Consider the following 142769-nt stretch of genomic DNA (forward strand, 5'->3'; position numbering starts at 1 on the left):
CTCTCTGGGCCCTTTCACCCAGCCAGTGCTTTGTCCAGCAGAGTGTGAGCTCATCCAAGCCACCAGCAGACAGTTTGTCCAAGAGAATTCTGTGGGCAACAGTGTCAAAGGCTTTCTGAAAGGCTAGGCAGACAATATCCACAGCCTTTCCCTCACCCAACAGTCACTCATCCTGCCATAGAAGGAGATCAGGTTGGTCAGGCAGGACCTGCCCTTCCTAAACCCATGCTGACTGGGCCTCAGCCCCTGCTTGTCCTCTGTATGTTGTGAAATGGTGCTTGAGATGAGCTGCTCCATGACCTTCCCTGGCACCAAGCTCAGACTGACAGCTCTGTAGTCTGCTGGATCCTCCTTTCTTGCAGATGGGAGTTACATTTGCTGCCCCCCAGTCCATTGGGAGCTCCCCAGCTAGCCAGGACCTCAGGTCAAGAGGGGAAAGTGCCTTGGAGAGCACCTCTGCCAACTCCCTCAGCACCCTTGGGTGTAGCCCATCCGGCCCCACAGACCTGTGTGTGTCTAAGTGGTGTAGCAGTCACTGCCCACTGCCTCATTTATTGTGATGGCCTCATTCTGATTCCCCTCCCTGACTCCTGCTTCATGAGGCTGGGTGTCCAAGGAACTGCTGGATCCACTGCTAAAGACAGAGGCAAAGTGGGCACTGAGCATCTCAGCCTTCTCCTCACCCTCAGTCACTATGTTTCCCTCTGCATCCAATAGAGGATGGAGATTTTTCCCCCAGTCCTCCTTCTGTTGTTAATGAATTTATAGAAACATTTTTAATTATCCTTAATAGCTGTAGCTAGGTTGAGCTCTAGAGAGCTTTGGCTCTCCTCATTTTCTCCCTGCATAGCTTCACTACATCTTTATAGTCCTGATGAGAGACCTCTCCCCTCTTCCAGAGGCCACAGACTGTGTTCTTCAGGTCCAGCCAAAGGTTCAGCCAGGCTAGAAGCCTCCCCCAGTGACCCAGCACACAGGGACAGCTTCTCCTGTGCCTTTAACACCTCCCTCTTGAAGTATGTCCACCCCTCCTGCACTCCTAGATCCTTCAGGGTGGCCTCCCAAGGGACTCTGTCAATCAGTCTCCTGAACAGGCCACAGTTTGCCCTCTGGAAGCCCAAGGTGTCAGTTTTACTAACCCCCCTCTGTCTTTCCCCAAGGACAGAGAACTCAATCATCTCATGAGTGCTGAGCCCTGGATGGTCTCCAACCCTTACTTCCCCTACAAGTTCTTCTCTGTTCACAAGAAGCAGGTCCAGGAGGGCACTTCCCTGGTTGGCTTCCTCACCAGCTGTGCCAGGAAGTTATCTTCCACCCACTCCAGGAACCTCCAGAACTGTTCTCTCCCTGCTGCATTGTATCTCCAGCAGACATCAGGAAGTTGAAGTCTCCCACAAGAGCAAGGGGCAGCACTTGTGAAACCTCTCTCAACAGCTTATAAAAGAGTTCATCTACCTCTTCATCCTGGTTGGGTGGCCTGGAACAGATTCCCACCACAGCATCACTCCTGCTGGCCTTGCTTTTGATTCTTACCCACAGGGACTCAACCCTGTCATCACCATGTCAGTCATTTGCAGGATTTCTTCTGTGCCCCAAACATACTTGGATTATTGCAGCTCTTTAAAATAAAAATACATAGAATACCACTCAGGAAGCAACACCTCAGAGCAGCTCTTCCTCTTACTTACATTTCTAGAAGCTTTATGTCCTTTACTCAATAACTGAACTCTGGTCCTGTGGTTTGACAGAAGCCGGGTTCTGCACATTGGCCACAGCAACCCCATGCAGTGCTACAGGCTGGGGTCAGAGTGGCTGGAGAGCAGCCAGGCAGAGAGGGACCTGGGGGTGCTGGTCGACGGTAGACTGAACATGAGCCTGCAGTGTGCCCAGGCAGCTAAGAGGGCCAATGGCATCCTGGCCTGCATCAGGAACAGTGTGGCCAGCAGGAGCAGGGAGGTCATTCTGCCCCTGTACACTGCACTGGTTAGGCCACACCTTGAGTCCTGTGTCCAGTTCTGGGCCCCTCAGTTTAGGAAGGAGGTTGACTTGCTGGAACGAGTCCAGAGAAGAGCAACAAAGCTGGGGAGGGGTTTGGAACATAAGCCCTACAAGGAGAGGCTGAGGGAGCTGGGGTTGCTTAGCCTGGAGAAGAGGAGACTCAGGGGTGACCTTATTGCTCTCTACAACTACCTGAAGGGAGGTTGTAGACAGACGGATGTTGGTCTCTTCTCCCAGGCAAGCAGCACCAGAACAAGAGGACACAGTCTCAGGCTGTGCCAGGGGAGGTTCAGGCTGGATGTTAGGAAAAAGTTCTATACAGAAAGAGTGATTGCCCATTGGAATGGGCTGCCTGGGGAGGTGGTGGAGTCGCCATCACTGGAGGTGTTCAGGAGCAGACTTGATGGGGTGCTTGGTGCCGTGGGTTAGTTGCTTGGGTGGTGTTGGATTGGTTGATGGGTTGGACGCGATGATCTTGAAGGTCTCTTCCAACCTGGTTTATTCTATGTATTCTATGTATTCTCTGTGGAGCAGTCGCATATCCTTTCCTTCTGCCACTTTGGTACCTCCATGTCAGCATCTACCATCAACACTGTGCATCACTACACACTTCTGTGTTTTCCTTCAGCTACCATGTAGGATCCAGGGTCACCAATAAAAGCCTGAGCTTTGTGCTGTCTCCAGCTTGCTCCCAGCCACTGCCCTCTTTTCTTTGTGTTGTAGTTTGAGCTGGGTGCCAAGCAGCTGGTACTAGAGAAATGACACAGATCTTTGTCGAGAGAAGCCACGAAAGGAACCACCCCACTGCTGCTGTGATGGCTGCTGAAAAAGCACTTTTAAACACAGGCAGGGGTTAAATAAGACCAGCACATGCTCCTGGCCTAAGCAGCCAGTTGAGCTGACTGGAAAACTTCATACATGAGGGATCACCTGAGCTGTTTATAGCTTCAGCCTGCACCTGCAGCCTTTTATTAGTGCCTGAAGGAGAGAAACACCGAATCACAGAATCATTTTGGTTGAAAAAGACCTTCAAAAATCATTGAGTCAAGCCATTATTTAACTCTACCAAGCCCAATGCCAAACCATGTCCCACAGGCACCACATCTCTGCCTCTTCAAAATACTTCCAGGGGTCTGGCTTCAATCACCTCCCTGGGGAGCCTGTTGCTGTGTTCAAGAACCCTTTCAGTGAAGAAGTTTCTTATAATACCCAACCTAAACCTTCCCCTGGAGCAACTTGAGGCCATTTCCTCTTGTCCTTTCACTTGTTTTTAGGGTGAAGAGACTGGCCCCATGGTGCTCCCACCTCCTTTCATTCAGGTGGCTGTAGAGAGTGTGGCAGTTTCAGGCTATGCCTTTAAAACTCAGCTGCAGATTTCAAGCAGAAAAGCTGGAAAGTATAAATAAATCACTATTGGGTGTGAAGAGGAAAACAGAAGGTTATTCTAAACAAATTCATTGGATGAAAGTCTGGGATAAGAGAAGCTGTACCATAACAATTCTTCACGTTTCACTTCCATTCCCATTCCTTTTCTCTTCTCCTCTGATCTTGGCTGTTTTGCTTTGCCCAGGAGATAATGGTGCTTCTGGCCGGCCCTGAGATAAGACTAACACTGCTTTCTCTCAGCTTCTCTCTCTCTCTTGGTTACAGGGGGGTTTGTGGGGGCAGTGGAGCAGCTTCCTTGGTCTTTTTGACCAGGGGAGTTTCTGTGTTGTTTGCCAATTGTAAATACCTGTATACTGTTGTAACTCCTATATATTTTGTACCTATTCGTTGCATTCCATTGCAGAGTGTAGTTTGTGCTTGTAAATGCAGCTTCATTTGCTTCCAACTGAGCAGGTCTGGCTGAAAGCTAACGCTGGGGGAAACTTCAACCCACCACAAGAGAGCAGGAAGGTCTCCCCATGTAATGATCCTCACAGTCCTCCAGCAGCACAAAACAGAGTCCTTCACCCGTGGCCTGAACGTTATTTATTAGATGGGCAACGCTACACCACACGTTTGGCCGTCAGAATGCCAACAGTTCCCTCGCCCTTGTCTTACCAGGCTCCCTCTGACCAGCCTGTGTCTGAGCAGCGAGCTCTTCCTCCCGCCAGTCACGAGGCTCCCTCCCACGCTTGCACATCCAACACGCAGCCATGGTTAGATCGAGCTTCTTTTCAACCTGTTAGTAAGGCTTAAAGGAAAGAGCAAGGCCAAGAACTGGTGGTTGGAAGATGCTGATGGAAATAACACTTCAACTAAGCACCATTTAAAATTAAACTGAGACCTACGAGTTAGCCACGATTCCATCCATTTAATGTGTGCCATGGTGAGTTCTCTTTTTTTTTTTCTTTTTTCTTTTTTGTATTGTTTTAGTTTTCAGTCAAAGTATTATGCAGTATCAGTCAAATGCTTTACACAGCCTAAGGATATACGACAACAAGACCACCCTGTGCCAACCTGCCACTTCAAACAAAGATACCGAGTGTAAAGACCTACGCTTATCTGCTCTGAATTCACATTTCCACAGCAAAAGTAACAAACACTGGCCAGGCTCCTCACACAGGAAGGCACACCAGTCAGCTGAAATGGACTTGGGTTTTAATTCACTCATTTTGAGGCAATTGTCATTGTTTTTTTCTTAAGGGGTGGGGTGGAGGTTGGGGTCAGGGGAAGGAAACGCCAATGCACCACATTGTTTTCACTAGCCTGGAAGAGAAAACACTTATATATATAGAGAGAGAGAGAGATATAGCTATATTGATATGTATATACATACACACACATGTACTTATGTGTGTGTATATATAGGGGTGTGTGTGTGTATATATATGTATACATACACCCTGCTGTGTATATATACACAGAATATACATATATGAATATACAGAATATCTGCACACACACACACACACACACACACTCTCTTGCCCAGATTTGTTTACAAAACAGGTTGGGTTGTCTGTGTTTGTTTGCTTGCTTGTTTGTTCTTTTTATACCACCCAATAAGAGGTCAGTGATTTTTCAAACAGATCTCCTAGAAATGCCATGGTGTTGCAAATTTACACATTTTAAAAACAAACAAAAAAAACCCAACAAACCCCCCAAAACCAACCCCAATCCCCCCTCCCCCCCCAAAAAAACAACCCCCAAACAAAAAGCACACACACACAAAAAAAAAACCACCCCAAAACCCCAAGGAGAAAAAAAAACCCACCCAAATATTCCAAAGGCTAAACTAAGGGTTTTGCTACTCGTCAGTGCTTCTACCACCCTTCAAGAAAAAGAGAAACACAGTTATTTCTATGTGATGTAAAGGCAACATTGAGGGGTGGGGGTGGTTTGTGGTTTTGTTTTTTTTAGGCTTTTTTTTTTTCTTTCTTCTTCTTTTTTATTAGTTTTTTTTCTTTTTTTTTCTGTTTTTTTTTTTTTTTTTTTAAATTAACCATCAAATTTTTTAACCCCCTAAAATTACAAAGAATCAAAGTCCATTTACAGATCAAGTGCAGTAAACTAAATGTTCCTTCAGCACAAAGCAGCACTAGAGAAAAGAAAATAACTGGGAGAGGGCAGGTGGAGGCCAGTTGGCTTAGCTAGGGAAGCAGCAGGTGGCTTTCGCAGTGGCCACGCAGGTCAGAGTCTCCATCCTGAAGCAGGGACAGCACTGAAGACTGTTTCAGTAGCGGTCGCACAGAGCTGATGGTCAGGCCTTTGCCTAGCTTCTTCCAGCGGTCTGACAAGTGATTCCTGTATTTGTATGATTTGTTTTGGTAGCCCAAGGGCCGGTTTTGCTTTTGCAGTGGCTTGTCTCTGAGAGGAGCTGCAAGGAGGATCCCAAGCGCCGCTAACGCTTTGCCCAGGTGCGCGACGCCGCAGCCGGCGGTTCTGAAATGCTGGCAGGGGACAAAGGTGTGTTCTGAACTTCCAAAGCGGCTGGAAAGAAAGCAGCCCGGTGTGGGGGGAGTGGGCAGCCTGGAGAACCCCACGTGTTCACAGGAACGGAACCGCCACGTCCCACCACCTGGCTTCTCCAGGCCTGTGGGAAGCGTTCGGTGTCGATCCCAGCGGAACCCGTCGAGGAGCGGCTGGCCTCTGCATCGGACACCCGGGACCCAAGCAGGCTGCGGAGCCAAGAACATGCTGCTAGCAGAAGAGCAGTCTACAGCTGCGGCTGACAGCTGCCATGCAGTCAGCAAGGCCTTACAGATGTCACCTGTAGGAACCACGCTTTCCATGCTAATTCACCTGAAGTCCCAATAACAGCAAAGAGGGAAGAATGAAATGGAAGGGCCGGGTGTGAAGATTCCTATCCTTTGAGCGTAGTGTCACTGTAGCTGTTAAATAAGGAGCTTGACCAGCTTGACCATTTGATCAGGTGAGCTGGAGTGGAAGCTTTTGTCTTGTGAAAACAAAAAAGGAGCCCTAACGCTCCTTGTGCTAACTTTTACAAATCATGGTTTGTGTACTCAGAAGGGAAGTTTTCCAGAAGACAAATCCGTTCAAGTCACACGGCGTAAAAATGTAAGGAGGCAGAGAGGAAGTTTTCAGCCATAATACCAAGGGACCAGACTTTGGAGAATGAAGCCAGAAAGGCCTTGATTTTCAAGGAAGGTCCAGCTGGATCATACTCTGCTGGCAAGCAGAAGCAGGGATAGTTTCTCCATTCTAGAAGCTGGTTTGGAAAGTCCTTTCTGGGGATGCAGGAAGAGCAACCGATTCCCAGGGCTTTTTGCGTGTACTGATGGGTGGCCAGGAAAGCCTGGGAAGGTTATACAAATCTCCACAGTGGTCTGCAGTCCCGCTTGGGAGCTTGGTGTTGAGGAGGGATGGGGCCAGATGTGTTCAGTATTCTTAAGAACCGGAAAATATGTCCTTTGCAGCTTGTTGTTGCAGGGGACAGAGAACTTACTCCATTATTTGTAACATGTCCTGTATGCCAATAACTCCAGCTGGCACATACAGCAAAGTGGATATGTTGCATGTGAAGATTCAACTCATCTCTCACAGCCATCTGAAGAGGCGTCCAGGGAAGAAAATGGGGACTGAATTCAGCTACGTTCTCGCAAAGTCTGAATGTCTCCCTGGACCGCAGGTACACCCTGCAGCCAAGACAAGAGAAAGGCAGCCTCATCTTGGATGCCTGGAGTGTGGGGGAGAGTGGAGGAGGGATCATTTTCCTCTAATAGGAGCAGGGAATATCTCAAAGTATAGAAAGGTGTCTCAACTCCACAAAGGTATCAGTGGAGAGGCTGAGAAGCTAGAGGAGAAGGGTGATTCTGGTGACCCTTTTGCCAAGGAGGGGCATCCTGCCACGGAGAGCCAAAAGTTTTCCAGACGTATGTAAGAGCATGTGCACAAGGCAAGCAAATGAGCGCAAACAGGGTTATGGAAAACATTGAGAATCACTCCACAGGTGGCTTGTGGCTCGACAACAGGATTGGCTAGGTAGAGGAGCACACAGCAAAGGGGCACTTCAGAGCTGGAAGCCTTCCATGGGAGCCTCGCACTGCTGGAAGATGTACTGTTGCTGGCTGAGATCCACCTGTGGGGCAATGCTGCTGTCTTCATCTTCTGTCCCAAAGTAGTGCTCAATCAGATCAAAGGCCTTCTGATAAATCTCTTGATTTTCGTGGCTCTGCAGGAATTCAATCTTGTCCAGGCCTGCAGAGAAAAGAAATACACAGACATGACGATTTGCTGCAAGCACACGGTCAGTCAGGCTGTTCTATCTCCCACCTTCCAAAAGGAGACCTCTCCCTCACGGAGATCCTTACCCAACACATGCTCTCCACAGCCAACAAAAATCAGGCTGAACTACAGACCTCCCTGCAACTGTGAGATGTGTTCCAATACTTTGTTTGCCTCAACCACTTCACTCAAAGCAACAAGCTCAAATGTACAAAGAATGTGCCCTCAAAGACTTTTTCCAAAGAGACTTTTAGGACTTCTCTTTAAACTGCCCTCACAGTGCTTCATTTACAAGGACCATGACTACAAAAGCATGTAATTGCAAGCTGGAGGAGACCTTTGGTAGTGAATAGAATAGAACAGAACAGGAATAGAATTAACCAGGTTGGAAAAACCCTCAGAGATCATCAAGTCCAATTTGTCACCCAACACCATCTAATCAACTCAACCATGGCACCAAGTGCCTCAGCCAGTCTCTTCCTAAACACCTCCAGTGATGGTGACTCCACCACCTCCCTGGGCAGCACATTCCAATGGCCAATCTCTCATTCTATGAAGAACTTCTTCCTAACATCCAGCCTGAACCTCCCCTGGCACAGCTTGAGACTGTGTCCTCTTGTTCTGGTGCTGCTTGCCTGGGAGGAGAGACCAACCCCACCTGGCTACAACCTCCCTTCAGGGAGTTGTGGACAGCAAGAAGGTCTCCCCTGAGCCTCCTCTTCTCCAGGCTAAGCAACCCCAGCTCCCTCAGCCTCTCCTCACAGGGCTGTGCTCCAGACCCCTCCCCAGCTTTGTTGCCCTTCTCTGGACACCTTCCAGCAACTCAACATCTTTCCTAAACTGAGGGGCCCAGAACTGGACACAGGACTCAAGGTGTGGCCTAACCAGTGCTGAGTACAGGGCACAATGACTTCCCTGCTCCTGCTGGCCACACTGTTCCTGATGCAGGCCAGGATGCCATTGGCCTTCTTGGCCACCTGGGCACACTGCTGGCTCATGTTCCACCTACTGTCAACCACTACCCCCAGGTCCCTCTCTGCCTGGCTGCTCTCAGCCACTCTGACCCCGGCCTGTAGCACTGCATGGGGTTGCTGTGGCCAATGTGCAGAACCTGGCACTTGGATGTGTTCAATCTCATGCCCTTGGACTCTGCCCATCTGTCCAGCCTGTCGAGGTCCCTCTGCAGAGCCTCTCTACCCTCCAGCAGATCAACTCCAGCCCCCAGCTTGGTGTCGTCAGCAAATTTACTGCTGATGGACTCAATGCCCTCATCCAGATCATCAATAAAGATATTGAACAGGATGGGGCCCAGCACTAGTGCCTGGCTGCCAGCTGGCTGTGTCACCATTCACCACCACTCTCTGGGCTCAGCCTCCAGCCAGTTCCTAACCCAGCTCAGAGCTGCTGTCCAAGCCAGGGGCTGACAGCTTGGCCAGGAGTTTGCTGTGGGGGACGGTGTCAAAGGCCTTGCTGAGGTGCAGGTAGACTACATCCACAGCCTGCCCCACATCCACCAGGTGGGTCACTTGATCATAGAAGATCAGGTTGGTCAGGCAGGACCTGCCCTTCCTAAATCCATGCTGGCTGGGCCTGATCCCTTGGCCATCCTCTAAGTGCTGTGTGATTGCACTCAGGATGACCTGTTCCATAACCTTGCCTGGCACTGAGGTCAGGCTGACTGGCCTGGAATTCCCTGGCTCGTCCAACCTGCCCTGCTTGTGGATGGGTACCACGTTGGCCAGCTTCCAGTCCTCTGGGATGTCTCCAGTGAGCCAGGAGTGTTGAAAAAAGATGGAGAGTGGCTTGCACTTGCAGGGATCCAGGTGGCTGAGCAGGTCTCTAACTACTTTCTCCTGGCTCACAGGGGAACTATACTGCTCCCTGATTCCATCTGCCAGCTCTGCAGGCCAGCTGTCTGGAAGACATTCTGTCCTGCTATTAAAATTTGAGGCAAAGAAGGTGTTAAGTACCTCTGCCTTTTCCTTACCTTTAGTTACAATATTCCCCTCCATGTCCACCAAGGAGTGGAGGTTGTCCCTGCCCTTCCTCTTGCTATTAATGTATTTATAGAAGGACTTTTTGTTGTCCTTCACAGCAGAGGCCAGGCTAAGCTCCAAATGTGCTTTTGCCTCCCTAATTTTTTTCCTGCATGACCTAGCAACATCCTTAAACATTCCATGGGTCACCTCTCCTTCCTTCCAGAGATGATACCTCCTCTTTTTTCCCCTCAATTCACTCAGAAGCTCATTGCCCATCCAGGCTGTCTGCCCCAGGGCTCATCTCTGGCACATTGGCACAGCCTGGTCTGAGCTTTCAAGAGTTCTTTCTGGAAGCAGCTGCAGCCCTCCTGGACCCCTTTGTTTTTAAGGGCTGTTTCCCAAGGTACCTTCTGAGTTAGTTTCTTGAGTAACCTGAAGCCTGCCCTCTGGAAGTCGAGAGTGGAGGTTTTGTTGCTGCCCCTCTTAGCTTGCCTGCATATTGAACACTCAATTATCTCATGGTCACTGCACCCCAGACAGCCTCCAACCACCACATCCCCGCCAGCCCTTCTCTGCTTGTAAAAAGAAAGTCAAGCAGAGCCTTACCCCTGGTAGGCTCACGCAGCACCTGGGATAAGAAGCTGTCCCCCATGCACTCTAAGAACCTCCTGGACTGTCTCCTCTCTGCTGTGTTGAGTTCCCAGCAGGTATCAGGCAGGTTGAAGTTGCCCATAAGAACAAGGCCTGGTGATCTTAAGACAGCTTCTAGCTGCCTATAGAATAATTCATCAACCTCTTCCTCCTGGTTGGGTGGTCTATAACAGACTCCAGCCAGGATGTCAGCCCTGTTAGCCTTCCCTCTAATTCTCACCCACAGGCACTCAACCTGATCATCCTTGATCTCCAGTTCCATGGTGTCTAGAGCCTCCCTGATGCACAGGGCCACTCCTCCACCCCTTCTCCCTCACCTGTCTCTCCTGTAGCCATCAATTGCAGCGCTCCAGTCATGTGAGTCATCCCACCAAGTTTCTGTGATGGCAACTACATCATAACTCTCCTCCTGTAACTAGGCTTCCAGCTCCTCTTGTTTGTTACCCATGCTGCATTCCCATACCCAACCAGCATACCCATGCTGGTTTCACCCCTGACTCCAGCTTACCACCCCCAGACTCCTGTCTGGGGGGGTAGGAAGGTTCTACAGAGGGAGCTGGACAAGCTGGATCAATGGCCTGAGGTCAGCTGTATAAGATTGAAAAATGCTAAGTTCTAAGTCCTGCACATGGGTCACAACAACCCCATGAAGGCTTCAGGCTTGGGGAGGAGTGCCTGGAGACTGCCCAGCAAAAAAAGCCCAAAGGTGTTGATCAACAGATGGCTGAAGATGAGCCAGCATGTGCCCAGGTAGCCAAGAAAGCAAACAGCATCCTGTCCTCCTGGGCTGAGCACTGGTGAGGCCATCTTGAGTAGTGGTTCAGTTTTGGGGCCCTCACTACAAGAAAAACATTGAGGTGCTGGAACATGTCCAGAGAAAGGCAATGAAACTGGTAAAGGGTCTGGAGAACAGGTCTAATAAAGAGTGGCTGAGCAAACTTGGGTTGTTTAATCTGGAGAAAAGAAGGCTGGTGGGAGACCTTTTGGCTCTCTCTAACTCCCTGGAAGGAGGTTGGAGCAAGGTGGGTGCTAGTCTCATCTGTGCAGTAACAGGGCAGAGGATGAGAGGAAATGGCCTAAAGTTATGCCAGGGGAGGTTTAGGTTGGTTACTAGAAGAAACTTCTTGACTGAAAGGCTCTCAAAGACTGGAATAGGCTCCCCAGAGAGGTAGCTGAATTCCCATCCCTGTAGATGTTGATGTGTGCCAGTACATGCAAGAACCTCAGCACAGCAAATGCAAACAAGATTGCTTGTACTGCCATAATTCTACAAGGCAGCAGAGAGGGAAAGGTTTGAAATCTGAGTGAGACAGCAGCACACCTGAACTTTCATCTGCTGTGGAGGGAAGAGACTAAGTCTTCATGACACCCAGAAGGATCAATCAGTGTCAAAGGAAATTAAGAGTATCTCCAAACACTGTGTCAAATCTACATGCAGATGGTGTACAAAACGGGAGCACACTGGGAAATGGAGACTTGTCAAAGAACAGCTGCTTTTCAGGTAATAGTGATGAATAAGTTAGTAACATTGGGTCTACTGAAACTCTAAAGGGTTTGCAATCACTGCTGTAACTCCTGACTACCACAGGTGCTCTGCTCATACCGTAGGCCTCTTCAATAAGGGCGCAGTAAGGATTGATGCCGGAGCCGCTGCGTTTGGACTCCTGCTCGCCAAGCCTCAGGATGTTCTCCAGCCCATTCAGTGCTACTTGCACAATCTTTGAGTCCATTACCGTAAGGAGGTCGCAGAGTGGTTTGATGCATCCCAGTTCTACTAAATACCTGAAAAACACCACAGGGAACCCAGTGAATTGCCCTGCAAAAATCATAATGGGAGTAGACGCTTAAGCACCTGGCACGAGCGGCTAAGAACAAAACCCATCACAGAAGATACCAACTTGACTGCAGAAACTGAAGGAATTGTACACTTCTATTATAATTCAGACACTTATAATACTAATTACTATATGTAAATAATAGTAACAATACACTAATAATATATACACTCATAATTTACACAAAGTCTACATTTGTATCCAGTAATTCCTGCTGAAGCAAAGCAAACAGTGCTAAAATACTTCCTCTGCTTCTCTTGAGACAACAGCATAACTTTGTGTCGTAGTTTGGGCTGGGTGCCCTCTGCTGCAGGGGTGTTTCCTGTGTCCAGAAGTCCATCCCAGTGGGTGGACTCAGGAAATTAGGTATTTCTACCATAATCCCTTGCACCACTATAAATTTTGCGGTGGGGTCTGGCACTTCCTCTTTCCTTCCCTCTCCGAGACTTGGTAACTGGGGGAGAGATCTCCCGGCCATGGGCCTGATTGGGCCCAAGGCCACAGGGGGATGGGCAGTCTCAGGCCTGGCCAGCTGAGACTAGCCCAGCAGAGGGAGGGGGAAGAAGGAGCCCTGGGGGTTTTGGATGCACCCTCAGGTGGGGTTTGGGGTCTTTCTGGGTTTACTTTGGTTTCTTTCTTGTCACCATGTTTCCTTTTGTGCACACTCACTGTTCTCTATTTAAACTCTCCACTAGTTTTGCAATCAGTTTGTCTGCGTCGTTATTCCTGCCTGTGGTGGGGAGGGGGTTTGCCCCAACCCATTACATTTTGCAACACACATTTTTATTGCATAAAGCCCTATTAGTAAAAGCCTGTATTAATTTAACAATCTGACAATCTCATTATGTTACACAGAATTGGTTATTAAGCAGCACAACGTGTGGAAGTTAAACAGGAAAAACAATGCACACACACGCCCTTGTCTGAGGGGCTGAGCTGTAACCCTCCAAACTGCGACGTGCTTTGTGACACTGTGCAGCAGCCACTGAGGAATTGGTTGAAAAGCTGCATTTAGGTTTTTTTCCAGAGGAGAGAAACAGTTCAATTAAGTAAGTATTGCAGTTGCAATATTTCTGTGGTTTCTCCCTAGAGGAAAGAATGGTTCGTTCACAACTCTACACAAAGACAGGGTCTCGCTGGATACAAGGCTGGAAGCACAGAGAAATGCTCTCCAGTTCCTAGGCTGTCTGCTTGGTGTTGCAGTCCAGATGTTTTATAGAGGTTGGATTTGCCTTGTGCAATGCTTTCAGGACCAGATGTAAGCAGGTGAAGACCTTTATTACGTTACACAGCCAAGTCACGCAGTCTGTTAGAAGGCACATGTGTCACATCTCAGTTGGTCATTTTCTACTGGCATGTGTGTAATTAAGGCATACAATAGGTCAAAATAACAAAACAATATTTTAACACATCCAACCACATTCTGCCCAGCTTCTCTCCTTCAGTTCCAAGGTGTTTATATTGCTCTCAGAGTCAAAGACAAAACATAGCCCTCTCTAATTTAAGCAAAGGCAAATCTTCCCTATAGCCTTCTAAAGCTATCTGAAAACAACCTCTTCCCACATCTCCCCCTTTCTGTCTATTAATAGAGCAACACTTCTGATTGACCTTTCTAAAATTCTTTGCATACATAGAGGCAAGCAAGTTAAAACTCACTATACAGCAAAAGCACTTCTGCCACACAGCGTGTCTAACAGACCGATGTAACCCATACAAGACACAGTGCTTAGGTTGAGCCAATTACAACATTCTAACAGAACTGGCATAACATATGGTTCAAGATAACAAACCTTCTAGTGACAAGCATACATTCCTTTCCACTTATCTTACAAGGTCAGAACACAAACAGAACAGTTACTTCTTTCAGACAGAAAGCCCCATCCTACAGCTTTGAGCTTACTCGTTTGCCACTGTGACAGCTTTAGGCTGTGCCTTTAAGAAAAGACAGCTACAGAATAATCTAGCTGAATGTTTTGGTGTGGAAAGGAAAACAAAGACAATTCTAAACGAATTTCATTGGGAGATCAGTAGAAATCTAGCTTTAAGAACTTAGTTGGAGTTCAGTCTGTTCAGTCAGTCTGCGCAGCTGCTTTCTGTCTGTTCTGTTCTTGACCTTGGGCTAATGAGATAAGACACTAACTTTTTCTTTCCTCCCTTAACAACTGCTCTGAGCTAACAAAATTTCCCTTAATATCCATTTTCTCTCTTTAATCCTTTCTGGGAAAAGGGGAGGAAGGGGGAAAGGGGTTTTGGGGGGAGCCCTCCTCCATCAGGAGGGAGTGTGTGTGTCATGTGCTTTCCTGTCTATTTTTGCATATACTGCAGATACTGAATATTTTGTATATATTCACTGCATTTCATTCTGCTTGTACAAATACAGCCCTTTCCATTTGCTTCTCTGACTGAGTTAGCTGTGGTTTGTGTGGGGGGGGAGAACGGAACTTTCTCACCACCACAGCCACCTGCCTGATCTCTCAAAGAAGAGCTTAGATCTTACCAGTTCCAATCTTCACATTTCACTCTTCTTATCAACAAAGAAGACTTGATTAGGCCTGAACACATTGTACACAGGGATTAAGACACAAAGATCCACAAACACAAGCAGTAATTCACCACTCAGTTGCATGGAAAGGATTTAAGCTGTTTCGTACTTGATCTGCTCAGCAGAGCCTCCAGACGTCGCGTTTGTGATTGCCCAAGCGGCCTCCTTCCTTGTTCGAAACTCAGCTGTTTGCAAAATATTGATGAGAGCAGGGAAGATGTGGGCATCTATGACTGTCTGCAACAACAAATCACACATCAGCTTAGGAGAGATGCTAACAATCAGCTCATTGTCCCGAGCTACGCAGTGCCTAAAGCTCAGCACAACACATTAAACGGTGAAATGTCATTATCACAGAATCACACAGAACGGTAGGAGTTGGAAGGGACCCCTGAAGATCATCCAGGCCAACCCCCCCTGCTAGGGCATCTTCATCTATAGTAAATAACACAGGAAAATGCCCAGGGTTTGGAATATCATAGTATCATATCATATCATAGTACCAGTCAGGGTTGGAAGGGACCACAAGGATCATCTAGTTCCAACCCCCCTGCCGTGGGCAGGGACACCCCACACTAGGTCAGGCTGGCCAGAGCCTCATCCAGCCTGGGCTTAAACACCTCCAGGGACAGGGCCTCAACCACCTCCCTGGACAACCCATTCCAGGGCTTCACCACTCTCATGGGGAAGAACTTCCTCCTCCCCTCCAGCCTGAATCTCCCCACTTCCAGCTTCATTCCATTCCCCCTAGTCCTATCACTGCCTGAGATCCTGAGAAGTCCCTCCCCAGCCTTCTTGTAGCCCCCTTCAGATACTGGAAGGCCACAATTAGGAATGCCTCCAGAGATGGAGATTAAGGGGCTAGAAATCACTTTGCAGTTTTACATTCAAAACTATTTATCACCAGGGTCTGTGCTTGCCCAGGTGGCCAAGAAGGCCAATGGCATCCTGGCCTGCATCAGAAATAGTGTGGCCAGCAGGAGCAGGGAAGTCATTGTGCCCTGGACTCAGCACTGGTTAGGCCACACCTTGAGTCCTGGGTCCAGTTCTGGGACCCTCAATTTAAGAAGGACATTGAGACACTTGAATGTGTCCAGAGAAGGGCAACAAAGCTGGGGAGGGGTCTGGAGCACAGCCCTGTGAGGAGAGGCTGAGGGAGCTGGGGTTGCTTAGCCTGGAGAAGAGGAGGCTCAGGGCAGACCTTATTGCTGTCTCCAACTCCTTGAAGGGAGGTTGTAGCCAGGTGGGGGTTGGTCTCTTCTCCCAGGCAACCACCACCAGAACAAGAAAACACAGTCTCAAGTTGTGCCAGGGGAGGTTTAGGCTGGAGGTGAGGAGAAAGTTCTCCCCAGAAAAGAGTAATTGGCCATTGGAATGTGCTGCCCAGGGAGGTGGTGGAGTCAATGTCCCTGAAGGTGTTAAAAAAGGGATTGGTTGTGGCACTTGGAGCCATGGTTTAGTTAGTCATGAGGTCTGGGGTGCTAGGTTGGACTTGATGATCTCTGAGGTCTTTTCCCACCTTGTTGATTCTATGATTATCTGTTGACCCAACATCACCATGCCCAGTGCCCTTAATTGACTTAAGAGTATTCACTTGACAAAAAACTTGCACCCCCACGGAGGGCAGTGAGCCACTTGTCACCACAGCGGGTACTGGCAATACAGTGGCTCTCCAGGAACTGTCCTGAGCCCAAAATTCCAGCAGGGCCTTGGAGAGCTTGCTTAAGTTTTAGAACAGACAGGAGAGCAGAAATGTCTGCAATCAGTAGTAAAATCACTGAGAGACCTGGATGCAAAACCCCACGACCCCAAAGTGCAATAAAAGGGAACTGGTGGAATCACAAATGAGTGCCCCACTGCAGGAATCACTTTTTGTCTTGTGGGGGAAGAAGGTTAACCTATGCCCAGGTAAGAGCTGGTGCCACTGATGTTAACATCTTCGAATGTGATTTACTGTTGTAAAGCATGGAAACTTGGCATTGTGCAAAACAGCAGTAAATCAGAGAGACTCTGAAGCAACATGGGCTGACAGTGACACAGTTACATCTAGACACTTGTTGGAGACCTCAGCACCCCTGATCTCATCACAAATGTAAGCCAGGACTCTCTCTCTCTGCCGTTGCACGCCTGGGCACGGACATGGTGGGAGCTGATCTAGAGGAGAGGTGCCTTCACTCAGGTATGTGCTCCATACAATTCAGCAAGTTGGCCAGTGACAAAACCCAAGGAACAGTGGCAGCTTACTGCCAGTCACGGATGATTACTGGAGTGGGTCCAGGGAAGGGCAATGAAGCTGGTGAAGGCACTGGGGAACAAATCTTATGTGGAGCATCTGGGGAAACTAGGGTTGTTTAGCTTGGAGAAAAGGAGGCTGAGGGGAGACCTTCTTCCACACTACAACTCCTTGAAAGGAGATTTGAGACAGGTTTGGGTCAGTCTCTAACAAGTGACAGGACAAGAGAAAATAGCCTCAAGTTGCACCAGAGAAGGTTCAGGTTGGGTATCAGAAGAAACTCCTTGACTTGAAGGGTTCTCAAAGCCTGGAATATGCTACCCAGGGAGGTGGTTGAATCCCCAAGGAGGTGTTTCAAAGACACAGAGTTGTGGTGCTGAGGGACATGGTTTAGCAGCAGACTTGGTAGAGTTGGAGAATGGTTGGCCTGGGTGATCTTAAAGGTCTTTCCAAGCAAAATGATCCTATGTTGGAACAACACACACTAACACTCTGCTTCCAAAGGCAATCACCAGCAGAGGCACAGCAAAACTCTAGTCACATTAGTTTTTTTTCTTCTTTTTAAACAGCTACAGTTGCAGCAAAAAGTTCCAGTCAGACTACAGCTGTATGAGAAGATCTGTGCTCAGCTGCCCTAACTGCAGCACCCAGTAATTCCTCTGTCTCCTCCATCAAGAACCTTGCTCAAAACCCAAAGAACAAATCTTTCCCCGTTCACCTTCTAGGATGCCACTTGTCTCACAGCCTATGGAGGTGCTCTTCCATGGAATCCATCTGACATTTTAGGGTCCCTCCTTACCACCTAAGTCCCAGCACATCCTCTGAAGATGGATCTACATATGGGGCAACGTTAAAGACATTAGAACAAGAGTAAGGATTCCCATTTCGGCCTTTTTAGCCTTTCCCTCATGACTCTGAACGATAGAATTGTTTCAGTTGGAAAGCAACTCTAAGAGAGGCCAACCATCAACCCAACACCACCAAGCCCACGAAACCATGTCCTGAGGCATTCCTAATTGTGGCCTTCCAGTATCTGAAGGGGGCTACAATTAGGCTGGGGAGGGACTTCTCAGGATATCAGGCAGTGATAGGACTAGGGGGAATGGAATGAAGCTGGAAGTGGGGAGATTCAGGCTGGAGGTGAGGAGGAAGTTCTTCCCCATGAGAGTGGTGAAGCCCTGGAATGGGTTGTCCAGGGAGGTGCTTGAGGCCCCATCCCTGGAAGTGTTTAAGCCCAGGCTGGCTGAGGCTCTGGCCAGCCTGACCTAGTGTGGGGTGTCCCTGCCCATGGCAGGGGGGTTGGAACTAGATGATCTTTGTGGTCCCTTCCAACCCTGACTGATGCTATGATATGATGAAGTGCCATGTCTGCAAGTTGTTTGAATACCTCCAGGGCTGGTGATTCAACCACCTGCCTGAACTTGCAATATTCATGTTGGCTTTAGCCTACTACCACTAGGCACTGAGGTGCTTTCTTCAGAATATATTAGTAATCTAATTTCTGCATAACAGGGAATCCAGAACCCATCCTTCAATACACTGAAGCAACACTGCCCAACAGCACCCATTTGTGTTTGTCAGAACTGAGTTCACACCTTGACTTGGAACTAAGAGTCTTTCAGAAAACAGAAACTGAGCTTCAATTGAAATCTTCCAGTTTAATTGGAAACTGAACTGAATTGTAATCCTTAGTCCTTCAGTCCCTCCCCTCAGTCCTGAAGTGACAACTTCTTTCTGTGTTTTGTTTAAACAGGTGGCATCCCTGTACTGTGGCTATCCATGGGGGTCCCCTCTCTCTGGGAAACATTTATCCTTCTTATTTATTCTAATCAATCTCCACTATATAGTATTTGATTTTTGAAGAGTGAATTTTCCATGTTGCATTACATCTGCCCTGATGTTCAAGATACAATAGAATAGAAGTAACCAGGTTGGAAAAGACCTCAAAGATTGCCAAGTCCAACCTATCACCCAACACCACCTAATCAACTAAACCATGGCACCAAGTGCCTCATCCAGGCTCTTCTTAAACATCTCCAGTGATGGTGACTCCACCACCTCCCTGGGCAGCACATCCCAATGGCCAATCTCTCTTGCTGGGAAGAACTTCTTCCTAACATCCAGCCTGAACCTCCCCTGGCACAGCTTGAGACTGTGTCCTCTTGTTCTGGTGCTGGTTGCCTGGGAGAAGAGACCAACCCCCACCTGGCTACAACCTCCCTTCAGGGAGTTGCAGACAGCAATGAGGTCTCCCCTGAGCCTCCTCTTCTGCAGGCTAAGCAACCCCAGCTCCCTCAGCCTCTCCTCACAGGGCTGTGCTCCAGACCCCTCCCCAGCTTTGTTGCCCTTCTCTGGACACCTTCCAGCAACTCAACATCTTTCCTAAACCGAGGGGCCCAGAACTGGATACAATCTGTACCACATCTCTGCATCTTTTAAGCATCTCCAGAGATTATTCAACCACCTCCCTGGGGAAGTTGTTCCAGTGTTTTGATAACCCTTTCAGTAAAAGTTTCTTCTAACAGCCAACCTAAACTTCCAGCAGTGCAACTTGAAGCCACTTCCCCTTGTCCTATCATTTGCTACTAAAGAGAAGAGACTGACTCTCACCTCACAGAATGGTAGGGGTTAGAAGAGATCTCTGGAGATCATCTAGTCCAACTGCCCTGCTAGAGCAGGATCACCTAGAGGCAGGGGAGGAGGTGCTGCTCTCTGTATCAGGTACCAGCTGGAATCAGTGGAGCTCCACCTGGGCAAGGCTGATGAGCTGGTTGAGAGCATATGGGTGAAGATTAAGGGTAAGACAGGGGAAGGTGATGCCACCATAGGGTCTCCTACAGGCCACCTGAGCAGCAGAACCAAGCAGATGAGGCCCTCCACAGGCAAATAGAAGCAGCTTCCAGGTCACAAGTCCTGCTTTTCATGAGTGATTTCAACCACCCTGACATCTGCTGGAGGGACAACACAGCTGGGTACAGCATTCCAGGATGTTCCTGGAATGCACAGATGACAGCTTCCTCCTCCAAATGGTAGAGGAAGCAACGAGAAAAGGCTGTGCTGGAGCTTGTTCTCACCAGTAGGGAAGGGCTGGTGACCAATGTGAGGCTCAGGGAGAACCTTGGCTGCAGTGACCACGAAGCAGAAGAATTTAAGATCCTCAGAGCAACTAGGAGGTTGTGTCCCAAGCTTACAATCTTGGATTTTAGGCATGCAGATTTTGATCATTTCAGGGATCTGCTGGTCAAAGTATCATGGGACAAAGGCCTAGAGGGAAGAGGGGCCCAGGACAGCTGGGCAGTGTTCAAGGATCACCTTCTCCGTCCCCAGGAGCAAAGTATAGCCACAAGGAGGAAAGCAGGAGAGAGGGCTAGGAGACCTGCCTGGATGAGCAAGGAGCTCCTGGACGTGCTGTCACACAAAAAGAAACTCTACAAGGAGTGGAAGAAAGGACAGCTGGAATGGGGGCATGTAAGGAAGCTGCCTGAGCAGCAAGAGACCTGCTTAGAAAAGCTAAAGCTCAGTTAGAATTCAAACTAGCCAGGGAGAGCCAGGGGAACAGCAAACATTTCTATAGGTATAGTAATGGTAAAAAGAAGCCTGGGGAAGGTGTGGGCCCCAGGGGAGCTGGTGATGAGTGACATGGAGAAGGATGAGGTTCTCAAGGACCTCTTTGCCTCGGTCCTCACTGGCAAGGGCTCCAGCTGCACTCCCAGAATAATGGAAGATAATGGCAGGGACTGGAAGAAGGAACTGCCCATGGTGAGTGAAGGTCAGGTTGTGACCATCTGAAGAACCTGGAAGTGTTCAAGTCCATGGGACCTGATGGGATACACCCAGGGGTGCTGAGGGAGCTGGGGAGGAGGCTGCTAAACTGCTCTCCATCATATTCCAAAAGTCCTGGCAGTCTGGGGAGGTCCTCACTGACTGGAGAAGGGGAAACATAACTCCCATTGCCAAAAAGGGAAAGAGGGATGACCCAGGGAACTATAGACCACTGGTAACATCATGGAGCAGATCCTCCTGGAGGCACTGCTGAGGCAAAAGAATGTCAAAGAGGTGATTAGGCACAATCAGCACAGCTTCACCAAGGGCAAATCCTGCCTGACAAACCTGGTGGCCTTCTGTGACAAGGTCACAACATCAATAGATGAAGGCAGAGCAACTGAGGTCATTGACCTGGACCTGAGCAAAGCCTTCAACACTGTGCCACACCACATCCTGGTCCCCAGCCTGGTGCAGGATGGGTTCCATGGATGGACAATTCAGTAGGTACAGAGCTGGCTTGAGTGCCACAGCGAAAGGGCGGCTGTCAATGGGCCATGGCCAAGTGGAGTCCAGGTACAAGTGGAGTCCCTCAGGGATCAGCACTGGGACCAGGATTGTTTAACATCTTTGTTGGTGCCATGGACAGTGGCACTGAGTGCACCCTCAGCAGGTTTGCTGATGACACCAAGCTGTGTGGTGCAGCTGACAGCTGGAGGGAAGGGATCCATCCAGAGGGACTTGGACAGGCTGGAGAGGTGGGCCCATGGCAAACTCATGAGGTTCAACAAGACCAAGTGCAAGGTCCTGCAGCTGGGTCGGGGCAATCCCAAGCACCAATATAGGCTGGGCAGGGCCTGGGGGTGCTGGTGGAGGAGAAGCTCAACAGGAGCCAGCAGTGAGCACTTGCAGCCCAGAGAGCAAATCAGATCCTGGGCTGCATCAAGAGAAGTACAGCCAGCAGGGCAAGGGAGGGGATTCTCCCTCCCTACTCCATTCTGGTGAGACCCCACCTGGAGTACTGTGTCCAGTTCTGGGGCCTCTATTACAGGAAGGATCTGGAGCATGCTGGAGCATGTGCAGAGGATGAGCAGAGGGCTGGAGCACCTCTCCTATGAGGGCAGGCTGAGGAAGATGGGACTATTCAGTCTACAGAAGAGAAGGCTCAGAGACCTTATTGTGGCCTTCCCGTATCTGAAGCGGGCTACAAGAAAGCTGGGGAGGGACTTTTTAGGGTGTGAGGGAGTGACAGGACTGGGGGGAATGGATAAAAACTAGAAATGGGTAGATTGAGATTGGATGTTAGGAAGAAGTTCTTCCCCATGAGGGTGGTGAGAGACTGGCACAAATTGCCCAGGGAGGTGGTAGAAGCCTCAGCCCTGGAGGTTTTGGAGGCCAGGCTGGATGTGGCTGTGAGCAACCTGCTGTAGTGTGAGGTGTCCCTGCCCATGGCAGGGGGGTTGGAACTGGCTGATCCTTGAGGCCTCTTCCAGCCCTAACAACTCTATGATTCCATGATACTTGACTGCCACTGGTCCTCACCCAAACATGACCTTGCCAGCAATGCCATACTTTGCTCCTAACTCAGACTCTTTTGAAGTCTTGCCACCATAAACACCATGGAAAGATTTTAGACCACTCAAGAAAATTATGGCATAAAGCAAACTCACTTTCCATTTAAGTTATCTTAGAGACAGTTGGCCTGTGTAAACCATAACAGTGTGAATCATGGCATTCCTTTTCCACATTCCCAGCGCTCCTGGGGCTTCTTTGGAGACAAGCCTCTGACAACTGTCAGCTTATATCCTTCCCACACTTCATAAGAGTGTATTTCAATCCAGGGTTTTTGCAACTGAACAGGCAACGTTCCATTTGCTGCACTTGCCCACATTACATTTCAGCAAGGATAGGAAACCCTAAAGGAGGAAAACCACGACACGGATCCTTCTGCTCCCGTGCCTAGCCATACTCAGGCTTCCAGGTGTTCTTGTGAGAGCTTAAGGTATATTACAAAAGAAGTGATAAGTTTCTTAACCTGTCAAGAGGAGAGAACTCCTATGGTGTCTTCACTGTCAGAAATGGAAGAGTGTGTCTGGAGCACTCACTGCCTTTCATAGACTTTCAACGGCTTGCGATGCGAAGTTAGACACAGAACATGTCCTGAGGTATGTGATAGCCTTTCATACCCTTCAGAAGGGTCGACAGTCAGGATTTAGCTCCAGTTGTGCAGTTCTCCTTCTGACTCCCAGGAAGATGTAGTTCCCCTTCTCCCTGACTGGGGAAGCTATCCACTGAAGTACAGCAAAGCTGTATACAAACTAGGAAATTAACAAACAGAAACTATACTTAGTGACAATCACGACTGCATCAGGATATACACATCCAACCCACATCTTAAAAGCACAGAAATCAAGAGGGGAAAGACCACTGGTTTGCTGCTGCCTAGGCACTGCCGAGAACACACTCTGAAAGGCTTTCACTTCCACCTTGGGTAGGGGGAAAGAAAAATCCCCAAACCTGCTGTGCTTTAATAGGAGCTACACAAGACAGTTCAGCTCTGACTTCCACACGTTCTGCGTGTTGAAACAGTGCCTTAACGCTGCAGTTGACTCGGTTGTGTTGGAGTGCAAATCTAATGGTGATAGACAGGCTGCTGCCTTACACTGTAGGAAGGGCAGAGAAAGCCTTTGGAGTGTGCTACCAAACAGCATTGCAGGCAGTATGAAAGTGGAAATGAACAGAGAAATCCTTCCCGCTAACTTTACGTTTCAATACTTCAGAGTGGGTGGATGGAGGGAGTGTAACCCAATGCAATCTTTGACAACACTAAATATAGCTCTGTCTGTTAATATTGGCTGGGCAATTTACCAAAACACTTCATTTTCTTCTTGGGGTGCAGAAGGAATTGCTAGATTATGGTTTGAACATCACCCAAGCCCTTGAGTACTGTGTTCAATTTTTGGGCCCTTGCTACAAGGAAGATTTTGAGGTGCTGGAGCATGTCCAGAGAAGAGCAATGAAGCTGGGGAAGTGTCTGAAGAACAGCTCTTGTGAGGAGTGTCTGAGGGAAGTGGGGTTGTTTATTCTGGAGAAGAGGAGGCTGAGGGGAGACCTTCTTGCTCTCCACAGCTCCCTGAAAGGAGGCTGGAGCTAGGTGGGAGCGCTCTCTTCTCCCTAGTAGCAAGTGATAGGATGAGAGGGAATGGCCTCAAGTTGCACCAGGGGAGTTTAGGTTGTATATTAGAAGAAAGGTCTTGACTGAAAGGTCCTCAAACACTGGAACAAGCTCTCCCCAGGGAGATGGCTGAATCCCCATCCCTGGAGGTGTATCAGAGATGCAGAGATGTGGTGCTGAGGGACACAGTTTAACACCAGACTTGGTGGAGTTAGGTAACAGTTGGACTCAATGACCTTAAAGGTCTTTTCCAACCAAAACAATTTGATGATTCTACAGTATTGTAGCATCCCTGCTGCACAGGAGCAACAACTCACTAGTTAGACCAGCAATAATGCTGCTTTTACTATGCCAGGCAGACATCTGCTTTCCAGCTAACGACTGTGCATGCTGAAAATCCAGTTAATATCACAGAGACTAGAATAGATTTTGCCTCTAGAAGGAACTACTGTGCAGTTTGGAGGGACTGGGGAGAAAGGAAAAACAATTTACTTTGGACCTGCAGCTAGTACTTTAGAGAAACAAAAACAATAAACCCCCTCAATTCATGGATGAATTAAGCTCCTCCATGAACTAAGTTAAAAGAGCTATTTCTCCCAGATGGGAGTTATCCTTGGTCCTCACAGAGGGTTTTTCCCCTCAATTTCAGCAGATGACCCTCTTCACGAAACACTTCACCAAACAGCATTTGCTGACTTCAAGCACTGTTTCAAGATGTTTTCCAGCTCAAACATTTACAATGATTTCTGACACTGAGTAGGAGTCAACAGAAGTAATGCCTCAGAGAAGGCAGTTTGTGAGAATGAAGACCTAGCAGCTCTGGAGCTGGGAGTGGGTTTCATTGCACCTTGTAGCTCACGTGACATTCTCTAGCTTGAGACTAGAAACTACAGAATTAGAGCCTTCCTGAAATTTGTTCAATGTGTAAGGAGCCTTCCCTTTCAATGTGAGATCATCACTGCAATTACACCTGCAGTAGTCTGTTTTATGTCCAAGAAATTACCACTTTGAGATCTCTCATCAAGCAGGTAGGAAACATTCCCCAATGCACCTCACGTCACAACGTTCCTGTGAAGAGTCTCCTTCTGCGGTTCTAAGCCTCAGGACAGACACAACCTGCACAATGTCCTGACTAGCTGGATAGTTAGCTTCTGCTCACAATCACAAACATTTTTGTAACTCTCAGTGCACATTAAATAGAATAGAATAGAATCAACCAGGTGGGAGAAGACCTTTGAGATCATCCAGTCCAACCTATCACCCAACACCATCTAATCAACTAAACCATGGCACCAAGTGCCTCATCCAGGCTCTTCCTAACCACCTCCAGTGGTGGTGACTCCACCACCTCCCTGGGCAGCACATTCCAATGGCCAATCTCTCTTTCTATGAAGAAACTCTTCCTAACATTCAGCCTGAACCTCCCCTGGCACAGCTTGAGACTGTGTCCTCTTGTTCTGGTGCTGCTTGCCTGGGAGGAGAGACCAACCCCCACCTGGCTACAACCTCCCTTCAGGGAGTTGGAGACAGCAAGAAGGTCACCACTGAGCCTCCTCTTCTCCAGGCTGAGCAACCCCAGCTCCCTCAGCCTCTCCTCACAGGGCTGTGCTCCAGACCCCTCCCCAGCTTTGCTGCCCTTCTCTGGACACCTTCCAGCAACTCAAGCTCCTTCCTAACCTGAGGAGCCCAGAACTGGACACAGGACTCAAGCTGTGGCCTAACCAGTGCTGAGTACAGGGCACAATGACTTCCTTGCTTCTGCTGGCCACACTATTCCTGATGCAGGCCAGGATGCCATTTGCCCTCTTGGCCACCTGGGCACACTGCTGGCTCATGTTCAGCCTACTATCAACCACTACTGCCAGCTCCCTCTCTGCCTGGCTGCTCTCAGCCACTCTGACCCCAGCCTGTAGCTCTGCATGGGGTTGTTGTGGCCAATGTGTAGAACCTGGCACTTGGATGTGTTCAATCTCCTGCCCTTGGACTCTGCCCATCTGTCCAGCCTGTCCAGGTCCCTCTGCAGAGCTCTCCTACCCTCTAACAGATCAACTCCTGCCCCCAGCTTGGTGTCATCTGCAAATTTACTGATGATGGACTCAATCCCTTCATCCAGATCATCAATAAAGGTATTGAACAGGATGGGGCCCAGCACTGATCCTTGGGGCACACCACTGGTGCCTGGCTACCAGCTGGATGTGGCACCATTCACCACCACTCTCTGGGCTCAGCCCTCCAGCCAGTTCCTGCCAGACAACGCACTTAGGGCAGTGTGTGCTTCACCATGCAGCATGTGTGTGCTCTGTGTTTGAAGGCAGCTCACTCACTATGAATAGGGCCTGATTCTTAAAAGAGCTAGAGCTTTCACTTGGGAGAAGCTACTTCTCCCATTTTTTCCACTTGATTTGAGTAATGCATCGACACGCTCCCAGCCTTGCCTGTGACACAGCGTAAGGCAGCTGCCTGAAGCTGGATTCTGTTACTACTGCAAATGTTTGGGTGATTTGGTTGACTCTGTTTACTTCTTGGAGCAGGAATCCTGAGGAAGCAAGCTTCTACCCACACAAATGTAAGTATTTTTCCATGCTGTTTTTGCACTTCTAAAGAACCACCTGCTAGAAACCAAGATGCAATATTAACGGATCATAGCATTCATTTCCCTCTCCCTGCCTTCCCACCTCACTGCTCCTTATCACACAGCAAATCTAAGCTGTTCTCAGCAGAATGGTAGCTGACCTGAACTGGTGATAAGACACTCCTAAATCTGTTAAAACTCTTACACACACACAAGTTTGTGTACCTAATGACTTTGTTTAGCTACAGCAGGCCCATTCTGCTTTTACAAAGGAGAGATTATTTCATCCTTGTTTTCAAATGAATCTGTGACAATGATTTAGAGGACAGATGAATAGCAAGGTTATGACTCTGCACCTAAAGCCTTTTCCATCTCTGGGCAGTGGCTTATCAGGTGTAAGAGCACTCTGCAGACAAGGGTAGACACTTACTCCGTCACTTGAACAGCACAACATGGCACAGTGAAGCAAACACCTCTGCAGAAGTCAGAGAATTGAATACACTATTGAAATAGCTTTAGGTGCACTACAGTTTAAGTCACCTCTAGGACTTTTGACAATAGCATCTTCAGTAAGTCAAGATAAGAAAATAGTGAGCCTGGAGTTCTGAAAAAGTGATCTAATAAATTTTACTTTATACTCTCAGTTCTGATAATTATTTCACAACAACCCTATGCAGTGCTACAGGCTGGGGTCAGAGTGGCTGGAGAGCAGCCAGGCAGAAGGGGACCTGGGGGTACTGGTTGACAGTAAGCTGAAAATGAGCCAGCAGTGTGCCCAGGCAGCCAAGAAAGCCAATGGCATCCTGGCCTGCATCAGGAACAGTGTGGCCAGCAGGAGCAGGGAAGTCATTCTGCCCTGTACTCAGCACTGGTTAGGCCACACCTTGAGTCCTGGGTCCAGTTCTGAGCTCCTCAGTTTAAGAAGGACATTGAGACTCTTGAATGTGTCCAGAGAAGGGCAACAAAGCTGGGGAGGGGTCTGGAGCACAGCCCTGTGAGGAGAGGCTGAGGGAGCTGGGGTTGCTTAGCCTGGAGAAGAGGAGGCTCAGGGGAGACCTTCTTGCTGTCTCCAACTCCCTGAAGGGAGGTTGTAGCCAGGTTGGGATTGGTCTCTTCTCCCAGGCAACCAGCACCAGAACAAGAGGACACAGTCTCAAGCTGTGACAGGGGAGGTTTAGGCTGGAGGTGAGGAGAAAGTTCTTCCCAGCAAGAGACATTGGCCATTGGAATGTGCTGCCCAGGGAGGTGGTGGAGTCACCATCACTGGAGGTGTTCAAGAGAGGATTGGACATGGCACTTGGAGCCATGGTTTAGTTAGTCCTGAGGTGTTGGTAACAGGTTGGACTTGATGATCTCTGAGGTCTTGGCCAACCTTGTTTATTCTATGATTCTTTACAGAATGACTTGTAGGGATATCTGATTTTCTCAAGCTCTCATCTTTCCTAAGTCTGCCACACCCCTGTGCAACCTGAAGCACCTCTGTGACAGGCATGGTAAAAGCTAACAAAGTTAAGAAAATGTGTTGGGCTGAATTTTCCCCAGAAAGTAAGTTGAAGACTTCCCATGAAATGCAGCAATGGCTTTCTGGAGAGAAAACACTGCTCACCCCTATAGTAGCAGCATGGATAAAGCAGCCAAAAGATTCCTCAAGGCAAGAGAACCAAAGGCAAACCCATTTTTACCTTAGTTCAAGCAGTACTATCTCTGCTGCACTGCTAACTGGAGGGCAATTACTCCTGCTGATGCAGGAGACACAGTGGTACAGTTGATGGCTTTACACACCACTTGGTTAGAAATTCACATAATCCACAGGTTGAACACACAAGCCACAACACAAAGGTGGAATCAAAATTCTCAAAGCTCTACCAAGGTTAGATGCAGTAACTGTACCTTTCACTGCATCAGACAAACCCCACAACCCTCAGTGATAACACACAGATGGAGAAAGCCAGAGCAAATACAACTGCAGGAAGTCTTTTTGCTAGCAGCTACACTTCTAACTTAGTTGCATCCTTACACCAGACAAGAAGGACATACACAGCTTTTTACAAGCTCCTGCAAGTTTTCTGCTGAAAGAAAAGTTAGAATTTAATAGAAATAGAATAGAATAGAAAAGGAATAGAAATAGAATAGAAAAGAATAGAAAAGAAAAGAATAGAAATAGAATAGAAAAGAATAGAAATAGAATAGAAAAGAATAGAAATAGAATAGAAAAGAATAGAAATAGAAAAAGAAATAGGAATTAACCAGGTTGGATGAGAGCTTTAAGCTCATTGAGTCCAACCTATCACCCAACACTATCTATAGCCCTTGGGGCAAGAGTGTTGACCACTTCAGGGTAGTTCTGATCATACAGAAAGAATAATCCAGAGGCATAAGATTTAAGACTAGCAAGCACCAGGCTGCTCTCCAAGAAGGTAGGTATGGAGGACTCCTTGGCCACTTTCAGTGATGCACTGCAGCATTTGGTTTACTTTCTGAGAGGCACTGTTCCTGCCTCATTACTAGCAGCAAGTATTTCTGCTGTTTATAGACAGATCCTTTTGCTATTGCTCAAAGAACACATATCTACAACTGGGCTTCCAGGAATCCTTTGCCATCTCACAACATTCTGCATCCAGTGAGGGAGAAATACAACTTCAGAAGAACAACATTCTCCTCTTAGTGACTATCAAAGGCATGAAGCAAATTACTAAAGACAGCTTTTCTTGAGCTTGGGCTCATTTTGTCCTTCTCTAGCATGACCATCTCCCTCCCCTTACAATCTACTGATGATTATAAAATCAAAGAGTTAGAATATGAGACTGGGCCACTGGAACATTCTAATTACACAAAGAATCTATGACAAACTTCTGCTGATATGTAATTATGGGTAATTATGTGTATGCATACAAGTATGTCCTTTATCCACAAAACCCTCTGCACTGCTGATGTGTATGTCTTCTAGTTTGCAAGACACAGATTTCTATCACAGTTGAAAAGGTTACCTGGATCTGGGCTCTGTTTCCAGCTGTTATGTTTGATATTGTCCAGCATGCTTCCTTTTTGATGGATTCTTTTGGGCTGCTTAGCAAGTGCAGCAAACTCTGCAGGGCTGAACAGTTCAGAATTACCTGAACACAACAGAAAAAAAACAGTAATGAAAATGATATACAACCAACCCACAAAACCAACCAACCAACTGAAAACCCAAAGAAACCACATCTTAGAGGAAATTTAGAATAGAATAGAATTAACCAGGTTGGAAAAGACTTCAGAGATCATCAAGTGCAACCTATCACCCAACACCATCTAATCAACTAAACCATGGCATCAAGTGCCTCATCCAGGCTCCTCCTAAACACCTCCAGGGATGGTGACTCCACCACCTCCCTGGGCAGCACATTCCAATGGCCAATCTCTCTTGCCGGGAACAACTTCCTCCTCATCTGCAGCCTAAACCTCCCCTGGCACAGCTTGAGACTGTGTCCTCTTGTTCTGGTGCTGCTTGCCTGGGAGAAGAGACCAACCCCCACCTGGCTACAACCTCCCTTCAGGGAGTTGGAGACAGCAAGAAGGTCTCCCCTGAGCCTCCTCTTCTCCAGGCTAAGCAACACCAGCTCCCTCAGTCTCTCCTCACAGGGCTGTGCTCCAGATCCCTCCCCAGCTTTGCTGCCCTTCTCTGAACACATTCAAGTGTCTCAATGACCTTCTTAAACTGAGGGGCCCAGAACTGGACACAGGACTCAAGGTGTGGCCTAACCAATGCTGGGTACAGGGCACAATGACTTCCCTGCTCCTGCTGGCCACACTGTTCCTGATGCAGGCCAGGATGCCATTGGCCTTCTTGGCTGCCTGGGCACACTGCTGGCTCATGTTCAGCCTACTATCAACCACTACCCCCAGGTCCCTCTCTGCCTGGCTGCTCTCCAGCCACTCTGACCCCAGCCTGTAGCACTGCCTAGGGTTGTTGTGGCCAAAGTGTAGAACCTGGCACTTGGATGTGTTCAATCTCCTGCCCTTGGACTCTGCCCATCTGTCCAGCCTGTCCAGGTCCCTCTGCAGAGCTCTCCTACCCTCTAACAGATCAACTCCTGTCCCCAGCTTGGTGCCATCTGCAAATTTACTGCTGATGGACTCAATCCCCTCCTCCAGATCATCAATAAAGATATTGAACAGGATGGGGGACTATAATGTCTTCACAAGCTAAAAAGCATAGAACAGAATCACAGTGGTTGGCATAGACCTTTAAGAGCATCAAGTCTCACCATTACCTGCCTCTACCATGGCCATGGCTACACCACATCCTTGAGCACCATATCTAGATGGACTTTACATACACCCAGGAAAGAGGATTCAACCACTTCCCTGGGCATCTTGTGCCAGTCTTGGATATCCCTTTTGATACAGAAGTTTTTCCTAATGTCTAACCTCTGCTGGCATAACTCAATGCTATTTTCTCTTGTCCTATCAGTTGTAGCTTGTGAGAAGAGACCAACATTCACCTCCCTACAACCTCCTTTCGGGGAGTTGTAGAAAGTTATGGTTTCCCTTTAGCATCCTCTTCTCCAGATGAGACAACCCCAGCTCCCTCATCTGCTCCTAAGATTTTTTCTCAAGAACCTTCACCAGCTCTGTTGCCCTTCTCTGGAACTGCTAAAGCACTCTGATGTCTGTCTTGAGTCATCCCAGGAGATGACCACCAAAAGTTCAAAAACACCAAATGTAAACAAAGTTAAACATTCAGCAACATAAATGTTTCCAGGATTGCTAAGGAGCAAAACAACTCAATAGTTCACTAAGAGATTGTGTAATTGGTTTGCTTAGAAAAGACCTTTAAGATCATTGAGTCCAACCATTATCCAACTCCACCTGAAGTCTGATGTTCCTCAACACCACATCTCTGCCTCTTTTAAGCACCTCCAGGCATGGGGATTTAACCACCTTTCTGGGCTGTCAAGAAGTGTCCTCTATCAGCCAACCCAAACCTCTCCTGGTGCAACTTGAGGCCATTCCCTCTCATCCTATCAACTGTTACAAGGGGGAAAATGCCATTTTGCACCAGGCTCCAAGCTCCTTTCAGGGAACTGTAGGGTGAGGTGGTCTCCCCTCAGCCTCCCTTTCTCCACACTAAACAACCCCAGCTTCCTCAGCTGCTCCTCACAAGATCTGCCCTCCAGACCCTTCACCAGCTTCACTGCCTTTCTCTGGACACAACTTCAGCACTTCAAATGTTTTTCTTATAGTGAGCAGCTCAAAATAGAACACACTACTCAAGGCATGGCCTGACTGGTGCAGAGTCCAAGGGGACAACCACTTCCCTGGTCCTGCTGGTCACACTAGTGCTGATACAGGCCAGTACAACGTCGGCTTTCTAGGGAGGCTAAGAGTCAGTGAAGTTTTCAAAGCAGTAGATTTCTTTGAGCTTTTTTACTTCCTATTACCAACTGATCTTCACAAGAAGTTATCTGAATACACAAAGAAATAGGACAAAACTTTATCATAAGGTACAACAGCAGAAGCCTCTAACTGGAGCTTCTGCTCTGCATGTAAAAATAGATTCCCACTAGCTGTAAGTAAGACACTTATCAAAGGTATGGACCCTCTGCTCCAAGAGTTTAAAATTCAGAGGCAACTGCTGTCTCTTGAAAACCTACCAAGCAGCAGGGCCTCAGGGTGGTAACTGATTCCCCTTCCTGGGAGGTGTTTCAAAGATGCAGAAACCTGGCACGAGGGACCTGGTTTAGCACCAGAGGTGGCAGAGGTACAGCAGAGCCATACACACATCCCAGCTACAGCTGTGTAAGAATCACCAGCAGCTCAGCACTGCACAGCAGAACTGTGAAAACACCTACATGTTTTGAGCCAGCTGATGTCATCTACTTTCCTTTCAAACAGCATAAGAGCAAGAGGATTTGCTTATAGAATTAACCAGGCTGGAAAAGACCTCTGAGATCATCAAGTCCAACCTATCACCCAACACCATCTGATCAACTAAACCATGGCACCAAGTGCCTCATCCAGTCTCAAACTCCTCCAGTGATGGTGACTCCACCACCTCCCTGGGCAGCACATTCCAATGGCCAATCTCTCTTGCTGGGAAGAATTTCTTCCTAACCTCCAGCCTAAACCTCCCCTGGCACAGCTTGAGACTGTGTCCTCTTGTTCTGGTGCTGGGTGCCTGGGAGAAGAGACCAACCCCCACCTGGCTACAACCTCCCTTCAGGGAGTTGGAGACAGCAAGAAGGTCTCCCCTGAGCCTCCTCTTCTGCAGGCTAAGCAACCCCAGCTCCCTCAGCCTCTCCTCACAGGGCTGTGTTCCAAACCCCTCCCCAGCTTTGTTGCCCTTCTCTGGACACCTTCCAGCAACTCAACCTCTTTCCTAAACAGAGGGGCCCAGAACTGGACACAGGACTCAAGATGTGGCCTAACCAGTGCTGAGTACAGGGGCAGAATGACCTCCTTGTTCCTGCTGGCCACAACTAACAAAGATGAAGTACAGCCCAACACAAGGGAACAAGAATCCATACCTGGGTCTGGACGTCATCGCCTGTGACGATGTTCCCAACAGCTCGTAAGGCAGGAGATACAACTTTGTAGTCATTGTGCCTACAATTAACAAGGAAAGGCCTAAGTTTTAACCATCTTGAAGCACCTTCATCTTCACATCCTCAAGAGAGGAACATCCATCAGCCAGTGGACAGCTTCCCTGTTAATCCTGACTTATCTGAATCAAAGCACTCTTGGTTTTTAACCCTATGGTTTAACCCTTCCGAGGGTTTCTAAAGCTTTAAGCCTTCAGACAGCATCCATCAGCAGGAAAATAAAACACAGGATTGACAAAACACAAGTACTTCAGAATAGTGACATCCTTGTGAGGGAAAATTAATCAGCTTTAACTATGAAACATGCTACTTCAGGTGGCATGCACAAAGGCAGAGAGTGAGCCAGAGGAACACAGACAGGAACTGTGTGTTTAACCTCCACACCTTCTGTCATCATGTGCATCCTCCCATCAGCACTGTTAAATCAGAAGTGTGAAGGAAGGAATTTTCCTCTCAAATTAAAACACTGCCTTAATAGTAGTATTTTTTCTTCAATTTACATCACTGAAAACCATTATTTCTTCTTCTTCTTACATAACTGAATGCTCCACAGCCTTCCTTTAGCCTTGAAGAAATGGTTCTAAAAGAGGCCAGGCCCCCTGACCCCAGCTCCCACAGTTACACTTCGCTGCCCAAAGTACTCTTTCACAGTCCATGTACTATCTATTCTACTATTCACTAAATTGTACTACTGCTTACATTTCTATCTTTGATATCCTTCAGCAATTTCATTGTTAGGTAATTATAACATGGACTTCAGTAGCACAGAGAGCATTAAAAGCCTAGCATGGATGGGGTTGCAAGGCATCTTAAAAGTCATCAACTTCCATTTCCAACACATGCCCTCCTCCCCTGCACGGAGGGTTCTACCTTCCACTAGATCAGGTTGCTCAAAGCTGCATGCAAGCTGGCCTCAAACCCTTCCAGGGGCAGGGCATTCACAACCCCTCCAGGCAATCTGTTACCATTTCCTGAATCTACTCTCTTTAAACCTGAAGCTATCACCTCTTGTCCTGTCATTACATGTCACTGTAAAAGTCCCTCTCCAGCTATCCCTGCAGCCTCCTTCAAATACTGGAAGGCTGCTATAAAGTGTCCCTGGAGCCTTCTCTTCCCCAGGCTGAACAACCCCACCTCTCTCAGCCCGTGTTCATAAGAGAGGTGCTCCAGCCCTCTGATCACGGCTCTCCTCTGGACTTGCTTCAACAGTCTCATATCCTTCTTAAGTTGATGTCCCCAGAGCTGAATACAGTACTCTAGGTGGGGTCTCACAGCAGTGGAGGAGAGAAGGAGAATCACCTCCCTTGATCTGATGGACATCCTTGTTTTGACACAGCTCATGATATGGTTGGCTCTTTGGGCTCCAAGCACACACTCTCAACTCAAGCTGAGCTTCCTCCCAGCCAGCAACCCCAAATCTTTCTCCTCAGGACTGCTCTCAGTCCACTCAATGCCCAGCACATTTTTGTGCTTGGAATTGCCCTGACCTCCCCCTCTGCCTTCTACAACTTGGGCAGGGTAGCTAGAGCAACTGATGGTGAAGACTGAGGCAAAAAAGTCTCATGGAGTACCTTGGTCTTCTTCATGTTCTAGGTAATAAACTCTTCCTTTTTCTTCCAGAGAGGCCCCACCTTCCTTTTATACCTAGCATTCTATAGGTACAGAAACTTGCCTTGCTGCCCTTGGCATGGCTGGCCAGATTTGATACTCTCAGGGCTCTAGCTTTCCTAATTCGATCCCTGGGTACTTGGACAATTCCTCTGTACTCTCTCAGGCTATCTGTCCTCTCTTCCACCCTCTGGAGGCTTCCTTTTTATGTGTGAGTTTGTCCAGGAGCTCCTTGTTTGTGTTATCTAACTAAACTTCCTATTGCTGGAACCTTGAATTTAGGGAAAACAGTGAATTTGCTCCAGAGACATTTCTTACATCAGCAATTCCACAAGTCTTCTGCAGACCCCTGCATCAATCACAGCCTGGATTTTATCATTGGGGCCATCAGACAAATAGGACAAAGCCCAGCAGGCATCAGCTAATACATCCGTGTCATTGACAAAAAGCAGCCAGGAGAGCACATTTAGACAAGGTGAAACCTGCAAGACATTAAGAGAAGATACATTACACTGGGTGATTAAAAGAGCCAGAAGATCTATTAACATGTCAGTTCATTTTGTTATGTGACATTGTAGGACTAGGCAATAACAAGGACTAGACAAAACATCCCAAGGTTGAATACTCAGAAACTTTAAGACCTAGGCAGAACTTCTGTGCAGGGCTCTGTAGCTACACAAGAGGAACACAGCAGCAGAAAAGCACTGTGAGAAGTCTTCAGCCTCTACAGACCAATGCCTGGCAACTTGAAGTCATACTTGTCTGCTAAGATGTGCAGCCAAAACGTGCAGAGCTTTGTTCTGCTCCGAAACTGTCACCTCCAGTACAAGAGCAGCCACAAAACTGGAGGGCAGCCATGTTAAAATGGTGGGTGTGGATCTCTGCCCAAAGAACTAAATATATTCAAAACCTTCATCTGTGAGAAGCCCATATGTTATTTCAGAAAAATTCTGAATTATTTCTGCTATATAGAATAGAATAGAATAGAATAGAATAGAATAGAATAGAATAGAATAGAATAGAAAAAAACAGGTTGGAAGAGACCTCTGAGATCATCGAGTCCAACCTATCACCCAACACTATCTAATCAACTAAACCATGGCAACAAGTGCCTCATCCAGGCTCTTCCTAAACACCTCCAGGGATGGTGACTCCACCACCTCCCTGGGCAGCATATCCCAATGGCCAATCTCTCTTTCTGAGAAGAACTTCTTCCTAACTTCCAGCCTAAACTTCCCCTGGCACAGCTTGAGACTGTGTCCTCTTGTTCTGCTGCTGGTTGCCTGGGCGAAGAGACCAGCCCCCACCTGGCCACAACTTCCCTCCCCTCTCATTGCTTATTTGGCTACTACCACATTTCCTTTCCAACAGCTCTTACCTTGGCAAAATCTGGAGGAGGATTTTTCCCTCTGCAGAGGTTGGACAGAGCCCATACAGCGTTTCGGGTCATAGTGAGACGGTTCTGTTTTGAGAGCAATCTAAAACAGCAAACAAAACAACTGTAACTCTGGCTTTTGCAAAATGTCTGCTCCAGAAGACACAGGCAGCCCAATGATCCAATGCAGTGGCATACTGATGCCTTCACGAGGTCTGCATGCCTAAACAGCCCTCTCACATTGGCGTTATCGCACCGACGAAAGCTGTGTCAGCTGTGGGATCAAACCTAGCACTGGCAAAGTTGTCTGTGGAGTTGGTTAATTAAGTCAAACACAATGTGAAGCCTCCAAACAAAGCTTTTTTCCTGACAACTTAGAAATCACAGACTGGTAGGAGTTGGAAGGGACCTCTGATGAACACCCAGTCCAACCCCTCTGTTAAAGGAAGTTCTCCTAGATCAGGCTACACAGAAACATGTCTAGACTGGTTCTGAAAGTCTCCAGAAGAGAAAACTCCACAACCTTAAGTTCAAGTGGTACCTCCTGTGTTCTAGTTTGTGCCTTACCCTATCACTGGACACCACTGAAAGTAGTTTGGTCCCATCCTCTTGGTCTCCACCCTTTATACACTGATAAGCATAAAGAAGATCCCCTCTCTGTCTGCTCTTCTCCAGGCTAAAGAACTCCAGATCTCTCAGCTTCTCCTCATAAGAGAGATGCTCCAGTCCCCTGAGCATTTTCATGGTCCTCCACTGGACTCTCCAGTAGGTCTCAGTCTCTCTTGAACTGGGGAGCCCAGAACTGGACACAGTACTCCCTATGTGGTCTCAGCCATGCAGAGCAGTGGAGGAAGGGAGCCTGTCCATTTACAGTGGCAAAAGCCTTGCTGAAGCTGAGGCAGACAACACCCACTGCTCTCTCCTCACCTACCCAGCTGGCCACACCATCAGAGAAGGCTGTCGTCAATCCATGCTGACTACTCCTCATAATCAAGGACTAGCTATAGTGGTCCTTGGCCTTGGAGGAATGCAGTAAGGTAAGACAACTTTAACAACTCAGTTTCTTTTTCTCCCAGCCACCCCAGACTCTAACAATGCTTTCATGAGAGCAGCGGAGAGCTTAATCGCTGCCGACGGTTTGTGAAGGACAGACGGACTAATCCCAATTTGGGTACGAGAGATGGTGTCACTGTTTCAGCAATACATGGTCCTTCAGCAGAGGGCCATCAAGATCATTAGCAGACTAGAGAAATGACACAATGGGAGAGCTAGAGACCTGGATTTGATCAGCCTCAGGAGATTGTGTAAGGGTAGGTACAACTACTGTCTTCAATAGTTTAATAGGTGGCTATAGGAAAGAGGAAGCCAGGATCTTTCCCAAAGGTATGCAGTGACCCGACAAGCAGCAATTGTCACAAGGTAAAACACAGAAAATAGTGACTAGGTATTAGAACACTGTATTTCCCCATGCTAAGGTCAAATACTGCAACAGGTTGCCCCAGGTGGTTACAGCATCTACCTCTGATGTTCCCAATTTGACTGGTTACATAGCTGAGCAATCTAATCTGATCTTACCTGCTACGAAGAAAGGCTCTGGCTGGATGACCTCCAGAGGTGCCTTTCAACTTACATTATTCTAGATCCCTGTAATAGGCCCAGGCAACCACCCACTCTGAAGAATAAAATAGTTCAGCTTAGCTGCTCCTAAAACATGTTTCCATTTCAGCTCCAGCACAAAAGCAGTTCAGGAGCTCCCAGGAAAATGTCTCATTAGTCCACAACAAAACCAAACAGACAAATAAAATCCCTGTTGCTCTTCCATGCAGAAAACAAACTTTGGTTTTACCAGAAACTCAAGTAAAATTCAGTAAAATATATTAAAATCAGACTTACTGCAATAAAGGGGGCAGGATATTACAGTCCAATACATAGTCTCTGCACATAGTGCTGTCTCCAGCAATGTTGCCAAGAGCCCACACTGCCTGCAAGGGAAAAGAGGAGAATGGCAATTGCTTTTATTCTCACAACTGAACCAGTCTAGCATGTGTATCAGAGTGGGAGATGCCCTCTTCTCACTGTCACCTACCAGACAACATACAGAAGGGGAATGCATTCTGGCTGAGTATTACATGTGTACACCTGAAATCAATGTTTGGCTCAGGAATACTTACACAGCCTCAAGAGGAATAGCAAAACATCCAAGAGGTTATGTCTCCAAAGACTGCAGGCAGACATAACCTTGATCTGTCCGCAATATAAGAGATGAGCTTATCTCCTCAGCTTTAGTAACACACTAATCCTGCTCTCCTTGTCACAACTAGTTCAAGCCCAGATGTTCAAGCAGTTTTCACCTAGCTGTGACAGGTTAGGCTGTGCCTTTAAGAAAAGGAGAGCTGCAGAATTCTCCAGCTGAATGTTTGGGTGTCAAAAGGAAAACAAAGATTAATTCTAACCGAATTTCATTGGTCAGATGTGAGATAGCAAATATCTCACATTGTTTTGTCTCACTCACTCCAGCTTCAGTCTGACTTTTTGCTTCTTGGCCATAGAGCATGCAACTGAGCCTGGACTAGACTAGGCTAGACTAGACTAGAATAGAATTAACCAGGTTGGAAGAGATCTTCAAGATCATCACATCCAACCTATCAACCAATCCAACCCACCTAATCAACTAAACCATGACACCAAGCACCCCATCAAGTCTCCTCCTAAACACCTCCAGTGATGGTGACTCCACCACCTCCCTGAGCAGCACATTCCAATGGGCAATCTCTCTACGAAGAATTAATAATAATTACTTAGGAATAATTCATCAACTTCTTCATCAGAGTCACAGAAAGGTAGGGGTTGGAAGAGACCTCCAGAGATCATCTAGTCCAACCCCTTCTGCTAAAGCAGGTTCACGTAGAGCAGGTTGTATAAGAATGCTTGCAGGTGGGTTTTGAAATCTACAGAGGAGATTCCACATCTCTCTGGGCAGCCTAGTCCAGTGCTCAGGCACTCTCACAGCAAAGAAGGTTTTCCTTATGTTTGAGTGAAACCTCCTGTGTTCTGCTTTGTGTCCCTCTCCTGTCACTGGCTAGCAATGAAAAGGGTCTGGCCCCATCCTGTTCACCTCAGGCCTTTAGGTGATAGGTTGGACTTGATGATCTTTGAGGTCTCTTCCAACCTTGGTGATTCTGTGATGGAGTCACCATCACTGGAGGTGTTTAGGAAGAGCCTGGATGAGGCACTGGGTGCCATGGTTTAGTTGATCAGATGGTGTTGGGTGATAGGTTGGACTCAGTGACCTCTGTGGTCTTTTCCAACCTGGTTAATTCTATTCTATTCTATGCAAAGTTCTATTCTATTCTAAAGTGTTGATAAGACCCCCTCACAGTTTGTTCTTCTCCAGGCTAAACAGCCCCAGGTCTTTCAGCCTCTCCTCACAGGGCTGTGCTCCAGACCCACTCCTCAGCCTCATAAGAGAGAGGCTCCAGCTCCCTCAGCAGCTTCATGGTCCTCCATTGGACTCTCTCCAGTAGTTCACTGTCACTCTTGAACTGGGGAGCCCAGAACTGGACACAATACACCAAGTAAGGCCTCAGAAGGGCTGAGCAGAGAGGGAGGACAACCACCCTCAACCTGTTGGTTACACTCTTGTTCATGCATCCCAGAATACTGCTCACTGAATGGCAGCACAGCCTGATGGGGGTCTCAGCCACTCCTCTCAGCTGTGTATCATTAACCACATTGATCATGGACAGCAACTGGGTTTATCTTCAGTTGAAAACTATGTATTTATTTGCAGAACAATGTGTTATAACTATTTCTTTAACTGAATGTAAATAAGTTCCCCACATAAAAAATCTTTTCTGCTTGGTAAACACCTTTAAGAACAAACCCAACCATTATCCAGCATAGTTTCCCTTCTGTATCTCTCCTTGAAATGAATAAATTTCTGTTTAAAATAAATAAATAAATGGGCAGAACAAGCCAAGTGAGCTTCAGGAGATTCTCAGATAATCTGAAATGAACTTCCTTATCAATGTGTCAATTGATTTCTTGCATTAGATTTCTAATGGAACATTAGAATAGAATAGAACAGAACAGAATAGAACTAACCAACTTGGAAAAGACCTTTGAGATCATCAAGTCCAACCTCTCACCCAACACCATCTGATCAACTAAACCATGGCACCAAGTGCCTCATCCAGTCTCCTCCTAAACACCTCCAGTGATGGTGACTCCACCACCTCCCTGGGCATCCCAATGGCCAATCTCTCTGTCTGTGAAGAACTTCTTCCTAACATCCAGCCTGAACCTCCCCTGGCACAGCTTGAGTTTGTGTCCTCTTGTTCTGGTGCTGCTTACCTGGGAGAAGAGACCAACCCCCACCTGGCTACAACCTCCCTTCAGGGAGTTGGAGACAGCAAGAAGGTCTCCCCTGAGCCTCCTCTTCTCCAGGCTAAGCAACCCCAGCTCCCTCAGCCTCTCCTCACAGGGCTGTGCTCCAGACCCCTCCCCAGCTTTGTTGCCCTTCTCTGGACACCTTCCAGCAACTCAACATCTTTCCTAAGCTGAGAGGCCCAGAACTGGACACAGGACTCAAGCTGTGGCCTAACCAGTGCAGTGTACAGGGGCAGAATGACCTCCCTGCTCCTGCTGGCCACACTGTTCCTGATGCAGGCCAGGATGCCATTGGCCTTCTTGGCCACCTGGGCACACTGCTGGCTCATGTTCAGCCTACGATCCACCAGCACCCCCAGGTCCCTCTCTGCCTGGCTGCTCTCAGCCACTCTGACCCCAGCCTGTAGCACTGCATGGGGTTGCTGTGGCCAGTGTGCAGAACCTGGCACTTGGATGTGTTCAGTCTCCTGCCCTTGGACTCTGCCCATCTGTCCAGCCTGTCCAGGTCCCTCTGCAGAGCCTCTCTACCCTCCAGCAGATCAACTCCTGCCCCCAGCTTGGTGTCATCTGCACATTTACTGCTGATGGACTCAATCCCGTCCTCCAGATCATCCATAAAGATACTGAACAGGATAGGGCACATTTTTAAGAAGCACCAAAAGCACTAGACAATCCTGCAGAATTAGTAGGAGCTAAACTCAGATGTGTAACAACATTTAGATCCAGCTGTCAGCTAGCTGGAAACAAAATTAAAAATCTCCTCTTCTCTACCAGGGGAGGTTCAGGCTGGATGTTAGGAAGCTCTTCATAGAGAGATTGGCCATTGGAATGTGCTGCCCAGGGAGGTGGTGGAGTCACCATCACTGGAGGTGTTTAGCAAGAGACTGGCTGAGGCACTTGGTGCCATGGTTTAGTTGATTAGATGGTGTTGGGTGATAGGTTGGACTTGATGATCTCAGAGGTCTTTTCCAACCTGGTTAGTTCTGTATTCTGAACACCATAAACAGATCAATTGTTAGTCTATAAACTGCAAGTTGTTAAAGGGAGTAAAACACTATTCTGGTGAAGGATTTTTTCCCCTCCTGGTTTCCAGGCTTCTGCTGTCAGAGACAGGTCAGCAGGCTATACTCATGTTTGCTGTGAAACAGCACAGCCCTTACTATGTGATGTTCACCCCCAAAACTGATCTTAAGCATGAAAACTTATTTTTCATTCCAACTCTTTATTGTTTTACAACTGTTGTGACCCCAGTCTGCCTGGAATAAACATATTGGGTCTGGCAGCCTCACGGACTCAGAAATGAGAAGAGAGCTACTGGAGAAGCTGAGCTGAAGAGACTGAACGCCTCCTGCACAATGCCATTTGTGTTGTAAGTGGGAGAAGCCACACTCATTGCTCCTTGCCTGAGAAATGAGCCAAAGATTTCAGATGGCTCTAAGTAAAGCTGTACATTGACAAAAACAATGTCTAGAGGTAACAGAGGTCAGAATTTGCAGCAACTTTCTTTGATTGAACATGGGGATGCCTTTGTCTGAAGACACAAATTCCCTGCCTGGACATTCTTACACCCATTAAAACATCCCTGGAAGCCACATTTAACTTGCCTGTGGACACAGTTTCTGCCATTACAGCAGTATCTATTTTTAGGGTTGACAACAGTGATAATCACTTAATCCAAGAATCCATTCTGGCCCTGAGTGACAGGCTGGGTTTGCAACAGCAAATCTCAGAAAGCCTGACCAGAGAGGTCCAACAGCACATCTACACTGCTATTCCCCCTCTTGGATTTCCTACAGCAAGAGGAGTTTGTCAGAGTACTGTGCTATCACTGAAGCCTGTAAGAGAGGAAGCTGCAAGGAATCCCTGCAATGCTGATGACTGACAGCACCCAGGATGCAAAGACACTCAAATAGCCTTAGAGAAACAGGCAAGGTTTCGTTCAACAAGATGCCTTCCCTGAAGGGATTACCTTAGCTTTCCAGTGAAGTCAAGACCATGAGTCAAGCTTATTTAAACTCCTCTCATCAGGCATCACTATAAATACAAAGCTCTGTCATGGTTCCCAGGGATGACTGTTGAACAATAACAGGTGGCCTCAGGGTCTGCTGGTATGACTAACAGCCCACTGTTTACATTGCTGCTTTTAAGCATGCCTCAACATGTACATGGTTTAGCTTGCCCTTTTAGCTTCATTCTACACACCATGAATGTTTTATGCTGTTTTCTGGATAGGTGCAAAGGCAAAAGGCTGCCCAGGGAGGTGGCTGAGTCACCATCACTGGAAGTGAATCATAGAATCAGTAAGGTTGGAAAAAACCTCAGAGATCATCAAGTCCAACCTGTCACCCAACACCTCAGGACTACTGAACCATGGCACCAAGTGCCACATCCAGTCCCTTTTTGAACACTTCCAGGGATGGTGACTCCACCACCTCCCTGGGCAGCACATTCCAATGGCTAACAACTCTCTCTGGGAAGAACTTTCTCCTCACCTCCAGCCTAAACTTCCCCTGGCACAGCTTCAGACTGTGTCCTCTTGTTCTGCTGCTGCTTGCCTGGGAGAAGAGACCAACCCCCACCTGGCTACAACCTCCCTTCAGGTAGTTGTGGACAGCAATGAGGTCTCCCCTGAGCTTCCTCTTCTCCAGGCTAAGCAACCCCAGCTCCCTCAGCCTCTCCTCACAGGGCTGTGCTCCAGACCCCTCCCCAGCTTTGTTGCCCTTCTCTGGACACATTCAAGAGTCTCAATGTCCTTCCTAAACTGAGGGCCCCAGAACTGGACACAGGACTCAAGGTGTGGCCTAACCAGTGCTGAGTACAGGGGCACAATGACCTCCCTGCTCCTGCTGGCCACACTGTTCCTGATGCAGGCCAGGATGCCATTGGCCTTCTTGGCCACCTGGGCACACTGCTGGCTCATGTTCAGCCTACTATCAACCAGTACCCCCAGGGCCCTTTGTGTTTGTCTGCTCTCTAGCCACTCCAAACCCTTGCCTTTAGCATGGGATGAAGAATAGCCTGGATGAGGCCCTTGGTGCCATGGTTTAGTTGATCAGATGGTGTTGGGTGATCGGTTGGACTTGATGATCTCAAAGGACTTTTCCAACCTGGTCAATTCTATTCTATTCCATTTCAGTTTATTACATCCAAAAAATAAATGGCTTTAAAAAAATTCCATTTCAGTATTTTCCAAGATCTCCACCCAGTCCTGAGGATGAAAACCTGTACATTTTAAGAATGGTAGTCTAATAGTCACTAGGGACTGCCACAGGTCTCCTGTTTGTTTTACTCTTCATTACACTCCAGTGGTTTGTCATGCTGTTCTATACAACTACAGCAGCCAGTAACAGCAAAGTGCAAGTTTTGCAGGGTACTGTTGAGCCACATAATGCCTTCTGTCAACATTCTGACAACTCTTCACTTGTCCCTGGATTCTGAAGGCTCTCAGCCTCTACTTCATTAGGCCTGTGGACACAACAACCAAGTTCTAAACCAATCACCACCAGTGTATGGAGTCTGTGCCATTTAATGAAGAAACACTATATACAGTGAAAATCAACAGTTTCTCTGCTTTTGGCTGCTGACTTGGGAAATGGATCTAATGCTGGGATGAAGACAGTGAATATTAGCTTGCATACCAGTGTGACTGGGTAAGTGGACACAAGAAGGCCAGATTCCTAGGAGATGACTTCTACTCCTGCTCCAGTACACAAAACACTTCTCCTTCAGTGGCTGGACTACCTTATTTAGAATAGAATAGACCAGGTTGGAAGAGACCTTTGAGATCATCAAGTCCAACCTATCATCCAACACCATCTAATCAACTAAACCATGGCATAAAGCACCCGATCAGGTCTCCTCCTAAACACCTCCAGTGATGGTGACTCCACCACCTCCCTGGGCAGCACATTCCAATGGCCAATCTCTCTTGCTGGGAAGAACTTTCTCCTCACCTCCAGCCTGAACCTCCCTGGCACAGCTTGAGACTGTGTCCTCTTGTTCTGGTGCTGCTTGCCTGGGAGAGGAGACCAACCCCCACCTGTCTACAACCTCCCTTCAGGTAGTTGTAGACATCAATGAGGTCTCCCCTGAGCCTCCTCCAGGCTAAGCAACCCCAGCTCCCTCAGCCTCTCCTCACAGGGCTGTGCTCAAGGCCTCTCCCCAGCCTCGCTGCCCTTCTCTGGACACATTCAAGTGTCTCAATGTCCTTCTTAGAGGGGCCCAGAACTGGACACAGTACTCAAGGTGATGCAGCCCAGGATGCCACTGGCCTTCTTGGCCAGGAGGGCACATTGCTGGCTCTTGGGAAATTTATCCACCAGTACTCTCAGGTCCTTCTCCACAAAGGTGGTCAACCTCTAACCTGTACTGGTGCAGAAGGTTATTCCTTCCCCAGGTGCAGGACTTTACACTTGCCCTTTTTGAACTTGATGAGATTCCCCTCTGCCCAGCTCTCCAGTCCATCCACGTCTCCCTGAATGTCAGCAGAGCCTGAGGGTGTGTCAGCCACTCCTCCCAGTTATGCTAACAATAGGAGACTGGGAGGAGTGGTGGACACACCCTCAGGCTCTGCTGCCATTCAAGATGATCTGGACAGACTGGAGTGCTAGGCAGAAGGGAATCTTGAGTAGAGGTGGTACACTGAGCTAGCTCAAGAAAGAAAGGCAAGTTACACACAGCAATTCTACTGACAAGTGCAAGGTCAGACATCTAAGAACAGAGAGGTCCCAGCTACAGGATGGGGAACTGCACCATGGAAGTCAATGACTCTGGAAAGAGCAATGGATCATGCTGGATAATCAGCTTATCCCGAGCTTGGAGCCAGCGTCTGTGGCAAAGAGATTCCAAGGACATCTTGGAATGTACAGATTAAAGTATCAAGGAAAAATTAAAATTAGGTGCCAGCATCTGTGCAAACAGCACTGCTGGGAGAGTGACACTGGAACACCCAAACCTTTTGATTGATCCAGCACCACAAAGAGATACTGAAACAAAGAAACGTTCAGAAAAGGGTCACCAAACCCACAGCAACCATCACAGAAGCACTGTCATAATGAGCATTGAGAGCTTACTTTCATTTTCTCTAGGAAAGCTTAAGCTACATTCTGCTACGTAGCTAAAGGGGGAAAAAAGAGAGCTTGCTGAGTACCAGTGAAACAACAGCAAATAGAATAGAATCACAGAATCACAGAAACACCAAGTTTGGAAGAGACCTCAAAGATCATCAAGTCCAACCTGTCACCACAGACCTCATGACTAAACCATGGCACCAAGTGCCACGTCCATCCCCTCTTGAACACCTCCAGGGAGAGGGACTCCACCACCTCCCTGGGCAGAACATTCCAACAGCTAACAACTCTCTCTGTGAAGAACTTTCTCCTCACCTCCAGCCTAAACTTCCCCTGGCACAGCTTGAGACTGCGTAAAGCAGGTTGGAAGAGACCTTCGAGATCATCACATCCAACCTATCACCCAACACCACCTAATCAACTAAACCATGGCCCCAAGCACTGACACACTGAATTTAGGGAGCAGAACCTCAAGCAACGCTCAGCTGATAGAAGGGAATGTTTTAGCCCTTGTGGGCCACAAACCTTGGGAAAAAACTGCAATTATATAGAGGGAAAAAAAAGCATTTAGCTGATTACCAACGGCCACTGTGACTCAGGGAAGCCACACAACGACCTGAGAGTAAGAGCTGGTAAACATTGCCAGAGAGTCTTTTGTCTTCTCTCTGAACTTAGATAAGAGATGCTTGATCGTTTGCCTTTTGTCTAACACCATTGGCATGGCATTTAACAAGTCCAAGTGCCAGGTGCTGCACTTTGGCCATGGCAACCCCATGCAGAGCTACAGGCTGGGGGCAGAGTGGCTGAGAGCTGCCAAACAGAGAGGGACCTGGGGGTGCTGATTGACAGCCTCCTAAACATGAGCCAGCAGTGTGCCCAGGTGGCCAAGAGGGCCAATGGCATCCTGGCCTGTATTAGGAATAGTGTGGCCAGCAGGAGCAGGGAGGTCATTGTGCCCCTGGACTCTGCATTGGTTAGGCCACACCTTGAGTCCTGTGTCCAGTTCTGGGCCCCTCAGTTTAGGAAGAATATTGAGACACTTGAACGTGTCCAGAGAAGGGCAACAAGGCTGGGGAGAGGCCTTGAGCACAGCCCTGTGAGGAGAGGCTGAGGGAGCTGGGGTTGCTTAGCCTGGAGAAGAGAAGGATCAGGGATGACCTCATTGCCCTCTACAACTACCTGAAAGGTGGTTGTAGACAGGAAGGGGTTGGTCTCTTCTCCCAGGCAAGCAGCAGCAGAACAAGAGGACACAGTCTCAAGCTGTGCCAGGGGAGGTTTAGACTCGAGGTGAGGAGAAAGTTCTTCACCGAGCGAGTCGTTCGTCATTGGGATGTGCTGCCCAGGGAGGTGGTGGAGTCACCGTCCCTGGAGGTGTTCAAGGGGAGATTGGACGTGGCACTTGGTGCCATGGTCTAGTCATGAGGTCTGTTGGGACAGGTTGGACTTGATGCTCCTTGGGGTCTCTTCCAACCTTAGTTATACTGTGATACTGTGTGATACCTGCCTGGGCCTAGCTCAGGGATGTGTTCCCTGGCATTTCCTCGGCAGCCAATCACGAGTCGGTAACTGTCACACAGACACATCTGATTACCAATCACAAGTGGCTTTTGATTATGTTAGCCTATATAAAGAAAAGACTTTGTACAATAAAGTAGACACTTTGCTTGCATCAAGCTTTGTCTCCATCTCTCAATTGCAGTAAAGCACCCTGTCAAGTCTCCTCTTGAACACCACCGGTGGTGGTGACTCCACCACCTCCCTGGGCAGCACATTCCAATGGCCATTCTCTCTGTGTAGAATTTCTTCCTAACATCCAGCCTAAACCTCCCCTGGCACAGCTTGAGACTGTGTCCTCTTGTTCTGGTGCTGCTTGCCTGGGAGAAGAGACCAACCCCCTTCTGGCTACAGCCTCCTTCAGGGAGTTGGAGACAGCAAGTCTCCAGTCTTCTCCAGTCTAAGCAACCCCAGCTCCCTCAGCCTCTCCTCACAGGGCTGGCCACACTGTTCCTGATGCAGGCCAGGATGCCATTGGCCCTGCTGGCCACCTGAGCACACCGCTGGCTCATGTTCAGCCTACTGTCAATCAGTACCCCCAGGTCCCTTTCTGCCTGGCTGCTCTCCAGCCACTCTGACCCCAGCCTGCAGCACTGCCTGGGGTTGTTGTGGCCAATGTATAGAACCTGGCACTTGGATGTGTTCAATCTCATGCCCTTGGACTCTGCCCATCTGTCCAGTCTGGCAAGGTCCCTCAGCAAATACCTAGACTCAAAGCTAGTCAAATTTGTACAGTAAAGGTACACACTTTTGAGTTAAGTATTAAGGCTAACTGAAACTCTGTTTGTTAGCACAATTAATATTTCATCACCTCAAGCCTTCCAAGCGAGATTATCTGCCTGAAATACATCATTGTTCAAACAAGGCATGGACCTCGTGAGAATGCCTGACTCAAATGCTTGATCTGTGCTTTACACTGATCCCTTTGGGCCTGAAAGAACATTCACCTGCCCTGTAAGGAACTTGGAGAGCAAACTATAATCTTCTCTGTAGAGAATAAACTCTAATTTACACTCATGTTTTATCTGCAGGAGAAACAAGCATGAACTTTGCATAGAATAGAATAGAATTAACCAGGTTGGAAAAGACCACAGAGGTCATTGAGTATCACCCAACACCATCTAATCAACTAAACCATGGCACCCAGCGCCTCATCCAGGCTCTTCCTAAACCCCTCCAGTGATGGTGACTCCACCACAGAATCACAGAATCACCAAGGTTGGAAGAGACCTCAAAGATCATCAAGTCCAACCTATCACCCAGCACCTCATGACTAGACCATGGCACCAAGTGCCACATCCAGTCCCCTCTTGAACACCTCCTGGGATGGTGACTCCACCACCTCCCTGGGCAGCACATTCCAATGGCCATTCTCTCAGTGTAGAATTTCTTCCTAACATCCATCCTAAACCTCCCCTGGCACAGCTTGAGACTGTGTCCTCTTGTTCTGGTGCTGCTTGCCTGGGAGAAGAGACCAACCCCCACCTGGCTACAACCTCCCTTCAGGTAGCTGTAGAGAGCAAGAAGGTCTCCCCTGAGCCTCCTCTTCTCCAGGCTAAGCAACCCCAGCTCCCTCAACTCCATCTCTCAAGCAGTATTTTTAACAAGGCTTCTTGAATTCTTCAAGATACAGACAAATATTAACCCAGCATTACCCCAGCAGCTGGGGTTAAATACACCATTCACAGAAACCTGCCTGGCTATCTTAGCACACACTAGGTGGAAAGATCTGTTGTGCAAAACTGTCACACACTGTATTATCACCTTGCTTACATGATAGCCTTGCTCCTAGCTAGGGAACTGATTAAACAACCTCACAGCAAAGCAGAACAAACTAACCCAAACCAACAATCCCCCAAACCCCAGCCCCCAAAACAACACAAAAGCTCCAACACCATTCTTAGTCTTTACCTGCTCCTGTACATCTTCAAACTCTGAGCTGAGCAGCTCTATGAAGATGGGGACAGCTCCTGCTTGGATCACTATTCGAGTCTGAAGGGAATTTCCAGAGGCAATGTTTGTCAGCACCCACGCAGCTTCAAACTGCAAAAGAAAACACAACAAGAATTTAGTAGGGGCCTCTCTGCCACAACACAGGAGAAGAAAAAAACGTCCTTCAGAGGCAGAAATAACCAGTGAAGGGACAGTATGAGATATCACTGACTAATGTAGAATGATTTACAAAGTAAGAATCATAATCATGGAATTAAAAATCATAGAATCAATAAGGTTGGAAAAGACTTCAGAGATCATCAAGTCCAACCTGTTACCCAACACCTCATGACTAACTAAACCATGGCACTAAGTGCCACATCCAATCCCCTCTTGAACACCTCCGGGGATGGTGACTCCACCACCTCCCTGGGCAGCACATTCCAATGCCCAATTACTCTTTCTGGGAAGAACTTTCTCCTCACCTCTAGGTGAGGCTAAACCTCCAGGGAGCCTAAACCTCCCCTGGCACAGCTTGAGACTGTGTCCTCTTGTTCTGGTGCTGGGTGCCTGGGAGAAGAGACCAACCCCCACCTGGCTACAACCTCCCTTCAGGGAGCTGTAGAGAGCAATGAGGTCACCCCTGAGCCTCCTCTTCTCCAGGCTAAGCAACCCCAGCTCCCTCAGCCTCTCCTCACAGGGCTGTGCTCCAGCCCTCCCCTGCTTTGTTGCCCTTCTCTGGACACATTCAAGTGTCTCAACATCCTTCTTAAATTGAGGGTCCCAGAACTGGATGCAGGACTCAAGGTGTGGCCTGACCAGTGCTGAGTACAGGGCACAATGCCTTCCCTGCTCCTGAAATTACCAATATCACATGGAATTAAAATTTGCAGGAGATCCTTGTGAGAACAAGATCCCTGCAGGTGTTTAAAAGACACAGAGATGTGGTGCTGAGGAACAAGATTCAGCACCAGGGCTGGCAGACTTTGATAATGGTTGGACTTGATGATCTTAGAGGTCTCTTCCAAACAAAATGATTCGGTGATTCTGCAAGATCAGGGCTGCTGTAGCTTCTTGAAGTCTCTTCCCAACTTAGTGATTCTTACTTACTATTTTTTCCATGCAGTTAGGCTACCTTTGGTCTGTCCTACTGCCTTTCCTTACTGGCTAAGAACCTATACACACAAACCCCAAGTCTTCCTGCATGACATCTGATACCTGCACTGACTGAACAATGATTTTATTGAAGACCTGAAGGAAAACTGAGGTTATGAGTTAACACTTTGCATCTTTTGATGCAATTTATTTTTATTGATGCTCTTTATTTGTATTTTAATCTCAGCTCACAAAAGCATTAACCTTTTATGCTGAAATGCAAGTTTTAACAGTGCCTGACAGAGGTCTCAGATTCTAGACATGTGGGTTCTGCCAGATTTCTGGATGTTTTCCAGCCCCAGGACAATGACACTACACTAGAAAATGTTCATCCTATCAGATATGTTTCAAATCTAGAGAGCTGATGAAGTGCTGTGAGTTGAATGAAAAGGCAAAAATCAATGAGCAACAATAAGGGAAAGTTGTATGCTAATGGATGACTCATTTCAACATTACTCAGGTATTAAACTCCCTCAGGATTACAAGAAAAATCCTGACAGACTGTCTAATATTAGCTGTCTCTGGCTGAGCAGCAAGAATTTACATGTAAGATTTAAGATTCCAGTTCTGGGCCCCTCAGTTTAAGAAGGAGGTTGACTTACAGGAGTGTGTCCAGAGAGGGGCAACAAAGTTGGTGAGGGGCTTGGAACACAGCCCTGTGAGGAGAGGCTGAGGGAGCTGGGGTTGCTCAGCCTGGAGAAGAGAAGGCTCAGGGGTGACCTTATTGCTCTCTACAACTACCTTAAGGGATGTTGTAGACAGGCAGAGGTTGGTCTCTTCTCCCAGGCAACCAGCACCAGAACAAGAGGACACAGTCTCAAGCTGTGCCAGGGGAGGTATAGGCTGGAGGTTAAGAGTAAGTTTTACACAGAGGGAAAGATTGGCCATTGGAATGGGCTGCCCAGGGAGGTGGTGGAGTCACCATCACTGGACATGTTCAGGAGGAGACTTGACAGGGTGCTTGGTGCCATGGTTTAGTTGATTAGGTGGTGTTGGATGACAGATTGGACACGATGGTCTTGAAGGTCTCTTCCAACCTGGTTTATTCTATTCTATTCTGTTCTACACTAATCATAAAAGCTGAAAAGGCACAGAGAGTCTTGAAAAGAGCCTGGACTTGTAAAGCTTCGAATGTTTGTTGTCATGAAAGCCTTCAGTTTAAAAAAAATACAACTAATCCTGCCCTCCTGACTAACTGAACAAGAAATTAGCTTCCTATGTGATCAGAACAAACAATTCCAAAATACACTGTTGTAACACACAAAGGATCTGGCTGGCAGGAAAGCAGCCCAGAATTGCAAGACTCGTCACTAATGAACTGGAACCATTCACCACCCAGCCCAGAGAGTGAATGGTGCCACATCCAGCTGGCAGCCAGGCACTAGTGGTGTCCCCCAGGGATCACTGCTGGGCCCCATCCTGTTCAATATCTTTATTGATGATCTGGAGGAGGGCACTGAGCCCACCATCAGTAAATGTGCAGACGACACCAAGCTGGGGCAGGAGTTGATCTGCTGGAGGGTAGGAGAGCTCTGCAGAGGGACCTGGACAGGCTGGGCAGATGGGCAGAGTACAAGGGCATGAGATTGAACACATCCAAGTGCCAGGTTCTACACATTGGCCAGAACAACCCCAGGCAGTGCTACAGGCTGGGGTCAGAGTGGCTGAGAGCAGCCAGGCAGAAAGGGACCTGGGGGTACTGATTGACAGTAGGCTGAACATGAGCCAGCAGTGTGCTCAGGTGACCAGGAGGGCCAATGGCATCCTGGCCTGCATCAGGAACAGTGTGGCCAGCAGGAGCAGGGAAGTCATTGTGCCCTGTGCTCAGCACTGGTTAGGCCACACCTTGAGTCCTGGGTCCAGTTCTGAGCTCCTCAGTTTAAGAAGGACATTGAGACTCTTGAATGTGTCCAGAGAAGGGCAACAAAGCTGGGGAGGGGTCTGGAGCACAGCCCTGTGAGGAGAGGCTGAGGGAGCTGGGGTTGCTTAGCCTGGAGAAGAGAAGGCTCAGGGGAGACCTTCTTGCTCTCTACAACTCCCAGAAGGGAGGTTGTAGCCAGGTGGGGGTTGGTCTCTTCTTCCAGGCAAGCAGCACCAGAACAAGAGGACACAGTCTCAAGCTGTGCCAGGGGAGATTCAGGCTGGATGTTAGGAAGAAATTCTTCCCAGAAAGAGTAATTGCCCACTGGAATGTGCTGCCCAGGGAGGTGGTGGAGTCACCATCACTGGAGGTGTTTAGGAAGAGACTGGATGAGGCACTTGGTGCCATGGTTCAGTTGATTAAATGGTGTTGAGTGATAGGTTGGACTCTATAATCTCTGAGGTCTTTTCCAACCTGGTTAATTCTATTCTATTCTATTCTAACCTATTCATAAGCAAATCCTCTTGCTCTTATGCTGTTTGAAAGGAAAGTAGATGACATCAGCTGGCTCAAAACATGTAGGTGTTTTCACAGTTCTGCTGTGCAGTGCTGAGCTGCTGGTGATTCTTACACAGCTGTAGCTGGGATGTGTGTATGGCTCTGCAGTACCTCTGCCACCTCTGCTGCTGAACCAGGTCCCTCGTGCCAGGTTTCTGCATCTTTGAAACACCTCCCAGGAAGGGGAATCAGTTCTATTCTATTCTAGAAGCAAAATGATCAGGCTTTCCTGTAACACTACTTTCTTTGAAGTGGGACATCTAGTGTCCTGTGATACAGCATAACAGGATTAGTTATCAGCTTTCAACCACAGAAGTCTCTGACTCATAATTTAGAGCTTGACTTCTGGCTTCCTAACGGATGCCTCCGAGGCTCACACTCTCTCCAGGCATGTTACAACAATGAGTAAGAAACAGTACAAGTAAACAGAATGATCAAACTTAAGACCAAACAGCAGGAACTTCTTGCTCAAATCTGTACTTCAAATATTTATAAAATAGCTTTTGGCTATAAGCTGATCATAACCAATGCCTACTTTCTGTGGAAAGAAGTTCTGTTCTAGCAGGGGAGGTTGGACTTGGTGATATTCAGAGGCTCCTTTCAACAGAACAGAGAATAAAGGGTTCTAGGAGGGGAGCTGGCAGGACTCATTGACAGGACTTTACACTAGATTCAAAGGGGGAAGGGGCTGAAACCAGTCCCCCCAGACAGGAGTCTGAGGGTGGTAAGCTGGAGCCAGGGGTGAAACCAGCAGCCCAGCTGAGGTGCATGTACACTAATGCACAAAGCTTGGGTAACAAACAAGAGGAGCTGGAAGCCTTGGTGCCGCAGGAAAGTTATGATGTAGTTGCCATCACAGAGACGTGGTGGGACGACTCACATGACTGGAGTGCTGCAATTGATGGCTACAGGCTCTTCAGGAGAGACAGGCAAGGAAGAAGGGGTGGAGGGGTGGCCCTGTACATCAGGGAGGCACTAGATGCCTTTGAGCTGGAGATTAGGGACGATTGGGTTGAGTGCTTGTGGGTAACAAGTAGAGGGAAGACCAGCAGGGCAGTCATCCTGGTTGGAGTCTGTTATAGACCACCCAACCAGGAGGAAGAGGTTGATGAAGCATTCTGTAGGCAGCTAGAGGCTGTCTCAGGATCACCAGGCCTTGTTCTCATGGGTGACTTTCTGCTAGTGAGGGCACCAAATCTGAGCCCAGCACTCTGGGTACACTTTTGCAAACACTGAGTACAATAAACATTAAAAAGTGAGATGAAGAGGGCCTTCCTATCTGATCACAGCAAAACATGCAGCCTGCAGACTCTGAACTGCCAAGGAGACAGAGAGAATTTGCAAAACGAAGGAAAATAAACCATCTGGAATGGAATATCAAGAGCAATGTGCTCAGGTTTATATTCTCAAAGCTTTGTTACACACTGTCTGGGACAAGCTTGGAAGTTTCAACTTTAACTGACTTCTGTCCTTTCAGTGTACAAATCAAGACAATACATGTTACACCAGCAAGATACTGAGAACTTGACTCTACCATTACTTTAGAAGCTTTTTAAACTAGAAACACATCTGCATTTGATGAAGTGACCCCTACTCTTAATACTCCCTTTCTATTCTATTCACCTTGAGTATTGCGTCCAGTTCTGGGACCCTCAATTTAAGAAGGTCATTGAGACACTTGAAGGTGTCCAGAGAAGGGCAACAATGATAGGGAGGGGTCTGGAGCACAGCCCTGTGAGGAGAGGCTGAGGGAGCTGGGGTTGCTTAGCCTGGAGAAGAGGAGGCTCAGGGGAGACCTTACTGCTCTCTACAGCTACCTGAAGGGAGGCTGTAGCCAGGTGGGGGTTGGTCTCTTCTCCCAGGCAACCAGCACCAGAACAAGAGGACACAGTCTCAAGCTGTGCCAGGGGAGGTTCAGGCTGGCGGTAAGGAGAAAGTTCTTCACAGAAAGAGTAATTGGCCACTGGAATGTGCTGCCCAGGGAGCACATCTTGTCCAGAACAAGAGGACACAGTCTCAAGCTGCACCATGGGAAGTTTAGGCTCAAGGTGAGGAGAAAGTTCTTCACTGAGAGTTGTTCATCATTGGATTGTGCTGCCCAGGGAGGTGGTGGAGTCACCATCCCTGGAGGTGTTCAAGAGGGGATTGGATGTGGCACTTGGTGCCATGGTTTAGTCACAAGGTCTGTGGTGACAGGTTGGACTCGATGATCTTTGAGGTCTCTTCCAACCTTGGTGATACTGTGAAATCACTAATTATTTTTTCCTACCTGACTTGCACCATCAGATGCCTTCACCCTTTAGGAAGCCAGACACAGTGATGTTTGCATACCTGTAATGTGCAGTTTTCTTTCCGCTTGAGGAACTCCACAAACCTGGCCACCACTCCTGGTGTGCTGATAACTTCATCTATTGGAGGATTTGGCTCTAAAGAAAAGCAAAGTTAAGATACATTAATTTCTTTGTAGGGAAATCTGCAAACTACTGCATCCCATGATATACTGACTCCTCTTTGCTGTCTACTCTTTTTCTACAATACTGCTTTACCTCTACCAAAAGGCAATGGATTCCTATTCATCACCACAGCAAGGCTCCAGCCTGAATGCTCTGGTAATGAGATATCTTGATTTGAGCTAGCAATGTGCCCTCATGGCTACACAGGCCAACAGTATTCTGGGGTGCATTCAGAAGAATGTGGCCAGCATGTCCAGGGGAGGTTCTCTTCCACCTCTGCTCCACCCTTCTGAGGCCACACCTGCAGTATTGTGTCCAGTTCTGGGCTTCCCAGTTTGAGACAGTCAACTACTGCAGAGAATCCAATGGAGCGCCACAAAGATGCTGAGGGGACTGCAGCAGCTCAGGCTGTGACTGTTCAGCCTGGAGAAGATCAGACTGAGAGGATCTTCTCAGTGTTCACAAATGCCTAAAGGGAGGAGGTCAAGAGAAGGGGGCTAGGCTCTTCTCAGTGGTGCCCAGTTACAGGGCAAGGGGCAACAAGCAGAAACCAGAACACAGAAGGTTTCACTTACATGATTCAAACCACCAATGCACTCAGTAATTTAGGCAGACCAACCTCACAGTAGCAGCTCTATGAAGTCACTCTGGCATGCACACATGCAGAGAAACTTCAGCAGATCAGCCACAGAGACATTGCCTACAGTATTTAAACTTACACTCAGGAGCTCACATCACAGCTGCATCACTTAGGAGCTGTCACACAGTTTTCTACAAAGAAGCAACTATTAAATACATCTAGCTGACATTCTGCAAAGTAAGATCTACATCCAGATGTTTCTGCATGAAACACAGTCTTCAGTGCTGTCAAACTGCATGTCAGGGATGCTTCTACTCTTTTCTCCACGTAATTCCAGCCCTTACCTTTGGAAAGAAGCTTTCGGAACTTCTGGGTGGCTGAGAGCTGCTGCTCTGGACTATTGGAGAAAATCATCTCAATCATATCAGAGGTGATGACTGCACTCTAGGATTCAGGCATGATTGAAAGGAAGAGAAAAAACAAGAGCTGGAATTAGCGGTAAAATGGTCTCAAGTTTATCTCGTATTGAATAAGAGCCTAGATAAGACCATTAGGGTCAAGAAATGAGTCACCAAGTCAGTAGATCTGCAGCCAACCAGCACCAGAACAAGAGCACACAGTCCCAGGCTTGCCAGGGGAGGTTTAGGCTGGAGGTTAGGAGGAAGTTCTACAGAGAGAGAGTGATTGCCCATTGGAATGGGCTGCCTGAGGAGGTGGTGGAGTCACCACCACTGGAGGTGTTCAGAAGTAGACTTGATGGGGTGCTTGGTGCCATGGTTTAGTTGGTTGGGCGGTGTTGGGTGATGGGTTGGACGTGATGATCTTGAAGGTCTCTTCCAACCTGGTCTGGTCTATTCTATTCTATAGTGTAGCTTTTCTCTTCTGGAAGCCAAAATTCAGATTTTACTTAAGATGCAGCAAGAAAAATCATTCTTCAGAATCTCTTATTGGTATTCTCTCCCCTTCTTGTCTATCTCACCTACTCAAACACTAAACTGTCAGCTTCAAAAAAACATAGTTTCCGTTGGAACAGCAATTACTTGGTGGGACAGGTCAGGCTGTGCCTTTAAGAAGAGGAGAGCTGCAGGATTCTCTAGCTGAATGTTTGGGTGTAAAGAGGAAAACAAAGATTAATTCTAATCAAATTACATTGGTCAGATGTGAGATGTACCACAGCAAATATCTCACATTGTTTTGTCTCACTCACTCCAGCTTCAGGCTGTTTTGACTTTTGGTTCTTGCCAGCCTGCCCTGAACTGCAATTGATAATAACTGTCTTAACAACTGCTTTGAGCTAACAAATTTCCCTTAATATCCTTTTCTCTCTCTTTCTCCTTTTTCACCTAATTAACTACTAGGGGAAAGGGGAGGAGGGGGAGAGAGGTTTGGGGGGAACCTGAAGGGGGGATTCTCCTCAGGAGGATCTGTGTTTGTGTTCTTTCCTGTAAATTCTTGTATGATACTGTAAATACTGTATGTTTTGTACATATCCATTGCATTTCATTATTGCTTGTAAAATACAGCTTTCCATTCACTTCTCTGGCTGAGTTTAGCTGTGCTTTATGTTGGTGCTTGTGGCTTAAAGAATCACACCACTACACTTGGGCAAGACCACCACTTTAATGATGCTATAGTTTAGGTTTACTGTTAACAGGTACATTCTGATTCATTCTCTTAAATCTAATGCTTGTCCTCATCAAGTGAGAGTATTACATTTCCCATAATACTCATGGTTCCCAAATTAATTCAACAACTTCTCTTATTCCAGGTAAAATCTGACATTCTGTTGATCACATCTGTAAACTCAGGTACAGAAGCATTTCCCCCCCTCTTCTTTTGATCTAAATCCTTATGTCCAAACCCAGACAAATAAGCAGATGACAGTGCTCAAAAGCTTTATCTGTAACAGCTGAAGCTGGTAAGACCTGGAAATTAATGATATTTAGAAGAGTAAGCTGTATAAAGGTTAGCAGCTATGACTCCCTTCCTTACTTTTTACTACCTATTGATTTCATACCAGTTTCCACACAAATGATTAAATGGTATTTAGGACTTCTCTGATGTTTCAAGATCATCTTGAAGAGTAAAACAATATATTCTGTTAGTGACCTACCACATTGTTTACAGGCTTTTCAAGGCCAACATAACCACCAACAGAAACCAAGACCAGCCTCATCTCTGTGAAAACATTGTTTGCACACTCTGAATACAGACCCAAGTGTGAAGATCAGTGGTCAGAATTAAGTGAGGACTGCACTTTCCTTAAACCTCTGTTACAGCCTGAATCCCTTACCAGTCTTCTGCCCAGGGAGAGACACAGGGAGAAAGCAGAAAGCAGTTTCCACTACAAGTTTTATTTCTGTAGGATGATGCCCTAGCTTGAGAAGGAATTTAAGGACACATGTAGATAGATAAGCTCTAGCTGTATTCTCAACGCCCTGGCTGCCACAAGTCACTAACGAAGGATTTCAACTGAGCCCATCTCTGCTTGGCAAGCTGCAGTACCACAGAACCTGCCTTCTGTATTCATGTTGCAAGACTTATGAAATTTCAGATTAAAAAACCCTCAACAGCTCCAGCCCACAGCTGATAAACTTGCCCATAATGATGAAAAGCAAAACCAGGAACCAGTCAGCCTGAAAGCATGTCCATTGAGCAACTACTTACTTTCCTCTCATGTCATCTGTTTCAGGGCAGTTCAGTGACACAGCTGCTTAAGAGCCGTCCACACGCACTTCAAACACCATTTTTCACATCCTTCTGGAATTGCATTCCCTCAGGTTACTGCACAACAAACCTGTTCAGTTTCAACAAACACTGTTCCTATCAGTTCACTTACAGAAGTCATCTCCATGTTGTTCATCTGAGCCTCATGGAAGCCACCATCAGACATGACTTCTTCCTCCGCTTCTTCCTCAGCTGTTGCAACATTTCGGCGTTTAAACAACTGAAAAGAGAAAGAATTTAACAGATCTTGAAGAGCAAACAGATGGAGCCATGGGCCCCTCAGGTCAGGAAAGATGTTGAGGTGCTGGAAGGTGTCCAGAGAAGGGCAACAAAGCTGGGGAGGGCTTGGTCTCTCCACTTGTTTGAAAGCTTGTTGCTTTACGCTAAGTAAAACTGAAGTGCAACATTGCTTATGAAAACAAAGAACCTTACAGCAACAAAGCTGGGGAGGGGTCTGGAGCACAGCCCTGTGAGGAGAGGCTGAGGGAGCTGGGGTTGCTTAGCCTGGAGAAGAGGAGGCTTAGGGGAGACCTTATTGCTCTCTCCAACTCCCTGAAGGGAGGCTGTAGCCAGGTGGGGGCTGGTCTCTTCTCCCAGGCAACCAGCACCAGAACAAGAAGACACAGTCTCAAGCTGTGCCAAGGGAGTTTTAGGCTGGATGCTAGGAAGAAGTTCTTCCCAGCAAGAGAGATTGGCCATTGGAATGTGCTGCCCAGGGAGGTGGTGGAGTCACCATCCCTGGAGGTATTTAAGAAGAAACTGTGGTGCCATGGTTGAGTTGATTAGGTGGTGTTGGGTGATAGGTTGGACTTGATGATCTTGAAGGTCTTTTCCAACCTGGTTAATTCTATTCTATTCCTTTCTCTTGTCCTTTTTGTACAAGGGAGTAAGGGGAAGGCAAGAAGGCAGAAGCTAGTAGTTTCCCCTGGTCCTTGGCCAGGGGGCTCCTTGTGCTGTTTATTGGTTGTCAATATTGTGTATTTGTACATATCCATTGCATTCCATTGTAGGTTGTAATTTTGCTTGTAAATACAGCTTTAATTTGCTTCCAACTGAGCTGGTCTGGGAAAGCTAATGTTGAGGGGGAATTTTCAACCCAACATACCCTGTCACCTTGCAACACAAATCTAGTAAGAACTAGCTGCTAGAGAAGCTTTGTTTCCTAGGTTTTATCCCAAATTATACTAAATCCACTACTCAAGGTAGCAGCCTTCCAGGCATAAACACAGCAAGGTCTTCTCTAAATTCCTGGAGAAGAGAAGGATCAGAGGCGACCTCATTGCCCTCTACAACTAACTGAAAGGTGGTTGTAGACAGGAGGGGGTTGGTCTCTTCTCCCAGGCAACCAGCACCAGAACAAGGGGACACAGTCTCAAGTTGTGTCAGGGGAGGTTTAGACTCGAGGTGAGGAAAAAGTTCTTCACTGAGCGAGTCATTCGTCATTGGAATGAGCTGCCCAGGGAGGTGGTGGAGTCGCCGTCCCTGGAGGTGTTCAAGGGGAGACTGGACGTGGTACTTGGTGCTATGATCTAGTTGTGAGGTCTGTTGGAACAGGTTGGACTTGATGATCCTTGGGGTCTCTTCCAACCTTAGTTACTGTGATACTCTGTGTGTGATAAATGAACTGAAACTTAGAGACAGAAAGTTGAGAAGAATCAGCTCAACAAATCATTTCTGCCCTCAAGAAAATCGTTATGGTAACATAGAAAGACTTGGTCAGAGTTCCTCCTCCTCCTGTTGTAGCTGCAATGTTTCTGTTCATTTCACCCCAGCTTTTTTGAACAGACATCAGAGCCACCACAAGCCAGACAGCAAAACATCCCAGATCAAACCAGAGACCAAAAACAAAACAGATCCTCAGTCACCTTCAGTGCAAGGTCAGACAGCATTTTTTAGACCTTTCAGCTACTCTGGCCAATCTTACACTCAAGAGCATGAGTGGCACTCATGAAGAGCCTAGAGAAAAGGAAGCAGAGTCTGCAACTGTCCCTGGTTTCAGGCTCACCGTGTACGAACACGGCAGGGCACAAACAACTAAGAAGGGGCTTGGGAGTAGCCAAGAACCAGAATCAGTGCAAGACAAGACTTGTCAAGGAGTGGTTACTGGAGTTATTGCAACTGCAGCACAGTACCTGCTCCTCTCTCTTTTGCTTCCGGAGCTGCAGACCTTCTTCCTCCCGCCTGCGCCGCATCTCGTCGGGGTTCAGGGACTTGTTCTTGTAGCTCTTCAGTCGGAAATTCTCTTTTCCTGAGGTGGTCATGATTCCTTTGTCATGCAACGAAACAGAGGAGTTGGACAGGAGTTACTCTGCAGCAACACCCCATTCCACAGCCTGTCTCCATCTCTTCATCTCTGTAACCATGCACTTCCCACCATGCCCTCCTGTATGCCAACACCTGACTTCCACCAACAGAAGGTGGAAAGCAAAACTGCACAGAATTGTCACTGCAGTGTGCAGTGTCAGACCAACAAACTTCTGTTTTACTCTCTACTGGTATCTGTAAGGCAGAGCATACAGCCTAGGCTAAAATGAAAACTGCACTAAGCCATACTGACTTTTCTCCACACAGGGAATTAGCCCAATTAATTATATTCCCTCCAAAGTGAAAGGGTCTTAGCTGCTTTTGAGCTTAAGTCACTTTGCCAGTCAGCAGAGGATCTCTCTCGCACCACAGACCCACATTTTAAGTTAACACAACTCTTGAGTTTCCTACCTACCCAGACAAAGGCTACAAGAAACATGGAAGAGAGAAAGAAGTGAAAGAGAGAAAGAGGTGAGGAAGGTTTAATCATGGAAAACACTGACTCCTGCAAAGAAGGCAGTGCTGTTCTTTCCCTTCTTCCTATGCCGAGCCTCTAATCCTGCCACTCTTCATGGAGAAGGGCCTTTTTAGGTCTATGATTTCAAGGTACTGCCCTGCCTTATGTAATGCCTTGGATCAGCAGTTACAGCTAACCATGATCACCACATTTTCAGAATACAGAATTAACCAGGTTGGAAAAGACCTTCAAGATCATCAAGTCCAACCTACCACCCAACACCTCATGACTAACTAAGCCATGGCTTCAAGTGCCACATCCAATCCCCTCTTAAACACCTCCAGTGATGGTGACTCCACCACCTCCCTGGGCAGCACATTCCAATGGCCAATCTCTCTCTCTCTGTGTAGAATTTCTTCCTAACATCCAGTCTGAACCTCCCCTGGCACAGCTTGAGACTGTGTCCTCTTGTTCTGGTGCTGGTTGCCTGGGAGAAGAGACCAACCCCCACCTGGCTACAACCTCCCTTCACGGAGTTGTAGACAGCAAGAAGGTCTCCCCTGAGCCTCCTCTTCTCCAGGCTAAGCAACCCCAGCTCCCTCAGCCTCTCCTCACAGGGCTGTGCTCCAGACCCCTCCCCAGCTTTGTTGCTGTAAGGTTCTTTGTTTTCATAAGCAATGTTGCACTTTAGTGTTACTTAGCATAAAGCAACAACAGCTTTGAAACACGTGGAGAGACCACCACCCCTCAAATCAATGCTCTGTGGGTCTGTTCTTAGCACTCTATTCTGCTGCTACTTTTTCCCTTACATCCCCTGCTTTAAGTACCAAATGGGTTCTAAACACAACTGCATTTCCATGCATCACAGAATCACAGAACTTCAGGGGCTGGAAGGAACCTTGAAAGATCATCCAGTCCACCCCCTTGCCAGAGCAGGATCACCCACACCAGATCACACAGGGAGACATCCAGGCAAGTTTTGAGTATCTCAGGAGAGGGAGACTCCACAGCCTCCCTGGGCAGCCTGTACATCTTCATACAGATGCAGAAGCACAGAACAGTTTTGGCCATGAAGTCCAACCATTATCTAACTCTACCAGGGCTGGTGCTAAACCATGTCCCTCAGCACCACATCTCTGCCTCTTAAACACCTACAGAGACAAGGATTAAACTACCTGCCCAGGGAACCTATTCCAGGGTTTGAGAACCCTTTCAATGAAGAAGTTTCTTCAAATACCTAATCTAAACCTCCTCTGGTCCAACTTGAAGCCATTTCCTCATGTCCTATCCCTTCTTTCTAGGAGGAAGAGACCAACACCCACTTCACCACAACCACCTTTCAGAGAATTGGAGAGAGCAAGGTATGTCTTCAGCCTCCTCTTCTCCACACTGACCAACCCCAGTTCCCTCAGCTGCTCCTCACAAGACCTGTGCTCCAGACTTCACCAGCTCCACTGCCTTTCCCTGGACATGCTCCAGCACCTCAATGCCTTTCTCATAGCAAGGGCCCCAAAACTGAACACAGGACTCAAGGTGTGGCCTCACAAGTGCTGACTACAGGGGGACAATCACTTCCCTGACTCTGCTGGTCACACTATTCCTGCCATATGCCAGGAGGCCTTCTTGGCCACCTGGGCTCATCATGGCTCATGCTGTACCAGCTGCTGATCAAAATCCCACAGCTTTCTCTGCTGGGCAGCTTTCCAGCCACTCTGCCCCAAGCCTGGAGACTACATGAGATGGTTGTGAACCAGGTGCAGGCCCTGCTGCATCTCATCTCACTGGCATTGGCCCATTGACTCAGCCTCTCCACGTCCCTCTGTAGAGCCTTCCAACCTGGGGGTGCTGATTGATGGTAGACTGAACATGAGCCTGCAGTGTGCCCAGGCAGCTAAGAGGGCCAATGGCATCCTGGCCTGCATCAGGAACAGTGTGGCCAGCAGGAGCAGGGAGGTCATTCTGCCCCTGTACACTGCACTGGTTAGGCCACACCTTGAGTCCTGTGTCCAGTTCTGGGCCCCTCAGTTTAGGAAGGAGGTTGACTTGCTGGAACGAGTCCAGAGAAGAGCAACAAAGTTGGTGAGGGGTTTGGAACATAAGCCCTACGAGGAGAGGCTGAGGGAGCTGGGGTTGCTTAGCCTGGAGAAGAGGAGACTCAGGGGTGACCTTATTACTCTCTACAACTACCTGAAGGGAGGTTGTAGACAGATGGATGTTGGTCTCTTCTCCCAGGCAAGCAGTACCAGAACAAGAGGACACAGTCTCAGGCTGCGCCAGGGGAGGTTCAGGCTGGATGTTAGGAAAAAGTTCTATACAGAGAGAGTGATTGCCCATTGGAATGGGCTGCCTGGGGAGGTGGTGGAGTCACCATCACTGGAGGTGTGCAGGAGAAGACTTGATGGGGTGCTTGGTGCCATGGGTTAGTTGTTTGGGCGGTGTTGGATTGGTTGATGGGTTGGACGCGATGATCTTGAAGGTCTCTTCCAACCTGGTTTATTCTATATGTATTCTATTCTATATTCTAGTCTACCTTCAAGCAGCTCAACACCCACTCCCTCCCACCTTAGTGTCACCTGCAGCCTAAATATCACAGTCTCACAGTATAACCAAGGTTTGAAGAGACCCCAAGGATCATCAAGTCCAACCTGTTCCAACAGACCTCACAACTAGACCATGGCACCAAGTGCCACGTCCAATCTCCCCTTGAACACCTCCAGGGACGGTGACTCCACCACCTCCCTGGGCAGCACATCCCAATGACGAACGACTCGCTCGGTGAAGAACTTTTTCCTCACCTCAAGTCTAAACCTCCCCTGGCACAGCTTGAGACTGTGTCCTCTTGTTCTGGTGCTGGTTGCCTGGGAGAAGAGACCAACCCCTTCCTGGCTACAACCACCTTTCAGGTAGTTATAGAGGGCAATGAGGTCACCCCTGATCCTTCTCTTCTCCAGGCTAAGCAACCCCAGCTCCCTCAGCCTCTCCTCACAGGGCTGTGCTCAAGGCCTCTCCCCAGCCTTGTTGCCCTTCTCTGGACACATTCAAGTGTCTCAATGTCCTTCCTAAACTGAGGGGCCCAGAACTGGACACAGGACTCAAGATGTGGCCTAACCAATGCAGAGTCCAGGGGCACAATGACCTCCCTGCTCCTGCTGGCCACACTATTCCTAATGCAGGCCAGGATGCCATTGGGCCTCTTGGCCACCTGGGCACACTGCTGGCTCATGTTCAGGCGGGTGTCAATCAGCACCCCCAGGTCCCTCTCTGTTTGGCAGCTCTCAGCCACTCTGACCCCAGCCTGTAGCTCTGCATGGGGTTGCCATGGCCAAAGTGCAGCACCTGGCACTTGGATTTGTTGAATGCCATCCTGTTGGACTCTGCCCATCTGTCCAGTCGGTCAAGGTCCCTCTGCAGAGCCTTTCTACCCTCTAACTGACTAACATCTGTTCCCAACTTGGTGTCATCTGCAAACTTGCTGATGACTGACTCAACCCCCTCATCCAGATCATCAGTGAAGATGTTGAAGAGGATGGGGGCCAGCACTGATCCCTGGGGGACGCCACTGGTGCCTGGCTGCCAGCCGGATGTGGCACCATTCACCACCACTCTCTGGGCTCAGCCTCCAGCCAGTTCCTAACCCAGCTCAGAGGTTTGCTGTCCAAGCCAGGGGCTGACAGCTTAGCCAGCAGTTTACTGTGGGGGACGGTGTCAAAGGCCTTGCTGAAGGCAGACCACATCCACAGGCCTCCCCACGTCCACCAGACAGTCACCTGATCATAGAAGGAGATCAGGTTGGAGAGGCAGGACCTGCCCTTCCTACATCCATGCTGGCTGGGCCTGAGCCCTTGGCCATCCTTCAGGTGCAGTTATTGCCCCCAGGATAATCTGCTCCATCACTTTCCCTGGCACTGAGGTCAGGCTGCCAGGCCTGGAGTTTCCAGGTTCCTCCATCCGTCCCTTCTTGTGGATGGGGACCACATTGGCCAGTTTCAGTCACCTGGGACCTCTCCAGTGAGCCAGGACTGGAGGAAAATGATGGAGAGCAGCTTGGCCAGCTCATCTGCCAGCTCTCTCAGCACCCTGGGATGGATCCCATCCAGTCCCATGGACTTGTGAGTGTCCAAGTGGCTCAGCAGGTCCCCAACTAATTCCTCATGGATTTCTGGGGCATCACACTGCTCCCCAGCCCTATTACCCAGCTCAGGAGGCCACTCGTCCTGAACTCCTACCTTGCTGTTAAACACTGAGGCAAAGAAGGTGTTCAGGACCTCAGCCTTTTCCTCATCTTCAGTCACCGTGTTCCCCTGCAGGTCCAGTAAGGAGTGCAGGTTCTTCTTGCCCTTCTTTTTAGTGTTGATATGTTTGTAAAATTGCTTTTTACTGTCTTTCACAGAGGTGGCCAGCTTCAGTTCCAGCTGGGCCTGTGCAACTTTGCAATACAGAATCTAGAAACCTGGTGTTACTCTTTATGTGCCTTACAGAGCTTTTAAAGGTCTCTTTCAGATGCCCCAATGTTTTCTATTAAATATGCCACCCACCTCAATTCCATAGGCAGAGACTCACAAGGTGACAGATGATCTCCTGAGCACTTTAAAAATGGAGCAACATGAGTGCATACAGCCTCTCCAGAGCTTAAGTTTCCTACTTAAAATACATCAAAAGTATAACCAAGTCCACTCTCAATTCTTTGTGCTAACTGAAAGGAGGTTAAAGACACTAAAAAGGACACCCAAATGGGCTTCTTGTTAGAGCCTCTCTTAAGTTGCTGCTCCCTGACAACCATGCAAGAATTCTGATGATCTAAACTCACTTTCACAGAGGACAGTTCAGTCATCACTTCAAGTGCTATTGTGCTGTCCCAGATGAAATTAAACTCAAAGGGCATGAAGCTACTGTGTTCAACACCAGCTGATCACTGAGGGCAACAAAAAAAACCCCCTGAGCATGTAGGTAAGAAATTCAGCAGGTCCACTCTGCTGAAAAGGCTCTTCCTGAAATGGCTTTTTAACAATAAAGGCTCTACAAAGAGAGCCTGGAATGCCAGAAGCTCCCTCTATCACTCTTAACAGCCTGGAGACTTCTTTTGTCCTGTATTCCAGTGTCTGAAGTGTTCACATTTCCTGCAACATGCTCGGCAATAACATTTTCTTCCACTTTTTAGTGTGACTACTACCTGGGGACTAAACATATAACCAGGGCTGCCCCAGACAGGCAGCAAATGTCAAAAGAAGTCCAGGCTAACAAATACTTGGAGTACAAAATTTCTTTGGTTTCTAAATGATTTTCACACAAATATCTGCTACATTTTACAATTAGCAAAACAAACTCAAATAGAGCAGAACGGAACAGAATGGAATTAACCAGGTTGGAAGAGACCTTTGAGGTCATCAAGTCCAACCTCTCACCCAACACCATCTGATCAACTAAACCATGGCACCAAGTGCCTCAGCCAGGCTCTTCCTAAACACCTCCAGGGATGGTGACTCCACCACCTCCCTGGGCAGCACATTCCAATGGCCAATCTCTCTGTCTGGGAAGAACTTCTTCCTAACATCCAGCCTGAACCTCCCCTGGCACAGCTTCAGACTGTGTCCTCTTGTTCTGGTGCTGGTTGCCTGGGAGAAGAGACCAACCCCCACCTGGCTACAGTCTCCCTTCAGGGAGTTGGAGACAGCAATGAGGTCACCCCTGAGCCTCCTCTTCTCCAGGCTAAGCAACCCCAGCTCCCTCAGCCTCTCCTCACAGGGCTGTGCTCAAGGCCTCTCCCCAGCCTTGTTGCCCTTCTTTGGACACCTTCCAGCATCTCAACATCTTTCCTAAACTGAGGGGCCCAGAACTAGACACAGGTGTGGCCTAAGCAGTGCTGTGTACAGGGCACAATGACTTCCCTGCTCCTGCTGGCCACACTGTTCCTGATGCAGGCCAGGATGCCCTTGGCCTTCTTGGCCACCTGGACACACTGCTGGCTCATGTTCAACCTACTATCAACCACTACCCCCAGTACCACTTTTCTGCCTGGCTGCTCTCCAGCCACTCTGACCCCAGCCTGTAGCTCTGCCTGGGGTTGCTGTGGCCAATGTGCAGAACCCGGCACTTGGATGTGTTCAATCTCCTGCCCTTGGACTCTGCCCATCTGTCCAGCCTGTCAAGGTCCCTCACCAGAGCTCTCCTACCCTCTAGCAGATCAACTCCTGCCTCCAACTTGGTGTCATCTGCAAATTTACTGATGATGGACTCAATGCCCTCATCCAGATCATCAATAAAGATATTGAACAGGATGGGGCCCAGCACTGATCCCTGGGGCACACCACTAGTGCCTGGCTGCCTGTGGCACCATTCACCACCACTCTCTGGGCTCAGCCTCCAGCCAGTTCCTAACCCAGCTCAGAGTGCTGCTGTCCAAGCCAGGGGCTGACAGCTTGGCCAGGAGTTTGCTGTGGGGGATGGTGTCAAAGGCCTTGCTGAAGTCCAGGCAGACTACATCCACAGCCTGCCCCACATCCACCAGGCAGTCACCTGGGCACAGAAGGAGATCAGGTTGGTCAGACAACCTCCAGCTAAAAAAGACATGCCCAAGAGGACAATGAGGCCACTCTAGCTCATCTGCCCTTGAACATGAATGAACATGGGCACATGTGGGCCCAGCCAAGATCTCAAACTCAAAAGCCTGCACTGGCCTATACTTGGGATTTCAGGACTTTGACAGCTCCTGCAGTCATTTCATAGCTTCACTTTCAGCCCCCACAAGTTCTGAATGTCAATAACCCCCTGACAGGGCACATCTTCATGTAATACTGAGTATCACCTCACTTTTAGTACAGGTACTCTTTGGATGATGTCCCAGTGTTTCCAAACATCAATGACACCATCCAACAACATCATTAGCACGTTTTGTTTACACATTTGTGCTTGTTGTAGATTCTCCTGGGTTCCCTCCATCTCCCACCTTCTGTGTTCATTTCTTTCAACTAAGTTTGCTTCTGGCTTTAAGTAGTAATTTTCCTTTTCCTCTGAGAGCTCTCCTGCTCCTCTGTGTCATTTCATTTACTGAAAATACAGGCAGAGGATTCACTTGAATCTTCTGACTTTACCTCAACTCCTCTACCTATGAGCTGTCAAGTTCAACCCTCATCTAACTCTACCAAGTCTGGTGCTAACTATAGATTCACATCCCTAAGCACCACATCTCTGCATCTCCCCAACACCTCCAGGGATGGGGATGCAACCACCTCCCTGGGCAACCTGTTCAATGGTTGAGAACCCTTTCAGTGAAGACATTGCTTCTAACAGCCAACCTAAACCTCCACTGGTGGAATCTTGAGGCCATTCCCTCTCATCAACATAGCTCATCTTGCTGACTAACCCCTTCTTCTACCTTCTGAATAATCTACATAGTCAAAATCCCTCTGTGTCTACTGTGCTTTACCTGGCAGTAAAGCCTTGCTACAGATTCCCACTGCCAAATGACTGGGAAGGCAGGGGCTTCCATTAAAGGGGAAAAACTAAACTACCTTCACCACTCAGAAATTACCAAGTCATGAGTGCAAGAGTTTATTTCACAGCAGTCCCCTGCTGGTAGTAGAAATATAAATCCCAGTGCATAGCCACATATCCATTGTCCATAGCTGCCTACCTAGCCTGTGTCACTGCCACCTAAGTGATTTTCTAAAAGCAGCTTTTGCTGTATCCTCAGAAGTTCATAGAAAATCAATTCTTCCTTCATCATTCTTTTACTGGATCCCAAAACTACCACAAAAGTAATTATCACAGTATCACCAAGGTTGGAAGAGACCTCAAAGATCATCATTCCAACCTGTTATCCAATGATCAAAGCCAGGACTTCATGTGGCTTTACTAGTGGTGTCCCCCAGGGATCAGAGCCCCATCCGGGGAGGGGTGGGGGGGTGAGTCCTGCATCAGTAAATTTGCAGATGGCACCAAGTTGGGAGCAGATGTTGATCTGTTAGAGGGCAGAAGGGCTCTGGAGTGGGACCTTGACAGGCTGGACAGATGGGCAGAGTCCAACAGGATGGCATTCAACAAAGCCAAGCGCCAGGTGCTGCACTTTGGCCACAACAATCCCAGGCAGAACTACAGGCTGGGGTCAGAGTGGCTGAGAGCAGCCAGGCAGAAAGGGACCTGGGGGTGCTGGTTGACAGTAAGCTGAACATGAGCCAGCAGTGTGCCCAGGTGGCCAAGAAGGCCAATGGCATCCTGGCCTGCATCAGGAACAGTGTGGCCAGCAGGAGCAGGGAAGTCACTATGCCCTGTACTCAGCACTGGTTAAGCCACACCTTGAGTCCTGTGTCCAGTTCTGGGCACCTCTGTTTAGGAAAGATGTTGAGATGCTGGAAGGTGTCCAGAGAACGGCAATGAGGCTGGGGAGAGGCCTCAGGCACAAGCCCTGTGAGGAGAGGCTGAGGGAGCTGGGGTTGCTTAGCCTGGAGAAGAGGAGGCTCAGGGGAGACCTCATTCCTCTCTCCAACTCCCTGAAGGGAGGCTGTAGCCAGGTGGGGGTTGGTCTCTTCTCCCAGGCAAGCAGCACCAGAACAAGAGGACACAGTCTGAAGCTGTGCCAGGGGAGGTTTAGGCTGGAGGTGAGGAGAAAGTTCTTCCCAGCAAGAGAGATTGGCCATTGGAATGTGCTGCCCAGGGAGGTGGTGGAGTCACTGTCCCTGGAGGTGTTTAAGAGGTGATTGGATGTAGCACTTGGTGCCATGGTCTAGTAGTCCTGAGGTGTTGGGTGACAGGTTGGACTCAATGATCTTTGAGGTCTTTTCCAACCTTGTTGATTCTATGATTCCATGGACCTACTGCTAGCATCTTTAGATTTATTCAGTGTGGGCAAACTACTTATTTAGGATTGAAAATACAACAATCCTAAGCTAGTTGTTCCAGTCTTCCAAGGATTGTTTGCAATAAATCTCAGTGAATGGCAAGGGTCTGGCTCCATCCTTCTGACATTCATTCTTTTGATTCTGATAAGCACTAATGAGGTTCCCCCTCAGTCTGTTGTTCTCCTGACTAAGCAGGTCCAGCTCTCCTAGCCTTTCTAAGAAGACAGATGCTCCAGCCCCCTTATCTGAGTGATCTCTACTGGATTCTCTCCACTAGTTCCTTCTCCTGGGGAGCCCAGAACTGGACACTACCCCAGGTGCAGCCTCAGCAGAGCAGAGTAGAATCATAGAATCAACAAGGTTGGAAAAGACCTCAAAGATCACCAAGTCCAACCCGTCACCCAAGACCTCATGACTATTAGACCATGGCACCAAGTGCCATGTCCCATCCCCTCTTGAACAGCTCCAGGAGGAAAGAGAACCTCCCTCAACCTGTTGGCCACACTTCTGAATGCATCCCAGGATGCCACTGGCCTTCTTGGCTGCAAGGGCACATTGCTGGCTGATAGTCAACCTGCTGCCCACCAGAATTCCCAGAACTGCTCTCTAGCAGGTCAGACCCAAAACTGTACTGGGGCACAATCTTCCCTAGGTGCAGGACTCTACACTTGCCATTATTGAAGCTCATGAGGTTCCCCTCTGCCCAACTCTCCAGTCTGTCCAGGTCCCACTGAATGGCAGCACAGCCTGGCAGGGTGTCAGCCACTCCTCCCAGCACTGCATCATCAGTAGAAGACTTGCCTTGAGCACACTGTTTCTTCATCCAGGTTATTGATGAGGATACCAAAGAAGCCTGGACCCAGTACTGATCCCCTGGGGAACACCAGCAGCCAAGGGTCTCCAACTAGATTCTACCCCACTGACCATAACTCTATGAGCTCTGTCATTCAGAGAGTTTCCAGTTCACCTCACTGCCTAATCATCCAATTCACACTTCTGAAACCTGGCTGTGATCTCCTCCTTTCATTTTCCAAGCTGCAGCCTTTTGCCTAGGAAAGGCAAACCAAGTCTGAGTTGCCTCACTCATGTTCAGTAACTTTGTTGTGGCTCAACTGAAAAGCATTCAGTGGTCACTTTAAATCCCCCCCACCGTAATTTCTTCATAGCAAAGAGCAAACTCTGGACCTGCTCTGCACTATCAAAATTAATGATCAAACCCAGTGATGGTTGTCATGGGAACACTCTACCCATTTTTTCATTCCTAAAGATAGCACAGCATTTGCCACATTTTTGGCCCACTTCCATCTGCAGATGAAACGTGCTGGCAAGGATTTTTCCTGGTGTAGCCTTTGGTATTCAGTACAGCACAACTCAAAACTCTGTGCAGCACTTGCCCCTCACTTTGGCTGCCAGGAAAAACTATTTTTAGGAAAATCAACTCCATTGCCTACTCCTCAATGTTTGCACTTCCCTAAGGAAATTGTGGTGCTGCTGTTTTTTCACTGAGCAAGACAAGCACACTACAAATGTGAGGGTGTTCGGAGCACACATTCCTAGGAGAAAAGGAAAGGACTGCATTTATCCTTGCTCATCAAGCCAAAGAAATTCAGAGGCTCTGGGAAACAGGCAGTTACTGCAACGGCCTAACTTGTCCCAGGCAATCATCTTTGAGCCAGCAGTGTGCCCAGCTGGCCAAGAGGGCCAATGGCATCCTGGCCTGCATCAGGAACAGTGTGGCCAGCAGGAGCAGGGAAGTCATTGTGCCCTGTACTCTGCATTGGTTAGGCCACACCTTGAGTCCTGTGTCCAGTTCTGGGCACCTCAGTTTAAGAAGGACATTGAGACACTTGAAGGTGTCCAGAGAAGGGCAACAAGGCTGGGGAGAGGCCTTGAGCACAGCCCTGTGAGGAGAGGCTGAGGGAGCTGGGGTTGCTTAGCCTGCAGAAGAGGAGGCTCAGGGCAGACCTCATTGCTGTCTCCAACTCCCCGAAGGGAGGCTGTAGCCAGGTGGGGGTTGGTCTCTTCTCCCAGGTAAGCAGCACCAGAACAAGAGGACACAGTCTCAAGCTGTGCCAGGGGAGGTTCAGGCTGGATGTTAGGAAGAAGTTCTTCCCAGCAAGAGAGATTGGCCATTGGAATGTGCTGCCCAGGGAGGTGGTGGAGTCACCATCACTGGAGGTATTTAGGAAGAGACTGGATGGGTCTTGGTGCCATGGTTGAGTTGATCAGATGGTGTTGGGTGATGGGTTGGACTTGATGACCTCAAAGGTCTTTTCCAACCTGGTCTACTCTATTTTATTCAGATAGGAGAAAAAATGAACTCCCTGCCATCTTAAATGAGACATAACTAGACTTCAGGGCTTTTCCAGAAGGAATGCCATGTGACCAACACCCTTGGATATTCCATCCATCAGATGTACCAAGATGTAAAAATACAGGCCTTACAAATCAAGACCTACACAGTGGTGTATGTACAATGTAGATGACTGACACTAAGATTACCAGGTGTACTGTTGATATCAAGGACTATGAGAGACAAGTTTCCCTTCGTTGGAATTAGGGGGGGGGGGGGAGGAAGGGGAGGAAGGGGAGGAAGGGGAGGAAGGGGAGGAAGGGGAGGAAGGGGAGGAAGGGGAGGAAGGGGAGGAAGGGGAGGAAGGGGAGGAAGGGGAGGAAGGGGAGGAAGGGGAGGAAGGGGAGGAAGGGGAGGAAGGGGAGGAAGGGGAGGAAGGGGAGGAAGGGGAGGAAGGGGAGGAAGGGGAGGAAGGGGAGGAAGGGGAGGAAGGGGAGGAAGGGGAGGAAGGGGAGGAAGGGGAGGAAGGGGAGGAAGGGGAGGAAGGGGAGGAAGGGGAGGAAGGGGAGGAAGGGGAGGAAGGGGAGGAAGGGGAGGAAGGGGAGGAAGGGGAGGAAGGGGAGGAAGGGGAGGAAGGGGAGGAAGGGGAGGAAGGGGAGGAAGGGGAGGAAGGGGAGGAAGGGGAGGAAGGGGAGGAAGGGGAGGAAGGGGAGGAAGGGGAGGAAGGGGAGGAAGGGGAGGAAGGGGAGGAAGGGGAGGAAGGGGAGGAAGGGGAGGAAGGGGAGGAAGGGGAGGAAGGGGAGGAAGGGGAGGAAGGGGAGGAAGGGGAGGAAGGGGAGGAAGGGGAGGAAGGGGAGGAAGGGGAGGAAGGGGAGGAAGGGGAGGAAGGGGAGGAAGGGGAGGAAGGGGAGGAAGGGGAGGAAGGGGAGGAAGGGGAGGAAGGGGAGGAAGGGGAGGAAGGGGAGGAAGGGGAGGAAGGGGAGGAAGGGGAGGAAGGGGAGGAAGGGGAGGAAGGGGAGGAAGGGGAGGAAGGGGAGGAAGGGGAGGAAGGGGAGGAAGGGGAGGAAGGGGAGGAAGGGGAGGAAGGGGAGGAAGGGGAGGAAGGGGAGGAAGGGGAGGAAGGGGAGGAAGGGGAGGAAGGGGAGGAAGGGGAGGAAGGGGAGGAAGGGGAGGAAGGGGAGGAAGGGGAGGAAGGGGAGGAAGGGGAGGAAGGGGAGGAAGGGGAGGAAGGGGAGGAAGGGGAGGAAGGGGAGGAAGGGGAGGAAGGGGAGGAAGGGGAGGAAGGGGAGGAAGGGGAGGAAGGGGAGGAAGGGGAGGAAGGGGAGGAAGGGGAGGAAGGGGAGGAAGGGGAGGAAGGGGAGGAAGGGGAGGAAGGGGAGGAAGGGGAGGAAGGGGAGGAAGGGGAGGAAGGGGAGGAAGGGAGGAAGGGGAGGAAGGGGAGGAAGGGGAGGAAGGGGAGGAAGGGGAGGAAGGGGAGGAAGGGGAGGAAGGGGAGGATGACCACAAGAAATTCTACCTTCCAATGGAAATGTATTATAGCAGGAAGATTTGAAAATGAAGGCAGACAAGGAGGCTGAAGAGCAGAAAAAATGATCTTGAAGAGTCATGATCTGACATACAAGCAGTTTATGTTTCCTACCTAACAACAGGCAGTTTTCAGAAGGAAAGTACTCACTAAGGGCATACTTTTGAGTTCAATTGTATTGTCAAACTGCTGTCTCTCCTGCCAGAGCGACACTGAGAAGATACAAGAGGCACTGTCAGCCCTGAGAGGACAACTCATGTTGAAAACTCTGCCAAGATGAACCCTGAGCAGCTAGAGAAGCTGGAATTACTCAAGATGAGAAATGGTTCAGCTCTGCTACAAAACCCTTACTTCCATGGAGAGTTTTGTTTACTGGATCTGCCATAAATGGAATCTGGACCTTCCAGAGAATTGAAGTTTCCTCATAACCATGCTTCTTGACAGTAAGCCAAGTATCTCCAGCACAGCCTGGACAGATGTTTAAGCAATTCACTGATCACAGCATACATCATCTTCTGATGCTCTTAGTGAGAGCTGAGAAAACCTACAGCCTGAAGGACTACCCTGAAAGCAGCACCTGGGCATTCAATTCCTCTCATCAACACACACCCTGCAAATGCAACCTTTAGGTACGAGATTGAACACATCCAAGTGCTGGGTTCTGCACACTGGCCACAACAACCCCTTGCAGAGCTACAGGCTGGGGTCAGAGTGGCTGGAGCATGGCCAGGCAGAAAGGGACCTGGGGGTGCTGGTCGATGGTAGGCTGAACATTAGCCTGCAGTGTGCCCAGGCAGCCAGGAGGGCCAATGGCATCCTGGCCTGCATCAGGAACAGTGTGGCCAGCAGGAGCAGGGAAGTCATTGTGCCCCTGTACCCAGCATTGGTTAGGCCACACCTTGAGTCCTGTGTCCAGTTCTGGGCCCCTCAGTTTAGGAAAGATGTTGAGTTGCTGGAAGGTGTCCAGAGAAGGGCAACAAAGCTGGGGAGGGGTCTGGAGCACAGCCCTGTGAGGAGAGGCTGAGGGAGCTGGGGTTGCTTAGCCTGGAGAAGAGGAGGCTCAAGGGAGACCTTCTTGCTGTCTACAACTCCCTGAAGGGAGGTTGTAGCCAGGTGGGGGTTGGTCTCTTCTCCCAAGCAACCAGCACCAGAACAAGAGGACACAGTCTCAAGCTGTGACAGGGTAGGTTTAGGCTGGAGGTTAGGAAGAAGTTCTACACAGAGAGAGTGATTGGCTGTTGGAATGGGCTGCCCAGGGAGGTGGTGGAGTCACCATCACTGGAGGTGTTCAGGAGGAGACTTGATGGGGTGCTTGGTGCCGTGGTTTAGCTGATACGGTGGTGGTGGATGATAGGTTGGATGTGATGATCTTGAAGGTCTTTTCCAACCTGGTTTATTCTATTCTATTCTGGTCAGCAATCTGTTTGTGGGGTTGTTATTTTCTCCCCATGAAGCACAGATTGTGCAAAGCCCTTCTAATTTGCTTTTTTGGGCAATTCTAATGCAATGGGCTGGGGATGCTAACAGAAGTATTTAAATCTGGTGGAAGCAAACCGTCAGCTTTCTTGGAGGTGACAGACAACATAAGGTCTTCATGATAAAACCATGACTAGTACATAGGGCATAGAATAATTAAAATGATCACCTGGGATTAATGCTTTTCCCCTGGATAAACCTCTAGAGATACACACTATATTTGTCATGAACCCAGAGAGATGAAACTACATCCACCAGGTGGATGTAGCCTGTTTGAAGAGCCTGGATGAGGCACTTGTTGCCATGGTTTAGTTGATCAGATGGTGTTGGGGGATAGGTTGGACTTGATGATCTCAAAGGTCTTTTCCAACCTGGTTTATTCTATTCTATTCTAAAGTGAAAGTGAAGGTGTCTTCAGACTTTTGTAAAGTTCAGGCTCTCCAGAGGAAAGGGTATTTAATCATTCAACTACAAAAAGTTATTGGTTAACACAGCCAATTTCTATATCCCTCACTTAACTTTCTCTGGCTGTAAAATGGTGTTGGGAAACGTCTCATAGGCACAATAAAATTCAGTTACAGCAAAGACTTGCAAAGTAAGGTTTGCCTATGAGCTATCAAAACCTAGCACTAGCTAGGAAACAGAATGATGATGAGAATTTCATTCCCTATGGCTTTGTGAAGCTACAGTATTAGGCATGAATGCTGTTCACCACCAGCAGGGATGAGCAACCTCAGTTTATGCAGAGGAGCAGGGATCCACACTCCTAGGGTAACCAACACACACAAAGATGAAATAGACCCACAGCCTTCTGCTATCCAGAAGGTCAGAAGATACAATCACAGAAACATTTCAGTTGTAAAAGACTTTTGAAATGGAGCCCAACCATCATCTAACTCCACCAAGGCTGGTGCTAAACCACCTCCCTCAGCACCACATCTCTGCAGTATTTAAACACCTCCAGGGATGGGGATTCAACCACCTTCTTGGGAAGACTATTCCAGGGTTTGAGAACCCTTTCAGTGAAAGAAGTTTCTTCTAACAGCCAACCTAAACCACCCCTGGGGCAACCTGAAAACATTTCTTCCAGTCCTCTTAGTTGTTCCTAGGGAGAAGAGACCCATCTCACAACAACCTCCTTTCAGGGAATTGTTGAGATCAAGGTCTCCCATCAGCTTCCTTTCCACCAAACAACCCCAGTTCCTTCAGATGCTCCTCACTACACCTGTTTTCAGACCCTTCACCAGCTTCACTGCCTTTCTCTGGATGTGCTCCAGCACCTCAATGTCTTTCTTGCAGTGAGTGCCCCAAAACTGAACTGAACTCAAGGTGAGGCCCCACCAGTGCAGCTGAGTCCAGGGCAGGTGATCATTTCTCTGCTCCTGCTGCTCACACAATTCCTGGCACAGCCCAGGGTGCAGTTGGCCTTCTTGGCCACCTGGACACATGCTGGCTCACCTTCAGCCAATTTTCAATCTATACCCCCAGGGCTTTCTCTGCTGGGCAGCTTTCCAGTTGCTCTTCCCCAGTGCTGGAGCATCCACTGGATTACTGTAACCCAAGTACAGGACCTGGCATTTAGCCTTGTAGAAATTTATACAATTGGCCTTGGCCATTGATCCAGCCTGTCCAGGCCCCCTGTAGAGCATTCCTACCCTCAAGCAGATCAACACTCCCTCCCAGCTTAATGTCAACTGCAAACTTACTCAATCCCATTGCCCAGTTCATTGATAAAGATATTAAAGGGAACTGTGCCCAGTATTGGGCCCTGGGGAATACTACCTGTAACCAGCTGCCAACTAGGTTTGAGTCCCTTCACCACCACTCTGTGGGTCCAGCCATCCAGCTGGGTGAAGTGTCCACATCCAAGCCAAGATTAATGTAGCTTCAAATATAATGCTAGAGTTAGAGCTAACCATGGATAGTTTATGTAGCCTTCAACAGGGTGCAGACTTTCAGGGGCATTCTACCAAAAATTGGACTAAGAAGATGACTTCTTCGTGGGGTTGCTGCACACCTCCATATTGTTGCAAACCTGCCTTATTTAGAATAGAATAGAATAAACCAGGTTGGAAGAGACCTTCAAGATCATCGTGTCCAACCTATCAACTAATTCAACCCACCTAATCAACTAACCCATGGCACCAAGCACCCTATCAAGTCCTGAACACCTCCAATGACGGTGACTCCACCACCTCCCTGGGCAGCACATTCCAATGGCCAATCTCTCTCTTTGTGTAGAACTACTTCCTAACATCCAGCCTGAACCTCCCCTGTCACAGCTTGAGACTGTGTCCTCTTGTTCTGGTGCAGCTTGCCTGGGAGAAGAGACCAACCCCCACCTGGCTACAACCTCCCTTCAGGGAGTTGGAGACAGCAAGAAGGTCTCCCCTGAGCCTCCTTTTCTCCAGGCTAAGCAACCCCAGCTCCCTCAGCCTCTCCTCACAGGGCTGTGTTCCAAACCCCTCCCCAGCTTTGTTGCCCTTCTCTGGACACCTTCCAGCAACTCAACATCTTTCCTAAACTGAGGGGCCCAGAACTGGACACAGGACTCCAGGTGTGGCCTAACCAGTGCTGAGAACAGGGCAAAATTATTTCCCTGCTCCTGCTGGCCACACTGTTCCTGATGCAGGCCAGGATGCCATTGGCCTTCTTGGCCACCTGGGCACACTGCTGGCCCATGTTCAGCCTATCATTGACCAGCACCCCCAGGTCCCTCTCTGCCTGGCTGCTCTCCAGCCACTCTGACCCCAGCCTGTAGCACTGCCTGGGGTTGTTGTGGCCAAGGTGTAGAACCTGGCACTTGGATGTGTTCAATCTCATGCCCTTAGACTCTGCCCATCTGTCCATCTGGGCAAGGTCCCTCTGCAGAGTCCTCCTACCCTCTAACAGATCAGCTCCTGCCCCCAGCTTGGTGTCATCTGCAAATTCACTAATGATGGACTCAATCCCCTTGTCCAGATCATCAATAAAGATATTGAACAGGATGGGGCCCAGCATTGGTCCCTGGGAGATCATTCAGTGTATCTAGCACTTTACCATACATTTACTATCACAGAGATACTTTTCAAGACATTTGAAGTTCCAGGGTTTTTAAAGGTCCATTTTGACCTAACAAGGCAGCATTTACAGCTTGCAAAGTTTGTGGTGTTTTTTGGCTACGCCTTTCAAATTCAGTTAAAGATTTTGAGCAGAAAAGTAGAAAAATACAAATCACAGTATCACAGTCTCACAGTATAACTAAGGTTGGAAGAGACCCCAAGGAGCATCAAGTCCAACCTGTCCCAACAGACCTCATGACTAGACCATGGCACCAAGTGCCACGTCCAATCCTCTCTTGAACACCTCCAGGGACAGTGACTCCACCACCTCCCTGGGCAGCACATCCCAATGACGAACGACTCGCTCAGTGAAGAACTTTCTCCTCACCTCGAGTCTAAACCTCCCCTGGCACAGCTTGAGACTGTGTCCCCTTGTTCTGGTGCTGGTTGCCTGGGAGAAGAGACCAACCCCTTCCTGGCCACAACCACCTTTCAGGTAGTTATAGAAGGCAATGAGGTCACCCCGAGCTTCCTCTTCTCCAGGCTAAGCAACCCCAGCTCCCTCAGCCTCTCCTCACAGGGCTGTGCTCAAGGCCTCTCCCCAGCCTCATTGCCCTTCTCTGGACACCTTCAAGTGTTTCAATGTCCTTCTTAAACTGAGGGGCCCAGAACTGGACACAGGACTCAAGGTGTGGCCTAACCAATGCAGAGTACAGGGGCACAATGACCTCCCTGCTCCTGCTGGCCACACTATTCCTAATGCAGGCCAGGATGCCATTGGCCCTCTTGGCCACCTGGGCACACTGCAGGCTCATGTTTAGGCGGCTGTCAATCAGCACCCCCAGGTCCCTCTCTGTTTGGCAGCTCTCAGCCACTCTGACCCCAGCCTGTAGCTCTGCATGGGGTTGCTGTGGCCAAAGTGCAGCCCCTGGCACTTGGACTTGTTGAATGCCATCCTGTTGGACTCTGCCCATCTGTCCAGTTGGTCGAGGTCCCTCTGCAGAGCCTTTCTACCCTCTAACTGACCAACATCTGTTCCCAACTTGGTGTCATCTGCAAACTTGCTGACTCACTCTTGGGTGTAAAAAGGAAAATGAAAGATTATTCTAAACAAATTCATTGGATAAATACCTAGAATAAGAGGAGCTGTACCATAACAATTCTCTCTTCTCTCCTCTTCTGATCTCAGCTGTTTTGCTTCGCTCGGGAGAGAGAACATGCTTTGGCTGGCCTTGGCTAAGTCTAACCCACTGCTTTTTCTCTCCACTCCTTTCTCTCTTGGGACAGGGGGGTGGGGGCAGGGGAATGGCTTCCCTGGTCTCCAACTAGCAGGATTTTCATGTTGTCTGCTAAATGTATATATCTGTATAATGTTGTAACTCCTGCATATTTTGTACACATTCATTGCACTCCATTGGAGAGCGTAGATCTTGCTTGCAAATACAGCTTCATTTGCTTCTGAGTTGGTCTGGCAAAGCTAATGCTGGGGGGAAACTTCAACCCACCACAAAGCTGCACAGAGCTTTTAACTTGAGGAAGAGGGCAAAACACCTGACTCTCACAGCCAGGTTAACCTAAAAGGAAAACATCTTTCAATCTTTTTACTGAACCTTTCTGATTTGAGTTGCAAACACAACATTCTTTTATTCCAAAGCCACTGCAGTACATCTATTTAAACAAACAAACAAACAAACACAACCCTCACTCTGATTTCTATAACCCCACAGCTCACAATTAACCTGAAACCAAAGAACTTCCCACAAGTCATAAAACAAAGCAGCTAGTGATGGGGACTTAAACTCTTCAGTCGCACAGGATTACGCCAACATTTAAAGAAAACAACTTCAGGTTGCCATGCCCATCCACACTCAACACCAGAGGGAGTTATTCATGGGTGCCAAGCTAAAATGTAATCTGTTTTTCTTTTGATTCACAGATTCATTTGTATTTCAACTCAGTTTACAGAACACGCTGCCTGCGCTCACAGAAGGAGCTGACACACAATGCATTCTCAGACTACAGAATTAGCCAGCTTGGAAAAGACCTCAGAGATCATCCAGTCCAACCTATCACCCAACACCATCTGCTCAACTAAACCATGGCACCAAGTGCCTCATCCAGTCTCCTCTTAAACACCTCCAGTGATGGGGACTCCACCACCTCCCTGGGCAGCACATTCCAATGGCAAATCTTTCTGTGTAGAACTTCTTCCTAACCTCCAGCCTAAACCTACCCTGGCACAGCTTGAGACTGTGTCCTCTTGTTCTGGTGCTGGTTACCTGGGAGAAGAGACCAACCCCCACCTGGCTACAACCCCCCTTCAGGGTGTTGGAGAGAGCAGTAAGGTCTTCTCTGAGCCTTCTCTTCTCCAGGCTAATCAACCCCAGCTCCCTCAGCCTCTCCTCACAGGGCTGTGCTCCAAACCCCTCCCCAGCTTTGTTGCTGAAAGGTTCTTTGCTTTCTGTAAGGTTCATACCACACACAAACACACAAACAACAACAAAAAACCCACCCCACAAAAATAAAAGCCTCTTGGAAGACCAAGCCATATCTAACAGTCAACATCTTTCAGAAACAAACAAATAAACCCTAACATTTCTCCCACTGTAACCTGCCCTACATGTGATTTGTAAGGGAGTAAAAGCACACCTCTCAACATTTCTTCTCATTAAGAAATCCCAGACATGAACCTAACAAATTACCTTACAAATGAACCAAAATGTTAATTGATTTTGCAGTTTCAAGCAACTGCTGTTTGGGATTGTGAGTTTCAGAGGGATTGAAACCAAACCTACCACACACTTCCCAATGAATGACAACCAAATGAATTGGTTGCTGTGACTCAGCACTATGGAAGACACTGTGTAAAGGCACAAAATACCAGCACATCACCATTTCAACGGTTTCACTAGCTTCAGCCACCACTGACTAAGAGCTGTATAAAACAGATGTATTGGCTGCATCAGGCTGAAACCCACAGGAACTTCAAAGCTTGATGATACTCTTTCTGCCTTTACACCTAGCACCCTCCTCCTTCCAAAAGCTCTGGAATCCAACACACAGCACATTCACTGAGACATCTCCTTTCCTCTCTGATCATTTCTCAGTATGAAATAAGGTAAAAGAAGAACACACAGGCAGTTAAAGAGGTGCTCATGTGGCAGTATAAAAACCAGTCTTGCATCTTTCAAGAGGCAGTCTCCTGTTTTGGGCAAAAAAATCCACACCACAGAACCACAGAATCATTTCAGTTGAGAAAGACCTTTAAGATCAAGTCCAACCACCATCTAACTCTACCAAGTCTGGTGCTAAACAGTGTCATAGAATCCTAGAATCAACCAGCTTGGAAAAGACCTCTGAGATCATCAAGTCCAACCTATGACCTAACACCCAGCACCTCCTGACAACTAAACCATGGCTCCAAGTGCCACATCTAAGCCTTTTTTTGTCCCTCAGCACCACATCTCTGCATCTTCGAAACACCTGCAGAGATGAGGGATTCAATCGCCTGTCTGAGGAGCCTATTCCAGGGTTTGAGAACCCTTTCAGTGCAGTTTATTCCAGCAGCCAACACTCCCCCAGTGCAACTTGAGGTCATCTCCTCTCATCCTATTACGAAAATCTAACACTACTCACAATATTATTATTTGACTTGACTTAAAGGATAAGTAGTGGTTTGTGTGTCACCGAAGTTGGTTAGATTTGGGAGGCCTGCAATGCCTTTTTTGCAGAGAAACGCATTAAGGATATTTAGCCAGAGGGCATTTATTTCTCAAATCAGCTGCATAGAGAGATCCTACACATCTGTACAATCTTAACTTTGTCCCTGGACTGTAAAAAAAATAGATACAAAATTGTGTGTCTGTCAGAGCAGTTAGTTTCTCACAGAATGCAGGAGCTGGGGATGCTTAGCCTGCAGAAGAGCAGGCTCAGGGCAGACCTTATTGCTGTCTACAACTACGTGAAGGGAGGTTGTAGCCAGGTGGGGGGTGGTCTCTTCTCCCAGGCAACCACCACCAGAACAAGAAAACACAGTCTCAAGCTGTGCCAGGGGAGGTTTAGGCTGGATGTTAGGAAGAAGTTCTTCCCAGAAGGAGAGATTTGTCATTGAATGTGCTGCCCAGGGAGGTGGTGGAGTCACCATCACTGGAGGTGTTTAAGAAGAAACTGTGGTGCCATGGTTTAGTTGATTAGATGGTGTTGGGTGATAGGTTGGACTTGATCTCAAAGGTGTTTTCCAACCTGGTTAATTCTATTCTATCCCTCCCGAGCCTGGGAAGTAGTCTGAACTATGAAATCAGAACAGAAGAAGGAAAAATAATTACTCTAGATCATAAGGAAGCTTTCAGCAGCTGGTGAGTAGCTACATCTTAAGTCTTATGAGATACTCTTAAAACTCAGTCTACTATTCTGTATCTACAGAAACAGTCTTATAGAAGCAGTCTTATTTCTTTAGGTTCTTGTGCTTTTAGATTCTGCCTCCTCATGACACTAGGCATTAATTTTGTTCCAAGGAAGAATTCACTTTATTCCAATTTCTTCTCTGTCACTGAACTCCATTTGCTGCTGTCCTACACAAATGGATCAACAGAAGTGACAATGCAATGTCCAACGTACCATGGTGTTCCACCACTTTTTCAGACCCTCCTCCTACTAACATCCTTTTAAACTAGTTCAGATAAAAGGAAATTTACTGTCATCTGCCTTAGACTACCTCTACCTTTCATCCTCAAAACGAACTATAAAGCCTGCACAGCATTTAATGTGGTTCAAAACACTTTCTACGGAGTTTGTATTTAGCAGAGGTCTGCAGTGGCTGTTTCATTCAACCTTACCTTTGCTCTTTTTCCAGAGTTCCTCTACTTCTTCAAAATAATTTAAAATGCAGAGGTATTTCTACAGCTCCTGCATCCTGCTGCTGGCATTTTGTATCTTCATAACCCCACACCCATTCTTGGAACTAATATAGAAGAGTTTAAGCCACTGCTTGCTTCATAGACCTCAGAAACTGTAGCAAAGGATGGATTTTTTTTCCTTCAGAGCAGGAACAACTGAGTTGCTATCACATCCCTTATCTCTGTGATTTACATCAGTGTGTTTTTCATTAGCATTATTATTTGATCAGGAATTCCATAAGGCTTTAGCCCCTTAGTCTGAAGCAGGATAATTTTCATATCAGTTCAGCTTCCACTCTTTTATTAAGGATTAAAAAGGAAAGACAGAAGTAGTCTAGTCTTTCTAACTTGTTTGTCCATTCCATCATTCCAAAACTTCTTTAGTGAAATGTTGTGAGTGGCTGAACTATCTAAGTGAGTAACTTCTTTAATGTCTTTTTTATTTCTTCACTTGCTCTCAACCCATCAAGTCTCACACTGCTGAGAAAGATTTAAATGAATGCATTAGGTTCAGCTATTCCATGCTGCTTTTCCATTTCCCTTTATGTTTCCAATTACATTAGAACTCCTAACCTCAATTCATGTAACCTTTTTTCTTCTTTTTAAACATGCAATGTTTTGTGCTTTCTCACATAGACTTGATTTTGGTTTTTTTTCCTGGAGGACACTCTATTACATCCATTAACCTCTCACCTCTTGTGCAGGGTTAGATTTTCCAACCCAGCTACTTCTTTACTGTTGTTCTTAAGGCTATGAGTTAAACACCCCCAGTCTGCCCCCTCCAGAGCTTGCAAAACATCAAAAGAAAAAGTGCACAATCTTGAGGAGGGACAACCCAAAAGCTATCAGAGCAAGCCTGCCAGATACAGCACAGTGTAAAACAAAACATACATTCTGTTCACTCCAGCTTATTCAACAGAAGGGAAGAGGGGGCTAGAGTAGAGGGGAAGAAAAGAAAAGAGCACTGTATGGAAACACTGAAGTTGAAAGAAGACTATCAAACAATCTGGTTAAATAAACATTTACACTTAAAAGTCTCTGTAAAGAACCTTTCAGAAACTGCTACAATGTCTGACTGTAGTACTTTTAGTTCTCTAAAGTAACCTGCTGGGCTGCTGCTGCCTTTCCATTTCTAACTGGACTAAACTGTGACTTCTTTAGGAACTAGCACTCAGCTGAGTATACAGGACCACATAAACAAGAGAGCTCTGAAGACACCAACACACAGAAAGCAGCATCGAGGGAAAAAAAAGTAATCAACAGCTGACACACTGACTGCAAAAGGTAAACACCCTGGTACAGTGCTGGAATCAGAGACAGGTGTAACAATGACTCTGTGTAGTAGTTTTATTAAAAGCAGAGGTGAAAGCAGTGTGAGCCAGTAATGTGCCCTTGTGGCCAAGGTGGCAAATGACATTCTCAAGTGCATCTAGAAGAGTGTGGCCAAATGGTCAGGAGAGGTTCTCCTCCTCCTCTAACCTGACCTGCTGAGGCCACACCTGGAATATTGTATCTAGTTCTGGGCTCCTTGGTTCAAGAGAGACTCAGAACTACTGGAGAGAGTTGAATGGAGGGCCACAAAGACAACAACAGGACCGTACCATATCCCTTAGGAGGAGAGGCTGAGGAACCTGGGGCTCTTCAGCCTGCATAAGACTGGAAGATCTTATCAATGCTGGAGATCAGGAGGATGGTGCTGGGCTCTTTTCAGTGGCTCCCAGTGACAGTGCAAGGGGCAATGGGTACCAACTTGAACACAGGAGGTTTCACTTAAACATAAGGAAAAACTTCTCTCCTGTGAGGGTGCTGAAGCACTGGACCAAGCTGCCCAGAGAGGTTGGGGTGTCTCAGTCTTGAGGTCACTCAAAACCCACCCAGTTGCATTCCTGTTTGATTTACTGCAGGTGATCCTGCTCTAGCAGTGTGGGTGGACTAGATGATCTCCAGAAGTCCCTTCCAACCCCTTACCCTTCTGTGAGATTGTGTGAAATTTCAAGCTCCAAAAACCCCAAGTTTCTTGCAAGTGAAGTATCATTGCACCTGTTTGAAAGGCTATGACAAGGTAATTAAGAGAAAAACCTCTACCTTGCATGTCATCTTATGTCACCATGCCTCAAGCTACAACTCTTCATTCTCCCTGTGCCTTTAGGTATGTCTGAAGGATAATTAAAAGGTCACAGTTCAAGTAGAAACAAGCTTGTTTTGAGCAAGCAAGTTCACATGTCAATGCAGGTGCACATGTCATGTCGCAGGGAGAGCAACATAATGAAGTTACAATAAAAGCAAAGACAGGTACACCAAGGATGACTTTGAGTCAAACTATTAATTTACACAGCATTAACCATGTTATTCTAATTATTAATTGCCACAGTTACATGCATAATAGCTTTAGTATGAACAGTTTGTGAAGATCCCACTTCCAGATAGCTAACAAACATACCTCTGCTTTGTTCAGTCTTTCATTAAGTACTTGGAGCAGAAAATACACCAACAAACAACAAAGAAAGTCCAGAGAAACAGCAGCTTGAATAATGGATAAAGAGATTATTGCACACAACCACTCAGCACTAGTTGGGAATTCTGCAGAAACAGCAGCCCTGTATTTTCACAGCTCAGGCCACAACTTTTTGGCCTGGAGTTTCACTTTTCATGAAACGCCCTCAAGAGGCAAAGCTCAAAACCCACCACTCCGTGTACGAGCAACACCAGTTTCAAGATCAGGAAGGAGAGGAGTTTCTGCTACTCCTGAGGTCTCCAGAGGCATGACAATTGGCAATGGCCATAAAGCAGATGCTGAACCCTCATCACGTATAGCTAGTCGCTTCAACTTAAGGAAAAACCTCTTGCCAAAGCACTGGACCAGGCTGCCCGGCAAGGCTGTGGAGTGTCCTTCTCTGCAAACTTTCAAAACCTGCCTGGACGTTTTCCTGTCCAACCTGCTCTTGGTGGCCCTGTCTTAGCAGGGTGGGTGGACTAGGTGATCTCCAGAGGTGCTTTCCAACCCCTGCATTAGATATCATACAGCGGTTAGGATAATGTGAGGTTATGACAAGGTATAGCTCCTGTAAGAGCAGCTAAGCTCGGCGGGGCAGGGAGGGGGCGGGAACCGTACAAGTTTGACAGAGCCAGGAGAAAGTTTCCCTTCCCTCCCAGCAGAGTCGCTGCCTCTCACGTAATCTTTTCGGTTGGAAAAGAGCTTTAAGATCATCCCGTACAACCATTACCTAGATCTTAACAATCCCCACACCCCGTCCCGTCAGAAGACAGCACGGCTGGTCCCACGGCACGCAGCAGCACCGGAAAAGCCCGTCCCTGCGGCACCGAGTTCTCCGACTTCCCCGCAGCCACCCGGAGGATTCCCAAAGCCAGAGCGCGGCACTTCCGCGGTCCGCCAGCGGCAGAAGCCCCGCCGCCCCACCGACCACGCGGGAGTGCGGGGGCAAGACCAGCCCAGCCCGGTGCTGTCTCGCCCCGCGGGAGCGCTCCTTCCTCCCGCTCGCCAGGATGGCGGCGCAGAGCCGGCGGAATGCGAGCGGCCCCAGCCCCCGCTCGCAGCTCCCGCCGCGCCGGCTGGCCCCGCCCCGTCCCTTACCGCGCCTGTTGCACGCCTATAGGCCGGGCTGGCGGGGTCTCCCACAACCAGCCGCACTCCCCAAGTCTCTCATACCCCACTCCATCCCGGGCCCGACGTGCCTCCACCCTGACTCTCCGTGGGGGACCTGTCCCTCTTCCCGCGCACGGTGGCCCGCCTGCAGTGATCCACCCCAAAGCCGGCTTGTTACGGCGCGGACCCGAGACTGAGGCTTCCCCCGCTCTCCACGGCTCGGTCTCGCCGGCATCCTCCCCGCTCGGCTCCCCTCCTCCCCAGTACCTGCTGCCGGAGCGGCCCGGCCCCGTCGCTCCCTTCCCTCCGTACCCGCCTGCCCAGCGCTGGCTTGCCGACGGCAGCGCGCACGCGCCCCAGCCAGCTGCGTCACTGCCGCTCCGCGCCGCAGGGCCCTCTGGGAGGCAGAACGCTTCCGGTCGGGCCCGGCCCCGCGAGAGCGCCCGGTGGAGGAGGAGGAGGAGGAGGCGGCGGCGGCAGCGGCAGCAGCCTCTCGTCAAGCAGCGAGCGCCCTCCTCAGGAGAGCCAACGCTGGGGGGAGGCAGCGGTCCTGAGGAAGACTACAACTCCCAGCATGCAGCAGGACGCCAAAGGCTTCCCCCCTCCCCTGAGGACTGCTAGGAGCGCCACGGCCGGGAGTGTCTGGGGTGGTTGCAGCGGGAGGGCGGGCAGGCAGGCAGGCAGGCAGGCAGGCGGGCGTCTCATAGGCCTGGAGAGGGAGGAGATGGCAACAGGGCGCTGCCCCTCAGGAACTCAGAGGCGGCGATGGCGCAGGGCGGTGATAGGCCGCTGGTGCGTAACCTGACGCCTGTCAGCGCTGCCGCTGCCTTCTGTCCTGCCCTGATCAGGCCGCACCCGGAATACTGCCTCTAGTTCTGGGCTCACCAGTAAAAGAAGGTCAAGGAACTACTGGAGAGAGTCCATCAGAGAGCCACTAAGGTGATGAAGGGACTGGAACATCTGCCTTGCGAGGAAAGGCTAAGAAACCTGGGACTGTTTTGCCTGGAGGAGACGGGGATCTCATTAACGCTTCTCAACATCTAAAGGACAAGTGTCAGGAGGATGGAGCCAGACACTTCTCAGGGGGTGTCCAGTGACAGGGGAAAGTGGACACAAACTGGAGCAGAGGAGGTTCTACATAAACACAAAGAAAGAAGTCTTCCCTTCAAGGATGGCAGAGCATTGGAATAGGCTTTCCAGAGAAGTTGTGGAGTCTCCCTCTCTGGAGGCATTCCAAACCCAGCTGGGCATGTTTCTGCGTGATTTACTATGGATGACCTTGCTCTAGGAGGGCTTTGGACTAGGTGATCTGCAGAGTTCCTTTCCAACCCCTATGCTTCTGCAATTCTGTGTGAACCATGTCACTGCAAGTGAAGCACAGCACCTTCTGTGCATGCTGAGGAGCACAGGTGAAAAGAGATGTCATTTCTCAGTTTCACTGGTGATAGACAGTACAGTTTTAAGACTGAACACAGCAGAGTGGTGAAGGTAAGGTAGGTACAGCAGCAGTACTGGGTGTATAGCTAGCAGGAAAAGCCACAACAGAATCAAATCATAGAATTGTTTTGGTTGGAAAAGACCTTTGAGATCATTGAGCCTAACCATTCTCTAACTACACTAAGTCTGGTGCTAAACCATACTTCACAGCACCCTAGCTTTTCCTCTTTGAAACACCTCCAGGGTGGGGATTCAGCCACCTCCCTGTGGAGCCTGTTGAGGGAACTTTCCTCTAATAGTCAACCTAAACCTTCCCTGGGGTAACTTGAGCCCATTTCCTCTTGTCCTATCACTTGTTCCTAGGGAAAAGAGACCAACACTCACCTTCCTCCAACGTCCGTTCAGGGACTTGAAGAGAGTGAGAAGGTCTCAGCCTCTGTTTCTCCAGGCTAGACAACCCCAGTTTCCTCAGATGCTCCTTACTGTTTCCAGACCCTTCACCAGATCTGTTGCCTTTTTCAGGACACACTCCAGCACCTCAATGTCTTTCCTGAAGTGAGGGGCCTGAAACTGAATACAATACTCAAGATGTAGCCTCACCAGTGCTGAGTCCAGGGAGAAAAATCACTTTCCTGGTCCTGCTGGTCACACTTCCTGATACAGGCCTGATGCTGTTGCTCTTCTTGGCCACCTGAGCACATGGTGCCTCACCTTCAGCCAGTTATTGATCAACACCCTTGGGTCTTTCTCTGTTGGGCAGCTTTCCAGACACTCTTCCCCAAGCCTGGTGTGTTCACAGGGCTCTTGTGACCTAAGTGCAGAATCCAGCACTTGCCCTTGTTGAACTTCATATCACTGGCCTTGGCTCATCAGTCCAGCCTGTCCAGGTCCCTCTGCAGAGCATTCCTACCCTCAAGCAGATCAACATTCTCTCCCAACTTGGTGTCATCTGCAAATTTACTGAGGGAGCACTTGATCCCCTTGCCCAGATCATTGATAAAGGTTAAAGAGAAGTGGCAGCACTTGTGGCCAGCTACCAAGTGGATTTAACAGCATTCAGTACTGCTTTCTGGGCCAGGCCAGTCAGCCAGATTTTACCCAGTGAGTACACACTGGGTATATTCAGTGGGTATATTTCATAGGGTTCCTTTATAGCATAGCATATCTGTCCATAGAATTGAGGGAAGAGGTTAAAGCAGACAGGCAACAGCTTTGTCCTAAAGCACCAAAAAAATTAAGGAACAGTCACACTTCTCTTTCATACCCTAGCAGTAAGCACATCTGTACTGCAGCTAGACATCTGGTTGCAGTATTGTCTGGCACTCCTGAGATACTTTCTATCAAATGTGCACAGGTAGGGATGGAGGAAGAGATTTGGAAGTTCTGGTTTTGCCTAGAATCTGATTTCAGGTGCAGCTGAGCTAACACAACAGTGTGCTGCAGGTACAGGGATGAGTTACCATTTCCCATCACCTTTGCTCTTCTGCTTCCTTCTCTTCATTGCATACACATTTTCAGGCATGGTGAACTGTGTTCATTCTGCACATCTTGTCGTACATCACCCTAAAAGGCCACCACAGATGAGTACAGCCATCACCTTCAAGCAAGGATTTGTACAATTTAGGGGTTTGTGTTATATGAGTCTGTGAGAGCACTGAATACAGAGAGGCAGGCCCAGGGCAGGTCTGTGTCATCACTGGGCAACACAGTGAAAAGAACCACCAGATTTCAGACTGTCTAGAAACATGGAGATCTGAAATTAGGCTGAAAGCAGCCAGGCAGAAAGGGACCTGGGGCTACTGGTTGACAGTAGGCTGAAGATGAGCCAGCAGTGTGCCCAGGTGGCCAAGAAGGCCAATGGCATCCTGGCCTGCATCAGGAACAGCATGGCCAGCAGGAGCAGGGAAGTCATTGTGCCCTGTGCTCAGCACTGATTAGGCTACACCTTGAGTCCTGTGTCCAGTTCTGGGCCCCTCAGTTTAGGAAAGATGTTGAGATGCTGGAAGGTGTCCAGAGAAGGGCAACAAAGCTGGGGAGGGGTCTGGAGCACAGCCCTGTGAGGAGAGGCTGAGGGAGCTGGGGTTGCTTAGCCTGGAGAAGAGGAGGCTTGGGGAGACCTTCTTGCTCTCTACAACTCCCTGAAGGGAGGTTGTAGCCAGGTGGGGGTTGGTCTCTTCTCCCAGGCAAGCAGCAGCAGAACAAGAGGACACAGTCTGAAGCTGTGCCAGGGGAAGTTTAGGCTGGAGGTGAGGAGAAAGTTCTTCACTGAGAGAGTCATTGGCCATTGGAATGTGCTGCCCAGGGAGGTGGTGTAGTCACCATCCCAGGAAGTGTTCAAGAGGGGATTGGATGTGGCACTCAGTACTATGGTTTAGTTAGTCCTAAGGTTTGGGTGACAGGTTGGACTTGATGATCTTTGAGGTCTTTTCCATCCTTATTGATTCTGTGATTCTGTGATCAGCTGCTGTTAAGACAGAAGGTAGGTTCAGTTCTGACAACAGCTACTTCTCAAGTGCTAAGTATTTCAGAAGCATAATTCAGCTGAAGGAAGTTTAGCCCTAAACTGTGAATACAGAATTCTGAACATAATTTTTCACTTCACATAAAAGGGATGCAGGCAAGCAGAATATTTTTAATCAGAGTCTAAAAAGACAACAGCTCTGAAGGCTGAACAATGACCCTGAAGTGAGAAAGTCAGTGGTGGAAGTGGATGGACTAAACAGATCATGTTGTGATTGTGTGAAGTTTGGGTTTAGGTGTGTTACCACTGGGCCCCGTTTTCCCCAGTGCAAAGGGAAGGCAGATGTTATCCTGATAATCCAGCCCTTCCTAAAAAAGGCCATAGAGCCTGACTGCTAACCATATTTAGCACAACTAAATTACAACTGGCAACAGCAAGCCTTGGTTGTCACCTACTGGCATTTTATTCAGGCCTGGAAATGAAAACACAGTTGTCTGTGCTGTTTCCAAAGAAGAAAGTCAGCCTTGCAGATAGGGAAAGAGAAAGATAAATCCAAGCAACAAGATCATCAAGATTTAGGATGTCAGAGCTGCCACTGCCACAGCCAAAACATGTTGTGATGTGTTTCTGAGGTGGTGAGAAGTGGTCATGCATGATGGCAGGGTCACATGAGGTGTCTTTGCAGTCAGGTGGGGTGAGCACCCACCAAGGAGAAGCAAAATCACCAAATCAGGATTTCTCCTGGTGGCTGGCAGGCCCTTGTGCAGTGAAGGGGCTGGAGCTGGGTTGTCTTCTGGGAGTCACTGGGAAGAGGGCAGGAAGATCTGCCCAACTCTCAACTCTTGGCCATTCCCTCTCTCTTTCTGCCCTCTCTCTTTCTGCCTTCTCCTGCCCAGGCAGGTCAGAAACCCACCATTGCTGTCTGCATCAGCTCCCAGAGATGGTGACAATGGAGGCCAGGGGCACACTGACCATTCCATCACAAGAAACCACAAAATGGTGTGGGTTAAGGTGTAAAGGGCAAACCTGCAGGCATCAGAACAGCAGGGTGTTAACACAGCACTCTGGGTAGGGTTTCCCTGTAATTCAGAAGGCATAGAGTATTACTGCTTCTGCCTGTCTCATCTTCTTTGTGGAGCAGCACTCCAGAAATGACAGTGTTAACAAATACAGTGGAAGAGACTGCTCTGTAAGCTGAGCTACATGGTCACATGCATGGGTTTTATTTTTAACATCCCTAAACTACTTGATGTTTCTGTCTGGGCTCGCTCTGTGTCCTCCCATTCCCTCCTGTTTCTTTCCATGCAGTCCTCCCTTACCTCCTATCAAGCCAGCTGAGCACAACCAGGAGAGCAAGCATTTGCTACATACCCAGGGGCTCTATGATTAAGGTAAGGCTTTGCAAATAGAGCTGGAGTTGGTCTAAACTTTTGCAGTGTAATGGTTGCTGTGGCAAGCTGTGAAAATCAAAAGATCTTCAGGACATCCTTAGTAACCTCAGGGAAAAGATGCCAAGGTGTGGATTCAGACTGAAAACTTGGTGTTGCTCATGCAGATTGAGTGAATGGTTATGAAATAAGAATTACAAGGGTTACAGATACTACTGCACCATTTATAGCTGTGGCTGTGTAGCAGTTTTTATTCAGGAATCTTACCTGGGTTTGGTTTTGTGGCTTAGCCTTTAACTAATAGCTCTGAAATTCTCTATAGTGGGCACCTGCCTTGGGCTAGATTGCTTTTCTTTTGCTCACTGGGTTATCTCAAGAAGTTTTCTGAGAAGGATGTTAATGAGACTGTTACTACAGCATAAAATAAAACATCACATGAAAAAAAACCCCAAACATTTTGGGCTATTTTTTACTCAAACTGCAACTGCTCTGAACCTTATTGCTGAACTCATACCAAAATCAAAGCCATTTCCTGGTTATCAGTCCAAAGTGAGAGGTTGTGTCTCTCCCAAGGACGGCACAGGGACCTCTCACATGCCACTTTACTGCCTATGTGCAGCACAGATTTACCAGGCAAGGAGGAGGCCTGAAGGTGTGATAGCTTCTCTTGAGATCCATGGTCCTGCATGCCATGCTGAGGGAGCTGAGGAGAAGCTGATGTGCTGCTGTGAGAACCTGAACAGCAGCTGTGCTCTGAAAGAAAAGCAAGGAAGGTGGATTGAAGCCTTGGCCAGGCTGATGCACTATGCCATGGACATACTCAACCTCTGTCATTTTAAAGCTGTATTTATTTATTCAGTATAAAACAATTGCAGCCTGTTCAGTGAGTGACTCATGATTATTGCCATGTAGCACCACAGTCTCAGCCAGCTGATTCCCAGCTAGACAGTACAAGGACTAGCTCCTTAATTGTCACAGCGTCGGCCTTCCAGCTGTGGCCTTATCTAACAGGTCCCACAGAAAACCTTCTCACTTTGTTATGTCTTATACTGAGGACTTGAGGTTCACCAGAAGGGTTGTCCTGGAATCAAAGTGCCCCTAAAAAATCCATATGAACTTTTTCAGGGTCTGAGCCTCAAAGAAGCTGTATCTTGCACATGCTCAGTAGAAAGTTATTAGTGTAACTGGTGGAGATTTACTATCTATCTTTTATTTTCCCTTTCCACCTGCCTTGAGTGTACCATATTTTCTGCCTGGCTCATTTAAAGCCTGGCTGGCAAGGTATATCCAAGCTCAATCTGAATGGCAGATGTGCCATAAAGGACAGTAACCTGCTATGCCTAATGCCAAGGTGGTTACTCAAGCTGTGGCTGTTCCTGGTGTGGGTGTTGAGCTATGGGGCTTGACTTAGATAGAGGTCACTGTGATTCCAGGTAGCAGTGTTCTTGAATTGACTTTTTATTGTGATATCTAGTGATGGGAGTTTAGAGAACTTAGGCTCCCAAGAATTAGGGAATTATTAAGGTTGGAAAAGATCTCTGAGATCAAGTCCAGCCATCAGCTGAACACCACCTTGCCCACTAAACCATGGCTCCAAGTGCCATGTCTTCACGTGCTTTGTCCACCTCCAGGGATGGTGACTCTACCAATTCATCATGTACAAATCACCCACCATCATGTAGATGTGGTACAGTATCCTGGTTCCTTCCTCAGCTCCAAGAAACAAATGCATCTGTTTAGCAAAAAGAGAGCCCAGCCTGATTTCTGGCTGAGTGTAGCGACTGAGGAAAGAGTGCTGCATGAAGAGAGAGGAATATCTCTAAGGAGACATAGATGCTTTTCTAGAAAATATGATTCTACAGCTGGCTCTGCTAGGATTTTTGTGCAGGAGGCATGCAACTGCAAGAGTAACATCAGAACCTGAGCATCTCCGTGCTTGATATGTGTCTGTATCTCTATCTGTATCTCTATCTGTATCTGTATCTCTATCTGTATCTCTATCTGTATCTGTATCTCTATCTCTACCTCTATCTCTACCTCTATCTCTATGTCTTTATCTCTCTCTATCTCTATATCTGTATCTATATATCTCTATATATCTATCTATATATATCATCTATATCTATATACACAGATGTATATATAGTTAGTTATATATCTATATAGAATAGGATAGAATGGAATGGAATGGAATGGAATGGAATGGAATGGAATGGAATAGAATTAACCAGGTTGGAAAAGACCTCAGAAATCATCAAGTCCAACCTATCACCCAACACCATCTAATCAACTAAACCATGGCACCAAGTGCCTCATTCAGGCTCTTCCTAAGCACCTCCAGGGATGGTGACTCCACCACCTCCCTGGGCAGCACATTCCAATGGCCAATCTCTCTGTGAAGAACTTCTTCCTAACATCCAGCCTACACACACACATATATATAGTAATATATGTGTATATATATGTATATATAATGTATAATATGATATGGAATTCTATTTATTTTCATCTCTGTATACTTTAAGTCTCCATCTGCCAAACAGAAGTCACAGTATCTTTCAACCTTCAAGTGTACCTCTACTACTGCAAAGATAAATTACTATTGGTTGTGAACCTCCTCAGATACTAAGGTAGTAAATATACTGAAAAACCCTGTAAGGATATCAGTAACTCTATATTGACCTCAGGATTTCAGTACTGTGATAAAAACTAGATGAACACCATATGGTAGGTAACAAGGATTAAAAGAAATAGAGAAAAAAGATCCTTTCCACCCTGTACACTTCACCAAAAGTTATTCACATTTTCTTCTGTTGTAATGTTCTGTATAACTTCAATAAGGGCTTTGGAACACAGCCCTATGAAGAGAGGCTGAGGGAGCTGGGGTTGCTTAGCCTGGAGAAGAGGAGGCTCAGGGGAGACCTCATTGCTTTCTCCAACTCCCTGAAGGGAGGTTGTAGCCAGGTGGGGGTTGGTCTCTTCTCCCAGGCAATCAGCACCAGAACAAGAGGACACAGTCTCAAGCTGTGCCAGGGGAGGTTCAGACTGGATGTTAGGAAGAAATTCTTCACAGAGAGAGTGATTTCCCATTGGAATGTGCTGCCCAGGGAGGTGGTGGAGTCACCATCATTGGAGGTGTTCAGGAGGAGACTTGATAGGGTGCTTGGTTACATGGTTTAGTTGATTAGGTGGTGTTGGATGATAGGTTGGACACGATGATCTTGAAGGTCTCTCCCAACCTGGTCTGGTCCTATTCTATTCTATTCTATTCCATTCCTTCTATTCATTCTATTCCATTCCATTCCATTCCATTCCATTCCATTCTCCTTGACTCTAGAACGTGGATGCAAACTGTTCCTGAGGTTTTTGGCTTCTAAGGTACTTTTCATGTTGTAAATCTTAGTTTGGTGTATGTTCCTTTTCAGCCTCCTCTCAGAGGCACTCTCTAAGGCTTCTGGTAGCCCTGGGTTTAAAAACTGGAGCTATCCCTTCATTCTGTGTCAAGAACTTGGGCAGAATGTATAACCTTAGTATGTAATGTGGTCAGTCACATAGGTCTTCTGAGGAGTGGCTGAGTGTGGTTGTTTAACCTGGAGAAAAGGAGGCTGTCTACAACCTGAAAGGAGCTTGTAGAGAGGTAGGGGTTGGTCTCTTCTCACTAGTAAGGAGTGACAGAATAAGAGGAAATGGCCTCAAGCTGTCCCAGGGGAGGCTGAGGTTCAATATTAGAAGAAACCACTGAAAACATTCTCAAACACTGGAACAGGCTCCTCAGGAAGATGGTTGGATCCCTACCCCTGGACATGTTTAAAAGGCACAGAGATGTGCTGAGGGGGGTGGTTTAGCACCAGCCTTGCTAGAATCAGAGAATGGTTGGAGTCAATGATCTTCAATATCTTTTCCAACAGAAAGAGTTTTAACAATTCTATGGTACAGCAAATACCAAATAAGAAAGCAGTTGATTGTTTTGGCTCAGTGACTGCAACTGAATTAAATACATACACTGTATTTGATTTACAAACTGCAAGTTATTGTCACTGGACAGATCTCCTCCAGACACAGACATATCTGCAGTTAAAATAGCAGCTGTATATTTTTAAACCTTACTGGACTTGCTGTTATGACAGTCTAAAAATAATGGTTTACCAAAGTGGACAGCCTGTGGGCTGTAATTTTCATCCTTTCTTTCCTCAGTAGCTTGAATATGATTCAGAGAAGCATTTCTGACCTGATTTTTGTTTTCTAACCCAGCTCTTGGGAAGCTTTGCAGGTTTCAGGGACACAAGAAGCCTTAGAGAAGTGGCTCATCACCTGTCTTACCTCTGTGTCACCTGCCTCTGGATGTTATGTATCCAAGCACCAGAACAAGAGGACACAGTCTCAAGCTGTGCCAGGGGAGGTTTAGGCTGGAGGTTAGGAAGAAGTTCTTCATAGAAAGAGAGATTGGCCATTGGAATGTGCTGCCCAGGGAGGTGGTGGAGTCACTGTCACTGGAAGTGTTTAGGAAGAGCCTGGATGAGGCACTTGGTGCCATGGTTTAGTTGATTAGATGGTGTTGGGTGATAGGTTGGACTGGATGATCTCAAAGGTCTTTTCCAACCTGGTTAATTCAATTCTATTCTAGTCTAGTCTAGTCTAGTCTAGTCTATAATTTGTAAACCTTCAGCTCAGGGTTTTGAAAGTTGTTATTTGTGCCCTGACAGTAGTACCAGCAACTAAACCACAGAGCTAACCAGATCATCAGTTAAAACACAGAGCTCCTGACATCTCAGAATAGGAGAACCAAACCATGATGAGTATCAGAAAAAATCTCTATCCTATATTCTTCCTCTCCTCTAGCTTCACACATTTGTCAATGAGAAGAGAGGCAGAGCAACCATTTGTCTGAAAAGAACAACATAGACAAGTTAGAGATGTAGTAAACTCAACTGAAAAGTGCCTGAATAATGATAAAGGCTGTTGCTCAGAATGCTCCACTATGGTCACTTTTCATAAACAAAACATCCTCTACATGTGATTCAGAGGGCTTTCATAGTATCATAGTGTCAGTCAGGGTTGGAAGGGACCACAAGGATCATCCAGTTCCAACCCCCCTGCCATGGGCAGGGACACCCCACACTAGATCAGCCTGGCCACAGCCTCATCCAGCCTGCTCTTAAACACCTCCAGGGACAGGGCCTCAACCACCTCCCTGGACAACCCATTCCAGGGCTTCACCACTCTCATGGGGAAGAACTTCCTCCTCACCTCCAGCCTCAATCTCCTGAACTTCAGCTTCATTCCATTCCCCCAAGTCCTATCACTACCTGAGAGCCTGAGCAGTCCCTCCCCAGCCTTCTTGTAGCCCCCTTCAGATCCTGGAAGGCCACAATTAGGTCACCTGGGAGCCTTCTCTTCTCCAGCCTGAACAGCCCCAACTCCTTCAGTCTGTCCTCACAGGAGAGGTGCTCCAGCCCTCTGCTCATCCTCATGGCCCATCACATTGGTATTTGCTTTGCTTTCACATCAGGTATGGTAGATCCTGAACACTCATAGCCATTGTGCTCCTTTCATTTGCTCCACTCTTCACTTCAATTTTCCTGCTTACATAACCATAGAATCATGAAGGTTGGGAAAAAGCCTCAAAGATCAGCAAGCCCAACCACCAACCCAACACCACCATGCCCACTAAACCATGAACCAGAGTGCCATGTCCACACATTTGTTTAAACAGCCCTGTGATGGTGACTCCCATCACTTCCCTGGGCAGCCTGTTCCCAAGCTTGACCATAAGATGGGCTCCAGCCCTCTGCTCATCCTTGTGTCCCTTCTCTGGACACCTTCCAGCACCTCCAGATCCCTCTTGTCATAGGGGCTCCAGAACTGGAGGCAGGACTCCAGGTGGGGTCTCAGCAGAGCTGAGCAGAGGGGGAGAATCCCCTCCCTTGCCCTGCTGGCCACACTTCTCTTGCTGCAGCCCAGGATCTGGTTGTCTTTCCGGGCTGCAAGTGCACACTGAGAGCTCCTGTTGAGCTTCTCCTCCACCAGCATTCATTTCACTGTAGAGCAGTATGAAAGCAGACTCCTCTCCAGAAACTTTGCAGCCATTCCTTTCAGTGTTTTGGAGAACCACAGGGCCTGTGCCCCTGATATATTTGCATTTATCAGTTCCTTCTTCCTGAGTGTTACTTTTGCAGTGGAAAGTATTGTTCACATCTTCATGTTTTTACTGCAGTGTAATGTACCCAGCCTTCCTCTGACCTTATGCAAGTCATAGCTGGCACTATTTTTAGAGATTATATTTGCAGCAAAATGTTTCAAGAATGAGAGCAGCAAGGATACTGCCAATGTGAAATAAACCCATGTGTATCTCCCACTTCTCTGAGCCACATAAGAGTAAATGCAACTGAACAGCGGAAAGCAGGACAGATGCCACCCTAAACCATATGTATTTAAGGGCTGGCTGGGGCCACCCTGGCCAGCACTCTGGGTCACTCCTGTGCAGAAGTCAAAAACAAGACAGGGACTGTAATAGCAGGTAATAGCAGGTAATAACAGGCCAGCATTGCTGGCTCAAGCTCTTCAAATGCAAACAATGGGGAAGGTATCTGAGCTTTATTCATCAGTGGTAAGTTTGTCCATGGGTAAAGGGAACACCAAGGATGTGTTTAGAATAGACTAGACTAGACTAGACTAGACTAGACTAGAATTCACCAGGTTGGAAAAGACCTTCGAAATCATCAAGTCCAACCTATCACCCAACACCATCTAATCAACTCAACCATGGCACCAAGTGCCTCATCCAGGCTCTTCCTAAACACCTCCAGTGATGGTGACTCCACCACCTCCCTGGGCAGCACATTCCAATGGCAAATCTTTGTGGGAAGAACTTCTTCCTAACATCCAGCCTGAACCTCCCCTGGCCCTGCTCTCCCAGTCTCTAGGAGAAGAGATCAGCCTCCACCTGGCTACAACCTCCCTTCACCCTTTACTCTGCAAGACCAAGTGGGGAATGGCATTAATTCACTGGGAGGTGTAAACAGGTATTGGTCAGCACTGGAAGTTACAAAGGAGGGAACAAAGATGTCTTGAGCACAACAACCTGAAAGGAGGTTGTAGTGAGGTGGGGGTTGGTCTCCCAAGTAACTAGCAATAAGACAAGAAGACAAGAGAAATGGCCTCAAATTGCACCAGAGGAGGTTTAGATTGAATAATAAGAAAAACTTCTTTACTGAAGGAAGGTCAGGCACGGGAACAGGCTCCCCAGGGAGGTAGTGGAGTCACCATCCTTGGAGGTGTTCAAAAAACATGTAGCCATGGCACCTGGGGGCATGGTTTGCTGGGCATGGTGTTGAGTTGATGGCTGGACTTGATGATCTTCGAGGTCTTTTCAAACCTTAATGGTTCTATGATTCTATAGTTAATGCACATGCTGGGCATGGTGTTGAGTTGATGGCTGGACTTGATGATCTTAGAGGTCTTTTCAAACCTTAATGGTTCTATGATTCTATAGTTAATGCACATGCTGGGCATGGTGTTGAGTTGATGGCTGGACTTGATGATCTTCGAGGTCTTTTCAAACCTTAATGATTCTGTGATTCTATAGTTAATGCACATGCTGGGCATGGTGTTGAGTTGATGGCTGGACTTGATGATCTTAGAGGTCTTTTCAAACCTTAATGATTCTGTGATTCTATAGTTAAAGCACATCAGGTTCAAACACGAGTGTGTGGTCCTTAGTGGTGGCAGGAACCCACAAGCGTTGCCTCTCCCAACATTTTTCTTTCTCCAGTGTTGTTTGTGCCTTCCACCACTGGGGCTGTACAAGCTCTTGCACCTAGATTGATGTCATTCCTGTGTTTGCTTCAGCCTTAGTGGGGGGAAAAAATAAATATGATTTTGCCAACAATGTCTATTTCTTTCTCAAACAAGTGTCTTCTGGGCCTGTGGTAGTCCCTGCTGCAAACAACAGGTGTGATAGGATGACTTGCCAAAAACATTTGTCTCCTTTTTGCAGACACCCCCCGCACCCCCCCCAAAAGAAAAATAAAGAGTTCCCTGGGTCCTGTTTGGAAACAGAGCTCCAGTTCCTGTCAAAGAGAAGGCTCCAGGGAGACCTTCTTGCAGCCTTTCAACACTTAAAAGGGGGTCTATAAGAAAGGTGGGGATAGTCTTTTTGACAGGCCTGTTGTGACAGGGCCAGGGGTGATGGTTTTCCACTAAAAGAGGGGAAATGCAAACTGCAAAACAAAAGGAAGATTATTTACAGTGAGGGTGATGAAACACTGGCACAGGTTGCCCAGAGGGGTGTCAGAAGCCCCATCCCTGGAAGCCTTCAAGGTCAGGCTGAACCTGGCTCTGAGCAACCTGATCTAGCTGATGTCCCTGCCCATGGCTGGCAGTTGGACTCGATGACATTTAAAAGTCCCTTCCAACTCAAAGCATTCTACGACTCTGTGGTTGTCCTTATCACTTGCTTTTACTCTTCCACTAAGATTCACAGTAGATTGAACCCAGCTAGACTGCAGCCCCTTCAGCAAGTAGGAGAAAGTCAGAAGTTGCAAGTTTTCTACTTGCAGCAGCCTTTGGGCTAAGTTATTGATAGCAGCTGAAGGTATCTAGGGAAGTAGCTCCAAGCAATAACTGAGCAACCTCTAGTTCTCCAATCTAACAACTGGCTGTGAGGGGAAAGGACCACAGGAGGTCCTACCTGTTCACACTGAAGACCATCTCTTATGCTTATGTTGAAGAAAACTGCTGGGATGGGTAAAGCAGTGGTCTGATTCAAAATGTAACTACTTAAATTCTGAGATTGATTATTTGTTTTCAACAGAAGGCAGCCCCATGCTAATCACCACCTCCACTGACTTGCTCTCAGGCTTCATACTTCTGGGGTTTTCCATTTTTAGTAAGGATTAGCAGGAACTATTGCAAGAGCAGAGACATTTTAAGCAGGGAGGCCTGAGAACTTTCGGAAGCAGGCCTCATAAGTGCATTAGGTGACCCGCCTGGTGGATGTGGGGCAGGCTGTGGATGTAATCTACCTGGACCTCAGCAAGGCCTTTGACACCATCCCCCACAGCAAACTCCTGGCCAAGCTGTCAGCCCATGGCTTGGATGGGAGCACACTGCGATGGGTTAGGAACTGGCTGGAGGCTGAGCCCAGAGAGTGGTGGTGAATGGTGCCACATCCAGCTGGCAGCCAGGCACCAGTGGTGTGCCCCAGGGATCAGTACTGGGCCCCATGCTCTTTAACATCTTTATTGATGATCTGGATGAGGGGATCGAGTCCATCATCAGTAAATTTGCTGACGACACCAAGTTGGGGGCAGGAGTTATCTGTTAGAGGGTAGGAGAGCTCTGCAGAGGGACCTGGACAGGCTGGGCAGATGGGCAGAGTCCAAGGGCAGGAGATTGAACACATCCAAGTGCCAGGTTCTGCACATTGGCCACAACAACCCCATGCAGAGCTACAGGCTGGGGTCAGAGTGGCTGAGAGCAGCCAGGCAGAGAGGGACCTGGGGGTGCTGGTTGATGGTAGGCTGAACATGAGCCTGTAGTGTGCTCAGGCAGCCAAGAGGGCCAATGGCATCCTGGCCTGCATCAGGAACAGTGTGGCCAGCAGGAGCAGGGAGGTCATTCTGCCCCTGTACACTGCACTGGTTAGGCCACACCTTGAGTCCTGTGTCCAGTTCTGGGCCCCTCAGTTTAGGAAAGATGTTGAGTTGCTGGAAGGTGTCCAGAGAAGGGCAACAAAGTTGGTGAGGGGCTTGGAGCACAGCCCTGTGAGGAGAGGCTGAGGGAGCTGGGGTTGCTTAGCCTGGAGAAGAGGAGGCTCAGGGGTGACCTTATCTCTCTCTACGACTACCTGAAGGGAGGTTGTAGACAGGCAGAGGTTGGTCTCTTCTCCCAGGCAGCCAGCACCAGAACAAGAGGACACAGCCTCAGGCTGCACCAGGGGAGGTTTAGGTTGGATGTTAGGAAGAAGTTCTATACAGAGAGAGTGATTGCCCATTGGAATGGGCTGCCCGAGGAGGTGGTGGAGTCACCACCACTGGAGGTGTTCAGGAGGAGACTTGATGGGGTTCTTGGTGCCATGGGTTAGTTGTTTAGGTGGTGTTGGATTGGTTGATGGGTTGGACACGATGATCTTGAAGGTCTCTTCCAACCTGGTTTATTCTATTCTGTTCTATTATTTAGATTACACTGGTTTACCTGATTTGCTGAGAAAGAATGAAAACCCAGCAGTTTGTTGTGAGATAAAGATAGTAACCTGGTGTTGATAACTTTTACAGAATATACAGAATATATACAGAATTAACCAGGTTGGAAAAGACCTTTGAGATCACTGAGTCCAACCTGTCAAGGATCTCCACACATCAAGCTCTTGTACTTCAGCTTTTTGTTATTGCACCTCAGGAAAATTGTATGTCCTTTTCAGATCAACTTTCTTAAGAGGAAGAGAGGGAAATAATGATATATATTCCAAAAATACATTGATGTGGAAGTGTGGGAACAGAAATGCAGTCTTCCTTGAGATGACATTTAACCTGGTGATATACTAAGGGTGGTTGACATTTCTGAAGCATTTGGGTTGGCAGCCTCCACTTATGCTTTTAATAAAGTCCTGTTGGTTGCAAAATGTTAAATTCAGGCAGCTGCCTGGTGGCAGCTGAACTTGTGAAACAGACTGGTGTTATTACTTGCTGCCTGGGACCTCATTGTCTGTTTTCTGGCCCCTTGTGGTGTCACTGGCACCTTCATGAGCCAAATCTAAACTATGATCAGCTCAGGATCACCTGTTCAGTTCTGGGCAGCATTTGACACTCGGTTGTCAGAAGTATGCAGGGTGCCGTGAAAAAGTAGAGCAGTGGTGAGCAGCTTTTGCAGGATCATGCTCTGAAACAAATCCCAGAGGAAGAAAAATGGATTCTTTCTCAGAGAGACACCATGTTAAGGCATGCTCAGGCTTATTTCCCCACTGCCAGTCACAGGAAGGGAAGAGCTCTGCTGAGGTTAGACATTTGTCACTCGCCTTCTGCTCAAACTGCATACTATGGTGCCAAGCAGAGCAGGAGGTGAGCCATACCTGCCCCCTTCTCCCATTTCCTATCTACTCAGCATTCACTGATAACAGCAAGGGGAAGAGTGGTGAAAGGCAGTTTGTAAGAGAAAGTGAAAGAAAATGGGTTTAGCTGTGAATTTAGCTGGATTTAACCACAATATAATCTTGCAACAAGCCTCCACTGCACTCCGGAGCTTCTCTCCAAACTGCAGACTGAGGCATTGCCTTATTTTGGGTTTTGACACCTGAAAGCAGAAGTAAAAAGAACCTACCTGAAGTCCCCTGCAGCTTCTGTTCCACAATGTGTAGGCATCATCTAGAAGTGTTAAGGGTAAATGAGGTCAGGCAAATGAGCTGTTTTCCGCTCAGAGAACAGGGATCATGAAGATAATCATTACTCTCAGCCTTGCTGGTGTTAGAACAAAGGAAGGTTCATTGGCACAACATTTGTGTCTTTATGGGGAGATGAGAAGAGATGTAGGCCAAATGACCAGCTAATTTTTCCAGAGATGAAAAAGAAACATCATCTTTCCTACTCAAAGAGCATTGTGGAAGTGGGGAGCTCTAATACAACAGAAGTGCAGCAAAACTTCAGCTGTATGTTGAAGGAAAAATTCTCACTAAGAAAGGTGTCTCAGGTAGGGGAAAAGGAGCACAGCCTATCAACCATCCTCTTCTCTGTCTTCTGTTTTTGACCCCTTCACATCTGCTGCTGCTTCAACTGGTGGGGGTGCTGATTCTGGCCATGCTGCACCTCCATGCTCCCTTACTGGCCCTGGTACTGGTGTCAGCAGCACACAGAGGTGTCCCTCATGGGTTTTATACCCTAGCCCAGGTTTATACCCTACCCTGCCCTCTGGGTGATATTCAACATGATTTGGGAGGAAAGCTGAGTAACAGTCATATACAAGAAGGGCCATGAAGATGATCAGAGGGCTGGAGCACCTCTCCCATGAAGACAGGCTGAGAGAGTTGGTGGTGTTCAGTCTGGAGAAGAGAAGGCTCCGACTTGTGGTGGGTTAAAGTTTTCCCCATCATTAACTCAGCCAGACTAACTCAGTTAGAAGCAAATGAAGCTGTATTTACAAGCAAAAACTACACTCTACAGTGGAATGCAATGAATATATAAAAAATATACAGGAGTTACAATATTATACAGATATTTACAATTAGCAAATAACACAGAAACCTCCCTGGTCCAGAAGACCAGAGAAGCTGCTCCACTGCACCACCACCCCCCCCAAACCCTTCCCTCCTCCCCCTGTACCAGAGGAAAAGAGGAGTTGAGAGAAAGGAGTGTTCTTATCTGAAGGTCAGCCAGAAGTGTTGTTATCCCCAGAGTGAAGCAGAGCAGCCAAGAAGAGCAAAGAAAAGGAATGGGAATGGAAGTGAAATGCGAAGGATTGTTATGATACAGCTGCTGTTATCCCAGACATTTTGTCCAATGAATTTGTTTAGAATCATCTTTTGTTTTCCTTTTTACACCCAATAGTGATTTATTTATATTTTTCCACTTTTCTGCTGTAAAACTGCAGCTAAGTTTTAAAGGCATAGCCTAAAACTGCCACAGGACTTTATTGTGGCCTTCCAGTATCTGAAGGGGGCCTACAAGAAAGCTGGGGAGGGACTTTTTAGGATGTTGGGTAGTGATAGGACATGGGGGAATGGATCCAAGCTAGAGGAAGGTAGATTTAGATTAGACATTAGGAAGAAGTTGTTCCCCATGAGGGTGGTGAGAGACTGGCACAGGTTGCCCAGGGAGGTGGTGGAAGCCTCATCCCTGGAAGTTTTTAAGGCCAGGCTGGATGTGGCTCTGGGCAACCTGATCTGGTGTGAGGTGTCCCTGCCCATGGCAGGGGGTTGAAACTAGATGATCCTTGAGGTGCCTTCCAACCCTGACCATTCTGTGATTCTATAAGTTTAGCATGTACTTAATTTTCCTTGTTGGAAGAGATAGGCATCAATTTTAGTATTAAAAATGTAGTTAATTAAGCAAAGTCTCCTCTCAGGCACCCCAGCCCTCAGAATCCGCGCTGAAGTTGGCTGTTTATGTTATTTGAGCCCTGCTTCATCAGTTTTAGACAAAACAGGGCCATCTTATCTTCACAAGACTCCACCCTTCAGCTCTTTGGCAGGCCAGCTTTGCAGGTCCTCATTGAACACAAACACCTGCTTTGCTGTAAATGGCCTCAGTCCAGAAGTGTGCTAAATCCACTTGCCTTCCCACCCCATGGCAAGGTAGGCAGTTTTACCACAGCACTTCACCTGTAGAAACCAAGTGTGGGCAGGGAGGGTCTGTAACCACCCTTGCTCCTTTGGGCACTAACTCTTGTCTTCTTGTCTTTGCCACACACAGCACCGGCTGCAGAAGGCTCCCCCTGGGCAGCACCGGCACTGCGAGAGATGTTTCAGCCGGCACTGCCACGCACCAGTTGAGCTCTCTGTCTCCTGCATGGTGATCAGCTGCCGCTTACACTGTGGGGCCACCTTCCATATGTGCAAGGAGGAGGAGCACCAGTTGCTCTGTCCCTTAGAACAGGTCTCCTGCCTCAACTCAGCCTATGGCTGCCCTTTCTCCATGGCTCGCTTTAAGCTGGCAAAGCACCTCCAGGCCTGTCCCGCCAGTGTTGTCTGCTGTTCCATGGAGTGGAACCGCTGGCCAAATGTGGATTCAGACACAACCCTCCACAAAAACATCATGAAGGAGACCTTGAATGAAGAGTGTCTGGACACAGCCTTGGCGCTCAGAGACCAGAAGATACTTTTCAGGACTTTGAAACTAGCCAACTTCTTTCCAGAGTGGAGGAAAAAAGATGAAGTTGAAGAGCTAATGGATGAAGCCATGGGCGGGGAAGAAGGAGCTGTGGGGGGAGTAGCCTGTGGGTCCCAAGGAGGTGAAAACCACCTGTCTGAGCTCAGTCAATGTGAGCGTGAAGACCTGGCCAAGGACAAAGAGGGAATGGATCTGGATAGTTACAAAACCTGGGAGAACATTTTCAGCAAAGAGGTCCTGGCTTGCAAGGTAACAGGCTCAGCAGCCAGTGCAGAACAAAGGACAGAGGAGGCTTCCAAGATACCAGCATCAGCCCATCATTCTGCCAGCTCCACAGAGAAGGCAAAGGGAGTACCTGATGGTGCAGAAAAGGCAAAAGACCAAAAGCCTGAACAAGTAACAGCGAGTACAGAAAGGACAGGACTGGCTCCCTGGCAAGAAGGGGTCCTGGAGAGGCTGAAAAAGGAAGTTGGTGTCGGTGATTACAACATGTACCTGGTACATCATGGGGGAATGCTCATCCGCTTTGGCCAGCTAGCTGCTTGCACTCCAAAAGAAAAAGACTTTGTCTATGGGAACTTGGAAGCTCAGGAGGTGAAGACTGTCTACACCTTCAAAGTGCCCGTTAGTTACTGTGGCAAAAGAGCACGCCTGGGAGATGCGCTGGGCCACAGGATACCAACTTCAGACAAGTCAGTGGATACCTCAGAACTGGGAATAAGCCTAGAAGAGCTACCTAAGGCAAATGTAGTTAAAGCCACGCTGCTGTGTGCACTGGAAAAGGAGCTGAAGGGCCATGAGATCTCTGAAGCAAGGGGCATCGATGGGCTCTTTGTGGATTTCGCAACACAGACGCACAGCTTTCACCTGGAGCCCTTCTCCTCCAGTGCTGTTCTAGCAGATGTCCTGGATCACGAGAGCCCACCAGAACTCCACATGGAGCTCTACACTGAATGTGTGACCAGAAGACACAACAAAAGCAGTTCAGCCTTCACATTTACCTGCAGTCATTTCTTCAGGAGGGATGAGTTCCCCTCCCACTTCAAGAACGTGCATGCTGATATCCAGTCGTGCCTGGACGGATGGTTCCAGCACCGCTGCCCTCTGGCCTACTTGGGATGTACTTTTGTTCAAAATCACTTCCGCCCGGATGGACTTAAGGCCAAGGTTATATACAGCAAGCATCTCAAGACCTTTGCTATCAAGCCAGAAGTGGACACCCTCCTTGCTGAATCAGGGAAGTGCAATTTCACATTGACTAAACGAGGGAGAAGTAAGGACTTGCTGAGCAGCCTTCCAGTGGAAGTGCTCAAGTACATTGCAGGGTTCCTGGACAGCTTCAGTTTATCTCAGCTGTCACAAGTGTCAGTGCTGATGAGGGACATCTGTGCCACTCTTCTTCAAGAGAGGGGAATGGTCCTGCTGGTCTGGGAGAAAAAAAGGTATTCCCATGGTGGTACCTCGTGGAGAGCTCGCAAAAAGGCAAGTCACTGTGACACTGGGGAAGAGAGAGTAAATTGGCTCTCTCCATGAAATACACAAGCATAGCAAGGGATGCTGCCTAGGAGCATGCAGGTGTGGGGAAAGTTCATGACATTCTCAATGTGGACTGCAGTTGCTGGGGGTCATGGCAAAGTACATCTAGCAACGGTAGGAAAGTTAATTGGACAACTTCCGACTAGCTCAAAGTTCCCACCCAAGCTTATCTTGAGTAACCTGTTTGCATGTGCATCATTTCTTAGGGACTGGGAACTGAGACTTCCTGATATTTAAGAATTACACATGGATTTCTAAAGAACTAAAAACTCAAACATGCTATAGAGCACCAAAAAAGGTGAAGGGGAAAAAAAAGGCATGAAAAGGCATTGTGAAAAGATCTAAAGAGCTCAGGCATTCTGATCAGCCCCAAAGGGCTTTCATAAAGAGTGATCACTTCCAGGGAAGAGATTGTTCCCCAGTACTCAGCACAGGCAAGGTCACACCTTGAGTACTGGGTTCAGTTTCAGGGCCCTCCCTACAAGAAAGACAGAGGTGCTAGAGCAAGTGCAGAGAAGGGCACCAAAGCTGGTGAAGAGTCTGGAGAACAGATCCTGTGAGGAGTGGCTGAGGGAAATGAGATTGTTTAGTCTGGAGAAGACAAGGCTGAGGGGAGACCTGCTGCCTTTCTACAAGTCCCTGAAAGGAGGTTGCAGCACAGTGTGTGTTGGTCTCTTCCCTGGTAACAAGTGATAGGATGAGAGAAAATAGTCTCAGATTGCACCAGGGGAGGCTTAAGTTGACTCTTAGAATAACCTTCTTCACTGAAAGGGTTCTCAAACACTGGGAATAGCTCCTGAGGGAGGTGGCTGAATCCTCGTTGCTGGTGCAGTTGCAAAGAAGCAGAGATGTGGTGCTGAGGAACATGGTTTAGCCCCAGACTTGACAGAGTTAGGCAATGGTTGAACTCTATCTTAAAGGTCTTTTCCAACCAAAACAATTCCATAATGCTATGTTTAACAGTTTACAGGATTGTCATGAGTGTCTGACTCAGGTTGTGAGCACCTGAGGGGGCAGCATGGACATAGGAAGCCCTCACCTGCAAAGCCGGTCGTCCACTGTTTGCATTGGAAAATTGCCAACCTTACTGGCCCTTTAACACACCCTGGAAGAAAAATGTGAACACAGGTTTTTTCTAGCCAATAGCATTGCTGCTGCTATGACATGAAACTATTTGAAAGAATAACACAAAGACTCCAACATGACCAAGAAAACAAGACAGAGGTCTGAGGGGTCTGGAGCACAGCCCTGTGAGGAGAGGCTGAGGGAGCTGGGGTTGCTTAGCCTGGAGAAGAGGAGGCTCAGGGGAGACCTTCTTGATGTCTCCAACTCCCTGAAGGGAGGTTGTAGCCAGGTGGGGGTTGGTCTCTTCTCCAAGGCAACCAGCACCAGAACAAGAGGACACAGTCTCAAGCTGCGCCAGGGGAGGTTTAGGCTGGAGGTGAGGAGAAAGTTCTTGCCAGAAAAAGTAATTGGGAGGTGGTGGAGTCACCATCCCTGCAGGTGTTCAAAAAAGGATTGGATGTGGCACTTGGAGCCATGGTTTAGTCATGAGGTGTTGGGTGATAAGTTGGACTTGATGATCTCTGAGGTCTTTTCCCACCTTATTGATTCTATGATTCTATCTAGGAACAAACAACTTAGGGATTTGGGGAAAGGTGCCCAGAAATAATTTGAGGATTTGGCTGCCAGTCAAGCCCCTGAAGATCTCCACCTAGTGGTTATCAAATGGAAGCTGTGCAGTTTATGACTATTAAGAGAAAACATCAGCTGTGGTTTGGTGGCTACAGGTTGAATTATCTCAACCCAAACCAGGAAATATCTGCTGAAATAATTTACTGGAGGACATGGCTTCCTTCAGCAAAAGGAAGAAATTCCAAGTGAGCAATCATTTTACAGTTAGCTGGGAACTGTGGTGAAATTTTAAAGCAGCAGCACTGAATCTGAGGACTAACAAACTCTTTTTGTGTCAGCTCTGTGTAGAGACCACACAATGATCTCATTTCCAGTACACAAACTCTGCTTGAAAACATCCTATTTGTAATTAGCACAGATTTCTAACCTACTGTGTTTAACAGCTGTGAATATTTGGGAACAGAACAAGGTCAGGTAATCTAAAGCAGAGCACACCCACGCAGTGTCCTTCTTCCACAGCAAGGAACTTTAAGGAGAAGAAATCTACTATGACTTAATTACTATTATTTTAATTACTTAATGGCATCCAGCAAGTATTAAAGTGACTTTAATCACACTCTTAGCACTACCTGCCAGTGTATCCCTACAGAGTCCTCTGTATCAATGCAAACAGACTCAGAGCATTTTAACTGCACATTCCTGGGTTTTGTTCTGTACAAGTTTCTGTGTCTTCTAGGAATAAAATTAATCTTAGATTCCCCAGGCTTGTACTAGGCTGGCACAAACTATATGCTAATTACTTTAAGTTGCTGATAGATGCTTTGGAAAGTCTTTCTGAAGTCAGGTTTCTTTGAGATATGTATCACACAAGCATGCTGGAGTCACTTTGCTGTATAAACACCTTGGATCATACTGATGATGTGGTGGAGTTTTCCATACAGATGGCTGATCAGGTGTCATAGAATCAATCATGGAATCAATAAGGTTGGAAAAGACCTCAGAGATCATCAAGTCCAACCTGTCACCCAGCACCTCAGGACTAACTAAACCATGGCACCAAGTGCCACATCCAATCCCTTTTTGACCACCTCCAGGGACAGTGACTCCACCACCTCCCTGGGCAGCACATTCCAATGGCCAATCTCTCTCTCTGTGAGGAACTTTCTCCTCACCTCCAGCCTAAACTTCCCCTGGCACAGCTTGAGACTGTGTCCTCTTGTTCTGGTGCTGGTTGCCTGGGAGAAGAGACCAACCCCCTCCTGGCTACAACCTCCCTTCAGGGAGTTGTAGAGAGCAAGAAGGTCTACCCCTGAGCCTCCTCTTCTCAGGCTAAGCAACCCCAGCTCCCTCAGCCTCTCCTCACAGGGCTGTGCTCCAGACCTCTCCCCAGCTTTGTTGCCCTTCTCTGGACACCTTCAAGTGTCTCAATGTCCTTCTTAAACTGAGGAGCCCAGAACTGGACACAGGACTCAAGGTGTAGCTTAACCAGTGCTGAGTACAGGGGTAGAATGACTTCCCTGCTCCTATTTTTCCTCATGCCCTGCTCTATTGTGCTGGGTTGAGGCAGGCCCCTCTCCCCACCACGGGCAGCAATAAACAACTCAGACAAACAGATTGCAAAAGTGATGAAAGTTTAAATAGAAAGCAGTGAATGTTTGCAGACAACCTGAAGTGCAGTGACAAAGAGAGATCCCAAAGCAAACCCAGAGACATCCCATTCCCACCTGAGGCTACACCCAAGACCCCCAGGGCTCCTTCTTCCTCCCCACTGCTGGGCTAGTCTCAGCTGGCCAGATCTGAGACTGCCCATCCCCTGTGGCCTTGAGCCTAGCCAGGCCCAAAGCCAGCAGACATCTCCTCCAGTTACCGGGTGATGGAGGAGGAAGAGCGAGCAAGTGCCAGACCCTGCACTGCATCTTATAGTGGTGCAGGAATTATGTATGAAATACCCAATTTCCTGTGTCCACCCCTCTGGGCTGGACTTCTGGACACAGGAAGTAAACACAGCAGGGGGCACCCAGCTCAAACTACAACATCTATGTAGGGCTAAATCACAGCAGTTTCTTTCCAGTGACCCTTCCCCAGCAGAGAAGGGGGAATCAGGAAAAGGAGAGAAGGCTGAAATGAAAATGGGTTTAATGAAATAACCAAATAACCAATAATAACCAAACTGATACCAATGCCAATGCAAACTATATGACTTTATACTTAGCCCAACAAAAGTGCAGCAGTTACACTATCCAGGAAGGCAGTCCCCAAATGAAGGAAAGGAATAGCATAGCATAGCACAGCACAGCACAGCACAGCACAGCACAGCAAAGCACAGCACAGCACAGCATAGCACAGCACAGCACAGCACAGCATAGCACAGCATAGCATAGAATAGAATAGATTTAACCAGGTTGGAAAAGACCTTCAAGATCATTAAGTCCAAGCTATCACCCAACACCATCTAATCAACTAAACTATAGCACCAAGTGCCTCATCCAGTCTCTGCTCATCACCTCCAGTGATGGTGACTCCACCACCTCCCTGGGCAGCACATTCCAATGGCCAATCTCTCTTTCTGGGAGGAATTTCTTCCTAACATTCAGCCTATACCTCCCCTGGCAATGAGCCAAAATGTGAGACCTAAACAGGAGGCTTTTAGCAAGGAAATCCTCTCTCCCCTAGCAAACAGCCTCCTTTATACTGTGTGTGGTGTTCGTGGTTTGGGATACACCTGTGGCCAACTCAGCTGTCCTGCCTGACTCGACTGCTAGTGGTCTACAGCCCATGGCTGGCCTGGGATTCTGTCCCAGCAAAACCAGAACACCTGCATTGGATTGACAGCAAAACCAGAAGGATACTTTCCTGTTAAAAATGGCAGGTGGAGACTAAAGCCACAAAACCAGCAAACATGAGGCACGTAACAATGTTGGTCCCATTTTTACTTGCTATGGCAGCACTGCACCTTCAGTTGCTCACTAGCCTGGTCCAGTACAAGTAACACACACCCACTATAAGCATATACAGACTTTAAAATCTTCTTCTGTTTTTACCAATGTGCCTGTTTTCTCTGCCCAATTTCTCTCCCCTCCCCACATCAGATCTGGCAGTTCAGCAGCCTGTTCTCCAGCGTTAACAAATGGCAGCACAATGAGGTCATGGCCATGTCGGAGCACCTGAAGCATTGTCCCTTCTACCAAGTGGAGCACAAGACAGAGCCCGTGCTGCTGGCAGGAATGTGTGAATCTCGAGAGCAAACTCAAAAGACTTTGGTTTCTACTTTCAAGCACAGAGTCTGAACAACCTTCTTCCCCTCTGCCACACTCCTGTCCTTGAAATGAAGATTTGGGAATTCAGGTGTAGAGATTGTTGCTTCCAACTCTCCTTTGGACATACAAAACTGGCTTCTCCCCAGCTGCATTTGAAACATCCTGCATCTTTTATTTCCCCCCCCCCCCCCCAATTAACTTAATTGTTAAAACTTCATCCTCTGTTCACTGGTAACATTTGCTTTATGTTTATGTTCCTTGCTTAATACAGCATCTCAAAGAAAGCAATAAGGATCTTGTTTGTAAACAGCATCATGGCAACCTAGCAGGTACTGTACTGCTCCTGTTCCATGGCTGTGAGAGAAGCAAGTTAATGTTCCTAACTTGACTAGGTCTGGAACACCTTAGTTGGAAATGCATGTTCTAGGAGCACAGCTGGATCACAGAATCAAAGAATGGTAGTGGTTGGAAGGGACCTCCCAGAGATCATCTAGTCTAGCCTCCCCGCTAGAGCAGGACCACCCAGAGTGAATCACAGAGGAACATGTCCAGGTGGGTATGGAATGACTCCATAACTCTTTGGAGACTTTCCACAGAGACTCCACAACCTCTCTGGGTAGCCTGATCCAGTGCTTTGCCACCCTCAAAGGAAAGAAGTTTTTCTTTACTGGGACTTTCTGTGTTTCAGTTTGTGCCCATTGCCCCTTGTCCTGTCACTGAACACCCCTAAGAGGAGTCTGGTTCCATCCTCCTGATACTAACACTTTAGATATTGATAAGCATTAGTGAGATTCCCCCCTCAGTCTCCTCCAGGCTAAACACCCCCAGGTCTCACAGCAGATGTTCCAGTCCCCTCATCATCTTTGTGGCTTTCCACTGGACTCTCCCCAGTAGATCCTTGGCCTTCTTGAATGGGGGAGCCCCAAACAGGATTCAGTATCCCAGATGAGGCCTCACCAGTGTAGAGCAGGCCTACTGGACACTCTCTTCTGAATGCCCCCCCAGGTTGCTGTTGGACTTCTTGGCTGTAAGGACACATTGCTGGCTGCTGGTCAACCTGTTGCCCGCCAGCACTCCCACATCCTGTTCCCCAGAGCTGCTTTCCAACAGGTCAGCCCCAACCTGTACTGATACACAGGGTTCTTCTTCCCCAGGTGCCATCCTGTCTGGCTGACATAGGGACTGACAATCTGTTCTGAGGCATGGGGAAAAGAAAAGGACCCCACAAAGTTAAGTGAATTAGTTGTAACTCCAGTGAGGCCTCAGGAATTGACTGCACAGACACAGAGAGTCGTTTAGGATTCAAATCCAGGCAAGCATGCCCAGTGGAGCACAAAACTAAAGCTGAGCTCAGGGTACATTCAAATCAAAGCCACCAAACTTACTCTTTGTTAGATATAGCAAAGTAGCAAAGTAGCCTTAGGGCCTTAGTTGACTTTCTATATTGTTCAGTTAATAACTTCCTCTGTTTTACTTAAAAACTCGTTAAAGCCACATTAAAGACTATTTAAAGTAATTGTTAGAGTGCCTTACCTACTCTGGTTTGCAACTGTTGATCATGACTTGTCAGAGCATCAGACTGGCAGGGATTATAAGGGACTTTCAGAGACCATCTAGTCAACCCCCCATGCTAAGGCAGGTTCACCTACAGCAGGTTGCACAGGAACATGTCCAGGTGGGTTTTGGAAGTCTCCAGAGAAGGAGACTCCACAACCTCTCTCTGGGCAGCCTAGTTTACTGTTCTGGCACCCTCAAAGGAAAAGCTTTTCCTTCTGTTTCAATGAAACCTCCTGTGTTCTACTTTGGGTTTGTTGCCCCTGTCCTATCACTGGGCACCACTGAAAAAAGCCCAGACCCATCTTTAACACACCTAATATAGAGTTAACCAGGTTGGAAAAGATCTTTGAGATCATCAAATCCAACCTATCACCCAACACCATCTGATCAACTAAACCATGGCACCAAGCACCCCATCCAGTCTCTTCCTAAACACCTCCAGTGATGGTGACTCCACCACCTCCCTGGGCAGCACATTCCAATGGCCAATCTCTCTTGCTGGGAAGAACTTCTTCCTAACATCCAGCCTGAACCTCCCCTGGCACAGCTTGAGACTGTGTCCTCTTGTTCTGGTGCTGAATGCCTGGGAGAAGAGACCAACCCCCACCTGGCTACAACCTCCCTTCAGGGAGTTGTAGAGAGCAAGAAGGTCTCCCCTGAGCCTCCTCTTCTCCAGGCTAAGCAACCCCAGCTCCCTCAGCCTCTCCTCACAGGGCTGTGCTCCAGACCCCTCCCCAGCCTCATTGCCCTTCTCTGGACACATTCAAGTGTCTCAACATCCTTCTTAAATTGAGGGGCCCAGAACTGGACACAGGACTCAAGGTGTGGCCTAACCAGTGCTGTGTACAGGGCACAATGACCTCCCTGCCCCTGCTGGCCACACTGTTCCTGATGCAGGCCAGGATGCCATTGGCCTTCTTGGCCACCTGGGCACACTGCTGGTTCATGTTCAGCCTATCATTGACCAGCACCCCCAGGTCCCTCTCTGCCTGGCTGCTCTCCAGCCACTCTGACCCCAGCCTGTAGCACTGCCTGGGGTTGTTGTGGCCAATGTGTAGAACCTGGCACTTGGATGTGTTCAATCTCCTGCCCTTGGACTCTGCCCATCTGCCCAGCCTGTCCAGGTCCCTCTGCAGAGCTCTCCGACCCTCTAACAGATCAACTCCTGCCCCCAGCTTGGTGTCATCTACAAACTTACTGATGATGGACTCAATGCCCTCGTCCAGATCATCAATAAAGATATTGATCTCTTGATCTCTGCTGTTTAGATAAGCATTGATAAGGTCCCCTCTCTGTCTACTCTCCAGGTCTCTCAGCCTTTCCTCGTAATTTTCTGCCAACAGCAGACTTCCTGCTTAACTGCCTGCCCTTCAGGAAGGGGCTGGAAATTCCCAACTGGTACCATAGGGCAGATGACAGTTCAAAGTGGTGAAAGAGTAGGTAACCTACTGACAAGTATCATAAGTCCAGGTTGGAGGAAGAAATTACTTGCCAGGCCTCCAACTCCCAAATCTGAGTGAGCTCAGCTAAGGTGAAGTTTGTCTGAACAGTGTTTGTTATTTTGCAAAACCCTGTAACTCCTTGTGGCTTTCTTAAGAATAAAAGTTGCTGTGGTGTAAAAAATCCAGTAGAATCCATCTTAGCTTGTGTTCTGAGTTCCATAGTATCATAGTGTCAGTCAGGGTTGGAAGGGACCACAAGGATCATCTAGTTCCAACCCCCCTGCCATGGGCAGGGACACCCCACACTAGATCAGCCTGGCCACAGCCTCATCCAGCCTGGGCTTAAACACCTCCAGGGATGGGGCCTCAACCACCTCCCTGAACAACCCATTCCAAGGCTTCACCACTCTCATGGGGAAGAACTTCCTCCTCACCTCCAGCCTGAATCTCCCCACCTCCAGCTTCATTCCATTCCCCCTAGTCCTATCACTACCTGAGAGCCTGAGCAGTCCCTCCCCAGCCTTCTTGGAGCCCCCTTCAGATCCTGGAAGGCCACAATGAGGTCACCTGGGAGCCTTCTCTTCTCCAGACTGAACAGCCCCAACCCCTTCAGTCTGTCCTCACAGGAGAGGTGCTCCAGCCCTCTGATCATCCTCGTGGCCCATCACATTGGTATTTGCTTTGCTTTCACATCAGGTATGGCAGATCCTGAACACTCATAGCCATTGTGCTCCTTTCCTTTGCTCCACTCTTCACTGCAATTTTCCTGCTTACATAAGCATAGAATCATGAAGGTTGGGAAAAAGCCTCAAAGATCAGCAAGCCCAACCACCAACCCAACACCACCATGCCCACTAAACCATGTCCCAGAGTGCCATGTCCACACATTTGTTTAAACACCCCTGTGATGGTGACTCCCATCACTTCCCTGGGCAGCCTGTTCCCAAGCTTGACCATAAGATGGAAGACTCTTATTTCAGAATCACAGAATCACCAAGGTTGGAAGAGACCTCAAAGATCATCGAGTCCAACCTGTCACCACAGACCTCATGCCTAAACCATGGCACCAAGTGCCACATCCAGTCCCCTCTTGAACCCCTCCAGGGATGGGGACTCCACCACCTCCCTATTTCTTTATATTTATTCAATTTTAGCAAGTATTTTTTATTTCTGACCCCATCCTCTTTGAATAACTTCTTTCTCCTTCTTCATTCAGTTATTTCCTTATAAGAATCTGATTCACTTATTTTCTTGATTCAGTTATTTTCTTATATAACTAAAAATCCATTTTCCATGTTGACATTACAGTACACCTACAAATACTTGAAGAGAAGTTTTTCTGTGCCTGCCTCTGTCCTTGCTCTTTACCTTGTAGCTGTTGATCCAGGTAGCTGCAAAGGGGTTTTTTTTCCCCCTTTATCACTTGGGATTCAAATTCCACAAGCACTGTGCATTTCCCTCAGAAATTCTGAGCATCTTTCACATCCCATTTCCTCACCACAACACTCCGTGGTAAAGAACCTTCTTAATTCCTTGGGATTTAATTTCTTTTGGAATAAAAACTGCATGTACAGTTTGGGCCTATTCTTATTTACCTTCACACTACAAGGTAAACACTGAGCTGCTGGAGCAGGTCCAGAGAAGGGTAACAAAGCTGGTGAAGGGTTTGGAGAACAAGTCTTGTGAGGAGCAGTTTAGGGAACTGGGGTTGTTTAGCCTGGAGAAAAGGAGGCCGAAGGAAGAGCTTCTCACTCTCTACAACTTCCTGAAAGGAGATTGTAGTGAGCTTATCCCGAGTAACAAGTGACAAGATGAGAAAAAATGGCCTCAAATTGCACCAGGGGAAGTTTAGGTTGTTTAGGTTAGATAGGAAGTTTAGGTTAGATAGGAAGTTTAGGTTAGATAGGGCCATGAGGATGAGCAGAGGGCTGGAGCACCTCTCCTATGAGGACAGACTGAAGGAGTTGGGGCTGTTCAGTCTGGAGAAGAGAAGGCTCCCAGGTGACCTCATTGTGGCCTTCCAGGATCTGAAGGGGGCTACAAGAAGGCTGGGGAGGGACTGCTCAGGATCTCAGGTAGTGATAGGACTAGGGGGAATGGAATGAAGCTGGAGGTGGGGAGATTCAGGCTGGAGGTGAGGAGGAAGTTCTTCCCCATGAGAGTGGTGAAGCCCTGGAATGGGTTGTCCAGGGAGGTGGTTGGGGCCCCATCCCTGGAGGTGTTTAAGCCCAGGCTGGATGAGGCTGTGGCCAGGCTGACCTAGTGTGGGGCGTCCCTGCCCATGGCAGGGGGGTTGGAACTAGATGATCCTTGTGGTCCCTTCCAACCCTGACTGTTTCTATGATTCTATGATTAGTGTAGTGGTGTGATGCTGTAGCCCACAGGCACCAACACAAAGCACAGCTAAACTCAGCTGGGGAAGCGAATGGAAAGCTGCATTTTACAAGCAATAATGAAATGCAGTGGATATGTACAAAACATACAGTGTTTACAGTGTCATGCAAGAACTTACAGGAAAGAACACAACACAGATCCTCCTGAGGAGGATCCCACCTTGTGTTCCTCCCAAACCTCTCTCCCCCTCCTCCCCTTTCCCCTAGTAGTTAATTAGGTGTAAAAGGAGAAAGAGAGAGAAAAGGATATTAAGGGAAATTTGTTAGCTCGAAGCAGTTGTTAAGATAGTTACTCTTATCAGTTTCATTCCAGGGCCAGCTGCATGCTCTCTGGCCAAGAAATGAAAAGTCAGAACAGAACTGAAGCTGGAGTGAGTGAGAGAACGAATGCTAGAGATATTTGCTGTGGTACATCTCACATCTGACCAACGAAATTTGCTTAGAATTAATCTTTGTTTTCCTTTTGACACCCAAACATTCAGCTAGAGAATTCTTCAGCTGTCCTTGTCTTAAAGGCTCAGCCTGACCTGTCACAATTAGGAAGAAAGTTCTTTGCTGAAAGAGTTGTCAAGCATTGGAACAGGCTGCCCAGCGAAAGAGTGGAGTCACCATCCTGGGGTGTTCAAGAAACATGTAGATGTGACACTTAGAGACAGGATTTAGTGGCCTGTGGTGGTGCTGGGTTGATGGCTGGTCTTGATAATCTTAGAGGTCTCCTCCAAACCTTTATGATTCCATGATTCATTTATTTGCAATGAAATTATGATCCCATGCTCCAAATTTATGTTTGACAGCCACCTGCTCTGTGACTTAATTTCTATTTACAACTACCAAATCTTTTGTTGGTTCAGTGATGGTTTTGTGAAGGAATCTGTCATCTGTCATGCTGAGATTTATAGGCCTGAGGCCCATGATGGTCATAGGAATATCAGGAATGACTCCTAACATATTTCTGTTATTTATATGACAGCCACTTTACACTTCATATTAGTTGCTCATATTTCTTTCCCACCAATATCTGGGAGGTAGTTGGAAAGATAGTTGAGCCAAAGTCTTTTCAGTAGGAGCAGGCATTATAACAAAGGGCAATGGCAACAAGCTGAAGCTTGGCAGGTTTCAGCTGAACTTCAGGAACTGTTTTTACCATAAAGTTAATGCAGCACTAGCAGAGGTTCACAGGGAGGGGCAGTATCTCCACTCTTGGGCAGTTTTCAGCCTGGCTGGGCAAAATCACATGTTTAAGCCAGATGTTGGATCAGAGACATCACCCAAGATTCCCTGTAGTACCCAGACATCTGCCTCCCTGGCCTCACCTCTTTTCCTTAGCTGAAACAGATAGTCCTTTGGCTACCAGTGTTGTCTGCTACTGCTTCTCTCATCACAAATAGTGTAGTCTTTCCCCTTGTTGTCTAGGCCTCTGCCCATCAACACCTCCTTCTCTGTCATCACATAGCTGTTTTACTGGGTTTCACCTTCCTGCAGGGAAAAGCTGCAGCTGCAGCAGCACTAGATGTGATGCCTACACAGTAAAGTTCTATCTACTAGCTGGCTTGATAAGTTGCACAACTTTTTGCCTGAGCTGTTCCTTTTAGCCAGGCTGATCCAGCATGCAACAGGTTGCAGCTCTGGAGAATGGGAGTCCCAGCTTCAGCAGGCACCTGGAGGGATTTGCTTACAGAGAATAGTCAAGTGTGGCTTACTGTTCTGCAAACCAAAAGCTTTCACAACTGCTGCACTGAAACCTTTCTACAAGCAGTAACATCTAACTCATTTCACTGCCATGGCATGGGCTGCAGACCTCCCTCAGCTCCTCTGCATATACAGGTAATGGATAAGTCCACTGAATGCAGTTTGGGCTTTCCTGGAGCAGATAGATAAACAAGTCAGGGAAAGGAGCCTTGCCTTAGCAGATACCACTGCTGCTGTTGCCTGGGGTAAAGGAGTTGCACAGATGCTTGTGCTTTGCTTCACTGGTTGATGGGAGTATGTGGGTGTCCTCTGAAAGCACAGACAATGCTGGGTAATAACATGGAGAGCCAGGGAAGCAGAGATGAATGCATAGAATCATAGAATCATAGAATCATTTTGGCTGGAGAAGACCTTTAAGATCATCAAGTCCATCCATTCCCTAACTCCACCAAGTCTGGTGCTAAACCATGTCCCTCAGCACCATGCCTTTTAAACACCTCCAGGGATGGGAATTCAACCACCTCCCTGGGGAGCCCATTCCAGCCCATTTCAGACTGAAGGGATTCACAGAGTGAGGTGTGCCTGGTGAGGCAGTGGGAGAGCTAGTCAGAGCAGCTGGTCATGTCTGACAGCTCAGGGCTCCTACACAGAACTTCATCAGGAAGAATTAGTATTTCCTGTTAGGCTTCTCCAAATGCAGCTGGGGTGGTGAGTGAGGGTGGGATTGGGATACAAGGAGCAAGTCTATATCAAGAACCTGTGGCTGGCCAGCACAAAGTGCTTCCTGGGCTGGTTGTCAGGAAGTTGTACTGGTAAAGTTGTATCTGGGGCTTATCATAGAATCATTTCAGTTGGAAAAGACCTTTCAGATCAAGTCCAACCATTAAATCACAGTTTCATGCAGGACTGTGTGCAAGATCACAGAAAGCCACAGCAAAACTGAGTTGTTTCATTGCAGGGCTACCAAAACTGTGCAGATAGGAACAGACCAGCAGAGAAGCAGCCAGCTCCTTTCCATCAGTGTGAAAGATGGGGGGAAAGGCAGAAGTTGAAACACCAGCAGAGCTCATCCCTCTTGCAGCTTGATTCATTTCCCATGATGTAGTTGCATGTGAAGCACAGGCTGAGTTGGCAGCTGGTGGTGGCACCACATGCTGCTGTACTGAGGGCTGGCTCACAAGACTGCAAAGTAAACTGACATCTAGGCAGGTAAAGAAACAAATGAAACCCCAAACCTCTAAAAACCTGACAAAAGCTTCAACTTCCAAGCCTTTCACAAAGATGGTCCTCTGAAAGCAGAGATGTGACTGCTTTTAGAGGATGCCCAGCAGGGCTGGAGATGAGCCTGCATGCAGAAGAACAGTGGGAAAGACTGACACAATCACAGAATAGTTTTGGTTGGAAAAGATATTTAAGATCCTCAAGTTTAACTATTATCAACTTTGCAATCTGCTTCTAAACCATGTCCCTCAGCAACACATCTCTGCCTCTTTTAAACACCTCCAGGGATGGGGATTCAGCCACCTCTTGGGGGAGAGTGTTCCAGCGTTTGAGATTTATAAGCCCTACGAGGAGAGGCTGAGGGAGCTGGGGTTGCTTAGCCTGGAGAAGAGGAGACTCAGGGGTGACCTTATTGCTCTCTACAACTACCTGAAGGGAGGTTGTAGACAGACGGATGTTGGTCTCTTCTCCCAGGCGGCCAGTACCAGAACAAGAGGACACAGTCTCAGGCTGCGCCAGGGGAGGTTCAGGCTGGATGTTAGGAAAAAGTTCTATACAGAGAGAGTGATTGCCCATTGGAATGGGCTGCCTGGGGAGGTGGTGGAGTCGCCATCACTGGAGGTGTTCAGGAGAAGACTTGATGGGGTGCTTGGTGCCGTGGGTTAGTTGTTTAGGTGGTGTTGGATTGGTTGATGGGTTGGACTTGATGATCTTGAAGGTCTCTTCCAACCTGGTTTATTCTATGTATTCTATGTATTTCTTACCGTGCAGAAAGAAAATGTCTTCTAATAAGCAGCAGTAACATCCCTGCTGCAACTCGAGGCTGTTCCCTCTCACGCTGCCTTGAAGAGGGTGCTGACAAAGGCAGCCCACCGGCAGGTTTGGGGAGGGTCCAGAACGTGCCCCCTTCCCTGCTGCCTCAGGCTTCCTGTGCGTGGTGCAGCAGGAGTTAACTTGTTTAGTGGTTGGGTTCTGGTTTTCCCCTCTTGTCCTTCGTCAAAGCGAAAGTGAAAGTGAGTGCAGCCCTGCTGCCGGAGCCAGCCGGGGCCGGGGGTCGCTTCCCGGCAGAATTCGCTGGCTTGGAGGCTGCTGCACTGCCGGGTGGATGGCCGAGGGGCTGTTGCGCTGTGGGACCCTGGTGCTGTGCGGGACCCTGGTGCTGTGCGGGACCCTGGTGCTGTGCGGAACCCGGCTGGCTTTGGCAGCAGGTGAGCGGCAGAGTGACCGGGACTCTGGCCGGGGCTCCTGGGCTCATGCATCTCTCCCCCATTCCGTGAAAACTGGGGTCTCCCTGTGAAAAATAAGCTCCTAAAGGTTAATGCTGTTGCCAGAAGAGGCATGGCTGGAGAGGTCCGCTGCCAGCTGGGCTGGCATAGTCCCAAGGTGGCAGCTGAGTTCTCTTCAATATTTCTATCAATAATCTGGATGAGAGGATCAGGACACCCTCAATAAATTTGCAGATGACACAAAGCTGGGAGGGAGTGTGGATCTGCTTGAGGGACCTGGGCAGGAGGGGTTGATGGACACTTGAGGCCAACTGTATGAGATTCAGCAAGGCCAAGTGCTGGGTTCTGATGTAGAGTGAAACTGAAATTAGGTCTAGGACCCTGGCAGAAATGCAGTGTGATTTTTTTGTGTGTGTTAAAGCTCTGTGGAGTAAATCAGTATCCATTCTTTTCATCTTTCATACAGCCAGGACTATTAAGAAACAGGGAAGAACAGCAAAAAGTGGTGAAAGGGTATGTGTATGAAAAGTAGAGTGTGCAGCTCCTGCTTTCCCTTTCCCAGACTGAATGAGGAGTGTTCAAGTGCACTAACCAAAAAGATTTGAGGGGTATCAGATCAGACTTTGACAACTGAAATTGCTATGACAACCAAGAGAATTTTAATATCCTGTGGTGGCTTACCACTGGCTGGATGCAAGGTGCCCATCAGAGAAGCCCTGTCAGTCCCCATCTTCAGCTGGACAGGGGAGAGAAAATAATAATGAAAGGCTCATGGGTTGAGGTAAGGGCAGGGAGATCACTCAGCAAGTACCATTACAGTCAAGACAGACTCTTAACTCAGGCACTCCTCTGGAGAATGTCAAACCCCACCTGGACATGTTCCTGTACAACATGCTCTAGGTGAACCTGCATTAGCAGAGAGGTTGGACAAGATGATCTCTGGAGGTACCTCCCAACCCCTACCAGTTTGTGATTCTGTGAATGCTCCAGGCTTAAGAAAGTGGCTGGAAATCTGCCTGTTAGAGAACTGTCCCCACACTTCCCATTTTAGTACAAGCAGAAATGGCCTCAAGTTGCACCAGAGGAGGTTTAGGTTGGCTATTAGAAGACACTTCTTCACTGAAAGGATTCTTTAAGGCTGGAGCAGGTTCCCCAGGGCGGTGGTTGAATCCCCATCCCTAGAGGTATCTCAAAGAGGCAGAGATGTGGTGCTGAGGGACATGGTTTAGCATTAGACTTGGTAGATTTAAAGAATGGTTTGGCTAGATCATCTTAAAGGTTTTTTCCAGTTGAAGCAGTTCTATGATTCTATGATTTCTCATCCCAGAGAGAGTCATAGTATCATAGTATCATAGTATCAGTCAGGGTTGGAAGGGACCACAAGGATCATCTAGTTCCAGCCCCCTGCCATGGGCAGGGACACCCCACACTAGATCAGCCTGGCCACAGCCTCATCCAGCCTGGGCTTAAACACCTCCAGGGACAGGGCCCCAACCACCTCCCTGGACAACCCATTCCAGGGCTTCACCACTCTCATGGTGAAGAACTTCGTCCTCACCTCCAGCCTGAACCTACCCACCTCCAGCTTCATTCCATTCCCCCTAGTCCTATCACTACCTGAGAGCCTGAGAAGTCCCTCCCCAGCCTTCTTGATACCCCTTCAGATACAGAAGGCCACAATTAGAGTCATCTGCTCTTCTTTGTTCGCAGTGAGGTTCATGCATCCAACCATTTACTCTCCCTCCCTACAGGGACAGTTGAATCTCCCACACCAGTGCCTCCGTTTCGCAGAGTGGATATCATTCTGCTCTGCTCCTATGTGGGAGAAGATGCGAGAGGCTTACACCCTGCCTTTCGCAGCTCATCCTCTGAGCATTCTGCTGCCTTGGTGCTGAGGGGCATCAGCGTCAGAGATGATGGAAACTTGGATGATGTAACCGAGTACAAAGTCCCGCTGGAAGATTCTGGCTCCCCTTCCATTGTTTTTGAAGCCTCAGGTACGTGGGAGAGCTGCTTTGGGAAAGCTGCCCCCAGGGCTCCGACCACTTACATGCACCAGGCTTCCACAAGATTTTTCTTTTGAGTTTAGGCTACTAGTTTTTGAATGGCCACTAAACTTTCACAGAATCACCAAGGTTGGAAGAGACCTCAAAGATCATCAAGCCCAACCTGACATGCATGATTCCTGGGATTCAGCAACTGGAACTTCAAGAAAGGAGATTTGTGGAAGCTGTTAGCAAACCCTGTGGAGGAACCTCCCTCCTACTGGGGCCCTGCTTGATTGCCTCTCCCTTGGGAAATGCTTTTCCAAAAGCAATGTAGGAGCTGTTGCACTCTATAGTGTTAGTGCACATGTGAAGAGTGTGCACATCTTCAGTCGTCTGGGCAGGTGGTTATAGCCAGGAGGAAGTTGGTCTCTTCTCCCAGGCAACCAGCACCAGAACAAGAGGACACAGTCTCAAGGTGTGCCAGGGGAAGTTTAGGCTGGAGGTGAGGAGAAAGTTCTTCACAGAGAGAGGAAGGTGCTGCCCAGGGAGGTGGTGGAGTCACCATCACAGGAGGTGTTCAAGAGGGGATTGGATGTGGCACTTGGTGCCATGGTTTAGTCATGAGGTGTTGGGTGACAGGTTGGACTTGATGATCTTTGAGGTCTTTTCCAACCTTATTGATTCTGTGATTCTGTGATTCTATGATCATAGTAAGTAGGCATGAGGCAGAGCTTTCCTGCTCAGAAGGCTGGATGTGTACCTCTTGGCTCTCCTCCTTGACTCGTGCAGGTCAGTCTGCAGTCCAGCCTCTGCAGTCCTTGCTTCATGCACAGTCAAGCGAAGGCCTGAGCCTGTGCTTCCATACAAGCTCATTCCAGGCTCTGAGATGTTTTCAGATAGGAAGCTTTTCATACTGAGAGAAGAATAAATTTGGTAAGAGATGAGTCCCCTGGCATTCTAGCTGGTCCTCAGAGATTAGAGGGACCAGGGGCAGCTGCATTTCTCTCTTAAGAGATATGGCAACTGTTGGTACTGTAGGCCCAACACCAGGTGCCCAAACAGCCTCTCTGCTGTACTGCCTGGCCACGTCCCAAGAAGCCATCAGGTGCACAAGGGGTACTGGTTGATAGCTGGCTGAACAGGGGCCAGCAGTGTGCCCAGGTGGCCAAGAAGGCCAATGGCATCCTGGCCTGCATCAGCAATAGTGTGGCCAGCAGGAGCAGAGAAGTCATTGTGCCCTGTACTCAGCACTGGTTAGGCCACACCTTGAGTCCTGTGTCCAGTTCTGGGCTCCTCAGTTTAGGAAAGATGTTGAGTGGCTGGAAGGTGTCCAGAGAAGGGCAACAAAGCTGGGGAGGGGTCTGGAGCACAGCCCTGTGAGGAGAGGCTGAGGGAGCTGGGGTTGCTTAGCCTGGAGAAGAGGAGGCTCAGGGGAGACCTTCTTGCTGTCTACGACTACCTGAAGGGAGGTTGTAGCCAGGTGGGGGTTGGTCTCTTCTCCCAGGCACCCAGCACCAGAACAAGAGGACACGGTCTCAAGCTGTGCCAGGGGAGGTTTAGGCTGGATGTTAGGAAGAAGTTCTTCACAGAGATTGGCCATTGGGATGTGCTGCCCAGGGTGTGATGGAGTCACCATCCCTGGAGGTGTTTAGGAAGAGCCTGGATGAGGCACTTGGTGCCATGGTTTAGTTGATTAGATGGTGTTGGGTGATAGGTTGGACTCAATGATCTCAAAGGTCTTTTCCAGCCTGGTTAATTCTATTCTATTCTATTCTATTCTATTCTATTCTATTCTATTCTATTCTATTCTATTCTATTCCATTCCATTCCATTCCATTCCATTCCATTCCATTCCATTCCATTCCATTCCATTCCATTCCATTCCATTCCATTCCATGTACAACACACATGGATTATTTAAGATTGCTGGTGACAAGCACACTGAAGTACAGAATCACTCTAGAGCTCCAAAAGACAACTTCTGTTTCACGTTCAGTCTCCCAGGGAAGCACTCAGCACAGCTGAGGTCACAAATTTACCCAAAAGGTTTCCCTTCTGGGGAGGGTTGGCAAACCTGCCAATCTGTCCTGGCTGCTTGGCATCAAATTCTCGATCCCCTCCAAAAGATAAATGAAACTGGGGCAGTATTTATATGTCATTATCTATAGTTGTGCAGAGTGAGGGGGTGGGAGTGCAGTTCAGTCATCCATCATTCCTGGTGGTCGACCAGTTGTTTCTGTACCAGTTGCACAACACATTTCTTGTTGTTTCTTTTTTTTATTGTGCCTCCTCTGGTCAGTGGTGCTGCAGGTGATAAGGGGAAGAATGGAGTGATGGAGTGGTGGGCCTTCCCCTTGCCCCTTCTTTTCCCCTCGGTGCCATTGCAACACTGGCCACTGGGTCTCCACCCAGCCTCTCTACCTGCTGTGGTCACAATGTGTTTGTCAGCAATGTTGAACCATCATTGGAGGTGTTTAGGAGGAGACTTGATAGGGTGCTTGGTTGCATGGTTTAGTTGATTAGGTGGTGTTGGATGATAGGTTGGACACTATGATCTTGAAGCTCCCTTCCCTTCCCTTCCCTTCCCTTCCCTTCCCTTCCCTTCCCTTCCCTTCCCTTCCCTTCCCTTCCCTTCCCTTCCCTTCCCTTCCCTTCCCTTCCCTTCCCTTCCCTTCCCTTCCCTTCCCTTCCCTTCCCTTCCCTTCCCTTCCCTTCCCTTCCCTTCCCTTCCCTTCCCTTCCCTTCCCTTCCCTTCCCTTCCCTTCCCTTCCCTTCCCTTCCCTTCCCTTCCCTTCCCTTCCCTTCCCTTCCCTTCCCTTCCCTTCCCTTCCCTTCCCTTCCCTTCCCTTCCCTTCCCTTCCCTTCCCTTCCCTTCCCTTCCCTTCCCTTCCCCTCCCTTCCCCTCCCTTCCCTTCCCTTCCCTTCCCCTCCCTTCCCCTCCCTTCCCTTCTCTTTTCCAGCAGAGCTGAAGGTCTGTTGAGATCCAGTGACTTGAGGCCAAGCTCTTCTTCAAATATTGTGGAGGGACACATGGATGAGTTCCAGTGCATTCCAGCCAGGCTACTGCCAGGCATTGCAGACAGAGTTAATTTCCAGGAATATGAGGAGAGGAAATGGCCTCATGCTGCACCAGGGGAGGTTGAGGCTGGGTATTAGAAGAAACTTCTTCACTGAAAGAGTTCTAAGACAACTGGAATAGGCTCCCCAGGGAGCCTATCCCTGGGGTGGGGATGTTTCAAAGACACAGAGATGTGGTGCTGAGGGATATGGCTTGGCACCAGACTTGGGAGAATTAGAGAATGATTAGACCTGATGACCTTAAAAGTCTTTTCCAACCAAAACAATTCTGTGATTCTGTGATGCCTGTGGAAAGCATACAGGTCACTAGGATGCTTGTGCCTGAGCCTAAGCCTGTGCTATAATCAAAGGCACAGATACAGCTTTTCTCTGCATCCAGCCACTCCTGTCCTGCCAGCCTTTCTTTCCTTACCTGGGGTGGTGCAGTGTCTCCTTGGTTCCTGCATCCAGGCTTAAAAATAATAAACATTGCAGGTCTTTAATGTGCATTTTAGATACACAGCTTGCTTTCTTACAGAATCATTGCTGTTGGCAAGACCTTTAAAATCATCAAGTCCAACCACTGACTAACTCTACCAAGTCTGGGGCTGAACTGTGTCACTCAGCACCACAGCTCTACAGCTTTAAACACCTCCAGGGATTCAACTGCTTCCCTGAGGAGCCTATGCCAGGTTTTAAGAACCCCTTCCATGAAGAAGTTTCTTTTAATATCCAACCTGAAACTCCCCTGGTGCAAACTGAGACCATTTTCTCTCATCCTATCACTTGTTGTTAGGGAAAGAGACCAACATCCAGCTTGTTACATCTTCCTTTCAGGAAGCTGTAGAGAGCAAGAAGGTCTGCACGCAGCCTGCTTTTCTCCAAGCTGAATGACCCCAGTTCTCTCAGCCACTACTCACAAGACCTGCTCTCCAGACCCTTCACCAGACTCATTGCCCTTCTCTGGTCCTGCTCCAGCACTTAAATGTCTTTCTTATATGGAGGGCCCCAAAACTGAAACCAGTACTGAGGGTGCGGCCTCACCAGTGCTGAGTACAGGAGGACAATCACTTCCCTGCTCCTGCTGGGCACACTATTCCTGATACAGGCCAGGATGCTGTTGGCATTCTTGGCTACCTGGGCACACACTGGCTCATGTTCAGCCAACTGTCAATCAACACCCCTATGTCTTTCTCTGCTGGGCAGCTTTGCAGCCTCACTCTTTTTCAAGTCTGGAGCATTGCATGGGGTTGTTGTGACCCAAGTATAGGAGGACCAGGCAGATGTCCTTGTGATTGAGCTAGCTGTTCTGTTTATTCCCCTTTTGTAGCAGTTTAATTTGCCCAGCATGAACTGTGTGCAATCTGGCAGGATAAAACACATCCAACAGACTGAGGGATGTCATGACAAATCTCTCAGCTGTGAGCATCTCTGAAGAAGCTGAGCCTGGCATTTCTGGGCTCTGACTCAGCCCTGCAGTGCTTCTCCAAAATATATGTCTCATTATCTTGCACTTTTTGCCCCCAAAGCATTCAGATGGTCCAACCTTTTCCTCTATCTCCACAGTCCAGTCAGTGTCCATCCCACATGCAGAGTCCCTGCTGCATGCAGACTGTGATGGGGAGGAGGTGAACTGCGAGATCTCTCCATACAGCTCCCAGCAGGCTACTGAAGGAACCTGCCATACCTCCTGGTTCATGGCCACCATGCAACTCTCTGGCACAATCAGCATTGCCCTGGTACTCAGAGGACCTCACTGTGACAGCCCACAGGATGAGGAGGAGCACCATGCAGCACTGCACCCAGTGTTGAGGATTCCTGTGAGCAAGGAGGGGACACTGCTGACCACAGGTGATGCCTGAGTGCCAAGAGACATGAGGGGAACCTGCCTCCTAAAGAGTTCCATGCCCCATCTCATACCAGGACCTGAGGGCTACCTGGAGCTGGTGCCCAGGGAAAAAGGAGTTGTACAGATTGCCACCCACCCTATCTTAGAATCATAAAATTGTTTCTGCTGGGAAAAGCCTAAGATCACTGAGCCTACCCATTATCTAATTCTGACAAGTTTGGTGCTCAACCATGTCCCTCAGCACCACATCTCTGCCTCTTTTAAACACTTCCAGAGATGGGGATTCAACCACCTCCCTGGGCAGCCTGTTCCAATGTTTGAGAATCCTGTCAGTGAAGAAGTTTCACCTAATATCCAACCTAAATCTTCCCTTGCCCATCTTGAGGCAATTTCCTCTCATCCCATCACTGTAACTAGAGAGAAGAGGCTAACACCCACCTGCCTCCAGCCTCCTTTCAGGGAGCTGTAGAGAGTGAGGAGGTCTCCCTTCAGCCCCCTTTTCTCCAGATTAAACACTGCCAGTTCCCTTCTCTCAGAGTTTCCTATGTCCCAGTCCCTGCAGATGACAAGCACCTTCAAGGTCACGGCATGCACTGGGTGTCCCCTTGTCTCCCTGACCCCACTGGGCTGGCTTCCTCCAGCTCTTAGTCCACATGGCCCCTGGTGCCTGTGCTTCCTTCCTTCCTTCCCTATTCAGGTGTGGAGTCCACTGGCTGCCCTTCCCCAGGAGGCTGCCTTCTCTAACCACATCAGTCTAACTCTCTGCCTGCCTGTGTTTCTGTTTCTAGTTGAGTTCCAGTCCTCATCACAAAGCACTTCCCTGCATGTGGGTCTTGGCAGCTCAGTCACCCTCGACTGCCGCTTTGCCTTGGCTCCCAGCTCCTCACTGTCCTCCCTGGGCTGGAGGAAGCAGCACCGAGGCAGTGGACAAAGCCTTTTCTGGTACCAGGTGGGGAGCCCAGGTCCAACAGCGCAGCCAAAAGTCCATGTGGATGTGGTGGAGCTGCTGGGGAGTGGAGATGCATCACTTAGCCTGCGAGAAGCGAGCGTGGGAGATGAAGGGATGTACATCTGCTCTGTGTCCACCCTGCTGCACCAGGCCCAGCACATCATCCAGCTGCAAGTGGTCGGTGAGGAAGCGAAATGCCTGGGGGGCCACAGGAGTCCCTTTTTTACCAGGCACTGAAACTTTGCCTTCCACACTTACCCATTGCTCCCAACACTCATCATCACAGGCAGATCATCTTCTGTCCCTTGTGGACAGGGATTTTTGTACTCTGCTAACAGTAAGTCAGTTCCCTGTTTACCTCCCACAGAGCCTCCAAGAGTCCATGTCATTCCAGCAGTGGTGTCATTTGACAGAGAAGTGACAGCTACTCTGACCTGCATCATTGCTGGCTATTACCCCCTGGATGTCTCAGTGAGATGGACACAGAGGACTCCTGAAAATGCTCACATGGAAGTCCCTCTGTCAAACACAGGTCTCTCTAGCCACAGACAAAACCAAGATGGCACCTACAGCATCACCTCTTACCTCAGCATCAGCTCAGACACGGCACAGGCACCAGCCACCTACAGCTGCCACGTTTCACACGTGGCTCTGGCAAAGCCTATCTCTGTGAGCAGCCATCTTAAGGCACCAGGTAGGTGTCAGGGACAGAGGCAAGTTCTTATCCAGCCCAGACATCCTCCTGCCTCATCTGTGCACCCCAGAGATCAAAACCTCTGAGTCACACCGCTCTTGCCCTTTTCTCCCTGCTTTTCTTCTTGAGGCTCTTTCCTCTTGTCTTACCACTTGGTACTTTGGAGAACAGACCAACATCTGCCTGGATACAACCTCCTTTCAGAGAGAAGGTCTTCTCTCAGCCTCCTTTTCTCTGGACTAAACCACTCAGTCACTCCTCACAGAACCTTTTCTCCAGACCCTTCAGCTTTGTTGTCCTTCTCTGGAACCATTCCAGCACCTCAATGGTAGTGAGGACCCCAAAACTGAACCCAGTACTGAAGGTGGCCGCAGTAGTGCTGAGTCCAGGGGGACAATAACTTTGCTGGTCCTGCTGGCCACACTGTTCCTGATAGAGGCCAGAATGCTGTTGGCCTTCTTGGCCACCTGGGCACACACTGGCTCATGTTCAGCCAACTGTCAGTCAACACTGCCATGTCTTTCTCTGCTTGGCAGCTTTGCAGCCTCACTCTTCCAGCTTTCCAGTTCTCACTCTCCTTGCTGCTGGTAGATTGCTCCTGTGTCCTGTCCTTTCTCAGCAGGGAAAAGCAAGACATACTGCAGTTTAGGAAGTGAATACACATCACTCCAGCCAGTAAAACTGGCTCTGAGCCTGAGTTTTGTGTCACATCTGTGTACCTGATAGGAGCATGCACATGATCAGTTGCTGGGGAAGCTCATGTGACAATTTGCTGTCTGTACAGTACTCCAGCCAGCCTAACATCTCTCATCCTCCTCTTCCTCTGCAGAGAACACAGGACCAGAAAACCTGTTGGGGTGTTTCATTGCTACGGTCATTCTCATCGTTGTCTTCTTCGTTGTGCTCAGGAGAAGAGCAGGTAAGGGTTTAAAACACTGAGCACTTCCCTTGTGGGAGAGATGTGGGAATAGAATAGAATAGAATAGAATAGAATAGAGCAGGTTGGAAGAGACATTTGAGACATCAAGTCCAACCTATCACCCAACACCATCTAATCAACTAAACCATGGCACCAAGTGCCCCATCCAGGCTCTTCCTAAACACCTCCAGGGATGGTGACTCCACCACCTCCCTGGGCAGCACATTCCAATGGCCAATCTCTCTTTCTGTGGAGAACTTCTTCCTAACATCCAGCCTGAACCTCCCCTGGCACAGCTTGAGACTGTGTCCTCTTGTTCTGGTTGCCTGGGAAAAGAGACCAACCCCCACCTGGCTACAACCTCCCTTCAGGGAATTGTAGACAGCAATAGGATTTCCCCTGAGCTTCCTCTTCTCCAGGCTAAGCAACCCCAGCTCCCTCAGCCTCTCCTCACAGGGCTGTGCTCCAGACCCCTCCCCAGCTTTGTTGCCCTTCTCTGGACACCTTCCAGCAACTCAACATCTTTCCTAAACCTCCTCCTCTCTGCAACCCCACTGAGAAGAGATGGAAGTCAGGATATCCCAGGATCCTGGAGGGAGAGGTGGGGAGTGGATGAGTTGGAGATTCATTTCTAGTGCAAGGCAGCATGAGATGATGTTTTACACCACTCCAGTCTTCCTGCATCTTACTTCTGCTTGTTTTGTGTTTTTTTCCCCAGTCTCCTTTTCAGCTAAACCAAAGTCTGAGCAACTTCTAAGGAATTCAGAATAGAGGAAACCCTTGCCAAACCCACCTGCAGTTCTTTGTCTCCTGTCCCTTAAATTTATAGATCCATTTTAGTCATAAAAGACCTCCAAGATCACCGAGTCCAACCATTATCTACCTCTACCAAGTCCAGTGCCATGTCCCTCAGCACCACATCTCTGCCTCTTCTGAACACTTTCAGGGATGGGGATTCAATCACAGTATCACAGAATCACCAAGGTAGGAAGAGACCTCAAAGATCATCAAGCCCAAACTGTCACCACAGACCTCATGACTAAACCATGGCACCAAGTGCCACATCCAATCCCCTCTTGAACACCTCCAGGGATGGTGACTCCACCTTCCTGGGGAGTCCAGCATTTGAAAACCCTTTCAATGAAGAAATTTCTTCTAATATCCAACCTAAACCTCCTCTGGTGCAACTTGAGGTCATTTCTTCCCCTTCAAAACACACCACTTCCCTCCTATCCTGCAGCTTCTTTCCTTCTTCAGGATCCTTAGCAACTGAAGACCTGAAAGACATGAAAGTGCTGTGAAAGACTGGGTTTGAAAACGTGTAGGATTCATTGCAGGTTAGGACATTCTTGTATTTTTGCCTAGTCTCTGTGTTTTGTTGCCTAGACAAGGCTAGGGATGGGGTTATCTGAGTTTTCTGATTGTCCAGCTGTGAATGGTGGAGAGGAAAGTGGTGGTGTCGGACTTGAAACCTAAAGGACTGCCTCTGAGAAGCTCTCTGATGCCATGAACCACTCTGAGGTGGTCCATTGTGGTGGGGTGTAGTTTCCCCCCAGCATTAACTTTCAGCCAGACCAACTCACTCAGAAGCAAATGAAGCTGTATTTACAAGCACGAACTACACTCTGCAATGGATTGCAATGAATGTGTACAAAACATACAGGAGTTACAATATTGTACAGATATTTACAATTAGCAAACAACACAAACCCCCTGGTCCAAAGAAACCAAACAGGGAAGACATTCCACTGCCCCCTCCAAACCCTCCTATCCCAGAGAGAGAGAGGAACGGAGAGAGAAAAGCAGTGGGTTAGACTTATCCAAGGCCAGCCAGAAGCAGGTTAGCTCTCCAAGCAAAGCAAAACCAGCCAAGATCAGAAGAGAAGAGAAAAAGAAATGGGAAGAATTGTTATAGTACAACTCCTCTTATTCCAGATATTCCTAGAATCATAGAATCAATAGAGCTGGAAAAGACCTCAGAGCTCATCAAGTCCAACCTGTCACCCAACACCTCAGGACTAACTAAACCATGGCTCCAAGTGCCACATCCAATCCCCTCATGAACACCTCCAGGGACAGCGACTCCACCACCTCCCTGGGCAGCACATTCCAGTGGCCAACAACTCTCTCTGTGAAGAACTTGAATTTGTTTAGAACAATCTTTTGTTTTCCTTTCTACACCCCACAATGATTTGTTTATGTTTTTCTACTTAGCTGCTCAAAATCTGCAGCTAAATTTTAAAGGCCCAGCCTAAACCCACCACATCCATGTTGAGTGCTGGGTGCTTGCTGCTTGCAGCTTCTTCCCTCCTGCTGCAAACCAGCTGAAGATTTCCTGTCTCTGCTTCCAAGTGCAACATTATGTCACCTTTGGTTGTTCATGGAAATGTTTCTATGGAATATCTGCTGTAAAAGTTGGGCAGATGTGCTGCTCACAATGCTTTGATGCCAGGCTTGCTGTCCCTGGGGAAAACCCCAAACATTTACAATCCAAGAAATAGAGGAACCTGTGGATAATAGCAGTGACAGTTACAGGAGGACAGCATTACCCAGACTGTGTGACTAAGGAGCTGAGCTTCTTGCTGTGAAAACTAAGCATTTCAGAAATGGGTTAGGGGTTAAGGATTAGAGTTAGGGCTGGTCAGTGGTTAGGGTCAGGGCTAGGATTAAAGTTACGGTTTAGGCTAAGGGTTAGACTTAAGAGGTATAGGTTAGGACTGGTGTTACGGTTAATAATAACTATAATAACTATAATAACAATAACAACAACGACAATAACAACAACAACAACAACAATAATAATAATAAAAAAATCAGGTTGGAAGAGACCTTCAAGATCATCGCGTCCAACCTATCAACCAATCCAACACCACCTAAACAACTAACCCATGGCACCAAGCACCCCATCAAGTCTCCTCCTGAACACCCCCAATGATGGTGACTCCACCACCTCCCTGGGCAGCACATTCCAATGGGCAATCACTCTCTCTGTGTAGAACTTCTTCCTAACCTCCAGCCTAAACCTCCCCTGGCACAGCCTGAGACTGTGTCCTCTTGTTCTGGTGCTGGCTGCCTGGGAGAAGAGACCAACCTCTGCCTGTCTACAACTTCCCTTCAGATAGTTGGAGAGAGCAAGAAGGTCAACCCTGAGTCTCCTCCTCTCCAGGCTCAGCAACCCCAGCTCCCTCAGCCTCTCCTCACAGGGCTGTGCTCCAAGCCCCTCACCAACCTTGTTGCCCTTCTCTGGACACCTTCCAGCAAGTCAACCTCCTTCCTAAACTGAGGGGCCCAGAACTGGACACAGGACTCAAGATGTGGCCTAACCAGTGCAGTGTACAGGGGCAGAATGACCTCCCTGCTCCTGCTGGCCACACTGTTCCTGATGCAGGCCAGGATGCCATTGGTCCTCTTGGCTGCCTGGGCACACTGCAGGCTCATGTTCAGCCTACCATCGACCAGCACCCCCAGGTCCCTCTCTACCTGGCCGCCCTCAGCCACTCTGACCCTAGCCTGTAGCTCTGCCTGGGGTTGTTGTGGCCAATGTGCAGAACCTGGCACTTGGATGTGTTCAATCTCATGCCCTTGAAGTCTGCCCATCTGTCCAGGTCCCTCTGCAGAGCCTCTCTACCCTCCAACAGATCAACTCCTGCCCCCAGCTTGATGTTGTCAGCAAATTTACTGATGATGGACTCGATGCCCTCATCCAGATCATCAATAAAGATGTTAAAGAGCATGGGGCCCAGCACTGATCCCTGGGGCACACCACTGGTGCCTGGCTGCCAGCTGGCTGTGGCACCATTCACCACCACTCTCTGGGCTTGGCCCTTCAGCCAGTTCCTAACCCACTGCAGTGTGCTCCCATCCAAGCCATGGGCTGACAGCTTGGCCAGGAGTCTGCCATGGGGGACAGTGTCAAAGGCCTTGCTGAGGTCCAGGTAGACTACATCCACAGCCTGCCCCACATCCACCAGGCAGTCACCTGGGCATAGAAGGAGATCAGGTTGGTCAGGCAGGACCTGCCCTTCCTAAACCCATGCTGGCTGGGCCTGATCCCTTGGCCATCCTCTAAGTGCTGTGTGATTGCACTCAAGATGACCTGTTCCACGATGTGGCCCGGCGGCTCATCTTCCAGCACATTGGCACAGCCTGTCCCTGTGCCTTCAAGAGTTCTTCCTTGAAGTAGTCCCAGCTCTCCTGGACTCCTTTATTTTTAAGGGCTTTATCCCAAGGAACCCTCTGAGTTAGTTCCTTGAGTAACCTGAAGTCTGCCCTCTGGCAGTCCAGAGTGGAGGTCTTCTTGCTGCCCCTCTTAACTTGACTGAGTGCTGAGAATTCAATTCTCTCGTGGTCGCTGGCCCCTGAACAGCCTCCGACCACCACATCCCCACCAGCCCTTCCCTGTTGGTGAAGAGGAGGTCAAGCAGAGCCTTACCCCTGGTAGGTTCACACAGCACCTGGGATAAGAAGCTGTCCTCCATGCACTCTAAGAACCTCCTAGACTGTCTCCTCTCTGCTGTGTTGAGATCCCATTCCAGCGGTAACCTGCTTCGGGAGCACACTGCTGCCAGGACCCCCCGGATAAGCCACTAACTGCCCCTTCTGCAGCTTGCAGGACCCGCGGCTGTCTCGGCACTCGACTAAGACGGGCTCCTGCCGATTCTCCACGTGCTCAGGATCGCTTGGGCTCCCTGCGTTTGCCACGGTGCTTTAAAAGCCGCCGGCACCGCACGGCCAGTCCATTCCAGCCCACCCTCTTGCTCAGACGCGTGCGCCGCTGCGCTTCTTCTAAACCTTTGCCCAGCAGGTGCCGCGGGCAGGGCTGGCCATGGTGGTGACTCGCCGCAATCACGCCTTTAAGAAATCAGTCTTGACTCAGACTGAGGGGGAATATAAGCAGGTAGGTAAGTGTCATAAGCAAGAGGGAGGTGTCCAGGCATCTGGCTGCAGACAGTGCTGGAGCCTGGCGCTTGAGATGCAGGGTAGTGGGGACAAGTCCTGCATAACATGTGAGCAGATCGACTATCTGCTTAACCTGGTGGCCAGACTGAAGGACGAGGCTGTTAGACTTAGAGATGTAAGAGATTGTAGAAGGGTAACAGACCTGAGTAAGCAGGCTCTGCAGGCCCCCCAGGCAGAGGCTGGTTATCCAAAAAGCAGAGGGGAATGGACGCGGGTTCCTCTCAAAAGACGCAAGGTTAAACCTCCTTGCCTCCCATCACCTTCCCCACTGCCCTTGGAAAACAAGTACAGGGCATTGGAGGTCGAGGGTGAGGTGATTCTGATGGAGGACACACCATCTGGGGTTTTCCCTGAGGCGAAACAGCCTAAGGCAAAACAACCTAAGGCAAATCAGCCTAAGGTTAAATAGCCTAAGGCAAAGCAGCCTAAGGTTAAACAGCCTAAGGCAAAGCAGCCTAAGGTTAAACAGCCTAAGGCCAAGCAGCCTAAGGCTAAACAGCCTTCCCCTGGCATCAGGACCTGCTCCCTTAAAAAAAAGAGGAGGGTAATTGTCATTGGTGATTCCCTCCTGAGGGGAACAGAAGGCCCCATATGTCGGCCAGACCCTACTCACAGGGAAGTCTGTTGCCTCCCGGGAGCTATGGTCAAGGATGTTACCAGAAGGATGCCCAGTTTGGTGCAGCCCTCTGACTACTACCCATTACTAGTTATGCAGTTAGGGAATGATGCTGTTGCAACCAGAACTCCCAGGGCTATCAAGAATGACTTCAGGGCCCTGGGGGATCTCATTGAGGGGTCAGGTGCACAAATAATTTTCTCATCTATACCCTTAGTTGCAGGAGGGAATACCACAAGGAACAGGTCAGCAGCCATAGTCAACAAGTGGCTTAGAGGCTGGTGGAGTCAAAAGAATTTTGGGGTTTTCGATCTTGAAAAACTTTCTACGGCAGCAGGTCAGCTGGCAACAGCTGGAGCACATCTGTCCCAGAGGAGGGGAAGGGTCAGAGTGTATGAAAATGACCTGTCCCTCAAAGGGAAAAAGATTCTAGGAAGGCAATTGGCAGGTCTCATAGATAGGGCTTTAAACTAGATTCGAAGGGTGAAGGGGCTGAAACCAGTCCCCCCAGGCAGGAGTCTGGGGGTGATAAGCTGGAGCCAGAGGTGAAACCAGCAGCCCAGCTGAGGTGCATGTACACTAATGCACGAAGCTTGGGTAACAAACAAGAGGAGCTGGAAGCCTTGGTGCCGCAGGAAAGTTATGATGTAGTTGCCATCACGGAGACGTGGTGGGACGACTCACATGACTGGAGCGCTGCAATTGATGGCTACAGGCTCTTCAGGAGAGACAGGCAAGGAAGAAGGGGTGGAAGGGTGGCTTTGTACATCAGGGAGGCACTAGATGCCATTGAGCTGGAGATCAGGGATCATCAGGTTGAGTGCCTTTGGGTGAGAATTAGAGGGAAGGCTAACAGGGCTGACATCCTGGTTGGAGTCTGTTATAGACCACCCAACCAGGAAGAAGAAGTTGATGAAACTTTCTATAGGCAGCTTAAGGCTGTCTCAAGATCTCCTGACCTTGTTCTCATGGGCGACTTCAACCTGCCTGACATCTGCTGGGATCTCAACACAGCAGAGAGGAGACAATCCAGGAGGTTCTTAAGAGTGCATGGAGGACAGCTTCTTATCCCAGGTGCTGAGTGAGCCTACCAGGGGTAAGGCTATGCTAGACCTCCTCTTCACCACCAGGGTAGGGCTGGTGGGGATGTGGTGGTCGGAGGTTGTTTAGGGGCAGTGACCACGAGAGAACTGAATTCTCAGTACTCAGTCGAGCTCAGAGGGGCAGCAAGAAGACCTCCACTCTGGACTGCCAGAGGGCAGACTTCAGGTTGCTCAAGGAACTAACTCAGAAGGTTCCTTGGGATACAGCCCTTAGAAACAAAGGGGTCCAGGAGAGCTGGGACTACTTCAAGGAGGAACTCTTGAAGGCTCAGGATCAGGCTGTGCCAATGTGCCAGAAGATGAGCCCCGGGGCAGACGGCCTGGATGGGTGATGAGCTTCTAAAAGAACTAAGGGAAAAAAAGAGGGTGTATCACCTTTGGAAGAAAGGGGAGGCAACCCATGAAAAGTTTAAGGATGTTGCTAGGTCATGTAGGAAGAAAATTAGGGAGGCAAAAGCACATTTGGAGCTTAGGCTGGCCTCTGCTGTGAAGGACAACAAAAAGTCCTTCTATAAACACATGAATAGCAAGAGGAAGGGCAGGGACAACCTCCACTCCTTGGTGGACACGGAGGGGAACGTTGTAACAAAGGATGAGGAGAAGGCAGAGGTACTTAACAACTTCTTTGCCTCAATTTTTTCTAGCAGGACAGAATGTCTTCCAGACAGCTGGCCTGCAGAGCTGGCAGAAGGAGCCAGGGAGCAGCATAGTCTGCATCTGTTCCAGAATGGGGTAGTTGGTGATCTGCTTAGCCACTTGGATCCCCACAAGTCCATGGGACCAGATGGGATCCATCCCAGGGTGCTGAGAGAGCTGGCAGATGTGCTGGCCAAGCCGCTCTCCATCATTTTTCATCAGTCCTGGCTCACTGGAGACATCCCAGACGACTGGAAGCTGGCCAGCGTGGTGCCCATCCACAAGAAGGGCCGGTTGGATGAGCCAGGGAATTACAGGCCTGTCAGCCTGACCTCAGTGCCAGGCAAGATTATGGAACAGGTCATCCTGAGTGCAATCACACAACACTTAGAGGATGGCCAAGGGATCAGGCCCAGCCAGCATGGGTTTAGGAAGGGCAGGTCCTGCCTGACCAACCTGATCTTCTATGATCAGGTGACTGCCTGGTGGATGTGGGGCAGGCTGTGGATGTAGTCTACCTGGACCTCAGCAAGGCCTTTGACACCGTTCCCCATAGCAAACTCCTGGCCAAGCTGTCAGCCCCTGGCTTGGATGGGAGCACACTGCGATGGGTTAGGAACTGGCTGGAGGGCCAAGCCCAGAGAGTGGTGGTGAATGGTGCCACATCCAGCTGGCAGCCAGGCACCAGTGGTGTGCCCCAGGGATCAGTGCTGGGCCCCATGCTCTTTAACATCTTTATTGATGATCTGGATGAGGGCATTGAGTCCATCATCAGTACATTTGCTGACGACACCAAGCTGGGGGCAGGAGTTGGTCTGCTGGAGGGTAGAGAGGCTCTGCAGAGGGACCTCGACAGGCTGGGCAGATGGGCAGAGTCCAAGGGCATGAGATTGAACACATCCAAGTGCCAGGTTCTGCACATTGGCCACAACAACCCCAGGCAGAGCTACAGGCTGAGGTCAGAGTGGCTGGAGAGCTGTCAGGTGGAAAGGTGTCGTAGTTTGGGCTGGGTGCCCTCTGCTACAGGGGTGTTTCCTGTGTCCAGAAGTCCATCCCAGTGGGTGGACTCAGGAAATTCTGTATTTCTACCATAATCCCTTGCACCACTATAAATTTTGCGGTGGGGTCTGGCACTTCCTCTTTCCTTCCCTCTCCCAGACTTGGTAACTGGGGGAGAGATCTCCTGGCCATGGGCCTGATTGGGCCCAAGGCCACAGGGGGATGGGCAGTCTCAGGCCTGGCCAGCTGAGACTAGCCCAGCAGAGGGAGGGGGCAGAAGGAGCCCTGGGGGTTTTGGATGCACCCTCAGGTGGGGATGGGATCTTTCTTTGTCACTGCGCTTTGGGTTTTCTGTAACATTCACTGCTTTCTATTTAAACTTTCATCACTTTTGCAATCAGTTTGTCTGAGTCGTTATTTCTGCCTGTGGTGGGGAGAGGATCTGCCCCAACCCATTACAAAAGGGACCTGGGGGTGCTGGCTGATGGTAGGCTGAACATGAGCCTGCAGGGTGCCCAGGCAGCCAGGAGGGCCAATGGCATCCTGGCCTGCATCAGGAACAGTGTGGCCAGCAGGAGCAGGGAGGTCATTCTGCCCCTGTACACTGCACTGGTTAGGCCACACCTTGAGTCCTGTGTCCAGTTCTGGGCCCCTCAGTTTAGGAAGGAGGTTGACTTGCTGGAGCGTGTCCAGAGAAGGGCAACAAGGTTGGTGAGGGGCTTGGAGCACAGCCCTGTGAGGAGAGACTGAGGGAGCTGGGGTTGCTTAGCCTGGAGAGGAGGAGACTCAGGGGTGACCTTATTGCTCTCTACAACTACCTGAAGGGGGGTTGTAGTGAGGTCGAGGTTGGTCTCTTCTCCCAGGCAGCCAGTACCAGAACAAGAGGACACAGTCTCAGGCTGCGTCAAGGGAGGTTTAGGCTGGAGGTCAGGAGGAAGTTTTACCCAGAGAGAGTGCCTACTGGAATGTGCTGCCCAGGGAGGTGGTGGGGTCGCCATCACTGGGGGTGTTCAGGATGAGGCTTGACAGGATGCTTGGTGCCATGGGTTAGTTGATTGGGTAGTGTTGGATGATAGGTTGGACACGATGATCTTGAAGGTATCTTCCAACCTGGTCTATTCTATTCTATTCTATTCCATTCTATTCTATTCTATTCTAATTCTATCCCAGCAGATGTCAGGCAGGTTGAAGTCACCCATGAGAACAAGGTCAGGAGATGTTGAGACAGCCTTAAGCTGCCTATAGAAAGCTTCATCAACTTCTTCTTCCTGGTTGGGTGGTCTATAACAGACTCCAACCAGGATGTCAGCCCTGTTGGCCTTCCCTCTAATTCTCACCCAAAGGCACTCAACCTGATGATCCCTGATCTCCAGCTCAATGGCATCTAGTGCCTCCCTGATGTACAGGGCCACCCCTCCACCCCTTCTTCCTTGCCTGTCTCTCCTAAAGAGCCTGTAGCCATCAATTGCAGCGCTCCAGTCATGTGAGTCATCCCACCACGTCTCCGTGATGGCAACTACATCATAACTTTCCTGCTGCAACAAGGCTTCCAGCTCCTCTTGTTTGTTACCCAAGCTTCGTGCATTAGTGTACATGCACCTCAGCTGGGCTGCTGGTTTCACCTCTGGCTCCAGCTTATCACCCCCAGACTCTTGCCTGGGGGGACTGGTTTCAGCCCCTTCCCCCTTCAAATCTAGTGTAAAGCCCTATCTATGAGACCTGCCAATTCCCTTCCTAGAATCTTTTTCCCTTTGGGGGATAGGCCATTTTCATACACTCTGACCTTTCCCCTCCTCTGGGACAGATGTGCTCCAGCTGTTGCCAGCTGACCTGCTGCATTAGAAAGTTCTTCAAGATCGAAAACCCCAAAATTCTTTTGACTCCACCAGCCTCTAAGCCACTTGTTGACTATGGCTGCTGTCCTGTTCCTTGTGGTATTCCCTCCTGCAACTAAGGGTATAGATGAGAAAATTATTTGTGCACCTGACCCCTCAACGAGATCCCCCAGGGCCCTGAAGTCCCCTCTGCACGCATGGGAGCATCCTGGCTTGCTTGGAAGGGAAGCATTTGTAACTCTGACAGTGACTTACACTCAGCAAACAGATCTGATCTGGTAAATCTTTACATCTGAGGGTGATGTCTTTTAAAAGCTGGTTTGGTTTCCCCATGGGACTGTTCTTGGAAGGTGGGGGCTGTGAGGCAACTAAAGAAAGCAGAGTGGTGGCCACCACAAAGGTTTTATTTTCAGCTGAGGGCTTTCTAGGGCAAACCTGACAAATGTCCCTGACATATGGATTCCCTCTTGTACTTATTTTTATTCATAATTTTTGATAGCCCTTCTTCTGCCAAGTAAGCAGCACCAGAACAAGAGGACACAGTCTCAAGCTGCACCAGGGGAAGTTTAGGCTGGAGGTGAGGAAGAAATTCTTCCCAGAAAGAGAGACTGGCCACTGGAATGTGCTGCCCAGGGAAGTGGTGAAGTCACCATCACTGGAGGTGTTTAGGAAGAGCCTGGATGAGGCACTTGGTACCATGGTTTAGTTGATTAGATGGTGATGGGTGATAGGTTGGACTTGATGATCTCAAAGGTCTTTTCCAACCTGGTTAATTCTATTCTATTCTATTCTATTCTATTCTATTCTATTCTATTCTATTCTATTCTATTCTATTCTATTCTATTCTATTCTATTCCTATTTCTATTTCTATTCCATTCCATTTCATTCCTTTCCTTTCCATTCCATTCCATTCCATTCCATTCCATTCCATTCCATTCCATTCCATTCCATTCCATTCCATTCCATTCCATTCCATTCCATTCCATTCCATTCCATTCCATTCCATTCCACAGCCTACTAGTATATCAAAGTGGTGAGATCAAGAGGACATCAGAAGTATCTCCTGAATGGAAGTGTTTATTGTTCATTGCCTGTGTTACATTACAGCTATACAGTTATGAACTGGGAAGTGGCCACACTGCTTGTACCAGTGGATGCTAGGAGACAAGCAGCATTTCTGCATGTTTGCCTTCTCACTCTGCTTCTTTTCCTGGCAATCACTTTGAGCCATTTTGTCCATCCCTTGTGTTGATTAAAACTGAGTAACCATTTGGCAGTTTGGAGTGACAGACTGGGGTCACTCTTGAAGCCTATCACCGTGACCACTTTTGTCTAAAATAGAGTGAAAGCAGGGAACTGTAGTAGGGTATGATCACACATAGGCTGGACAGATGGGCAGAATCTAATGGTATGA

General features: G+C 48.5%; 3 protein-coding genes across 3 annotated transcripts; 2 read left to right on the forward strand and 1 right to left on the reverse strand.

Moving 5' to 3' along the window:
* Positions 1-6725: 6725 nt before the first annotated feature.
* Positions 6726-87052, reverse strand: KPNA1 (karyopherin subunit alpha 1). The gene is made up of 14 exons (XM_054163827.1): positions 86959-87052; positions 60395-60528; positions 58375-58482; positions 55880-55979; positions 54834-54928; positions 48908-49039; positions 37878-37966; positions 35988-36087; positions 34928-35091; positions 32927-33005; positions 29405-29530; positions 14785-14912; positions 11902-12080; positions 6726-7641 (listed from the first exon to the last, which is right to left on the reverse strand). The coding sequence occupies exons 2-14, from the start codon at positions 60521-60523 to the stop codon at positions 7454-7456; spliced, it is 1617 nt and encodes a 538-aa protein (XP_054019802.1). The 5' UTR covers positions 60524-60528; positions 86959-87052; the 3' UTR covers positions 6726-7453.
* A 404-nt stretch (positions 87053-87456) lies between these two features.
* Positions 87457-112367, forward strand: FBXO40 (F-box protein 40). Its single transcript, XM_054163910.1, has 3 exons — positions 87457-87501; positions 105378-107276; positions 112055-112367. Exons 1-3 carry the CDS (start codon positions 87457-87459, stop codon positions 112250-112252), a joined length of 2142 nt encoding a protein of 713 aa, XP_054019885.1. The 3' UTR covers positions 112253-112367.
* A 9262-nt stretch (positions 112368-121629) lies between these two features.
* On the forward strand, positions 121630-135847 carry LOC104296851 (tapasin-related protein). The gene is made up of 7 exons (XM_054163911.1): positions 121630-121817; positions 123461-123747; positions 128362-128646; positions 129433-129774; positions 129961-130287; positions 131117-131206; positions 135819-135847. The coding sequence occupies exons 1-7, from the start codon at positions 121630-121632 to the stop codon at positions 135845-135847; spliced, it is 1548 nt and encodes a 515-aa protein (XP_054019886.1).
* Positions 135848-142769: the final 6922 nt, after the last annotated feature.

This window comes from Dryobates pubescens, chromosome 8 (assembly GCF_014839835.1).
Source record: "Dryobates pubescens isolate bDryPub1 chromosome 8, bDryPub1.pri, whole genome shotgun sequence".
Lineage (NCBI taxonomy): Eukaryota > Metazoa > Chordata > Aves > Piciformes > Picidae > Dryobates > Dryobates pubescens.

Coding starts and splice junctions, on each gene's coding strand:
- KPNA1 (XM_054163827.1), bottom strand. CDS start 60,523: ATGACCACCTCAGGAAAAGAGAATTTCCGACTGAAGAGCTACAAGAAC. Junction 58,483..60,394: donor AGCAAAAGAGAGAGGAGCAG/GTACTGTGCTGC, acceptor TTCTCTTTTCAG/TTGTTTAAACGCCGAAATGT. Junction 55,980..58,374: donor ACAACATGGAGATGACTTCT/GTAAGTGAACTG, acceptor CCTGAATCCTAG/AGTGCAGTCATCACCTCTGA.
- LOC104296851 (XM_054163911.1), top strand. CDS start 121,630: ATGGCCGAGGGGCTGTTGCGCTGTGGGACCCTGGTGCTGTGCGGGACC. Junction 123,748..128,361: donor CATTGTTTTTGAAGCCTCAG/GTACGTGGGAGA, acceptor CTATCTCCACAG/TCCAGTCAGTGTCCATCCCA. Junction 130,288..131,116: donor CAGCCATCTTAAGGCACCAG/GTAGGTGTCAGG, acceptor CTTCCTCTGCAG/AGAACACAGGACCAGAAAAC.
- FBXO40 (XM_054163910.1), top strand. CDS start 87,457: ATGGCGCAGGGCGGTGATAGGCCGCTGGTGCGTAACCTGACGCCT. Junction 87,502..105,377: donor TGGTGCGTAACCTGACGCCT/GTCAGCGCTGCC, acceptor TGCCACACACAG/CACCGGCTGCAGAAGGCTCC. Junction 107,277..112,054: donor CGTGGAGAGCTCGCAAAAAG/GCAAGTCACTGT, acceptor TCCCCACATCAG/ATCTGGCAGTTCAGCAGCCT.